Raw genomic sequence first — 144,179 nt, 5'->3', positions numbered from 1 at the left:
TCACTAATTCGACCAATATAATTAGCATTTCATAAGTCCTCCTATAAACAAAATATTGGGTCAAATCAGTTATTGGTATAACTCCACTGAAAACAAAAGAATGACCACAGAGGATAATTTAGCCCATTTAGTTTTCATTTATTTGTGACTACGTAACCTGTAATTGTCTGCTTCTTAAAACATAGCCACATCTCTTCTAGCTGACGGGTCTGGGCCACATACAGAGGCCATTCTACCCAGTGGAAGACTGTTCACTGTCCTCAGAGAACCTTAGGTTGAGTGCAAAATATGCTACACTTGAGACTTCAAATTCAGCAGAAAATTCATTATTCAGTATCTTGGTCACCAAACTGAGGGTACTGCCTTAAACTGAGACTTCCTGGTCTGACCAAACAGCCCTATAGCAGAAGAGGATCAACATCCATCCCTCTCCAAGACCCACAGTTGAAGCAGGATAAAATAGGAAAGGCAGAGGAGGGAAGGTAGAAGTGGAACTGTAAATCATCACTTGAAATGGCAGCCCAGAACAAAAAGGTTGATAAATACCTGGCAATGTTCTATGCCATCCCAATACCCTGCTTTACTGCTTCCCCAGCAGAAGAAACTCTTACACAAGCAGTTCCTGTCACAAGTGAATAGGCACATTTCAGAGTTTATAGCAAGAGTCCTGTGCCCCAAATTCAGAACCTCTAAGAAAAAGAAAGGAAGCACCTGAATCTCTTCTATGCCGTAATGAAAATACAATAGGTTTACAGGTGGGAGCCAAATGCTGGCTGCAACATGCAATGTCTTGTGTGATTTGGGACCTATCACCTAAGAAATTGCTTCTGCCCCTGTGAAATCTTACTGCAGCCAAGATCTACAGTGATGCTCAACTGTGGTTTTATGGAATAAATGAAAAGGTGTTTTTTGTGACAGGGGCTCAGTTTGGGATTCACTTACCCCCAAGGTTTTTGAAAGCTCAGGTCTGTTAGCCTTCAAAGTGTGCTGTAAAACTCCTCTCTTCTCTCTTTTCCTAGGCTGCAGTACAAGGACAAGCTAAAAGCAGTGAAAAATGTTATATTCATGAGCTATCCTCTAGCACTATTTTATGTGTGTTAATGTATAGAAAAGATAAGCAGAACACAGCTGTAGTTGTTGTACTGCCTGTAATGATAGATTGTATACAGAAGGAAGAGAGGCTTGTAGAACAGGTGAAGAAAAGATTGGAGAGTTATTAAACCTGCCTAATCAGCACTGGCCACATGTTAAGCTTAGAAATGGAAATTCATCTGACTATTCCATCTTCTCTGTATGACTACTTTGTTGCTATTGTCTTAATTCCTTTTGTTTGAAAAGTAAATCATCTATTTCATTTCCTATCTCTGTTTCCCCCCATTTCATGTCTACTTCTGTTCCTTTTCTCTCTGTAAAACAATAACTTCTCTTTTCTTTCAAGAGCTCGATGACCTGAGGCAGGAATCCTTGGATGAAATTTTAGGGAAGGAAGCTCCCACTATTTGCTGACCAATGGGTGGCAATTACTGGTAAGCAGTTCCGGAAAATGCCTTATTTTGCTCTGGCAGATGCAATAGTAGACTTCTTAATTTCAAACTTTCATCACTTTTTCATGAGTTGGCAGCCTTGAGAGGAGCATGGGTTGAGGATCATTGATTGGTCCCTCACCAGCAACATTCAGGAGGCAAGTTAGATATTCATGATGGTACTTTCAGCCTTCTCTGAACAGGTGAAGATCTATCTGTACCCACAGTGTCATCTTCTTTCTAGACCATATCCTATAACATAAGCATAACAGGTCACCATACCTGCCCAATTGCAGTGTCTCAAGTGGGTGGCTAGGACATTTGCATGCTTTTACTGGTGGTGGATGCAGTGTGATACCCAGCAGAAGCACCACCAGGCTTGGAATATTTATAGATAGGATAGGGTATTTTTACAAAAGGAAAAGGAAAGCCAAATGATAATGGAAACACTGTAAGTTCTCATGATAGTACATTGAATATGCGAGGAAAGGGGATTTCTTTGATAGTGATGGATCTTGCTCAAGAGATGAAAGAGTGTGAATTAGACCTATCAAGTTACCATCAACACTCCTGGAAAAAAAAGAACGAAATGGGACAGAGGACTCTGTGGTATCAATCACGATGTCCAGGCGAGGAATGCTCATGCAATTAAAGCCTAGAGGAAGCTAAGAAAAAAGCTGCACTGTGAAGTTGAGGAAGCTGAAGCAGCATTAAGAGTGTGTAGTCCCAAACCTGCAAACAAGAAACTAACTTTGACAGTTAATTCATTTAAGTGGTTAATTCCACAAAAAGAAGTAATGGCTATATTCAGTGCTGCCTTTCTGTAGACTCTCAGATACACTGAATGGGGAAGAAACAGTAACCTTTATAATCCTATCATGTATTAATTTCCAATATAAAAAGTTTGCCATTTCCTTTGAAATGTTCTCTTCATAATTTTCTGTAGGCTTCAAACTTCAGCAGGTACATAAATAATGGAGGTACTTTTTTTTTCCTTGACTTGGAAAAAAATTCATTTTTACTTGGAGAAGATCACTGAATGCCAGCATTTCTTGTCTACGTATCAGACAGCACAGGGCATTGTTGTCAGCCTGATAGCACTCTGCAACTTTTTTATTTCTACTCTGCATACATTGCTTTAGAATTAATTCTGGTTAGCAACAATTTGATAACTTAGATATTATGCCTGGAACAATACTGAGTTCCTAAAACTACTTCTCAAGATAAGAGTGTTATTTTAACACAAGTGGGGAAAACAGCTAATAGTCTTTTATCTTGACCACTGACTAATGATGTGGAAATGACAAATTAAGTTAAGCCACTAAATCTATGCATAGGAGGAACTGAATATTGGTCTTCCACTTCCTCAAAAATACTTTAAGCATCCTGACAGTATAGAGCTCGGTGAGGAAGGGAAGTGCTGTCTGATATAGCAAAAAAAAATATGGTTCACTTTAAGCACTTGGAGTTGCAAAGATGTAGAAGAGCTTTCCAAAATATAAAACAAGGACAAACATTAAAATCACCAACAATGAATAAAAGCGGGACTTAAATCAGTCTTAACGAGATATATGATGATGTTAAATGTTATCTCACTGATCCAAGTGATACTTTTCAGTCCTCAATGCTGTATTCCTAAGAGTCATTTTTAGTGAAACTCTTGTTTATTGAGCACGCCTGTTCCAGCATGTCACTGGAGCAGTTGAACAGCCCCACTCGGGGGAAAGGAAGAAAATAACCATCATCAAACGCTTCTGCTGCATTTTTTATTTCTTCATCTCTTTACCTATTTACTTGCTCATTTGCTGCTCTTCTGGCCATGAGGAAGCTGCATGGATCTGGGAAGCAGAGCACCTTTCCTTCCAGCTTCATGTCTGCAGGTCCTCTGAATCCTGCCTGCTTCCCAAGGAAGCAGAGCAGCACAACCTTGCCTGGCATAGTGTCACCTTGAGAAGAAGACACTTGCTTTGTAACCTCCGACACTACAGTTTGAATTCTTCTTTCAGACGGTGTTACACAGATTGTGAGAAAACAAACATAGACGGGACCTTTTGACATATGCACTACTGCAATAGAAATAAATAAGGGTAAGAGAAATACAGCAAAACTATGCCATGCAGGTACACTGCCTCTCAAAGTCACCCAGGTATCTGTGTGAGGCTATTCTTGAAGGCTCTTCCCACCATTCTGAATTATTACCTGTCTTCTCCTGGTCTAACTAGAATAAAAGCCTTCTCCTCCTCTTGGATAAATTGTATTCTTAAGCATGAAGTTGTGTGGTAGCATAATGCTGATGCAAAGTCAATAAAAAATAAAAACTTTTAGCCCAAAAGGATATAGGAAAGTAAATGAAAATATTTTAGGTTGTGAAGTCAGGCACCTGAAAGTCGAGAAACAGGAAATGCCTTTATTTGGTCACTTACGAATAAACTTTTAAGATACAACCTTAAATTACACAGTGACTGACTATGACCAGGACTCCTATTTCATCCATTCAGTGCAAAAAACAAATTGTTACCTTGTACATAAAGTCATGTTAATGACTGAGGAAACTCCAGTCTTGCTAAGGGTAACAGCAGCCATGCTTCACTGAGCATACACAGAAGAGGACATTAAATTACTTCAAAGAACAAGATAAATGAAACAACAGGAGCACATCTAACATCTAGGCCCCATACAGAATTGTTCAGAAGAGATTCACCGAGTCCTCAGTGCAAAGTGCAGGAGGGGGTTGAAACTGCAAACAGGAAATATTTCAATGTTTCCCAGGAGGGAAGAAAAAAGACATTAGTTCAGTCTTTAAAATTTAGCAGGGGAATCAAACCTATGCTCCAATAAAACAACCCGAAAAGCTCAAAGCAGGAATAACCTTTTAATCTGTAAAGGGATAACAATATGTAATTACAGATTTAGACAGTGAAAGTCTGATAGCCAAAGGCTTACATGGGATAGGTTAATTAAAGTAGTTTTGATAATTTACTTTCCTTGCTGATGAGCAATTTTCAAAGCTATTGACTGGGAAGCTGACACTATTTTATGTAAGTCATTCCTATAGACTAGAATTAAATTCTGTAAGTCCCTATATGTGCTTGTTACTTTCAAAGAAATACGAGACAGTAGGACAGAAACTCAACTTATGTAAAGTGCTTTAATTTCTTTAATGCAAATATAAAGATTTTTACCAACCCAGGACTTGGCCAAATACTCACATCCTTCAGAGATTAAGCCAAGAATGGCTACACCAGCTCAGACTACAGCCCATGTAACACTAGCGCCCTGCTTTCAGCCATAGTTAGTAGAATACACTTCAGGAAAGTGCAGATATAAATCAACCCTTCTCTGGAGACATACTCCTAGCTTTCAACAGTCAATAGTTTGAGATCCTCCCGACTAGAAGATGCAGCTGATCACTCTGTGAAACTCCTGAACTATTCCATGTTCAGGAAAGTCTTTTTTTTTTCTTTATCAGCAAACACATAGAAATCAATAGACCAGTTATATGAATGAAATTACTTGCATGTTTAAAAGTCTAGGCCATTACAATGGCCCTTTCTGAACGCAGCCATGTCCACCACTCTTCTGGCTCCTCACTCCCTTCTCAAGTCAGCTTCTCACATGCTATCTTGAGTAAAGAGCTGATGATAACTGATCATAAACAAGTGAAATACAAGTCCCTAACAGTTGGGAAAGCTGTGTTTCCAATAGCATAGACTCTGGGAGCTTACACAGGCTCTTTGAAAAGCACTGTTAATAGAGAAGTTCCCAGAAGCAGAGGCATGGCTCAACTATGAGAACTGAAAGACAACGGTGCGCAGAGAAGAGCAGGGAAAAGGATGGTTAAGCGTGTGGTAAAAATAAAGCAAGTAAAAAAGGAAAATGGCAGAAAGAGGAACAGAGCCACAAGCCATACAATGAAAGGTTTTGTAGACAGTATAAGCTATTTGATGAAGCTTAGTGTTGCATTAAGCTCTTTTAATAATCTGATCATATTTCGAACTACTTCTCTATATTTCATATAATGTAGGTTTCTTTTGTCAACTCTGGATTTTTACAATAGCTATTCACACTTCCAGAGTAATTTTTTACCATACTCATATCCATTATGGATTTCAAAATCTTCATTTTATATTCTTATTATACTGATGTAAACTCAGAAAGAAAAATTGAATAGCAAGTGAAGAGGTTGTATTGCTAGGCTGTTTTTCATTCACTGTTTAGGACAGGAATGCCTAGGTTCAAAAGCAATCACATAAAGACACACTAAAACATTTAATGGGACTGATATAAAAATATTTATTGGAAAGAGACAACAATGCTTGACAGATTTTAAGAGATGAGATCACAAACCCATTTATTTCTGGACCAATAAGACTCCCAGTGAAATTAATATCAGGACTGAGGCTGTGAACAAAACTCCCCTTTGCATTTATGAGTAATGCCAGCACAGCATTGTGTTATAACACTAATGGCATACAGAACTACAAAACTGCTACAGATTGCACACAACAGACAACTTGGTTTATCTTCTGTTTAGTTATTTATGTACATCTTTTCTAAGTGAGGGCAAGGTGACTGTAACATACCATCATCCCAATCTGTTTACCCTCTCACCAAGCAAAAATTTCTTCACAAATACAAGACAAAGAAGTGATCTTCCCTTACAGAAATCAAAGTGCCTGAATGAAGAAGATCGGTTAATAAAAAAAAAAATATTTGCATTTGACATTTTTATAAGCCTTGATGAGTTTACAGACACTAAAGTGTTAGAATAAATTTCACAGTGGTGCTAAATGTAACAGAAAGCTTCTTTTCTACACATTCAATTTGAAATATTAGTTAATTCCTTACAGTTACCTCTTAAATGCTGGTCATGTCATTTCTCAATATGCACAATGAGTTGTCATTTTCCCAAGATACACCCTGGCTAAGCCCTTATGCTCATCAGCAGAAGTAGCAAGAAAGAGCACCAGAAACTGCAGTTTAGCATATTTGTTCAGAGACACAGCAGGGCTTATTAGACTGTGAAGAGCATTGCCCTCATGCAGCTTCACACCTTTTGGATGAGAAGAGATACTTCCTTACAGTTTCCTTTCCCACCCCTTCATGTAGTTATGCCATTTACAGTGCTTCTACTGATGATGGTGAATATAAGGCTGCTGTGCAGCCTTACAGGTAAAGCAAACACACACTTGTCCACTGCTCCACTTAGATACAGCTTGTTAACATGACTCATATTATTGTTTCTGTAACTGCCACCATTTATTATTTGCCTTTTCTGTGGAGTCCCTGACTGGCAGACTGCTTCTGGCCTTTTTTCTTGCCTGGCATTTTCACTAGCAAGAGTAAAGGCTCTGGAATCAGTACCAAATCCAGATTGGTACTAATGGATTTGCCCTTCCCAATTAACATAGCTTACAACTGAACTTTCCTAAGCTTAAGCACTAACATTTATGACTGATTTTAAAATATAAGATATTAAATACATGCCTTGTAGTTACAGTACTTGAGTGGGTTTCAGAACATCTGAATCACTTAATACTCAGTTGTGGTTGCAATGGATATCCCACAATGCACCACTTGTGGTTTCATAGCAAACACAGAGCTTAAATATTCATCCACTTAAATGTGAATTAGCAACATGATGTTCCTTCTTCATAGTTAAATCAACTACTGTTTGAATATGGAATGGGATTTCAAAGAATTTTTGCTGTGTTGCTGATTCTTTAGACTTTCTCTACCAGTAAAAGCTGTGAGAAAACTACTGTCACTAATCGAATTCCATAGAGATCTGCTTGGAATCTCCAAGTCTTTTTTGAAAGCTGTCAAAATCCACTAAAATAATTCTTGGATTCATTGGTGAGGTACAATGTCAATATCTAGCTATTGCTGTAGAAGTAACATTTAATTCTGGAGATTAACAAAAAAATACACCATAAATACTATTCACTTTAAAAAACTAATGTATTTTCCCAGTACAAAAATTGGATGTGATTGTGAAAGAGGGCAGAAGGAAACTACAGATAATTAGGATGAGAATGATAGCTCAGGTCAGGAAACATGTGCTGTTCCAGTGTGGATGATCTGTGCTTGCTCTGAAAATCTCGGTGTGGCAACTTACTGTCTAGAATATGATTTTCTTCTAGATGAGGATAACTTTGAGTTTAAAAGATTCAGACATCATTTTTTACGCATATGTGCCTACCAATATGCTTAGTATAAAGCCTTTCTTCTGCTCAGGTGAGATCCAGGAATCAATACAGCTGCTTAAATGCAGCTGTCCAGTGCTGTTTCAGGTATTTTTGGAAACAAATCTGACTTTCTGCTCTGAGGTTGCCAAGTTTAGATGCCTTTGCAGTAAGGAAGGTGGCAAGGTAGTTGACCCTTTCCTCCATCTCCTGAGTATGCATGTTTTGTACATTAAATGACAAGCTGAATAAATCAATTCACCAGGAAAACATAAACACCTAGTGTATTGGCATCTTCTTACATGTAGACAAGTAAATTTACAGACCTTAATCTTCACGCAAATCATATTAACTGTCCATTTATTATGTTCAATGCCATTCTGAGACACTCAGGTACCAGTACCCAAGCGAGTCACCTGCACAATGGCAGCTAAGACACAGAACCTACAGAGGACCAGACCTTCCTTAAGTGCCAGCTGGAGATAAGCATCATTGCATAAGGGCATTATTGCATTAGATATGTGGGGAACTTGGATAAAGTTCCAAATTATTATATTAAGGAAGAATGTAGAAATCCTAGAAATTAATAAGCCCTAGAAATTTCCTTCAGTCCTCCACTGTGAAACCTTGTTTACCACCTTGCTTATCTCGTGCTTGCTGCACCAGATGACCCACATGGACATAATGGGTATTTACCTTACGTTTGTGTAAAATAATGGAACAATTATTTGGTATTTTTAATTAAATGAAAATTCTGATATGACAATCTGTGGTAAATTCTTAGAACAGACTTATTCTGAGACACTTCTACATCTGGTGTGCTAACTGTGTTTCAGTAAAGTTAAAAGTATATATTTAAAGACTAAATCATAGCAGTTTTGCCCACGGAACAGGTAGGATGAGATTCAGTTCTCCTACATCTGAACTTCTCACCCCCATGCGTCCTTTGCAGTCAGTCTGATCTATTCAGACACCTACTTTAGAATGAGATTAATTGTACTTCACAGTGACTAGACCTCCATTGACGGTAAAGAAATGCAAGGGCAACAAGCTCAGATGGAGACATCTGCACTGTATGAATTCCACACATTGTGATAAATGCTAATAAGTGTGCACTGAGTCCCTATAGACATTATTTTTGGCTGCAAAACCACCCCTACACTTGCCATTTTAAATAGCAGTACCCTCCCTGCTAGCATAGCTTCCCAGCTCCCCACTGAATACAGAAGAAGCACTACTATCCAGCTAAAGTAGAAGGTAACTGGATGAATGATTTTCCCAATGTCTCAGGAAGAGTTTATAGCTTCTTTTTTATTCACTACTCACTCCCACAGACATGGACATAAGCTAACAATGCACACTTCACTCTGTTGTGACATTAATTAATATTTGCAAAACACATTTAAAACCTTTAATGATCCAGAATTGTGAGGTATTTTTATTGTGGTTATTATATAGCTTGACTTTGGACCTGATTTCTGTTCATGCTGCCTGGCTGTACTCTGATGGGAAGGCTACCATAAATATCAGATTCCCACACTCCTAAGTTTTGAACTACATGAAACTGAAGCAATGTTTCGGTAGTGGAAGATCAATAAAGGACTCAATAAAGAGCTTGTAGACATTACTTGCCAATCATGGTCCTAGGTATGAACCAACTTGTATGTCAGTACATTAAAATTAGTGATGCTTGTCCAAAGATTTAAGCAGGCACAGAAATGGTATTGTTTGGATTTCAAGTGAAAAATCATGAATAAGACTTTAAGGCCAAACAGCAGAAAATATGTGTTTATGGGAAGGGGTTCTTCAGTTGATAGACTACTAGTTTCTCATATATACTTCACAATGAAGTCTTGAATTACCACAGACAAATAGCCAAACAAGAAAATTACATTAAATTAATAGCCAGATCCTCAACTCGCAGACCTACAACGCTCAAATTCAGGTTACTGCAGTTATCAAAGTGTCTACACCTCCAGTACAGTCAATGGTGCCTAAGATCACACACTAAGGGCTCAGTTCAGTTGCTCATGTACCAGTGTCTAGTATCATGGCAGCTGCTCTCAGATATCACGCCTAACCTCCAACTGCCATTTCTAAAGAACATACACCCTCTTTAGGCCCTGCAACGTAAGTTATAGGCCATGCACATGTCTTGGGCAACTTGAAGCATCTGAAAACCATTGGAAGCTTAAGTTCACTGCCCACATAGTGGCTGACCAGCTGAATTTTGCAGTTGCCTTTGCTATACTGACCAGACCTCCATGTACTATAGCAGGATTTTAGGCATGTAAGGATTGAGTCGGTGCATAAAAGCAGATGTCTAATGACTTCTGAGGCTGTGTATTTACTCAAGAGCTCTCCTGAGGCTGGGAGACATTACACAGGACCTAAGAAGGACTGGAGACCTTTAGCATAGTAGCTGAGAGGCACCAGGAGTAACATAGGGCTCCTGAAAATATCTGAGTTGATGCAGCTGAATCTCCTCATCTATAGGCAGACAACTATATTCAGGTATCTTAATCATGAACTGAATATCATCTAGAGATTCTGACATAAATGGTACCTCAAGAATTTATAGCTAGATTGTAGAGCTGATCATAGCAGTAGGTCATAAAGAATGTAATTTTCCAAAGCAAACATTTATGCTCTCAGAACTGAAAAGGAGTCTGACAGAAGCAAGGAAAGTGGTACACAAAACAGTGTCATTTAATAGCTTCACAGAAAACTCCAAGATGCCTTGCAAATGAACTTTATACAAAAGTGCAGGGAAACACTTTTAACGGAAGAATTTACTGCCTGAATAGTGACAATGCATACAAGCTACAGCTGTGCAGAAGAAAAGTTTACAGTCATCTTCCCTAAGAAGTATTATTTATCTGCTTAAATCTGATCTACAGATACACCCACATCTATGTATAGTTAACCTATACAATATAGTTTATATATATACAATATAGTTAATCTATACAATCTATACATCTAATACTTATTTCTCTTTATTAATAAAAAATGTAAATATTTTATGTACCTCTACAGTATTAGAATACAACTGATAATGACAATGTTTATGAGGACTGGAGGAATAGTTATGTGTATTGCAGTTATCTTCTTTTCCCTCAGTACCCTACAGAACTAGGCTAAACTAAATATTCCTTAATCAAAAGCAACAAAACCAGTTGAGAAGTCAGCTGGACACAAAAAAATGTAACCTGCCCATGCAGCTTAAACACAAAGCATACAGGCTCCATGGAAGAACAGAAAGTCCTGGATTTGTAAAGCCTTTGGAATGCAAGAACCATAAAATTTATTTGATTTCATGCTTACAGGACAACAGAGAAGACTCATATTTATGCATGAGCATGTTCCAGTTGAGGATGCTGAACTCAGTAGGACTACGATGACTTACAGAAGTTTCATATGGAGCAATGCCTGTATCTATTAGGGCCTTTTTAGGTATTAAAAATATCCAACTACAGAATGTTTTGCAGACTTTTTTTTTTACTTTTATATATTGAAAGTTAAAGTCTTACTCTGAATTTTTCCAAGAATCTTCAACTGAAACCTTCTAACATTTACCCAGTTTGAAAGAAACTGTATCACCTCTAAAACTAGCAGTGTGGGCAGTCTGGCAAAACAGAACTTCATGTGCTTTTGAATCCCAGCAATAAGGGCTTCATTCAATTAAAATGATTTTTTAAAACCTTGAAAATTGTCAGATATATCTACTACTGACAAAGACAATGGGTATGCGCATAATGATGTGCATAATCATTTTCTCTTTAACATTCTAATGGTCAGCAGCGGATTTAGCTTATAAAAATGCCAAAATAAGTTCCGCTGTAATTAAAATGTGCAAGAATTGTTCTTTTAAAAGAAACTTCTTTTACACTTTATTTGCTTTGTTATTTTAACTCTGGGATAAGTTAAAGGTAGCACAGTGCTGTGTTGCTGCTTCCGAAACCAACAGCAGATCAGTCAAGTAAATGCAGGAGGCATAAGTTCCAAGAGCACTATGGACTCAGCTGCATTTACAGGTCACTATATTGCTTTCCACTTTTTAGTATTTTGAAATCGGCACCACAACTACCTAGAAATGAAAAATCTTCCTGTCAAAAGGATCAGCTTAAAGATCAAAGCTCCCCAGTTCAAATGTAGCTGGTGTGGGAATGCAAGCACATTTCTCACATAACTGCTACACTTCTCTAATACTTGAATCAAAAGCATTTCATATAAGGCATTCCAAGTAAACACTTTTGCCTCTGCCTTATATTCCTTAATTCTTAACTGCACACCATTTCTCTACCCATCTACTTTTTTTTTTTATGCTTCTGGTATTTTTATGTATTTAACTACAGGCAGCAATTAGAAAGCTGGCACTTCCTGGCTACTAACATTTAAAGCTTCTAACACAAGAGAGAAGGAGCATGTCATGTACTCATAAGGAATAGAATCGTTACCAACAACTGCTATTATTGGCATGTTCTAAGTAGGCTCCAAAACAGCCTTTTTCTACATCTTAACCTCCTGTTGCTCAGCAAGGAATAGAATCATTAAGCACGAAATCAGGCAAAAAATGTATCTAATGATAAAGAAAAAAAAAAGAAGACACAAATCCCAACCCTGCTCTTGTGTGGATCTACTCTAAATCAGACTTTTTCTGCTATGACAAAAGGGTGTGCATGAGGTAGGACATAACAACTTGAAGTTAATGCAATGCTTGGCACAGTCTGCAGCTTCCTGCAGAATTCAAAGTGTGAGAACAGTGGGTTCAGTTGCAGCCTTAACACTAATGAAAAATCAGTTATTTGTCTTTATGTTCAGATGCTGATTTTAAAAGCATCTTTAGCAACAGTGAGAAACTATGACTAAGATTCATTCCTTCAAGACTCCTTTAACACTAGAACTGAAATTCTACTGGAATGTATGAAAACAAAAGACCACCTGTAGATTTCCCCAATGGAATTTAACCCTGGGTTGGTCATCGCTCAGGTGTTGACATAGCCAGAACTTCTCAGATGTGATGCAGCAAAACTGCTTTAGGGTGAGCTTGCAATCACTGCTTAGGGCTGCTCATCTCACGTCACTCACCACACAGGGAACTAAGAAGTACTGGTAACCACTTGATACTGCCCAGATGGAGGCACCTACAATATGCACATTTAATCACCTGATCTTATGCCCAGCAACAAAAGTCTCAAAGAAAGAACTGGGTCCATGAGTCCACCTGATCACAATTTCTCTTTCCTTCAAAATCAGATTCTTGACAATATGTAAAATGTATCAAATACTGTGAGAAATAGCAGATGTAAATTATGAAAAGAACTAACATATTTCACAAAGAGACACAGAATTTGCTAAGCAACACTTCCTAGTACCACACATACGGGACCAGCAATATCCACAAATGTAAGCAACATTCTTATTTATTTCAGAAAATATTCCATACAGCAAATGAAAGAACCAACAGTATTAGAATTATAATGGTGAGGTAAGGAGACAGCAAAGAGAGAGCACTGGGGGAAAGAAAGCTAGCAAGGGAGAGCTGCATTTTTTACAAAGAACTTAATGCTGCTCTGGTGGGAAAATACAACCTGCTCTGAGACCTTTGACTATCAGAACAAGGGCAGAGGAAGGTGATCTCTGTAAGGCAAGGCAAGTGTATTGCTTTACACAACCCAATGCCCACAAAGTTCAACCGTGCAGTACCGATATGGAGAAGTTCATAGCAGCACAGATGAGGGAGGCACAAATCAGGATTTTACTAGACCTCTTGATGGGCTGCACGGACCAGGATTGTGAAGATTTCCTGATGAACATGAGAAATCCAGGAAGAACAAGGTTTGCTGATCTGAGCAATAGGTACTTTGAAGGAGAAAGGGAAGCCTGGAATAAAGGAGGAGATACCACACCTGCACTCATGCCTTTGAAAGACTTCAGAGTGAGAAGGTTTTCCTGGATTTAGTAAGCTGTCTGCTTTACAGAAAGGGGATATTAATTAGCTAATAAAGGCTGTCCTAGCAGGCCTGACACATTCAATAAATACTGAGGGTCACTGGACTTTTTTTAGCTCACTTAAACCTTGCATTATATTAAATACTGCTTATTGATTTCATTTCAACCAAAAATAATTTCATCTTCTGAAGCAGTATTTAAAATAGGTCACGCCTTGTCAGCTCTTTCAAAGGAAATTTCTAAAAATGATGGAGTAGCACAAGCAGTCCTGTTCAGGGTAAATACTAAATCTGTCCCCCTTCTCAATCTCTACTGGAGATCAGCAGAGAGGAATGCTGACTTCAGTCTTCCATTGCTACCTGAAGGGAAGTTGGTGTCCAAGTGGTGGGGCAAGTTTTAGAGCTTGTAATTGTAGCTTGGCAGTGAAACACGATATGCTACTCAGCATTAATATAGCCTGAAGACATTCATAATCTTGGATGGAGAAGGCAGGGATCTTAAGATGCCCTCAGGCACCTCCTTCAGGCTTGTCTGGTGCCAGCAGAGGAATGGCCCAAAATACAATTCCCATTGTACCAGTGACTGGGGCAGCTCTCAGCAAGGTCAGGAAGATGGGCGACCCATTGACACCACCAAAAAATGGGCTTGCCCATTTGCAGACAATATACAGTCAGCCACAAGCCCCAGAGGTCATATGCTCTTCAATAGTGCAATGGCCAGGCAAGTGCCACTGTGACGCCCTGTGAAGTTTTGGTCTCAGGCACATGGCACACCTTCAGTGGAAGGGGAGGCTAGCAAAGGGCACTGCAAAGCTTGGGGAAAATACTTGGCAATACTCTCTCTTCAGGCACCAATAAGCATATATCCCAGCCCCATGTTCTGCAGTATTTGCCTACTTTTCTGACAAGAGAGAGAAGAGAAAGAAAATGCTGTCTCCCAGTTTTCCATTACAATAAAAACAGTGAGATAGATCATTTGCTCACATATGACATACTGAAGCCAAAAAATACAGCTTCTGTTGTAGGCAGTCTTCACTCTTTATGGCTTGAAAATGTCCATACTTGGTTTGTCCAAATTACTTGTTTTATTTTTTTTTTAAAAAAGCACATTTTTCTTAAAGAGTTAATACACTCAAGTCACTCTTTCTAGGTAAGGCTACAGCTTGCTTACAGAACTGAAATATGACACAGCCCAAATACGATGTTAAAACCAAAAGCCCTGCTCACAGCAAGGTGTGGGCTTAGGGATACCCTCACCAGCTGGCACCTAAATCCAGGTCTGAGTGCAGTGGAAAAACCTTCCTTGTTCACCCATAACTCAAATGACTAAATTCAAACATTTCAGATATTTGAGATGGTTAGATTTTGCCGGCAAGGAGGCTAATCTGCAAAAACTAAGTACAAATAAAATGAAGTCTCAGCAACTTCAGCTCAAATTTGCACACAAGCAGCGCAATGTTCTACAAAAGTATCTGGAGAGCACTTTACATGTGCTTATTTATTACATGAAATAACAAACACAAATGCATTTAAATCTCTAGGATCCATTAGTCCTAAATTTGTTTCCCAGTTAAGTTGTTTCCATCAAAGTCAATGCTTACAGTTAGATACAGACTCTTAAACAGCTCCTTTTGGTGTGATGGCACCACACATCCAGAGCAGGATTTGGCTCCTTACAAATGGATGCCTTGTGTTATATGGGAAACCTCAAGATACCTAAGGTTGGCAAATACATATCAAGTTGTCAGACATGATCCATGAGTTACATAGGATCCTACTGCAGCAACGGCTGAAGGATAGAAGGGTGGTTACCTAGAGCCCCTAACACAGCCCTGAGCTCTTCAGTAGTTGCAAGGGAAGGCAATCCTGGGGAGCTTGTGCTCCCTGAGATGTGCTGGGTGCCCCTGATCTGGACATCAACCAGCCTGTGTTGTACACCAGCCATGTCTGTGTGCATGGGCCTCTTGGAGATGCTGCAGCACCTCACATGATGCTAGGTCCCAATGGGAGCCAAATTGCATTTACTCACTAGCGCACGCCAGTGCCATCAAAATGTTTTCTCCTGTCAAAAATGAGGATGCTGCTTTCTCCTTCATACCCCAAATCACTCAAATGGCACAGAGTCAGACACAGGTAAAGCGAATAAACTGCCAGTGTGCAAGATAAAGCCTACAATTTTTGTAAGGACCATACCACAAATGGAAACAGAGATTTCAGTTAGCTCCTTTTACTGCATCAAGAAACTGAGCAAAGGCCCAGGTTTAGGCACAAACACACGTGGAAGGTATTTTTATGCGAATTCACAAATTTATCACTTTGGCACCAGCTGAAATTCCCAAGTAGCCTGCTGTGTGAAAAAAAAAAAAAAAAAAAACAAACAACAAAAGAAAACCCAAACAAACAAGAAAACCAATGAAAATGTTATTATCAAGGAAATGCAGGAAGATGTTGTTTCCTGGTGACAACAGGCAACATTCCAGGAAATTCTTTTCATTGATTTCTGAATAAAAATGTTAAATCACACATAAGGAAAAAAAAAATTCCTTAGATAACCAGCAAGTTATATTTCAGTTTTTACAGGAATCAGTTCTATTCTGTTTTAGTCTTTCCCTTCCCAGGGTTTTCCCTGTACTTAGGAATAATTACCTGACTCCATATGGAAAAAAGTGAAATTATTGCTAGGTTCATGTTCATAATGACTCTATGAATACTAATTTGCTATTCCTCAGTACTGTTCATTCTACATTATCTTCTGCCTTTCCACTTTGTGTTGTTTTCTTTTATTATACTTTAGTCACTTCTTTTATCTTTTTTTTCCCTATGGGAACGTCTCAAGTACTTTTAAAATTTCTGTGAAATCAAAGTATCCTAAAGGTGTAGAAAAGTTACCGTTAGGTCTGCAATATCAACCCTTTCTCACTCTCCTTTGCGGAAGGTATATAAATGCTTAGGTGTTACAAGAATTTGTTGCTTATGTATACAGTCAATTTTGCTCACAGGTTTATGGTACATAGGCCAGCACAAGTTTGGTTAAAAATATACATGAACAATTGATCAATTAAAAAGAATACCACAAAATCCTCTAGATCAAACCACACAGCATTAGGAGCTACAGCTAAAAAATAGTAGTACTGGATGTTCAGTTTTCATAGATAGCTTTAAAGGAACACATCAAAAGGATTTTACTAACTAATATTTCACTTTATCCATGATTCTTCATGCACATACATTGCTGTTTACTTTGGAACTTCTTGCAAATCTTTATCGGGTAGTAGTGATTGCAAGAGCTGGACATATTTACGAAGAGAGGACAAGGCTGGAGAAGGCAGTTTTAAGTTTTGCTCTGAAAAAAATATTAAGACTAATGATCACACTGATGTCTTTCCAAAGAAAATTCACATGGGAACAGCCTGGCTGCCAAGAAAACTTTGCTCTTGTGCTTCAGACTCAGAAACATAGGAAAAAATCATTCCATTGGCCAAGAAGAACGCAGCTTACACGGCAAGTCATGATAATAATGAGTGAGATATTTCTTCAGGGTAATTTGGAACAACTCCATGAAAGATATTGAAAAGAGAGTCAAATTTTATTCATCATTATGTGCAATTATGCAATTGAAATTTAGAGCAGTATAACATTTTCTTGCAGTAAATTATGTCCTGGTTTGGGTTTTTTTTTGACAAGTTATTCTATTTTATGGGTAATCTGTTTTCCAAGTAAAGAACTACAATCACAGCCTGGCAGCTACCTCATATCAGCTGAGCCCCTTTCATACATTTTTACATATCCAGATGCACTATATGATGCTGATGACTGTTTCCATAGTCTGTGCAGTTTCATCTTGTACACATGAAAATATTTTAAACTGTCAGTCTTTCATGATGCAGTTTGTGAAACATGTAAGATACTTCAGGAAAGAGATGTTCTGCAGCTTGTTCCTTACATGTAACCAGGACAAGACAACCAAAATAGTCATCCCCTTTACTGCCCTACTGGTATACTCCCTTTCATCTATACCCCTGATCATTTGTCTCCTTTTCTTCTGGTGCCAAGTTGTATCACAATGCTCCCCTAAACCCCTCCATAACCTGGGCTTGCACTTGTGTCTGCTGTCCCTTTGGCTGATACCTTGTAAATTAAGAAGTGCACGAATACGCAAATATTAACAACAAGCTCCACTTAGAGCAATTAATCTTCCAAGCAGTGAAGCAAAATGTTATATTTAATTTCAACACTGTAATCAGAATGTAGGACTTCACATATTCTCTTGATTCTTGGGCATCACACTAGTTTGCTAAGTTTCAGTGTCCGCGTACGTGCTGTGGATTAATGGATGGACATCTGTCAGAACATTTTAAATGAAATTCCATCAAATTAGGAAGCATACCATAAAGTCTTTAAAAATAATGGAGTGTAATTTAAATAAATTAATAAACACATAGAAAAATTCCTATCCAAGGAAGTTTAGAAAAGGCATTTGCTCTCCTTCTAAAAAATGAAAATTAAAATAAAATGCATTACTTATTTGGGTATGCAACTAAACAGAAGGTTACCTACAACCAGATGCTCCTGAAACAGACTGCAGTCTGAATGTGATACAGTTACATAGGAGAAACTTTTCTGTTTTACTGATCAAAGCAGCATTCTAAAGCCTGGCATACACTGCACTTCTCTGCTTTGTATTTTGCTTTTTCTGCATCATTTTTAGGACAGCAATTCAAGACAGTTTTGGAAAGTAAAAAGAAATTTAAATTCATAAGCAATTGATCAGAGGCCTGACACTGGTTAGCAAAGGAAGTGTGTTTCACAATTTATCTGCAACAAAGAGTATTTGAGAGTGACTTTTACCCTGCTCTAAATCACAAGCACAGTACATGTTAAAAATATTAATGTATGAGATGAGACATTTAATAAGAAATGTACAATCTCTAAAAGCACTAAAAAATTAAAATGCTATTTTGAAATACAATATTAAGAAAATTAATGAAATCTATTTCAGAAAAAAAAGTCAAACCCAAACAATATAAAAGAACATTGACTACACTATAAATGACCTCAAGAATGAACATATGATAGTATAGGAGTTCTTTTATTGGTGGATGTAAGAACATTTCCACTGATTTATCTAACCTTTAACAATTTATTTTAGCTGTAGAGAAATGCTTTCAAGGAGGAAAAAGAGAAAAACTTTGGGAAGTACCCAAAATTAATTGATCACTTCTTAATTTGAAAAGAAAGATATCAGACCTTCAAACTATTGAATTTACCTATTTAGATCTATTGTAATATTTCAGTTACCTATTTCATTATTTTTAAAGGTCAGTGTATGTACCTTTGAATTCCTAAAGTAATACAGAACCTTCTACATCTCATTGCAGCTGAAATCTTGAAGTGTAGATAGTTCAAGTTTTCCTAAGAAAGGTCAATATAATATAAGAATATATCACTTTACGAAAGGAGGAATAAGACTGAAAAATAAGAGAGACAAGTTTTCTTTTCTAGAAGTCAAGATTTTGGAGTAGTAAATTCTAAATTACCATTTAAGAAAACTGCTATCAAATTACTTACTATCCATATTATTATAAAACTACAGGGTGTCATAACTAATTGCATCCCTCTTCAGCTTCATCATAATAATTCACTTTTACTCACCTCTTGCATAACGAATAAAAGCTGACATGCATGGAGATGGGAGATGCTATAGAATCCAATGTAATCAAGGGGCTGGCAGCAAATCTAACACTGTATTTTCAGATGTACTGCTGCTTTTTCTGCATATAATGAAGATACTTGTGACAAAAACACTCTTATCTACAAATCTTTGTACACTGCCATTGAAATAAACTGTGTGTTGTAAAGGAGTCATGCCTGGTCTATATGTAACACTTTGATTTCTCAACATACTAAAACTTCCAGGGAAAAAACAGGAGTCCTGTTTATCTGCTTGAATTCCAGAAAGGAAGAGTAAATTTAGAATTCTGTTAAGCTACTAAGAAAATGCTTACATTAGTTATTTTAAAAAGAATTTCTTAAATCTCAGAGTGGATCTTTTAAATCCAGTAATTTATCTAGCTCTGAAAACTAATTCTGTATATTTGCAGCATGAATACAAACTATAGTAGGTATTCCTGAATAACACGATTAGTAAACAGACCATCAAATAAATGATATCAAAATATCAGACTGAAATAAAAATCAAATTACAGTGCATACAATGCATAGCAAGAAACTTAGCAATGATATTTTTAAAATGTCTTACCTTTACGTACAACATTATGGCAAAGATAACCCCAAAATAGCCAAAAAACAGGCCAGATGCTGGATAACAAAGCCACAAGTCACCATCAAAGAGAAGATCAGTTTCACGTCCTGCAGCTAGCAAGGGCTAAAAACATCAGAGGGGCTTGAATACTCCTTCAGAGGGCAGGTGAAGCTTGTGCCACTCTTACCAATGGGAGCCCAAAGGCTTCCCAGCTAGAGGATATTAATACTTCTTACTTGTACACAACATCTTCCTATGTGATGTCTTCATGTCCCAATTAAAAAAAAAAATAATAAGCATTCTGAAGTCTACATATTACTTCCTCTATATTGTGTTATCATGAGGAAGCCTGGCTCAGGGTGTGATAAAGAATCCAGACAGATGCATACACTTTTCAAGAAACTTGATTGTGCTTTTTCATTTCCTCTTCTAGCATAAAAAAAGGCCCAGATTCTTCCTGTAGCTTCAACTATGCAGGATTTGAAAGGCTGCAAGATCAAGGAAAGTAAATCAAAAGAAGAAAAGGAAGCTTTGTCCTCCTTTCTGCTCATCAGGGAAGATAATTGTTATCAATCCCTAAAACTAAAGAATATATTTGTTCATTTAAAGTTAAATCTGCTGTTATGCAGAGAATAAAGGTGGCCTTATACTGATGCTCTTTCTAAAGTCTTTCACTCTTCATGAATGAAGCAAAAGTGTTGTCTTTTATCTTACTTGTCCTCTGTTTACACAAATTCAATAGAGGAAGAGTGTTCATGTTCTGTAGCTTTACATCCAAATGACTTACTAAGCCACAAATCAATAACAATGTGAAAATGGAAGATCCTCTGGGATTTTTTTCTTCCTCACCCCACCCCCTAGTTTTATATTGCTCTGTAAGAAATAAAAGGAGTAGTAACTACTTGAGATTCTATCTCTGCTGTCTGCCATTCAGGAGGGGAAAAGAGAGTCAAAAATAGCCTCCCACTTGTGGCAATTGAAGCTATTTGTTCAGTGTTATTTTTACAGGCTACTTGTGAAACTAGAACGCAGGCGTGAAAGATGGGAAGTTCTTTCTACTCCTCACTGCCGGTAAAACAGGCAGTCATACAGTAAGATACTTCTGTACCCCTGCAGCTGCATAAGCTCTACAAACGACCTTGCAAGAGTGAAATTATTTGGACAAAGTTTCCTGAAAGGCCAAGTTGACTATGTGCATCATTAATAATACCATACATGATTTCTATGAACAGTCACCAGCCTATCCAGTTGTGAAACTTTGAGAATTGCCGGAGACTTTGCTGATATTTTATTATATGTCATTTGCATAATGCTATTAAGGCATTAAGAAGTTTCACAATGCAGGTCATACTGTCAAGGAGTAAATAATCACAGGAAACTAATTCAGGTGACCTCCAATGCACAAAAATAAATCTCATGTAGGAAATCAACACATTAAAACACCCTGGCATGATAAGGACAATAAGATTCCAGACAAGCTTAAACAATTAATTGCATTCTTCCCCACGCCTTAAGGATTATTGAAAATACAGTATCACCTAAATTAAAGAAGATAGATAATAAAGACATGGTACAAATAAATGGTTTTAATTGTTATTCTCAGTACTGACCTGCTACTCTCCAGGACAATGCAGGAGAGTTGATCCATCTGAAAGGCAGCACTTCAGAGACTGAACACCACCTAAGCAGCCTTTCAGCTTCCAAGATGAAATATGTATCAGAGACACCTCAAATGACTACTCCACAAGATACTGGTGTCCAATTTCTCCCTGAATTTGTGACTCTTACTTTTACTCTTTTCTAACTGTTTTCAACTTCATTATCATGACTTAACCTTTACATCTGCTAGAACAAACTTCGGCTTGCGACAACTTTTTGTGTTCAAACTGAGCTCAGGTGAATCTGACAACACTAAGATGCTCTTTCCTTTGACATAACTAATTTAATTTTTTAAGAGAGTATTTAAGATGGAAGCTACAAAACTGAGTGGTAGAAGGATTTGTGTGCAGAAGGAACAGCTATGAAAGACCTAAGCGAGGGAACTATAGATAGAAAGCTCTGGTGTATATTTCTCTTTCTCTTTTATGCCCCATCCTGTGTTCAAGTCCAGGCTGGATGGGGCTCTGAAAAATCTGGTCTAGTGGAAGGTGTCCCTGTCCAACACAGAGGCTGGAACTAGATGGTCTTTAAGGTCCCTTCCAACCCAGACCACTCTAGGATTCTAGGATTCCACTACTTGTGCATATGGACAGCATGAATCTCTAAATGTCTGATTTTTGGCTTATTGGATTTATGCATGTATTTGGTCATATTTTTTTACATGTTTCATTATTGTCAATTTATCTACTTCATCTACACACAGTGGTAGCAGCACCTACCAAATAAAACAGATGTCAATTCTCCTTTGAGATAAAAGCCTTTATCTGTGGTATACCTTACACACCTCTGCTAACTGCAGGTGTATAGTACATTGACTACCAAAAGTGGAAAGTATTTTTAGATCATAAGACTTTATGGTTATAAAATGACAAAAAAAAAATTAGAGGGATAAAGGCTGATGCCATATTGGAAGCAATTTTCCAAACCGACAAAGACAGAGAAACATGACAAACATGGAATAAAAATGCTTGGAAGATAAGTAAATTTTATGCACAAAAGAAGTATTTTTAAAGTACAGTGAGAAACAGATAAAAGCCACGTGAGACCAAATATCTATGCATGCATAGAAACACTGAGAAATCTAAGTGCAGTCATTTGAATTCTCTCAACACAACTGAGCATGTACTAAATGAATAAACTGCTACTTGACATTTCCTAAATAAATACCATGGGAGAGTACTTACTTTACTTTAATGAATCATTTTGGCCCCTACCACAGGAAGTAACTGTGATGAACGATAATCTGTTTTGAGAAATATAGTTCTATAATGGAGATATATATGGACTGAAATATGAGAAGTTGTGGCCTTCAACAGGTCTCTACTTTAAAAGAGGTTCTGATTCATCCATGCCCACTTCTACTTATATTTGATCATAGCTGTTGACATACTGTATCTGCTATGCAGAGAGATATTTCTCTACTAGAGTTAAGAAAGCCATATGGTTCGTGGATGACTATGAATTTTTGCAAGGCAAACTGAACTACTTTTTTTTTTTCCTGTAGTTATTCAAACATAACTACCCATTTAGCAAACAGAATATTTTCGATTCAGTTGGGATATTCTGGACCATGTAATACATTTCTATGTATGAACTGAAACTCTCTCCTCAATACAGTCATAATGGATGAGCTAACACTAACTTTCTACATTAGTGTTCATCTTGTTCTTTATGTACGGCTAAATAAATAAATTCACTGCAGCGATGAACCAAAGCAGCAAATAAGACTTGTCTTGTTCATGGAGTAGAACTGAAGCAGCTGATTTTGTTTGACTGACACAGTTTGAAAAGTCTGATACATCCTAACAGTACACCTTAGAAAAAAACAGGTGTTTACTTTAATGTTCTTTTTATTACCAAAACTACTCATAGGATTATCATAGCTATACAAGGAAATTGCTTTGACTACGTATAACTGCAAATGGGAAAAATAGTTCCTGCCAAAGGCAGGTGTAAAATAACATTTTACTGCCTTTGTTAATGCATGCAAAACTATCCCAATCAATACTCCAATGTCTGTAATTTAGCCAAAGCTCTCAATCAAGTTGAAATTTAGTTATTCATATCGCACTACGAATATTTCCTATTAGAACATCTGCTGTCAGAAAAAAAACTGTTGTGACATGATACCTTGGCCAGGACAGGTGATTTTCAAGAAAGCTTGTGGAGGCTACTCTCTGGGTGGGATGCTATCCTGTCTTCAGTCACAGTGGAACCTGAGTATCTAAACTTTCCTCAGGATCAGGCATGAATGTCCTTTTCGGGGATACATTTCTCCTATCACATCTACCAACTCATATTAAAGTAACTTGTTCCATACTGGAATTTATCAGAACATAACTTTTAGCTAGCCATAACGTACCTTCTTGACATTATTGTCTTGATTTGGTAACTTTTTCTTGTAACAGCTTGGCATAGCCAGCAATATCGCCATTACTACTGGTGGGACTTTGCCCTATGCAAATGTGAAATCCCAGTCCCATTAAGTCATTAGGAATAATACAAGCAATCCTGCAAATCTTGGATTCAACTGTGTGGCTTTATGTGTTACATTGAAAAGACACTCTCCTCAATACCTCTTTCAAAAGCAGTCTGTGTTTGCTAGTTGTTAAATGTTTGTTTGAAGCATTTATGACTTCACTCCAAAAGTAACTTCAACATGTACCAGAAATTTAAACTCATTTCAGAGGAACTAGAAATTCTAGAAAGTTAACAATGAGGTACAACCCTACACCATTTCAAAGCAAACCAGGTATATGTGCAACTAAACACAAACAGCACTTTATAGTACTAAAATGAAAAGCTAAAAATAATCTAAAATAGAATCTATAAATTTATTTGGCAGTCCTAGTTTTTACTTTGTGTATAACTGCACAATAAATGCATTTAACTTAGGAATATTATATCAGATCACACAGGGTCTGACTACAGCACCCCGAATTAAATCTCCAATGCATAACACTGTAATTCATAAAAATATTAATCATCATCTGAGTCCATTTTAACCACATACCAGACATCTTGAAAGGCACGCCAAATGATAGGGAGGGGACACAGCCTTTCAAATATAAATGATAAAATCTGGTTAGCACTATAAAAATAGCTACACACAGTAAAATTAAAACTTGTAATTCTGAAAGAAAGTGCTTTGTGCAAACCATCTGGAAATTACTTAGAAGTATAATTGCTTTATTGCTGAAAGCACAGAAATATAAAACCACTACCCTTCCTATTTTACCTGTTTCCCAGATAAAATGCAAAGACAGAAATGAAGCTAATCACAGATGTGAAAGGCTGATGCCTCAACTGCATTTGCATTATAAAATAATATCATCCCCTGCTCTACCCCGGAGTTGCTTTTCAAACACAAGCCCGGTACAACCACTATGCTCCCCTGACATACAACAAGCTACAGTCCAAAGCATTCAGCTACTAAGACCCCACACGAGATTATACAGTCACATGCACTCAGACCTGCTCTTGGTCCCCCTGAGGAGACCCTTCCTTCTAGCAGGACGCCTGCTTGCAGCCACCTACTACCTAAATGACTACAGATACCCAGCGTTTCAAATTTTGCTAGCGCTCTGCTCGTGATGCTACTTCGAAGCACACAGTAACACAGACAAAATCCTCCAGTATCGAGAAGGGCACTTTTGTTTCTCAGCCTTGTTCTTGGGCTCACACCACCTGGAGTGATTGGAGCACTTGATCTCGTTCTGAAGTGCTTTAATTTGGAAGGGATTCAAATACCACCTGCTCCCAAGGAACATTAAACTGCTGTGAGCCTGTGCTGTACTGAAACATATTCGGAAGCAAACTGCTGCAGATTATAAACACTTGGAAGTTTCAGGGAAGTTGGGGCCATAGCAGTTGCAGATGCATTACTGTTAACGCCTTGCTCCGTTGCACTGGCACCGCTATCGGAACTGGGGCACCGGCAATGTGAGAATTAGGTTACGAAGGCGGCAGAAAGAGGGGCCGTAGGATAAAGCCCGTTCCGCATTCCCCGCTGCCTGGAGGACTCCCCTCGCTCCCCTACCTGCACTGCACAGGGCCGGAGGGGGGGGGGGGGGGGGGGGGGGGGGGGGGGGGCCGTCGCCCTCGCATCACCCCGAGGTGACGGCCGCCGGGCAGTGCGCGGCTCCGCGCCGAGAGGAGCCGGATCGCGCTGCGCTCTTACGGTGATGCCGGTTAACTGATTTATTTCTCCGGCAGACGGTGGTACAAGAGGTCGGGGGGCCTCGGCCAAGCTGGCTGCTGACACAGTTCTCCCCAAGGGGAAACCCACCCGCGACAACCCTGGCGACAGCGCGCAAAGCGGGCCCTGCGCCAGCCTCCGCGCCCGCGGACTTCCCCAGCCGCGCCGCGCCCTGCACGTCCGCGGCATAGAAGATGCGTGGAGCCGGCGCGGGGTCCGCCCGCCTCCCTCCCTTCGAGGGGCGCAGCGCGGCCCCTTCGACGTGCCCGTGTCCTCCGCGGCACGGAGCGGCTGCCAGGAAGGGAAAGGGGAAAAGCGGTTACAAGTGCAGGCGGCGGCGCGGCCGCAGCCCCTGTTTCCCCAGCCCCTCCTCGCGGGGCAGGATTATTCGCTCCCCAGATTTAAACTGCCACCGGTATTGCGGCTCCTCGCGCAGCACCCCTTGCCCCGCCGCTCCCTCTGGCCAAAGCGGCCGCACAGAAGATCGGTCTGTCAGTCCGTCCGTCCATCCCCGTTCCCCTACTCCGCACGCCGCGACCGGCGCAGCTCACCCCGCTGCGAGACCGTCCCGCCCAGGCTGTGCTGAGGCAAGACCCCGCCACGGCGAGACCCTGCCACGGCCGGCGCGGCTCCGGGACTCCGCGGTGCTGGGGGAGGACACCACAACCGACGGCGCGGTCGGCGCACCGTCCCCGCGCTGCCGGGGCACCGGTGTCCGACGGCGGCGGTCCCAGCGGCACCGGCAGCCCCGTTCCTGAGTTGGGGAGGTGGAGGGGGGCATCCCGCGAGCGGCGAGCCCCGACGGCGGCCCCCTCCCTTCTGCCCTCATGTCCCTCGGCCGCTCGGTACCTTTTTCAGCGCTGACATTCTAGTGCATTATTAACGCGGCTGGCGCGGGGTGCGCGGGGGCTGCCGGGTCAGGTGAAGGAGACGCCCGGCCGGCAGCGGGACCGGCGGCGGGAGCAGCGCCGCACGCCCAGCATCACCCCGGCGCCACTCACCCCGCCGGGGCGCCGCCGCCGCCCGCCGGCCTCTGCGCAGCCGCGCTCCCCCTGCCGGAGCCCGCGGGCACCGCGCCGGCCACCGCGGGCGGGAGGGAGCGAGAGAGGGGCGGGGCCAAGCGGGTCCCAGTCGACTCCGCGGGCACGCCCCTGCCGCCCGTTCCGCCAATGGCGCGGCGCCGGCGCCGTGACGGACAGGCTGGGCTGTGAGCAGGAAGGAGCGCAAGCTCGGGGCGCTCGGCTGTAGGGGCCGGGTCGGGCCGCTTGCGGGGGCCATGTCCCTGAGCAGGAGAGAAGGTGAGACCTGGCGGGGCCGGGCCGTGTTCTTTGCCGGGCGCGGTGGGAGCCTGCCGGGCGGCGGTTAGCTGCAGCGCCCGCACCGTAGTACCGTGTGTACTTCCCCGCGGGTGGGGAGCGCGGCCGCGGGGGTCTGGAGCCGCCTCCCCGCGGGAGGGACCTTGAGGTGAAGCTGGGGAAGGGGCGGGGGAGGCAGCAGGGGCGCGGCCTCAGTGTCTGAGCGCTCCTGGCGGCTGCTGTCCGGTGCCCACGGACTCGCAGGGCCCCGGGGTCTTGCTGTGCTGTCTGTTGCTGCTTGGGCGTGGGGAGGGAGGGTAAATGACTGCTTCTCTAATTACAGAGTGCCTCAAGATGAGTGCCTCTTCTCCGTGTGTGCGTGCATGTGTACTCGTTAGTGAGCACGGAGCTTGGCTTGTAGAAAACGAATTAGCACACTTCTGAAATAACTATGGTACCGTGCTTGAAAAGAAAAGCCTTCTCCCTTTATCCAGGCATAACGTCAGTCTGTTTGGTTTGCCTGTGTAAGACATAGCTTTATAAGAATGCAATAATAAAAACACAAGTGTTCTTTAAGTGATGTCTTAATCCTTAAGGGGTGTTGAGTAGGGCTGAGCTGTAGGAGAGTTGAATGTTTGCCTACTGTAGTGACTCTGTGGCTGGCTTCTGAGTTTCCAAACTATTCCAGCGTCCTGAAACTCGGTTCCTTCCTGTGAGAACAACGTGAGAGTGAGACTTAACAGCAAGGGTTAAAGTTGAAGCCGTTTGTTCTGGCTGACTGCAACTAGGGATAGTTTTGAAGGAAATATAAAAACAGACTAGTGTTACCTGTGTTTTAGATGCAGCTTCACTGTAAGAGCTGATAAGATGGAGTAGCTGCTTTCCTTCTAGTTTTACTTCCTTTGAGGAAAACCAGAGGATTTCAGATTGATGTCTTGTAGGAGAAGGGGAGTTGAGTCAGTTCAGTCATTTGGAAATAAATGGTGGCTCTAGAACTGAGAAAGGGGGAACAGACTCCAAAGCACTCTAACTGTTCAAAACCAATCAGCAAATAAAGAACTACTTGCTTCAGTAGGGTGGAAGAGAAAGTTAAAATTATCATGTTGAGTGACTGTGTTTTGTCTACTGTCTAGAGTTAGGAAACACTCATGTTTTCTTCAGCCACTCTAAGAAGTGATGACTTAAGATTAGGAAGAAAACACAGTGAGGAATACAAGAATGACATGATGCCATGTGGTCACCAGGGATGCAGTAAGAAAACTGGAAGAGTTTACAACCTCATTGGTCAGGCCCTGTAGCCGATAGCATAGGTGGAAATTGTTGACTTTCTAGTGTGTGGAGCTATATACATTTTCAAAAAGACAGGTGTCTACAAAAAAAAGCTGAAAAAGAAGGTTTAGATGCTTCTCTTGAAGATTGTCTTTGCTGCTGTTGACAGGAGTAGGTCAAAGATGCTGAAGATAAACTTTTGTCTTCATTACAAGTGATCTTACAAGTGACACTTTTGTACTCAACTGGGCTATAATACAGAATAAATGGATGATCAACAGCTTGTACATCTTGGGTTTAGTGGTTAGTGGAGAGAAACTAAATAGCAGAAAGACATTCAGCAGTGCAGATAAGTGAAATGCACTTTGTCAGGAAAGAGTTGGGCAGGTGCATTCTGAGACTGCAGAGGTTTTTGAGTTTTGTGGGGCTTTTTAGTTGCTCGTGTACCTCTAACTGATAACAGGGCTAGAGTTACTAGCAGTTGTCATTATATCCATTACTGACAGGATGTTTGTCCTCTCCAGGACAGCTGAATTCAGAATTCATAGCTGCAAATCATCAGTTCCATTTTTAAGGCTGTAGTACTCATTCTTGAAAGTTTGTACAGCCCTAAGGTAATGCTGCCGAAGGGTAGAATTAAGATACTGGAATGGGTGTAGGACACATTATTGACTGTAACCGCTGATAAGAAGTGATACAAAAGTCAGCATGCTGTATGAAGGGTGATCTAGTGGTGCTACAGGGACTTCCAATGTGAGAGATTAAACTGGAAATTAAGTAGAGTCAATTCATAGTCATCAGTAACAACAGTAGCAGGGGTTTAAACAGTGAGAATATTGCATAGAGGAGTGCTGTTTTCATCTGAGGCAGGAAGCTTATACTTGTAATAGGGATTGAAATAAGATGGCAACCCCTTAGTTTTAGGGTTTTGTTGCTTTGTTGATTTGGATATATCTATGGATATATCTAATACTAAACAGCTTCATTTTTGCAGAAAAACACAAGAACCTTGATTTTTTTATTTGGTTTTTGAGGGATTTAAACTCAGTTTTTTGGAAAACATTTTGAGGCTTTATCTGGAAAGAAAAATAAAGATAAACTCCAGCGTTTTTAGGGTGGATGTCTTTTCATTCATCCATATATGTTTATCAGTAAGGGAAATACTGATTAGAAATGGAATTTGATGCCTAGCACTTATTTTCCTTTGCTCTGGGAGAGGTATCTCACCCCTCAAGCAATTAACAGTGTATGTTGCTCTCAGTAGTGAAAGATTTATATCAGTTTAAAGACATAAATTGTATTTGGATTGTAGTTGAATAAATCACAGATGTCTTTGTGATTAAATGTAGAGGTACCAAGTGTAATTGACTCTGCCATTGAAGCCTTTGGGGAAGTGTGGGGGAACATTAGGCCTTTTTTGTTGCTCAGTTCAACATTGTGCCTGGATGAGAAATCTAACCAAGAAGAAAGGCCAATGGTAATGAAAGAAGAGGAAGAAATGATAGATACAATGTATTTATAAAGTCTGAGGGTAACTCATGTTTACACATAGCTGAATATGTGGAGCCTGACATCGTGTAGCCTTTGGGGTTCTGTGTTTTGGGTAGGTGGAATTTGCTTTTTGTTTTGTTTGTTGGTTTGGTTGTGGTTTGTGGGGTTTTTTTTTGGGGGGGAGGGGGAGGGAGTTGGGTTTTTTACTTGTTTCCTTTTTAGAAATTACACTTTGGAGCAATTCTTACCTGCTTTTCAGTGAGGCATACTAGGATGTTTTTAGGAACAGGTGTATGTGTTATTTATTGAAAGTTGTAGGTGGGGAAGGAGGTGTCATTTTGGTGTGCTGGTTTGGGATTAATTTTTTAAACAATCAGTGTGCAATTCCTTTCACTCAACACTAGTTTTGAACTTATCAATAGATTGCTGGAATTTATGGTCTGCCTCAGAGCAATCAATCTAAAGTTAAGATTGTCTCCTTCTTTTCTCTAGATGGCAATTAAACCCCACAAAGCTGCTCTCCCCAATGGTCTGGGGGAGAGAATAGGAAGGGCAGTATTGAGACAACTTGTGAGTTGAGGAAGATGGTTTAGTGGGTAAAGCAAAAACCACATACACAAGCAAAGCAGAACAAGGAATTCACTCACTGCTTCCCATTGTCAGGCACATGTTCAGCCATCTCCAGAAAAGCAGGGCTCCATCACACGTAAGAGTTACTTGGGAAGACAAACACCATCACTCTGGATGTCCCCTCTTCCTTCTTATCCTCCTGTCTTTATATCCTGAGCATGATGTCATAGGGTATGGAATATCCCTTGAGTCATTTTGGGTCAGCTGTCATGGCTGTGTTCTCTCCCATCTTATTGAGCAGCCCCAGCCTACTCCCTGGTGGGGTTGAGTGAGGAGTAGGAAAGGCCTTGGCAATGTTCAAGCTCTGCTCAGGAGTAATTAAAATATCCCTGTACTGTCAGTACTGTTTCCAGCACAAATCCAAAATCCCATATTTTCAGCAAAACTCTCATATTAGCTACAATGAAGAAAATTAACTCAACCCCAGCCGAGGCCAGCAGAGCTTGTGATTTCTGGTAGGCATGTGTGGTATCTTATGTTTTCATTTGCCTTTAGTTCAAAAGGTTGAAAACTATTCTCTAGAAGTTTGCATTGCTATTGAGGGTTGCCTAATGGCTTATGTTAAGATTTCCTTTATGACTAGAATGAGAAGAATTCTCTCTCATTGAAATATACAGTTCTTTTTAATGATGGGAAATTGGGTATAATACTGATTTGTATTGTATGTATATGTGGGGATGTTTACAAAAATTGCTACATATTGTGTTATGATCAAACATTCAAAGGATGATACATTTAGTCCCTGAAGAAGGCTATGTAGACATTCAATTGTATTTATATTTTACATAATATGAATTTACAATGATTCCTTTCAAATAAAACTTAAATGACACATAGTCTTGTTGAACTTCTGCCTGTGCTCAGTGATATTACCCCTGCCAGCTTCATGGTTTGTTTTGTAAACTCTGGTATATTGAGTTTATATTTTAGTGTATTTTAGTTTCATATGAGCAGAGGGAGCAAGCTGTCTCTTTAAAGTTTCCAGATTTTTTTTCTCTTCAGTAATCTGAACTCCAAATTACTTTTTTAAAACTGTTTTCAGCTATTCTTATAGCAGTGTTTTAGGCCATTATAGTACTATTTGTCTCTTTTCCACATTAACCCCAGCATCTGACATCTAACATTTAACTTTACTACCCATGTATGTGGTGTAGTTTGATGTTCACTTCAAGCTGTATGCTGTTTGCATCCGGATAAAAGTTCTTTAGGTTGAAGTAAGGTTTAAACTTTCTGAAATACAGAAAGTTTCCAACAGTGCTGGCAGGCAGCTGGCCTTGGTGACCAGTGATGTTGTAAGTGCATAGCTGCTCCCCCCAGCTTCTTCCTTCCCCCTAAAATCTGTCTCAGAAGAGAGGAAAAAGCATTCTCTTACAGTCATGATTTACAGCTGGCCCAACTTTGTGTAGCCAGAATTATTAATAATAATTATTAATAGTAATATTCAGCAAAGTTGAGCTTCTTTACTAAGGGTGGGTGAGATATCTTTAGATATTTTGAGAGAAATCTGTTTAATTATGCTAGGTAAGATCAGGCTAATGGTGCAGTATGAGAAATGTATTGTGAAGTATTGTGAAAGATGATTAGAACGAAGGACAGCACATACAAATTGAAATAATGGTGAAGATACTGTGTTTTCCCACCACTTTCCCAGGTTTCTCTACAAGGCAGACAGGGTTCTTATGAACAGCTAGAACAAAATCCTGATATTCTCATTGTGATGTTTATGTAGCTTTTTATCATCTCTGTCGTGTCAAATTTATTAGATGTCTGGGAGCTTGTGGCTGCAATTAAGGTGGCCTACTGAAAGATCTCTAAAGCCTTTGTTAAAAAAGGATGGCATGATCTATTAGTCAGATTCTCATTGAACTACAAAGTCATGCAGAATTTGCTGACAGATTTAACACCAATCTTACTGATTTGAAGCTGCAGTGTGACACAGAGATGGTGCTTGGTGAAGCTGAATCAGTTTCATCTGAGCTAAGAAGAGAAAACAAATGTCTGCTCTTTGTAGTGAATAACATACTGGTTTTTATCTGCAGTTGCTCTGAACTGTGTCGGCCTGGATGCACAAAGATCAATCTTTGAGTGGTAAATCACTCTCCATTGCCATTCACTCCTTAATTTAGGTAACTACATAAATGTGGGTATGTAATCACTGTATTATTTTCCTGTCCTTCCTTTCTACCCTACAAGCATGTGCTATATCTTTAAGTTGCTCTTGTTCAAAAGTTGCCTCAAAGGTTAGAGGATGGTATATTACTGAGTATTGGATAACAAAGTGGTTTTCCATATGTTTTAAAAATCAGTGCTAGTTGGAAAGATAAATGGAGCAATGTTTTATGGACTACTATATTAGAGCAGAAAACTGGTGTGTTTTTATGCTATGTGGTTCTCCAGCTGTAATGAAGAATGACAGGAGTAAAATGTAGGCAATTAGCATCTGATTTTTACTGTCTAATGGTACATGGAACACTAATAGATGCTGTATCACTGAGAATGTCAGAGGTCTTAAGACAAAACTTGATATTGCAAAGCTAGTATTACACATTAGATGTGAAACAGTAGCATCTGAGCTTCTTGTGCAGCTCCCTGTACTGGTTAGCAACCATACTGAGATGCAGACAGCTGATAGCTAATATTTCAAGCACAGAATTCATGTGACCTTGAATACAGGTAAATCTTTCTATTGTTCTATTCCCAAAGAGTACATGTGGGTTCTCCTTTATCCCACTAAATATGTAATAATAGCTTTAGTAGTTAAGAATAAAACAATATATGTTGCGTGGAATGTCAGTAAGATTGGTTGTAAACTGGAAAAGATGACCATTCCCACCTTGTATGTAGAAATTATGTCAAAAACTGTACAATTTTTTCCCTTTAAGCTGACATTCGAGTCTTATGAGGCTAGTAGAACTGAAAGATTGTGTAAGGAGCTAGTCAAGTTAAAAATAATAATTTGTGATATCAGTATTTCACTATGGCATTCTTACTCAGTCTTAATTCCATAGTTTTGTAGTTCCAAAAATAAGAAAACCAGGCAACCCACCCTCCTTGACATCTGCTGACCCAGATGATAATAGCTTGCACGGGAAATGGGACAAACAGGCTTTGTTCAAAAAGTGCTTTCTCTGAAAAGGCAGATAGTTAAAAGTAAGGTATATGAGGCTGAGAGATTGTGCCTTCCAGACCAAGACACTCTCCAGAATCAGTTTCTAACCTGTAGAGAGATATTCACAGGAATCAAATTACTATGTAATAGAAGACTCCTTAATAGAGTAGGGAGAGGCAGAAGAACAACCAAGACCAAAAAAGCCTCAAGCTTTGCAAATGTGAGTAATAAACATATCGTGTGCGTGTGTTATGATAAAGGTAATTAAGCACTGGGGGGGGAAAAATTATGTGAGCTGTTGAGTTCCTCCACTTCCTAAAGGATCTTCAGTCTTTTGAAATAAATTTAAACTATTAAGACCCAAGTTGTTAGGTCTCAGTTTGGGTAGGTGTGTAAAATTACTTCTTCCAGTCATTCAGACAAGATAGCCTAGTGTTTTTTCTGACCTTAAGGTGCAAGTGAATTCCACTCTGAAATCTGAAGCTGAAAAATTACTTGGTATCTTCATCAAGAAAGAATTTAAGAGAATAACAGTGCTCTTTGGAAGCAAGGACTATAAATACGCAGATATATTCAGTTAAGTCTGAAGTGTGAAAACTGAAGATGCAGATAATTTGCAGAATGTCATCTTCTTTGACCAAACACAAGATCTTGTAAGATTTTAGCTTCTGTGTTTGGTTACAAGTGCCTCTTCCAATAGATAGTCAGCTTCAGCCTGAATTTTATGTCATTACTTATATCCCATTTTGTCTTTTAGCTACTCTACTAAGAGCCTGTTACCATCACTTCAATGCAAGATAAGGATTGCCTGCAGACTGTGAGCACAAAGCAGAATACTGTAAAATTGGAGGCTTCCCATTCCTATTTATATGAAACTGTACTTTCACCACAGCTAGAATTCTGCATATTTCACATTTCTCCCCACTTTTGGAGAGATTTTGTTATTCCCGTGACAGTGTTTTGCTTCAGTTTACTCATTATCTATGGCAGAATGGAAGTATGTCACTCTTGGCAAAGCTGACCTCACTGGTAGCAGAAAAATTATGTTTCCATTTCCTTTCTTCTGATTTGAACCATCTTTTCTTAAATATAAGATACACACTTAGGATGTGAACTGTCAGGCTATACAGGATGTAACTGCATGTCACTGCATGCTGTTTCTTTTTCTCATATCTTTGTGCAGCTTGAACATTTTTGGAAAGGAGGACTGGGAAAATGATACTCTGTTCAGCTGCTGTAGAATGCCTTGTTCTAGTTAATTCCTCTGTTTTCCCTTTGATTTTTAATCTGTTAGTAGCTGTTGAACTGATATTCCAAGTCTTGGAATCTTCCCTGCAGTTAAGTGATCTCTACTCAAAGATTCTTGTTTAAAAAGCTAGTCACTGCCCTCAGTGCTAAAACATGTATGTGATGTGCATATACACATACTCTTGACTTAATCTGAGCTTCTGGTCTCTGCCACTTTTAACAATGGTTCTGGGGTCTTTTGAGCTTTCAGCTACATCTTTTTTGTTTTGCTAGTGTGGTTTTGGCTGTGGGGGTTGGTAATTGGAGGTTTTGTTTTTGTTGGGGAGCAATGCTTGTGTAGCTTTTATTATGAAGTTTGGGTCAAGATTAATAAATGTACTGATTTCCTTTGACTATAATGGGGGCTTATATGCGTTGCAGTATCATCTGTGTTGAGTACATCTTGGACACAAGGTGACTGCTTGGCAGAACTGGTGCCTTGAATACGCTAGGTCTCTGAAGGACTGTTTGATGTGTAAAAACAGAGTATAATGCTTAGCGTGTGCTTACAATTAAGCATCATAACTGCTACCTGAATTGTGCCCCTAGTTTCTGCAATATAAACTAAGTGCCTTTGTCTTTTTTGAGTCTTATGGAGCTATACACAGATTCACTGTGTATTAGACAAAAAAAATGCAGAGCAAAGACCTTTGTTCATCAGTTTGGCCCGCTGAACAGCTCCTTCAGAAAGAATCCAGAAGACCTAAAACAAGAAATTGTTCCCTGTATGGTTAAAGGGCAAGTATGTTTCTGGGGAACAGCTTAAGGGAATGGATAGTAGCTCCTAGCCAGAAGTTACCATCAGTCTTCCACCTGCTAGATGGTAAAAATGGCAGTCTGGCTAACATTCTCTGTATGTAGCAGTCTCTTAAAATGCTTTTACACCCTGTTGCTTTGCGTCCTAATGAAATCCAGGTCTCTCTCTTTCAAGAGCCACCGTTTTTCAAGTGGTCCCCTTGAGCATCTCTGGTCAAGAGTTGACTGCCCATCTGTGGTTAAGAGAGATTATCCAGGCAGTGAAATTGTAATGCCCAACTAGCTAAGGCCCTAGGCAATCTGGTCTAGTTGAGCTTACTCTGCACTAATGGAGTAAATGATGTCCAGAGGTCCCTTCCAAGCTTAACCATTCTGTGATGACCAACTTTCATGGCCTCTGTAGGAGATGTAATACTTTCATGAGAAAAGAGACTTCAAGGATTTAAACCCTTTTGAATATCAGAGAGTAATTCTGCACTAGCACAGATGAACTGAACATTTTAATGAAACCTTGTCCATATGTTCTGCATGTGGATTATCATTCTGTCTGCTCTTTCCATCCTCTTCTGTTCTGCTGTGCTCTTTTCTTCTGCTTAAGCAGAAATAGTGTATTAACACATTTTATACATGGAATGGTTTCAGAAGAAATTCCTGACTCTTCCCTTTTTAGAAAACTTCTGTTTGTAGGAGAGAGAGACCAAGTAGGGCAATGTGCAAGCTTCACAGAGTTCTAATGTGTTCAGTGCTCTTGATGCCACTGATTTTTATTCTTGCTGCTGCCCAAGTTGGATCTGAGTAGGCAGAAGGCAACCAATTGAGAAATGTGGTGGGGGTGCTTACAGTATGCATGGCAAGTAGCCAGAAATACGAGCAAAGTGCTCTCCACAGAAGTGCTTTTGAGGAAACTGTTGCCTCCTACACTCAGCTGGACAGGAACACTTCTGATGTTGTTCAGAACTTTGTTTAGTTATTCAACATGCTTTTCTTATAGTCTGTGGTATTAACCGAGTTTAAGTCATGCTGTCAACTCCAGGAGACCCTTTATAAATCTGTCTTGCTGTTCCAATGTTGATATGTGTGTGTTTGTGGGTAGTCTGCTTATGTACATAAGAAAGTCAGTGGTGTCAATTTAATACAGAGATGCCAAACAGAGCATTTGTTTAAAAGAGGCTCTTTAATCTTCTCAGAAAATTGTAGTAGAAATATTCTTGATATTCACAATTTGTATCACAAGCCAGCATGTGTTCTGCACTCTGTTTCTTGGAGTTATACTTTGCTTTGTTTATAGTGTGTCAGACAGTAGAGACCTGGTGCTTTTTCAGTTTTTCTGATGTATTTGTACTTCACTATTTCCACACGTGAGTTGTCAAGAATTACCTACGGAACTACTTTGTACCTATTGTAACTTGTCCTCATTTCTGAAAATACTGATTATTTTCTGTTGCTGAGGAATTCCTGGAAAGATACATCTTCTGGTGTTGCTTCAATTCACTGCACAGTAGGAACATTTAGTGCTTTCAATTACATACAGGCTGGATATTTTCATAGTGTTGCATACTTTCAGCTGGAAAGTAAAATTGTTTCACTTCTGAAATTAAATAAAAAACTTAGAAGACAAGACTAGAATATGTAGGCATTTCATGTTTGTAGGTCTGGATTTTTTCTCCTTTAGGCAGTTGGACTAAATGACCATTGTAGGTCCCTTCCAAATGACATATTCTATTCCAGCTACAGAAATATGCCAGCTAGTCTCTTCATCTTGTGTTTACAGCCCTCTACATCTCAGACATAAGACCTCAGTGGACTTTTTTTGAAACTATGCAAGTACCCACTTACTTCACTATAAAATGGCGTAGGCTCTTGATAATGCTGTGAGGAAAGTTCATGTGTTTAAATATAAATCTATTTGAATGAATGCACAAGTGCTCTACAAATTAAAATTATCCGCTGTTGGCTCTTAAAACTGTGTTATTTGCCACTACTATAAGCCAAATTACACTTCCTTTTATTAAGTGGGAAATTTGATGTCAGTGGGGTTCTCTGAGGAAGCTGAGCTACAGCTGAGGGCTGGAGCATCTCTCCTATGAGAACAGGCTGAGAGAGTGAGGGTTGATAAGCCTGGAGAAGAGAAGGCTCCAGGAAGACTTTAGAGTGGCCTTTCAGTACCTAAAAGGGGACTACAGGAAAGCTGGAGATGGACTTTTTACAAGGGCATGTAGGGATAGGACAAGGAGGAATGGCTTTAAACTGGAAGAGTGTAGATTTAGATTAGATATTAGGATGAAGCTCTTTCCTGTGAGGCTGGTGAGGCACTGGCACAGGTTGCCCAGAGAAGCAGTAGGTGCCCCATCCCTGGCAGTGTTCAAGGCCAGGTTGGATGGGGCTTTGAGCAACCCAGTCTCTTGGAAGGTGTCCCATACCAACCCCTCCTGTGGCATGGGGGTTGGAACACAGTGATCTTTAAGGTTCCTTCCAACCCAAACCATTCAGTGATGATACTATGAAAATATTTTCCTAATGCTCTAAATGGGTCATGTTACACATTTTTATGAATTGTCCTTACATGTGACTGTGCCTTAGGAACTGCTGAAGCAGAAAGCGAAGCTTAAGGTCTTGGTTAATGCACTAAGATCTTCAGCTTGGAGAAGAGGAGACTGAGGGGTGACCTCATCAATGTCTACAAATATGTAAAGGGTGAGTGTCAGGATGATGGAGCTAGGTGTTTTTCAGTGATAGGACATGGGGCAATGGGTGTAAACTGGAGCAGAGGAGGTTCCATGTGAACATCAGGAAGAACTTCTTTACTGTGAGAGTGACAGCACTGGAACAGGTTGCCCAGGGAGGTTGTGGAGTCTACTACGTTGGAGATATTCAAGGCCCGCCTGGACAAGTTCCTGTGTGATGTACTCTAGGTTACCCTGCTCTTGCAGAGAGGTTGGACTGGATGATCTTTTGACGTCCCTTCCAACCCTTGGGATTCTGGGATTGTGTGGTTTTTATAGCTTTTAAAAAAGCAACAGCCGTGCAGTGGGTATAACTTACAACTTTTTCCTTTATGAATATCTGTCTTGTCCCCCTTAGTGTACCTAATGAAAGTCAATTCCCCTGATATTGTTTGACATGTGTTTACTCCTTTTTGCTAGGTTTAACTTCTTGATGGTTTACATTTGTCATACAGTGGCCTAAATATATCATTCATACAATGAATGCATGTAGAAAATATGCTTTTTATAACAGATCCACAATTATTTTAGGAAAACTTTCCCTGGTGACCTTTGTTGTAACTAAGATAACTTTTTGTCTTTTTTTAACAAATAAAAGTATCCAGTATGATCACGTACATCTGATCTCTGGCTTTGTATACATGTCAGTAACCAAATGTAAGGAACCCTGGAGTGATCTACAAATAATATAGTATTAAAAGCAGTCTTCAATGTAGTTGGTTTTAGTCCTTTCTGTTTGGTGTCACCCCTGCAGTGTTCATAGGAGTTAGAGCTCTTCTCTACAGTGTTTTGCTTTTTCCTGTTAGTTTAGTAGAAGAATGTTACAATACTTCTAAGTGCTCATCAGTGTGTTGAGATTGGAAATTCTCATTCACCATTAGTTTCTAATATTTTTGTGTCATGGTCTAATGTAATCTTGCCCTTAAGCTACATAACTCTTTTTACTACTTGCTTAAGATTCTTTTGGCGTTTGTTTGCTTGCACTGAACAACCCAAGCTTTCCTTGCTGTTCTATGCCTTGTTGGCTATTGTAAAAGCTCTTATCTGTGTCTGCTTTAGGTTTGAGTTCAGTTGGTTTGTACACAGCCAGCTTAAGGCTGTACAGAGGGTTTTGTGAGATCTGTTTAGATTCATGTATGAATGTTGCTCATTTTCTTGTCTCAGTTTAAAAAAATACTTAGCCAAATAGGGTCTTGGATCACACTGTTACAGTATGTGATCTCCATCACACTAGTGGCTCAGTCTCTCATGACTGCTTAAATGCAGGATTTCATCTCTAGTCACCTCCATTTTAGTAATCTCCATTTAGGAACGTTTGCTTGTCCCCCTAAGTATGGAGACCGCCCAAACCCACAAGGCTAAAAAAAAACAAAACAGTCTATAAGGTTATATTTCTATCTTTAATCTTCATAACCTTATTAATGGAGACAGTGTTGCTGGAGCCTGGTTTTCCCTTACAGCAAAAAAGCAAAGATTGTCTTTAAACCTTCAGGATTTGGGCCAGGTTAATATTAATATTATTACTGTGCAGTACGTCCTTTTGGCCATATGCCTAGCTCTAACGCTGTGAAGTTTCCTTTGTATAATCTTGAACTGTTTTCCATCTATTCCACAAAACTGGTATAGAATGCACAACTCTTGTCCCCCACCACCCACATAGATGTGTACACACAGTCTGATATCTATCAAATCCAGGTAGATTCAGAACACAAAGTCATTCTTAGGTGATGATTATAAAAAGTCTAATGCTTCTCTTGCCTTCACCCACCTTCAGTGTCTTGTTTTCAATGGAAATAATCTACCATTGTATTGAAGGCCGTCAAATTCCTGGATGTGAAAAAAAAAACATTTAATGTGGCAAGATGTTCTTTACAGCTTTATTTGTACTTGTGGTTGGACTCTGGAGACATCAGCAATGAAGAATCCACATTACTTGGAACTAAAATATGAACTAAGTCTGCTATGATAACACAGAACTCCAAAACATGGTGGTCCATGGGCCATCTCATCTAACCCAGAGGCTTAGAGCTTCCTCCAGTTGTCACATGTTACTGGGCGTTCGGAGCCATGTCTTCCTTCAGTAATGTATAGCTATGAGGAAACTTTTCGTCACATTGAAGAAGAACTTGGAAAACACTTTTAGTCTTTAGTAGGTTGGGAGTAATGAGCTATCAATTAAACCTCAGAGAGATAGAGACACGATAAGCTGTGGTGGTAGTTTTTAAAGACTCACAGTATTTTGAGTGAACTGAAGTTTTCCTTTCATGAATTCTTGCCCTATAAAACTTGCTGGATTACCATCTGCTGTCTCAGATTTTATAGGGAAGTAAGAACAGTTGAAAGCAATGCAGAACTAATGCTAATAAACATTCTGTGTTGCTTTCAGCTGCATTCACATCACTGCCATCCCTGGCCCCTAAACAGCTTAATTTATCTGCTTTCCTCTCTCACTTCCAGGTTCCCATCTGTTAGTTCCAAAGGCTACTTTGTTCTAAGAGGAGAGATGTATCTGCAGTAGTCTGTGCAACCCCTTGTAATTTGCTTCTTACTGCTGTTCACTGCTTTCCTGTTTGGTTCAAGGCAATGTTCCAGAGATAATTCCCCTCAAAGTATTCTTTCTCTTCCGGACTGGAACACCAGGCCTTGTAATATGTGAATACAATTTTCAAGAATGCCCTCTAAAACATATCCAGTAAAATATATTAAATTTGCTGCCTTGTACCTTGTTGCATTAATGCAGTATCTACACGTGGCAATTTTCATTGCTTCTGACTCCAGATAGTGTATCCCTCATTCTTTTGTGGTCTCCCTCACCTTTTCTTGAGGTTTTTTTAAAAACGTGTCTCAATTGTGCATGATTGTTTTGAAACATCAGTCTGCTTGGAAAAGTGTTCCCAGAGTGGTCTCTTGAAAGCCCACATGGATCTGCACAGATTCTCCATTGGTTATGTCGACTGGAAAATAACAGCGGCAAATAACCATATGTATTTGGCTGTACTGCAGGTATGGTGAGAGCAAATCTTGTTCCACTTTGGAAATCTTATAGCTTAGATATATCTCTGATGGTTGATCTTTTTCCTTGAATTTGCTTCGCTGCTAATCTCCTGTCAAGAGGTAGTTATTTTTAAGGCTTTGAGCAGATTTTTATCAGATGGATTAATTTCTAATGCCACATAGTGCCAAAGCCATCAGGTTAAGCACCATTTTCATTAGGGGAGAACAACTGCTCTGTAGCATCAGGCAAGACCAACCTCCTGTGGTTAAGCCAATGCTTATGGATATCACAGAATTTAATTTTATTTATTTTTTTAAGTAATTGCAGCAATAAGGCCCTGAGGAAAAAGCATCCTCTGTCATCTGAAAAAATGTTTTGGTAGCTCAGCTCCGAGTCTCTTAACTGCAGAGTGCTTCTTTGGAGCATGTAAAGTTGCTGAGTCTGGCAGGAGAGATATTCCTCAGAGCCTAATTTTCTTGTTCACTGGTACGCAGGACAAACTTGTTCAAAAAGTTTTGGGCTGCAGGCAGATACTTTTTTTTCTTCTTTTTCTTCAGGCTAGAACATATATACTTGGAGTTCCAAATACTTCAGACTGAATCAGTCAGATTTTGTCAGCTCCTCTCTAGTGGTAGCACCTCCTTCATTTGCCCAACGACAGTGTACTGGGATGCGTGGCTTTCTGCTGTCTTCAGAAGGCTTGAAATACATCAGGTTCTAAACAGGGACTCTGTCATGCCTAGATGTCACTGCTGCTCGTTTCCATTCTGCTGTGGTGGCTGGGAATTGCTAGTTGTCTTAAGAGTCAACCTTGCAGTGCTGATATGCCCTGACACAGGTGTGAAAGCTTTGCAGCAGCAAAGAACTCCTCCACTCTGCACCTAGCTGCTTCTTCCTGTGTCTGCTGAGAGCTCCAGCCTGTATGACTGGATACTGCTTGGTACTGGCAGCTAAACCACATCTTTGCTGAAGCTCACTGCTGCTGATCTAGATACTGCTTTCTAAGCAAGAGAGGTTTTTGTGAAAGAGTAATTTCCTCAGTATTCACAGCCTCCAAAGGCAGGCTTTATTTCAGCTTGCTTTCTGAAGCAATAAGTATTAGAGATGGGAGAGCCCCATGTGAATGAGAAGGAATGAATGTTTCAAAACTGGTTTTGTATTGCTTTCTGAAGCAGTGCTAATGTGTGTATAATGTGAGTATAAACCCTATATTTTAAAAAGGAAAGAAAGAATGATTTTTTTCTTTTTGTGGGGATAGCTGAACAGATGACTAGAGAAATCGGATTTCCAGATGGGGAGCATAAACTCCACTGTAGCTATGAGATGGTTGGCTCTCTCAGCAGATTTGGAGAAAACGTGTTTCCATACATAGATTCATCAGTATCTCAATCATTTGCTTGGAAGAGCAGCTTCCTCAATAGAAGTGCTTGAATGTTAATTTATATACTGCTTTTGGCTGTGCTAGAGTTAATTTTCTTCATAACAGCTACGATGGTGCTATGTTTTTTGAATTTGTCATGAAGACAGTGTTGATAATGCACCATGTCTTGTTTATTGCTGAGCAGAGCTTGCACAGTCAGGGCCTTTTCTGCACTTCACCCCCCCCCCCCCCCCCCCCCCCACCCCCCCCCGCCCCCAGCGAGTAGGCTGAGGCCGCTCAAGGAGTTGGGAAGGGATACAGCCAGGACAGCTGACCCCAACTGACCCAAGGGATATCCAATGCCATATGGCATCATACTCAGCATATAACAAGGGGAGAAGAAGTAGGAAAGATGGCTCATTCAGAATGATGCCATTTGTCTTCCCAAGTAACCCTTACATGTGATGGAGCCCTGCTTTCCTGGAGATGGCTGAACACCTGCCTTATAATGGGAAGTGGTAAATAAATGTTTTGTGTTGTGTGCATGGCTTTTCCTTGATCTATTAAACTGTCTCTATCTCAACCTACAAGTTGTCTCATATTGTTTCCTATTCTCTCCCCCATGCCACTGGGGGAGAGTGAGCAAGTGTCTGTGTGGGGCTTAGCTGCCTACCAGCATTAAACCATGACATTTAGTAACGGCTCTACTGGAGTTCATTAAAATGCTGCAATATTAGTAGCAGTGCTCAGGGAAAGGATCCAGGATAAACCTCTAGGATAAGTTGCTTTAGAGTCTGAGATCTGCAAAGGGCAGTTAACTTTGTCTCATTATATTGCTTGTTTCTACCTACTTTCTCTAGTTGTCCTCTGAGGAAAATAATTGTGGATTTTGTTTTTCTAGCTGTAGAACATCCTGGCAAGGGAATCTTATGAAAATAGTAATGTGTCGGTGTCTGTCTGTCTTTGAACAGCAGTCTTAACCCATAACTTTCAAAATTGGTTGTGCTTGCTTGCTTACTTGATGGAGGACATCACTGCAGCTTGTCACAGGTATTTTCATGTCACTGAATGATGGATAAGTGTAGAAAAACAAACATTTAGGCTTCATAAGCTTTCTGCACAAGTATCTCTTCAAGCTTACACCTTACCATAGGCCTTTCATAAGGACACTGATTTTTATGATATTATTATGATTATTCAAGAGACTGGACACAAGCAAAAAGTGTTCATGTATGCTAGTAAGAGTTAAAAAAATGTCTAACAAGACATTCTCCCCCACAGTTAGTAATTTATGTGACTATTGAAGCATATCACCAAGATACACATGGAGACTTAAGTTTGTCCATCAGGGAATGATGGCTCAAGGATGAAAGTGATTTTATTCAGTAGTAAAGGAAAGCAATTTATTGAAGACAGTTACCCGATGATAGTATGTTTTTCTGTTAGGCTGTAGTAGGAGCCATTTTGATAACATTGTAAGTCGTTTTCTTGTGACAAAATTACTTTGTTAAGAATCTCCACTGGCTTGCTTATATGGTCTCCATGCACTGTATATTAAACTTAAAATTGGAGTTAAGAGAAAAATTTTTCTTCAATTCTCTCTTTTTTTTCTTTAACCCTCCTCCTCCTCCCATCCCACAATATCTGCATGACTGATTAGAATTCATGAAACTGGGGATGTTTAAAAACTTTCTTAGTATTACTTGATATTTTCATATAATACGTAATTTCAAGTGTTTGAGATACGCGTGCATACATATACTCGTCAACCAAACTATCATCTTTATATCATTTATATCATTATATCATTTGCATATATTAGTTTTCTTTAATCAAGTGGTGCTTGCATTGAGTAACTAGTAGCAGATTGCCAGTGTCGTCAGAAAGGGGTCTACTTCTAGTTTTTCTATGCGATTGAATAGTTGTAACTTACTGATTGTGATTCAATTGCAGTGCCTCTGTGCCTGAAGAGACCTGCATTTTGAGCAGCCTTATAATACTTGTGTAGGAAGGTTTTAAAAGAAATTTAAGAAATTAATGTGTGTATAGTCTGTAAATGTACTGCATAAATTTATTGCCAAAATGTATTCAAATAGAAGACTTTAAAAGTGACCTTGCTAGTGAACTCTGGGGTTTTGAAGCTGCTTTTCTGACTGAAGTTTAGGACTCTTAATGTACTATTTTCAGTTTTATGTGTGAGAGGTATGGACTACTAAAGACAGATTTTTTTTTTTTACCCCACAGTGTTCATAGGTAAAGTACTGAAAAGACTCTATCCTGAAACTTCATCATCTTCTCTTGTGCATACTTTGAGTGGAAAAGAGGGGGTAGTTCTTGGAAATCTGGGCTCGGAATCCAAAGAGAAAAGTTTGGATAATGTTCAGACTTCAGCAGATGCTAGCACATCAACTGATACATCCTGCAAATCAAGTCAAGGTGAGACTACATATTCTTTTTTTCTGATAATACACTTTTAAATATAACTACTTGTCATGAGAGCAGTGTAGTATCTACTTTTTTAATTTATTGATACCAACAGAAAAACTTGAATACAACTCTAGTGGTACTTAATAACTAAAAAACTTGAGGTCAGTGCATAATTCCTGTGAAAGACAAGAAACAGTGTATATGCATGAATGCAGCATTCAGCAGCAGCCAATATAAGACTTCAGTATAACCTATAACTGTCTCTGGTGAAATGTCTGTGGAATAGTGAGAAAATTACTTATACTGGTAGAACTCTGCTGTTAGAGATACTTCTAAACATTGGTGGGAATATGTGATCCAGTGCTTTGTCTTGCCCTCATGTGGCAACAGAAGGCCCATGAGGAGCGTAAATCCAACAGAAGTCAAGTATCAGTTCAGGCACTATGTTCTGTTAGGGTATGTACCCTGCTGAAGAACATTATTTTATGTCTGTTTATGCAATCAAAGTGGTACATGAATATTTTGACAGATAAGTAAAAGTCCTTTTTCAAATGGGTTGTAAAATGTGGATGCTATGCCAAAAGATGGAGGAGTTGCAAAATGAGGTAACTGTGTTATTACTTGGTGCAAGGAGCCTTTCATCCACAAGTATAGAAGTGTGAGTTGCTTTGTGTTGCAGTTCATCTAAACCCAAATTTGCCAATACTGAAAGATGTCATTAAACTGTCTTGAAATAAAAAGGCATGTTTCCTGAGGGTATAAAAAGCTTTCTTTACAGGAGGTGTTTAGCTAAACCTCACAAACAAAGATTGCAAATGTGGCCCAGGACAGGAGACTAAAGTCCTGAAAGAAGTGAGTAAAATGAGTGGTAGGATTAGAACCCTGTACTACATAGGAACAGATACTTGTCTTGTTCAGGGATCTGCTTGTTAGCATCGGATGGAGGACTGGCCTGAATTACAAAGGAACTCTGGAGAGCTGGTTGATCTTCAAGAATAACCTTCTCAAAGCACAAGAATGGCTCATTTTGATATGCAGAAAACTAAGCAATTGTGGCAGGATGCCTGACTGAGCTCAGATGTGTCAGGGAACAGCAAGGAGAAAGGGAAGGAACACTAGCTGTGGCAAGACAGGCACAGGAGCTGTGCCAGTACCGTGGAAGCAGTCCTACAATACCAGAAAAAGGACATGTCTGGCAACAGTAACCAGGCTCAGCAGTGTCCCATGACAGCAGGCAAGTCTATAGTGACAAGGCAGGCCCAGGGTCAAGCCACTGGGGAAAGTCTGTGTCAGGGTGTGCATCAATTAGGGTATAGGCACAAGCATGGCTGCAGTCTAGCTCAGGCTGGGATCTGCTTAAAAGCCTCAGCTTAAAAGGAGCTCCTGAGTGATGTGATGTGAGCCCTTTTGGAGGTGGCTTCTTAGAGGTCTTTCATATGCAGCTTTCTTCACAACAGTCTGGATGAACAACTGTCATGGTTTAAACCAAGTCAGCACAGCTCGTTACACACTCCCCCCCTTGCTCCCCCAACTCACGGAGAGTTAGGAAGGAGAATCCAAAGAATGTAGCTCCCACGGATTGAGATAAGCACAGTCTAATAGCTAAGGCATAACACAAATCACTCCTGCTACTACTACTACAAATAATAATGATAAAGCCAATAACAAGTGAAGAGAATACAACACCTCACCAGCCACCGACCCATAACTCACCCCACCCTGCCTGACTGAGCACCAACCAATACCTCCTCCATCCCCCCAGAGCTCCAGCCCTTCCGGTTTTCTCCCGGTTACATCCTGGGTATGATGTGCTATGGTATGGAATACCTCATTGGCTAGCCTGGGTCAGGTGTCCTGCCTCTCCTTCCTCCTAGCTTCCCCTCCTCCCTGGCAGAGCATGAGCTCAGAAAAGGCCTTGGACAAACCAAACATTTGAGCAGTAACTCAAAACATACTTGCTATCAGCAACTGTTCCCAGCCCGAAAGTCAAAACACAGCACTGCACCAGCTACCAAGAAGGAGAAAAATGACTGCTACTGCTCAAACTGGGACAACAACTCTGTGATATCAGCGACCTGCCATAAGTACAGGCAGTTAAGGAGTTCTGGGCCCTTACAACACAAAAGTACAGAGAAGGTGAAAGTGGGTATTTATTAGCTACCAAAGAAAAATACAGAGGTGTTGCCTGAGTATGCTGGAATGGAGTTATGAAGGCCAGAGCTCAGCTGGAGCTGAAATTCATGAGGGGGTGTAGAAAAAAACAAGAAGAGGGTGGGGAGTGAAGGGGAGTAACTTTTCTGATTATTTTATTATTTTGGTTTTTATACCTAGTTCCTAGTACAATATTCAAGCTAATTAAAGAAAAGCATTTGATTCAGAATCCTAATACAGGTAAAAATGTAGCTCATGGGAAAGGGAAGGAACATGGAGCAAAAAGAACAGTTCTGTGTTTAGGATTTTCACAGTGAAGCAACAAGCATGTTCTTAAAATTAACAGCAAACTGACTGAGCTTGTTTTCTGCTGGAGGCAAGCAAATCCTATGGTAGTACAGAAGGGGTTCTGCCTTGAGTGATGTTCTACAAATGTATACTTAAAAAAAACAAACAAAAAATGCCTTGAAGAGGGTTGCAGTGATAAACTTGTAGGAAAAAGAGAAATCAGTTGCTGTCTGTGAAACCAACAATATTTTAACTGTTCTTCTCTGGCTGTGGTTTCATTTAAATTTAAGGAGGTCCTGCATGAATATTCATTTACATGTTGTGATTTTATAACATTGGGCACTGAAAACATGTCTTTAGTGAAAACCTTATAAGATTTGGAGCAACAAGATGTGTGGTCTTGCATGAGGAAAAACATGAAGGCATTGACTGAATTTTTTTGTTCGTGTAGTATTTTAAGTAACTTTTCTTGTACACCAAAGGTTATAGGCATACTTAGGAAACAGCTGATCTTTTCAGTAGCAGTAGTCTAAGATGGACAATGGAAAATTAGGTAATTTTTGTGTGTGGATACAAATTCCTTTCTAGTTTGAAAGTGATTACTTCAGTCCTACAAAATGTACTGAATAATTTAATTTAGTGTCAATAAGAAACTAAGATTCTTTGAAAAGAAGTTGACTTAAGTCCAAGTATTTTCTAGGATTAAGTAACAATTTTAATATAACTCATCACAATGTTCTACTTGCCTTTAACAGTTATTTTCAAACTGTGAAAATACCATTACTGATTTGCATGAGCTAACACCCCCCAGAGTCTGATATTTATTGAAATGCAGTTTGCAGCATTGCTGTTGAAGCATAACAGGGACTTATGCCCATAAAATTTAAATACCATACTCTGATGTCCTGTGAATATTTGCATTTCTGTTCCTTTTTTGAGATCAAGTTGAAGTTGAGATGCTTAGATATATAGAAGATCAGGACCCATGCTAGTGACTGGTTCTCATTTAATTTTGAAAGATCAATAATTTAGTATCAGAAAGGGTTGTTCCATAAAGCTCCTCATATGGTTTTGGAACTAAAGCTTATAGTAAGAATAACTGGAGATTGAAGAAGAAATCTGAGGGACACTGTTCTTTGTGACTACAGAGTGATCTTTTGAGTGCTAATTGCTTTTTTTTCTTAGCAAGGTGGTAGTTCTATTAGGGATTGAGAAATTATGTGGAGGTGCCACACTTCTGAACCCTGAAGAACTTATGTGTTATCTCTTGAAAATAGAATTACTTTTTATTTTAAATTACTTAAACCCAAAAATACCCAACCACATGCCTGTGGCCAAAATTTCCATTCAAGGGCATATTAAGATGTACTTTCCCTTTGGATTGTCCTAAATCATATTTTGTTTTTATGCTGTTCTACCATTGGTGGAAAAAAATGGATGTGACTAAAATAGGAGTTCCTCCCTACCCCAAGGCAATTAGATAAGCCTTGCTAAACATTTTTCCATTTGAGGAACTTGACTCTTCCATTGCAAAAGCTATAGTTCTTAATTTCAGAAGATGGAAGAAAACAGTTTTTCTTGCTTCAACGTAAAATTTAAGAGGTACTAGATAACCAGCTTTATTACCTTAAACCATTTGAAGATAAGCATACGTGTAATAAACCTGAGCCTTCTTGGCAGACAAAGTATTAAAAGGAGAAATAGAAAACTGAAATGTCCTCCAAATAAGAGAACTTAATTTATTTTTTCCCCTAAGCTTGCAAAGATGCTTCCAAGTCCAGTATTATAAATGCTTAAAAACTTGTTGTACCACAAAAAAATAGTGTCTGGCAAAAGACTGAGAAAGCATTTCTAAGTATGAATTACTCATTTGGGCATGGGCTTTGACTAAGTTTTGTTCTGAGGATTGGTTTTGTTTGTTTCTGGCCCTTGATAGGTCAGGATCTACTTGCAACAAGGATTAATTTCATGGAGGGTATTTCTCTCAAGGTCTGCAGTTGTGTGATACTTTAACATCTCATCAATCATTTTTAATATCTTTAGATATTCAAATAAACATTCATGCTTCTGACTAGATACTTGCGAACTGTAGAGTTGGCTCTTTTAATGGCCTCCTTAGTCTCAGGCCTTTTTCTTGGCCAGAATTATAACCACTTTTTAAAGGACTTGGGATTTAGCAAGAATGTGTCTTTAGCTAAAACAAATTTAGCATCTTCCCTATAAAAACTAAAATGTAAGAGTTGTTGAAGAAGGATAATTGTATGCAATTGAAATGTGTAGCATTCAGATTTTCTATAAATTATATAGAACAAAGCGTATATATATATATATATGTATATATGTACATGTATAGTGTAAAGCATGCTGTTCCACTTTTAGGTTTTGTCTTTTCCCTAATTCTGAGAAAGGAAATTGGAATGAAGAAAGCCTAGTGTCTCGGATCATTTGGAGACAACCTGTTTGATCTTGTTTTGTTTCCTTAATTTATTTGATTAAAAGGTAATGTGGAAAAATGCTAAGCTGTTACTATTCCTAAGTTTTAGTGGGTTTGGTGTTTTTATAAATGAAAACATGTTGTATAAATAGATAAAATGCAATTTATTCCATATTTGTTAAATAAATATCTATCAATTGTGAAATATCCCAGCATTGTTATCCTATTTGAGGAATTCCTGTCAAAAAAAAAGTGCAGCTGTGTAATTTGCATAGTTGTTTTTTTGTTGTCCCTCTTAATTTTTCTATTAAAGTTATTAATGCTGACAGTACATTGTGTTTAAGACATCATCACTGGAACACCTGGACTGCATCCTTACTCATCTTATTCCTGTCTTTCTGCAGCCATATTATGGAAAACTTACACTTTTAACAGAGGTGCCCAGAAGACAGAACTTGTCTAAAAAATTTGCCTGGACAGCCCTGGCTTTTAGTTGGTCAAATTGATGAAGTGCATGTACTTCAGAAATTATACTCCAGCAGTACCTAATGCAATAAACAGCTTCAGAATTGTTAAGCAATTCTGCTTCTTTTTAGTTAATTACTCTGAAAAGCTGTCTGTTGTGAATAAGCTAAAGAGCAATGCAGGTTATAATTATTATACAACAAAGTGTTGTCACACGCTCCTGTATTAGTCTCTCAAGGGTTTAAAAATTCTCTCATTACATGCTGTATTACAGTGGCATTCTACTGTGAAAATGGGATAGATATATCCAGAAGTATTTGACTGAAGACACCAGCCTCTGGTGGCTGTGGTAGGAATGATGCCCAAGCAGATTTACAAGCTGGTAGCTGTATGCCTGTGGGGAATGTAGAGATCTGGGGTTTGGGGGGCAGACACACAAACCACAAAGAAAGAAAAAACCCTGTCTCTGCTCAGACTGAGTGGGCTGCATGTATAATATCTCTAACTTCTGTTGTGACAGAAGCAGCCTTGTAGTTCAGTCTCCAGCTCCCCTAGCAATGCTTTTTTGTTATTACTTTTTTGTTATTACTTTTTTTTTTACATTTTTTAATTTTTTTATTTTTTTCCTGCTGGTTGGCAGATTCTTTCCTTTTCCAGTGTTCTCATATATATGCATTCCTCATTCTGCTCTTCTGCATCTTCATTTCAAACAGCTTAGCTGTCATGGAGAAATCTGCTGGCCTCTGTGATAACTGAAGGCAATTTAACAAGTAGTTCATCTAGTATGTAGCGGTTGCCTAATTGGAGTAGAAAATGCCAGCTTTAGCTGCAAGTGTAAACAAACTCTAAGCCTAAATGTAGCCAGCTGCAGGAAAACTAATTATCTGGAGAAAGGAAACAAAGATGGCTTGTGTAGGGACTTAATAAAATGGTTGTGTTTCAACTAGAGAAGAGCTGATAGACAGTCCTGAGGTGGCTCAAACTGTAGCATAGTAATTGTGTGTGATAATGTTCTCATTGTCCGCCTTGTCTCCCTGTTTGAAATTATTTTGATGTATTGATGACAAAACAGGCTGTGTGAGATGCTTCTCATATTCCCATTTACACTAGGGAGTTTATTACTTATACTGCCATTGTCAAAATCATAGTTCTGAGTCAAATTTCATGTTTTCTGCTCTTAACATGCTAATTTCCTACTTGTCTTTCTACCAACTATACCCTGTAACCACTATCTGAAAAGTGGAAATGCTTATTGGGACTTAGTACTGAACTATGTTCTGGGAAAATGATTTTTCATATTTTTTGTGCTCTGGGGGTTTGCATTATTTTTGTATGCAAACAGGAATGGGCTCTTGCTGATGAATTCCAGTTATAGAATTAAAAAAGTGTATGTGTGAGTTCAAAACCTTAAACTTTGTTTATGTCTATTCTGAAGAGCACATCTGTTTATTTTCTGGTCTAGTTCCAGGTAAGTCCCAGTAATGACTTAATCACTTAATCAGTGAGGGTAATTACCTAATTGCAATTTACACATGGTCTTTTAGATTCAGTGTTGTTGCTTTTATTCAATATATATATAAATATATATATAAATATATATATATACTGACAGGGATGTATTTGGCTTTTGAAAAGTGTGTTGAACAAGTAAGATCTGCAGTACTAGAAGAAATAATTGAGCTGAGTACTAACTTAAGATAGCTTTATTCTCCTGTTTATACAGCTAGAATTCTTAGGCACTTAATCAAAATGTTGCCTATAATCATGCACCAGGACATATGAGACAGTGGAGCTTTTCAGTAATACTTAGCTGGTTGTTGATTTCATCATTACCTCATATATTCAACTTTCACATAAAATAGCTTGTTAGCACTTTTTGAATTGGCTGTCTTATAATCTTCAAATTGACACCTGCCTGTTGTCAGATTCTGCTCTGCAAGTGTTCTGTTTCTTGGTTTCCTTGATCAGCGTTTTTTCCCTACTTCAGTCTCACTTTGTATTTTGCTTTGTTTTCATTACGTTTTCCAAGGGAATGTAGATATTTTAATGGTTCATAGATAAAAATTCTTCCTCAGATGATGAGTGAGAACAAGAAGAAGAAGAATTTTCACTTCTTTTGTTTAATCTGGTTTTCTTTTCTGTCTGATAAAGAATGTCTGCCACTTCTAATGTAATGAAACTGAGGCTGGGTTATTATGATGCTAACTCCTGTCTCCAATAAAATAGATCATCATACAGCCTTTCTAGGTGTTCAAAAAAATCCCTTAGAATTAGTGTACCTGTGGGAGGTGCCGAGGGAAGAAAATTTGAGCTCTTTTGTTTGACTTTTTTGTGTGGTATGTTGGTTTGTTTGTTGGTTGTTTTTTTTTTTTTGGGGGGGGGGGTTGATTGCTTGGTTTGTTTTTTTTTTTTGGTTGGGTTTTTTTTTGTCTGGTGTGGGGTTTTTTGTGTTTTGTATATTTATTTTTTTAATGATTTCCCTTTAGGCTTTGTAAAATAGGTATATCTTTATTGACCTCAGTTTCCCTCTGTTTTTGTTTTCCATCAAGCTGATGAAGACAATGATGAGGAAGTACTGAGGGTTTTCTCAAATTGTTTACTTCTTCTTATGCTCTAGTCCTCTGAGCATCAAGCCCCCTCCGCAAGTTTGACCATGTTACTTTAACTGATAACTTGCAATTATTCCATTGGAAATATTAACAGAAACCAGAATGGTTTAAAAATGTGTTTTAAATAAACAAGAATAAAAATGCTTGTAAGGTATGAAAACAGTTACCTGTTTGTTTGGGTTCTTTTGGTTTGTGGTTTGGCTTTTGTTGTTTTCCTTTATATAGGTATATTTAATGATGTATGGCATAGTTTGAAATAGGAAAAAAAACCCAACTTTGTATTAGCTTTTAGATCATATTACACCTGTTTCAGGTCTTAAGAAAAAGAATTCCTGATGTTCATACACGTGAGACACTGATAGGGCCTGGTATTGAGTGGAAGAGAATGTTAGTTTTATACTGAAGATGTAATCTACACCGAAATAAATACATAGCCATAGAAAGTGTAAGAAGTGCAAATGTGTTTATGGAAATAAACTACTAACCTTTAGAGTGAAAGAAAGCTTAAGACAGTGTGGTAAAATGCTATCATATGGGAAAGACTTACCTGAGCCTGTAGAGGAGATAAATGAGACAGCTTTGAGAAATAAGGAATTGCCAAAGTAACCTGTTACAGGTGTTTGAACCTGTAGATTTTAATAAGATGGAAAGTTAATTTGAATTGCAAAACAGAATTTAAAAACAGAATAAATAAAATCCAATGTAGGCAGCTTTTCAAAGGTACAGAAGGCTTAACAAAAAAGTAACTAAGTTGGCAATATTTGTAGAAGTATTTGAGACATTCAATACAAGATGAGTGTATGGATCATCAATCATTTGAATGCTGTCATTACTCCTCTTTCCATTCTCCTTTCTAATCGTACTTATGTTTGAACAGGAAGGCTAAAATGTAGCTTGTCAAATATTAAGTAAACCCTTCTTTCAAGAAATATTGCAATGTGCTTAGTTGAAAAGGGTTGGGAATCCATCACACCAAACCCATGGGCAGCACTGAATGACTGTATCTAGTTTCACTGAAAATATAATTGCCTTAGTACATTGGAAAGGACAAATTGTAATGCAGGCAGTCAGCTACTCCTTTCCTCTTGCTTTCTCTTCAGTTTGCATGCTCTACAGGGGAGAGAGCTGGGGGTTGCGGCTGTAGCAATTGGTTCCAGACCCCAAGCCATAGGCAAACTTTAGCTCCCTAGGGATGTGCCTACTGAAACTTTGTACTCATCTGAGCTTCTGAGAAGCCTGGTGGTCACAAGGACTGGCTGCCTATGATCATACTCTGGTGGGATCATCCATGTGATAAGTGGTGGAAGTCATCACAGGCCAAGGAGCCAAAGGCTATGGGTAGAAAAAGAAATTTTCAGTCAAAAGTAAGTCTTGCAGAACTAGCTTTATTTATCTAATCAAGTGTACTGAGTCACTAAGTCATAAAAAGGAATGCCTAGGAAAGGCTCTCATAACTCCTGACTGCATTTACTTTATAGTCATTTCCATTATTTGAGAAGAAGGAGCAACCTCTTACCTGGCAGCTTCTCTTTTTATCTAGATTTTCACTTTTTAATGGAGTGAAGCAGTTCTAGTAATATGGAGCATCAGAAAGGGGGTTCTAATGAACTGACTTGAGTGACAACGTGCTACCAGACATAAATGGCACATGTATACCCTAAGAATTTGGAACAGTCTGCTGTAATATGGCTAGGCTTCTATTATTATTAAGAATTATTATTATTAAAAAATTATAATAAGTCTGGGAATGCAGTGGAAAATATGCTATTTCTTAAACATCAAAGGATAGCAGATTTCCTGTTTAAAAATAACTGAATAAAGTACCAGAAATTAAGGTCACTCAAAAAAGAAAAAAAACAAACAAAACATGAGTACTGTTGCCTCCACTAATATGTAGTGACCACAATGTGTCAAAGAGAGTATAGCAGTAAAGTGAGCATATTGTACTACTTCCCTATAGTGTTTTCCAGCAGTTTGCTGCTTGAGGACTTTCAGAGCCAGAGAAAACATGGATCTATTTAATTACCTAATTTATTTTTTTTCTTTCATTAATTTGTTTTTGAATCTATGTAATTGTGCCCTTTAGAATGGAACTATATGCTTTGAAGTTTTACTTGGCGTACAGGTAAATTTACTGTTTAAAGTAGAATAGCAGACATCTTCAGAATCCTAAAGCTGAAGAAACTCTGCAGATGAAAATACCTTTTCAGTATTCTGTTACAGGTATTGGTGCCAATAAAATATGTGACAGTAGCAACTAATGTTAACATGAGATTACTGAATGTCTTATGGACACCTAATTAACTTTATTTAGAAAGAGATGAAGAATCTTTGGAAGGAGTGTATTTTCTTACACCAAAAAGTGGTTTGAGTGACTCTCCTTATTTATTCCATAAAGTTCAGATAATGAGGAGATGGATATTTGCAGATGAGAGAAATTTTTTTATTAGTTAATTTACTAATGTTGTGCACTAGAGGTATTAAAACAAGCTAAAGGAATTAGACTGTAAGAGTAAACTATATTTATTATCTCTCCATAAAGGGAGTTCCATAATTTTGTGAGAAGGAAGTTCCTACCTGCAGTAGTGAATTTGTATGGAAATAATTCATCAGCTATCTCAATCACCCAGCAAAGCAACACAACATTTCCATTACTGTGTGATGGTTATCATGTGAGACCATCAGTAAATGACCATCCAGTCTTTGCTAGGTTGCTTATTATCACTGTAATTTTTTCTCTCTACCCAATGTGACGTACCTAGTACTGAGGGAGAGAATCCTGCTGAAGACTAAGGTCAAGCAGCAGGAATTAGGCAGCACACCAAGGAAAAGGATTGTACTCTGATTTCACAGAAGACTACTTGAGCTAAAAGGTTCTGCCTTTTTGGAAAGCACTCTACTGTGTGTGTTGATTTGAGACTGGGAAACAATCCTGTAAATGTCAACCTGTGAGCAGAAGATGATTGCACACCATATAACAGCTCGTGTTCCTTAAGTTATTCTGATGTACCTACCATGACAGACTAACTATAGCTTGATGTTCAAGAACTTGGGTATCATCAGAACAAAATGTATATACACTGGGCAACAGAGTGTGTTTGGGATTAACAGATTTGTTACAGCATTCATAGTGATGAAGGACTATTAGTGCCTTCACATTGATCAAATGGAAAAGTACCTGTTTTTCAGTACCACAGGTCAGGAGGACCCTCAATGTGTGTATGTTCTGCTATTAGTCACTGATATCACCTTAGCTGCACTTATATTTATGAAGGTTTTTTGGAGGAGACAGAACTCTTGCCTGTGATTTGCATGTGCATTGTCTATAAAGACGCTTGTCTTGCAAGTCAATGAGAGAGAAAGTAATACTGAATCTATATTGTGTAGAGAATAAAGAAGGGTTGTAAGTGTGCACTGGGGATTGTCATGGTTTTCAGGTTGCAGCCTCAGTAATAAAATGTAATAAAAATGAGGAATAGCTAGAAGGTGGTAATGTTCTAGCTTACATAATAAGTAAAAATATACTTTAATACAAAGTTCTTAAAGGAGATAACAGACCTTTTTAGAGCCTTACTTTTGTCCATGCTATATCTTCTGCAACACCACACAGTAAGTGCCTACTAGGAATAATGGCTTTTGTAGAAAGTGTGTCACTGAAATCATCAAACCTTGGATCTAGTATTAAACCCTCTCTTCTTTCACTTTTCTGTAAAGACCTCTTTTGCAGAGTGAACTCTTCCACGTGGAGAAATGATAGCTGGATGTTCCCAGGGGATAATTTTGTGGGAAAGATTGCAGTTGTGGTCAGACTGGGCTGACTTCATGGTCGTTTGGGGGAAGTGGCAAGATGTTCTAGTGGAGTTCTGGACTTGAGTGATATATTTGCTCCGGGAGTCCTGCCCTGTTGGAGCACAGCAGTGGGTTACCAAGGGTTTGAGTTGCAGAGAAGTGCTTCATGGGAAAGACAAGATCAATGTATACTATTGCAAAGCTCTACTGAGAGCGTACACTGGGGCTGCCCTGTGCCAGACACAGCCAGTTCCACCTGAATCCAACTCACCCACCGCAGGGCATATCTGAGCCCAACCCTGCAGCAGAGGTGATGGTGCCTCTGTGAAAACGTGTGTGAGAAAGGAGAGAACATGCCAAGGGAATTTGGTGGCCTTCTATGACGGGGCTGCAAAAGTGATGGACAGGGGTGGAGCAGTTGACGTCATCTACCTGGACTTGTGCAAAGCGTTTGACACTGTCCCACACAACATCCTTGTCTCTAAATTGGAGAGACATCAATTTGATAGGTGGACCACTTGGTGGATAAAGAACTGGCTGGATGGTCGCACTCAAAGAGTTGTGGTCAACGGTTCAATGTCCGGCTGGAGATCAGTAACGAGTGGTGTCCCTCAGGGATCGGTGTTGGGACCGGTCTTGTTTAATATCTTTGTCGGTGACATGGACAGTGGGATTGAGTGTGCCCTCAGCAAGTTTGCCAATGACAACAAGCTGTGTGGTTCTGTTGATACGCTAGAGGGAAGGAATGCCATTCAGAGGGACCTTGACACACTTGTGAGGTGGGCTAATGCCAACCTCATGAAGTTTAACCATGACAAGTGCAAGGTCCTACACCTGGGTGGGAGCAATCCCAGGCACAGCTACAGGTTGGGCAAAAAGGAAATTCATGGTAGTCCTGCAGAGAAGGACTTGGGGGTGTTAGTCAATGAGAAAATGAACATGCGCCAGCAGTGTGCACTCACAGCCCAGAAAGCCAAACGTATCCTGGGCTGCATCAAAAGGAGTGTGACCAGCAGGTCAAAGGAGGTGATCCTGCCCCTCTACTCTGCTCTCATGAGACCTCACTTGCAGTATTGTGTGCAGTTCTGGTGTCCTCAACATAGAAAGGACATGGAACTGTTAGAACAAGTCCAGAGGAGGGCCACGAGGATGATCAGGGGACTGGAGCACCTCCTGTATGAAGACAGGCTGAGAAAGTTGGGGCTGTTCAGCCTGGAGAAGAGAAGGCTGTGTGGAGACCTCATAGCAGCCTTCCAGTATCTCAAGAGGGCCTATAGGGATGCTGGGGAGGGACTATTCCTTAGGGACTGTAGTGATAGGACAAGGGGTAACAGGTTAAAACTTAAACAGCAGAGGTTTAGACTGGATATAAGGAAGAAATTCTTTACTGTGAGGGTGGTGAGGCACTGGAATGGGTTGCCCAGAGAGGTTGTGAATGCTCCATCCCTGGCAGTGTTCAGGACCAGGTTGGATGAAGCCTTGGGTGATATGGTTTAGTGTGAGGTGTCCCTGCCCATGGCAGGGGGGTTGGAACTAGATGATCTTGAGGTCCTTTCCAATCCTACCTATTCTATGATTCTATGAAGAAGGACTGACAAGTAGTAGCAGGAACGGAGGCAGAGGCAAAGGAGGTGCTCTGCGGTTGATCAAATGTTCATGAAGGACTGCAGCCCACAGAGAACCCCTGCTGGCACTGGGGAAGAGTAGAAAGGAAGAGTCAGCAAAGAGAAGCTGTTACATACATACTGTAAATAGCTTCCAAGGCCACCTTGCGCTGCCTCACTGCAGGGACTCGGTGTAACCTGAGGTGATAGCTGGGAGGAGAGAAGTTGGGAGTGAACATGAGCTGGAGAGAAAACGTGTTTTCCTGAAGTGTTTTAATGTTTGCATTTTTAATGTATGCTTCTGTTTCCTAGTGGCCGAGTCACTAAATAGATATTTTGAATAATTGGCAGTAAATTAAATCCATTTTCCCAGGTTGAGTCTGTTTTGCGTACAGGAGTAGCTGGTAAAAGATCTCCCTGTCTTTGACACATGAGCTCTCTCATTCCTGTTCTTCCCATGTTTTCTGTACCTCACCCTCATTCTGGGTAGGGGGAGTTTGGCTGCTAGCCAGAGTCAACCCACCTTAGAAACTTGGAAGCAATTCAGTCTCTGCCCAGGGTTTAATCAGGCTTACCAGCAAGCAAAGGACCAAGATTATATGAACATGTCTGGCCAGCTCTGCATTTGAGGTGTGTCTGAGATCTGAAAACCATGCTAGTGTAATCTACCACTGTCTTGGGTTCAGTAGTAGCTGTCATTTTCCTCTCTCTTAGTAGCTGGTGCAGACTTTCGGCCTGGGAACAGCACTGATAACAGCAACGTTTGTAGTTGCTGCTCAGTAATGTTTAATCTGACTAAGGACTTTCTGATTCTCATGCCCTGCTAGGGAGGAGGGGAAGCCAGGAGAAAGTAGAGACAGGACACCTGACCCAAACTAGCTGAAGAGGTATTCAGTACCACAGCATGTCATGCCTGGTATATAAACTGGGGGCAGCTACCTGGGATGGTTAGATCACTGCGGGGGTTGGGCTGGGTATCGGTCAGCAAGTGGTGAGCGGTTGTATTCTCTTCCCTTGTTATTTCCCGTATCATTATTATTGTTGGTGGTAGCAGCAGTGGTTTGTGTTACACCTTAGTTACTGAACTGTTCTTATCTCAACCCATGGGAGTTACATTCTTTTGATTTTCCTCCGCATCCCTCTGGGAGCATGGGGAGGAAGTGGGGAAGTAAGAGAGAGGCTGTGTGGTTCTGGTTTACCAGCTGAGCTTAAACCACAACAACCACCACTGAGCTGCAGGTAGAGGAAAGTTTAAGGATGCTGAAAATTTGCCTGAAGATAAAATATCCTGCATCTGCCTGACATAATGACAGACTGGGCAGTTTGCAGTCTTACATGGCTGGAAGCTTTACCCTCAGCTCCTTCTTGAAAGGCTCAATACTTGATTGCAGTGGGATAGCAAGGTATAACATAGCTAGGCCATTTACGGACATACTCTCAGGTGCAACCTTGGTAACAGTATAGTTTAGATAGATTTCTTTACTCTGTGCACAAGGTTGATTTACATGCAAAGGAACTCTTAGTGTGGGGAATATTGTAGAGAAGAACGTGTATAGGAGACAATTTAAAATATTTATTCTATATTCTTAGTTTGCTTTTAAGAGTAATGCTTGTTGTTTTTATAGTTTTGTAAATAACCTTTAGATGTTTTTTTCTTCCATAAAATAAAACTTCAAAAATGGGATTCATTACTTTTTTAACTATTGGAAATGAAAGTATTCTTGAATATCTCCAGTATCTGATTACTTTCATTAGTCAAAGAAAAACTTTTTATGTCACATTTTTATAAGCTTAACCATTTGCTTTGCAGCAATGGCTATGATTTTATACCCAAGCAATCTAAGCCCAGGGAGACTATAGCTCCAGGCAATAAAGTCTAGATCTAATAGTTCGAGATTGGGAGATTTGGTACACTGAGATTATACAGTTGTGTGCATATTTTTTAATGGTATGATAGCAGTTTGGTTTTACATACTTGCACAGGATTAGCGAAGACTAATGATTGATTTATGGTTTTCAGACTACTTATAGATACATATGGGGTGAACAAGTATGGCTTTGGGGGACTCCTGTTTAAACTTGAAATTGCTTTGATTCATCATTCATTTACACAGTAAAAGTTGTTACTGTTCTTTGTAAGATGAGATGTTACAGATATTTCCCCAAATTCTGTCGTGTATAACTGTTTTGTCCTGGGAAGCTGTTATCCCAATATATCTACTTCTTTTAAGATTAAAGGGTTTGAATCAGGCAGGACTGTTGCAAATTGAGTTTAAAATTCTCATGGCAAACTTTGTTTTACAAAAAACTAAATTCAAATTAGGGGAAAAATGGAAAATTTAAAATTGTTCAGAAGGAAGTAACTGAAGAAGTATTTTTACATTCTTGTAATTTAAAACTGTTGCCAATTAGCACTTCATCATTAATGAACTGGGACAGGGGGGTGGAAATCAATGCAAGTACTGCCAGTTCAGTGACTTGGCATCATCTTCATAGAAAGGATCTGTTGAAGAATTATGCCACATTAATTTTTAGTGGATCTTTTTCCAAATAATGTAATTGCTCTTCAGCTTTCTGTATTATTTATTTCTTTTCCTTTATTATCTTTTAAAATAAGCATCATCAATATCAGTTTGAAATTTTCTGGCTTGTCCAAGAAAAAGCAGGAACTTCCTAATGTATTCTCAAAACAAAATAATTACATCCTGATGATAAAAACAGCTGTGATGTAGCTTTTCAAAAGTACCTTGAATGTTCTGAAATGTACTTCATCATGGATAGCTAAAATGATCAGTCATACTGAACTTTTTGAAGTGTGCTCTCTGAGAAATGTCAGTGTATAGTTAAATTATGTATTTGCATGCAATGTGTATAGTTAAATTACACCTCAGAAACAGATGCCTAACAAGAAATTTCTATCAGACACAACTTCATTTTAAATGTTTAGTTATTAGTTTGATCATAGTAGCTTGGTAATAGAGTCAGATAATCTGGGATCTTCAAGCAAGCTTGTGGTGTAAGGAAGTTAATTTGTGTCCACCTGCCAAAGATACTGTCTTAACAGTTCTGACTATGTGTTTTAAAGGAGCAGATGGCCCCTGTGAAGGGAAGGCTAGTTTTGTGTTTGTGTTGGCTTATGGAGCAAAACCAACCAACAACAAAATAAACCACCACACTGAACTGTCTGAAATTATCTTGCAGGATCTGAAGGCACCCTTACATCCTGGCCTTCTGGGAAGCTTTTTGTTTCCCTGTGGTTGAGCTACACTGCTGAGAAAAAAAAAAACAGTTTGCTACTTGGACTGGTTTCGTGTAACTGGAGCAGAGGTGCATCTGTTATTCCAACAGAGTTAGTTCTCATCTGGTGAGCAATGGAAAAGTTTATGCTGCCACACTTGAATGCATTTTTAAATACCTTTTAGAGGGGAAAGAAGTCCCACAAAAACAGTCTACTGCCATCAACACAGATGATTTCCTATACAGTGGAGTAGTTGGATAGCTGGTGCTTGACACACTTCCACATCCCTCTCACACATACAGACACAGAAAGAAACAGAGAAAGGATGAAGAGATGCTTGGACAGCCAAGGGGAAGCAAGCATAGGCTATGCTTAAAAGGTCTGCAAATGGACAAACCACAGTTCTGTGATTCTTGTTCTATTTCTTCTATGGCTTTATAATCGGCTTGAATTTCCACATCCATCTTTTATGAAACAATTTGTAAAGAAGCAGTGTTTGCTCATGCTGAATGGGGAAAAATGTGTAGAATGTCTCTTAAAATATCACTGTAAATGGAAGTTTCTTCTGGAATAGAGAAGTTGTGTGACACAAGGAGAAAAAATGTTTCTGATGGGAAGAACTAATCTGTGTAGCATTTAACTGTAGCTGGTATGGATTTTGGTGCAGTTTTGTTTGGCATAGGATAATTTCAGTGTTCTAAATCTGACTTTCTCTTTTTATCTGTAAGGATTTTTGAGACAACATATTATCATTGCTGTAGTTGGGAAAACGTTTGAAAAAATCTATACTGAAATCAATAGCCAGACACTTTGTGTTTTCTGTTTTGTAGGTAGTGGCACTACAATTGTGCCTCCAAAGAGAATGTACACAGTGAGTCTTCCTCCGGAGGGTTACGTTGCAGATATTCCAGATGCCGCTAGAATTTCAGCTTCTGAAACCCCAGAGAGTAGTGCTGACTCAACAGGTAAGTGTGTATGGTTGTTACTATGATGAATTTTTCTCAAGTGAAGCTTCTTAACAACTCTTATCAAGTAGACCCAAATTGCAACAATTTAAACTGTTGCTGCCAGTGGGTGTCACTCTTTTGCAACATAAGCAAAATGAGGATGTACATCCCTATGGGTTGGTTTCCATTGTTAGAGTCTGAAGACCAGATTCCTCACTTGATTATAGCCATACAGTCACTCAGCTTACTGAAGCTACATAAAGTTTAACTGAGGACAAAGTCTTCAACTCCTCCAACTGAAGTGCCCCATGTATATCCATATTATGCCTGCCTACAGCCTTATTACTTTTAAGAGTGAATGTTAGATAAAGTTATTCTAATTAGCCTTACTTCTGATGTTCTGAGGAATTGGGCAAAGTCTTAACAACAACCTTCCAAATTTACCTCTCAAATTAGGTCAGGCATTTGCGTGACTGGAGTTGATGAGTGGAGGTTCCAGTCCTTTAGCATTGACAAGCTTTCTGATGAGAAACTGTGACCAGGTAACTTCAGAACCAGTGTTTAGTGTTGTCAAAAGATACAAGAGAAGCAGTGCAGGATCTGTAAAGAAGTGGACTCTAAGTTGGCATCAATTAAAAACATGGCTTTCTGAATGATGTTGCTAGAATTAAATGGATTCTGTCTGTCTTAGAAGGAAGTCCTAAGTTTAGATAAGACAATTTAGTTTCTCCAATTGTGATGCTGCTGTGGATGTATGTTTGTCAAAAATCACTGTCATTTGCTGCTAAGGGCAGTCTACAGCCAACAAAATATCCAGGTGGGCTTGATGAAGTAAAATGCTTGATACATAGTGTTTATTGAACTACTATATCTGCTTCGGCCTGGAGACTGCCTAACTATAAGGAAAATCAGAGATACAACCTGCAGGTACAGAAAGGCAAATGCTCCTTGCATTTGAAAGCAGTACCCACAAGGGCGAATTACTGGCTTGGAAATTGGGTCTGCACTCTATTCTGAGCTCCATTCCGAACCTGAGTACATGCGGAACTATCAAAGTAGCCTAAGAGACTGAAACAAAGCACAGCATGGCTGATGGCATATCAAAAATGTTCTTTCTTGATGTGAAATGGTTTAAAGATGGTTTTTAGAATGGGTGAGAAGTAACTTCATCAGAACAACATAATAGTGGGTCTTGATACTGTTGGGATTATGGATAGGAAGCTGTTCTAAAGCACAGCTTCCAGGTTGTACTTTTCTCTTTATATTAGATAGGATTCGTATTCAGAATCCAGAGCCTGTTTCAATACTGTCTATAAATTTTTTGAATTACATAGTTCTCTTTGGACAGTTCGTTGGGTTTCTGTTTCCCAGCACAGAAATCAGTTCCAGCTGCTTATTCTGATAATGAAGCACCTTTTCTTTCCATGCCATATAATCTCTGTTTATTCTTTGATATGATCTCCTTTCAGATATTAGAGGGATACTCTCCTTCTTCTGTATTATGCTAATAAAACTAAATGAAGTCTCATAATGCTTTGTAGTTAAATAGACCTGTAACATTCACTTTTGTACAGGGGGGACTTAAGTGACTTCTAAATAAAGCATTAGAACACAAGCCTCTGAACACTGCTGCAAAGGAGTTATATCCTTATTAAGGTATCAGTCCAGAAGTTCTGTGAGAAGTTTACACAGCTGCTGTTGAAAATCTGTGAATAAATCCATATGTGGTGCATATTAGATGTTGTTGCGTAGCAGAAAAATAGAATAGAATTCAGGATTGTGTTATATTGTCCCTTTTTAAGGTCATATAAATATTTGGGTTTACAATGGATAGATTATTGAACAGTGACGTGACTTGCTCATTTTGTAGATTTAATATTTTCCTCTAGCATTTCAAAACGAACTTAACTTATGATAGCAGTAAGTACTGCTCTGGTGTTGCTTGGTGACAATATTGACTGTTGGATGGTGATCTCTCTTAGCTGATCCTAGTCTCAGTATTCAGGAAGAATAGGTTTTGAACTTCAGCCACTTTAACAGTTAACAAATGCATCTAGAATTTTGGGAGACTTGTGTTTGTTTGTTTTGTTACTTGACTTTACAATATATCACGGAATCCAGAAAAATTAAGTTCTAAGTGATCTCTGGAGGTTTTTAATTTGTTTTCTTTACAAGGTGGGTTTGACTGTAAATGTCATTTTTGCCAGGTATTTTTCCTAATTTGATCCTAAAAAAACCCACATATGGAGATTTTTCTTACATGCCCTTTTCCATTTGCTCTAGTGTTTCACTACCCTTTAATGCTAGATTGTTCTTGCTGCAGCTTAAGGCCTTTATTATTTATTCTGCTTAAAAATGGATTAAAGAATTGAAGATCTGTGCTAATCCTGCAAGGCTGAGGGACATGGTTAAGTTTACTTGTGTTTATGTCTCAAATACATAAAATCTATTGCAGGACAAAGGCTGTGATTTCAGGCAGTGCTCATAAAACACTAAAGGAATAGTTCAAGCAACCACACTGTGGATTGCTTAGTTTGCGTGTCACCTAGATTTAGCTGTATATCCCTTAGATCTTTTTTTGAAAGGATAAAAAAAAAAAAAAACCCAATGGGAGCTTTTGACAGTGAAGAAAAAAGAGGAAGTCTGCATGTCTGTATGCATGAACATTCTATGTATTCTGCTTCATTTAGAAGTGCCACAGGTGTTCCCAAAGAAGCAGCTCCATAAGGCAGAAATGCAGATCTAGTGCTGCATTGTTTTACTCCTACTGCTGTCTACATGACATATTTTGAAGGTTAAGAGGCTGTCTTCTGTTGTGTTTCGTAAAAATGGAGCGTGTTGTATATACAGGTAGTAAAAGGCTGCCTTGTTAGCCTTTTCTTGTCTTTGGACCTAGAAATAGGGCAAATGAATTCTGAGGAAATTCAGAAAAATGAAAACCTGATTCAGAAAATAATTTCGTTGTTATCAGACCTGTCTAATAAAAATAATCTGATCACATTTTGGGATTAACATTTTTCTGGTGTAATTTTTTTATGTATCAGTGGGATTTGTTAAGCCTTTTCAGTAAATCAGGAAAAGAAAATCCATGTCTATCTGAATTAGTATGACAAGATTATCAAGAAGAATAGATGTGCCATTGCTGATAGTTCATTTTATAAAAGTAATCTGAGGAAGAATTAAATATTCTGTCACTAGACTATGAATTTAAACATCAGCTGTTTTTTGAGTTATTTAGAAGTTGAAGTTAATTAAAATTATAACTTAAAATAATTTCTTGTCAGCTCTAAAATATGTCTGGGCTTCTCCATTATTATTTTTCTTTAAATTAATTGATACATTACAGTTGATACTGTCAGGATGCAATTAATTTTGCCCAGACCATCTTCTGAACAGGAGAAAAAAAAAAAAAGGCAAAGCTGGTCTCTGAACATTTCAGTTCAGTGTGTCTTTCTCCATCTGTCTCTGCATGTTGTTTTTAGCACTTCAAATAATTTTTCAAGTACTTTTAAATACTTTTTTTCTGTTGCATCAAATAAATTGTGACCAATTATGCTGTCAACATTATGCAGCCCCTTTGCAACACATGCGTAAATGACTAATGGCACTGGGGCTTCAAGTCTTGTGAAGGGTCTTGGCTTCCTTGTGTAATTCTCATAAATTTCCCAAAGGTGGCTGGAATAAAGCTGCTTTTTGAGGTTTGTTTTCTTCGCATAAGCAGGTGATTGATGATCCTATAGTAATGAGAAAAATCTTAAGATTGCCTTGTCTTTCAAGAAAATAATAAAAATTAAATTTATCCAACATTCGTAAAATAATAAATTAGACTTAAGTTTCTAATTATTTAAAGCTCCCTTGCCTGTTTTGGAGGAATCGAGTCATTAAGATGGTGTGATCATGTCAGCCTTCTGTCGATTGAATTGGGTAACAGGAGTTAAACAGTCGAGGGAAGAAATAATGCAGTTAATTTCTTTTGGGTTTCAAATGATTTTCATATTGACTTTGGTACCTGTTAATGCATTGATAATTTCCTTTTAGCAATAGACTTTATACTTTTGACAAGGGCATTAAAAATGTATAATGTTCAAGGTACAGGGAAGTTATCATCTGTCAAATTCTGGTCATGAACTCAATATCCCCATAGCCTAAAGCTCTTAAATCAGAGATCAAAATGAATTTATTTTTATTATCTATTTATTGAGAAATATTTCTTCAGAAGTCACTTAGAGATACACCATCATCTTTAAAAAGGCACTCTATATGAAAGGATAATCCAAGAAACATTACATGTTCCTTAACTTACTAGGAAGCTGTAGCTTAGTTTTGTTTTGGAGTTTCAGTGTAAGCAAATGAATTTAGATTGTAGAGTTCTTGTTTCTTATTTTAATATAAGCAAACAATAGAAAATACTGTATCTTGCATTAAAATATGAAAGCTAAAATTGTAACCATATTCCTTCTAAAAGATAAACTGTTTCGTGTTTTTTTCCTTCAGCAATATTTCTTCTTGGATACTTTAAACTATGATCATAGAATATAACATATAAAATTGTTTTATTTGTGCACAAAACAGTGTGCTAAATTATAATTTCTCTCTCAATGCTTTAATATTAAATTAATATTTTTATGTAGTCACAAAGTAGTATTTGTTGGGTTTAGATACATGACAGAGCAAATTGCTGACCCAAAGACTATGGAAAATAAAAAGACTATATGCACACAGGAGTTTAGAAATATGTAGTAGCTGAGGGCACCTGAAGAATAGATAAAGGGAATTAAAGAAAAAAGTGTTCTTAGGCTGTTTTTTTTAATTTTTAATTTCATAACCCAGTCTTTTTGTACTTGTCAACTCTCACTTCTTCCTTCATATGTTTGAACCTCAGTACAGTATTCATCTGATAATATCATGTTGTTACTATCTTGATGATAACCCACCCAGTTTTGGTTAAACCCTTTATATAGACAAGGAGCAAGACCTAACTGGCTTTCTCCTGCGTGCTAATGGATACATTATGAGAGTTTTAGGTACATGTAAGAGTCCAGCCTGGATGCCCCATTCCCGTGCTGGGAAGATGTCAAGTTAGAGAAGTAAAAGCAAGCAACCCGTTTGTTTCCTACCTTTTGGCAGCTGGCAAGCATGAAATACTGTGGAAGGCGGTGCTTCTGTGGGACAGTTCCTCACCTAGTTAAATTTGCTTGTTCGCTTGAGGCAGTGCAGTTGTACATGATAGATGCATATGAGTCAGTTGTCACTGTAGCTGGCCTGTGGGCTGTTACTTTTATTTGTTTCTGTCAAGACAATACTGAAAAGAATCACTATTACTGCAGCAGGAGGTTCAAGGTGAGGGTTTGAATTTAGAGATTTCTCTCATTTACATACAAGTAAATAGAGTTATTCAAATGAGATGCATCCCAGGAAATTATTAGCCATGTTAGTGAAGAATTGTGACACTGGGGATTGGTCCTCAGCAGACCTCGTAAAAACTACTGCGTTTCTGGGGTTTGGTTCTGCTGGCAAAAATGTTTGGACTTCCTGATCAGCTAAAGATAAATTTGGTTAAGGCATAATCAGGTAGTCTCTTACCTTGCTCTGCAGTGCCTTGATTCAACAAAGTTTTAAGGCAGCCATTTTAGGAAGACAATGCTTAAGCCTGTGTTTGTTGTTAAGGAGATGCTAGTATGAATCGTGTTGACTCCTTACATTCTTGGCAAGTGATTGAGAATGTGCTGCATTACAGAATTGATATACTCACCACACCAGGGGAACAGTATGTTTTAAGCAGCTAAGGCTGGCAGTAAACCTTTTCGGCTGGTAAGTAGCACCAGTTATATAACTCAAGCATTATTTATCTTTTTGTAGCCTTCAAACCAGAGGGATCATCAGACCATATAATTTATTCTTCTGTACTTCTAGAGAGGTCTTGCCCCATATGAAGCTCAGCAGTTTGTGTTTGAAATGGAGAAAGAAACATAGAATGGTTTGCAACCTTTAAGATGATCTAGTTCCAACCTCCCTGCTCTGAGCTGGGACACCTCCCACTACCATGCACATTTCAAAGATGTCACAGAGGCTCTGATACTTTCTGGTAATTTGTTCTAGTAGTTAATTTGCCTCCCTATGGTGCTTTTGGTTTGGGGGTTGTTTGGTTGTTTTTTGGGGGTTTTTGGGGGGTGGAGGGTAATAGTTTAAAAATTCCTTTTTTTCTGCCTTCCTCCATTTGAGGTAAGAGCCTTTGTTAAGCAGTATTTTCTTCCCACAAAGCAACACAGTAATCAAGTCACCATCATTTTTTCTGACTAGATAAGCAGATTCACTTGTGTATTGCTCGAAGATATTTACTTCAATCCTCAAGTCACTTTTGTAGCTCTTTTATGTATATCCCTTTTCAAAGCATTCTTTTAATAATATAAACTCCAGTACTGCATGTAGTATTTGGTTTCAAGAAGGACCATGTGTTGAAAAAAACAGACAAATTAAGGGAACTGTGTCAATTTTCGGATAAGAATTCTGCATTTACAAAAAAAAAAAAGCAATAAAGTTTTTTTGGTCCAGTTTTATTCCACTGGAAAAAAATAAAAGATAAAAATCACATATAATTTAAGACTTCATTAAGTATGCCTGAATAATGAAAGGTGTTAAATAATCATCTCAAAGTAATGAGATGCTGAAGTACAGCTCTTAACTTATTATAATAGTGCTTTGCAACACAGATGCACCAGATCATATTTCAAATGATAGCATCAAGAAGTTAATGTGAGCTGCAGATGTCCAGATTTTTCTTACAACTTGCTAAAAAAAAAAAACTTCCTGTCCAACATTCAACTTCTTTTGAAACTATTACTGTAATGTTTGCTTTGCTCTCCTCCTTTCCTCAGACTTGTTGTCATATGTCTTTCCTTTTCTAGTAATTGGCCTTGCAGGTTGAAAACTTATCTTTAAAGGAGTTACCACTTTTACAAGCAGTTTTCAATAATTCAGCAAGGAAGAAGCAGCAATTATATGGGGTTTTGGCTATTTTGTATTTCTAAAGGTTAGGCTAAGTCTTTTTTATTTGTATTAATTAATTCATCTAGTTAATTTGGGATGTTCTGGTTTTAATTCTTTGCCAGTTTGGATGTCACTATTATAAAAGCAGTATCTTTGTGCATGATAAAAATACATATTATAGCTTTCTGTAATTCAGGTTTGTCCTTGTAGGAATTCACAAATTCACTGCCAGTTTGTGAATGGCAGGTTTTCCTGAGCTCCCAAAACTTCAGGCATTCTCTTGTGTATGTCATCCTCAGAAAGCAAGCTGTGGCAACAATGACACCTCTGTTAAGGCTGTTAATATAAGCCTTTCCATAATGTTGCTGGTGTTTATAGATTAATCGATAACTTGGAAGGGGAGATGTCTGTGAGGCTAAGCAACTTTCTCCTCAACAGCCAGTTCGTTTTTCTGCTTAAGTGTACTTGACATTTGGGAACCAGTCATAGCAAAAGATGCCACTACAAGTAGAGATGCTGGTAAAGAATTCTGTACTTGAGATGTTCTCTCCTTGAACACCCTTTCTGCAGACCTTGTACTTATTAATAGATGCAGTGGCATTCCTAAGAGATAAAACCACCGCAGGTTTCTTTCTGAAATTGAGCAAGATTAAATAAGCATTTTTATTTTCAGAGTTCAGATACAGTATTTAATCATTTGTTATCTCAGGCTTGATTTAAAAAAATATAGACCCACTAGTGCCCCCATTTACAGCAACTGTTATCACTTGACTTACATCATTGGAATCAAACGGCAAGGGTGAGAAAGACCTGATCAAATCAACTTATAATTAAATATTGCTCCGGAAAATTGTAAAATCTTGTTCTGTCTGAACTGGAGAAGGTTTCCTTTTGCAAATGACACCAAGGAATGAAATGTAAGCTTAAAAGGAAATGCTTGCTGATGTACCATGCTGCAAAAGCTAGCTGACTTCTTTTTTGGAAGCCTTTCTTTAGTGTACTGCATCTGATACAAACTATAAACATTTGAGGTAGGTGTAGCTTGAGCAGTCACTTACAGAAAATATCTGCAGACTACTGTATCCTGCAGCAGTGCTAAAAGCAATTTCAGTGATCTGTCAAGCAGCCAGCTAGAATCCAGTAATCACCTCTCTTGATTTCACAACAAACAAGTCTGAACCTCCTGAAGGTGACTGTGAAATTCACTGCTGCCCTCTGAGGGTTTTTAAACACAGGATTGGGCTATCAATTTCAACAGTAAATATGAATCGCTAGTTTAGGTTTACATACATTGTAGAAACCAGTCATTTCCAACTGACACTTTCTGTAACTATTTACTTCTCCTAAATGCCGATATATCCACAAGCATATGGGACTATTACAGAACTCATGCTTCATGGTATGGCCTGGGAGTTGTTTAACGTTGCTGAAGGCTTCAGTGGTTCTCGTGTTCTAACATTATGACGTTGGTAGGCACTCCACTAAAAAAAAAAAAAGGAAAAAGAAAAGTAAAGAAACCACCACAAAACCCAAAACACTTGTAGAAAATGTCTGTGGAAATGGAATGGCAAAGAATTCTGCCCCAGATTTTTAGTCCAAATTTATGTGTGATGTTAGAGAAGGCTGTAAATACTGAAAATGTATTAAGGAAAAAATAAAGTGTTTATTAATATGATACATTGGTAATGCTTTACTTTAGCCATCCATAGCTGTATAGTAATGCTTTATTAAAGATCTTTGATTTGTATTTCTATAACTAAACAAGTACACTTCTAGATGCTATAAGTATTAATTAACTTGCTGCATGCTTCTGAGAAAGCCGTGAATACTTGAGTAACAGAAATGTACCTTTGAAATGAGATTTCATTCCTATGCTTTACTGTAGTGCAGAAAACAACATACTTCTAATCCCGGTTTGTCTTTACATTTTAACATAGTAACAAGAATGCAAAATAGATGGCAGGTGTGTGTTTAAGCAGAGTCAGAACTCACCAAGAAGTGCATTTTTAATAAGACATGTTTACTCTGGCTGTTACCTTCACTTTCTTTGGTGGTTCTTGTCCTTTTCTCTTTGCTTCCTTTTCCACCAGTCAGCGCCTCAGACTGAATCTGGTTTTGTTTACATGTCCATAAATCTAAAAGTAATTTGATTGAAGTAGGTTCCACTGGTCAGGTGGTGGTACGTGAAGCAGGAGGAAAGGGAATTAAGGCCTTTTATCTCTGTTACATTATTTTTTCTTGCTTTTTGTTTCATTTTGAATTATAGTGACGAAAATGTTTTGGTTGAGCATCCCTTAATCTAGATGCGCCTCACAGAATGAAGAGGTGCTTGTGGCTTCCTGTTCTCTTCTTTCTTGACTGCATCACTTTAGCTTCCAGTATCATTTTTCTGTTCTTGCCCCCCACCCACTGAGTGCCTTCTCCCCTCTCATCTGGAGTGTGCTCCCCCTTCCTTCCTCCTTGCAGCTGTGTTGCAGGCTTCCCGTCGTCATAGTGACAGTAGGCAAAGGATCAGAAAGGGTAAGAAATAGAAAGCGATGCCAAGAACCACCTTAGATCCCTGCAAAAAGCCAGCACTGTTAAAATTACTGCCTCACTTGAGCAGACACCCAACACTTTGAATATCTGACACTGAGTACTTTCACGTCCTTATTTCATAACAAAAACATAATCAAGACCTAAGCCTTTGAACTTACATCATCATGGAGCAGCAAGGTAAGGCCAAGGGGGTGCTGGATTAAGGGGAAAGGCATGTCAGTAATCTTACAGTTTGGTCTCCAGCTGCTCAAAGCCTTCATCATTCTGTATCTCAGTTCACCACCTGTAAAAGATTTGTTTTGTAGGTCTTGGAGAGGTTTCTGATCACTATCAATAATACATGATATTTTCATTTTAGCTATCAATTTTATGGTTGATTGCATGTAAATTCATAACCTCCAGTGCTCTGCTATTGCCTATGAACATGTTGGTATGGAACCAAAGCAACATGTTGCTGTCCTGCATATCGAGACCCAAATTACCCACTGAGAGGTGACACATTTGTGAATTAATAAGCATGAGAATGTGACCCTGGCTCATCCTCTTGCAGTTAGGGCTTATGTCGCTCTTTGACAAGATTTGTTCCAATGCAATATTTTCAGGTCTCACATTCAAAAACAAAAGAAGGGTGCAAGGGAAGATGAAAGCTCTTCAAATGCAGCATTTCTATTGTTATCTATTGCCGTGCTGATTAAATACTCTGGACAATAAAAACAGAGTAGAAAGTTTGATTCTAACGTAAAGGCGTTTACAATCAGTATGGCTGATTAGAAATATGGACCAGGACAGTTAAGATAGCAGGAAAAAGAATGTATGGGGTGTAGTAGTAACTATGGTTTTGCAGGATTTTTTTTTCTAAAACAGTTTTATGTAAGTGTTTTGTATAAGATACAGAAAATGCTGCTGGTCTCATGTTGAAAGTCAGAATTGAGCCTACCCAGTGACTTCATGTTTTTGTTGTTCTGTTATAGCAGCTATTGTAATTTCTGGTTGTTTGCAGGTTTACAGCTACACGTTGATACAGTAGTGTGTCTCCATTCAGTCTCCTCTTGGGAAATTTCTTGTATCCTTTGTTATTGCACTCTGCAAAATTCAAGGTAGCAGTCTTCTGAAGTCTTGAACCTCTCTAGGCAACTGCAACCCATGCCAAGGATGCTTTGAATATCATCCTTTATCCATCTCCCTTTCCCAACACTTTTGCTAAATAATATTATTTGCTAGTTTCATGCTGTCTTCCTCCTATTTTATTGCTGCAAGTGGAAATTAGTTCATGACTGGAGTGTGCTTTGTTAGTAATTTGAACTGTATTTGGAGCTTCTGTATACTAGACTGATGCAGAGAAGTCCCTTATTTCATTGTAGAATCATGATTGCCCAGAATTACGATTTGCGTTGCACATGCAGTGCATCAGCCTCATTCACCCTTTCTTTTCCCACAGCAGTCTGTCCCACCCCCCAGAAGGCTGAAAAAAATGGAAGTTATGTTGCTATAGCAAAAGACAGAAATACCAGCATACACAAATTTATTGCTGTAATCTAGCCAAAATGCACTAGAGGCAATGTCAGTGCTTTTCAAGGATCCTCAGTTGCTATGAACTACATGTTCTTCTGGCTGACCAAAGCTACTGCAGTTTTTCTTATTGCTGCCAAAATTGTGTATTGTTTTGCTGCATCTATGTACCATTAGTTTCATCCCCCAGCTGCTTTGGCAATATACAATTACGCAAGTAGGCATTAGGGCAAAGGTACAGCCTCTCCTGATAAAGAGCAAATCACTTCCACAGCTGCATCTGTGATTCACAATACGAGATGATTTATATCCAGCCAATGATGTTCCTCCTCACAAACTCCTCTGCATGAAATCTGAGTGTTCTCAGACTCTCAGCTGTTCAACCAGCACAGCTGTACTGATGTGAATGAATCTGCTAGTTTACAGTAGCCGGCCAATGCCAACATCTGACACTTCCCTCCTTTTCTTTATGCAGACATTTTAAACAGTAGTCTTGCACCTCTAGTCTTGGCCTAGCTGGTCTAATGGCATATGTGAAATCATATCTCTTCTGCTGATTCTCCACTATTCCATAAGAACTGAGTTACCTTACTTTCTCAGAGCTGTTTATTTCAGGGTGGGTTGATGATACCTGGCAAGCACTTCCATACATCTCACCCTGAAAACACTGTATCTTGATACTGAGGGAGTAGGAGAGAACTCAGAACCAGTTTTACAGAACTTTTTTTGCTTCGTTAGGCTAATGGTACCAAATTTTCACCAATCTAATCTAATAAGCATGAATGAAAGGTTTAAATTGACATTTTACAAGGGATTATTTAAAAGCTGAATTCACAAATGCTAGGAGCATTGAGAGAATGCAACATAAACCTAATTCACTGGTAAGTTCAACTTTAAGGTGTGTAGAACAGGATGAAAAATGCCATGTGACCTGAAGTCCTGACTGCTAGAAAGAGATTCTTTCTACCAATTCAAATTCATTTAGTACATTAGTCTCAGTGGGTGATGTAGAACGAGGACCAAGGTGTGAATGTAACACTGAACTGAATATCACCATCCTAGCAGATAGCCGCAAAAAAATAAATGTATTTTGTTGATTTGCTTTTCACTGGCAAATAGAAATCGCACTGTCACAATGTCAGTTATAATATTAGATTAAAACCTTGTTATCATAACTTGAATAATAGACTAACTAGATTGAATATCTTAAGTATAATGGAACTGCAATGGTTGTAACACCTTAAAGAGAACCTAACAAACATTTAATAAAAAATACATCTTCATTACGGTGAGCCTAATTCTATTCATGCTTCGTTTTAAATAGTTTAAGGTAGTTGCTTATCTGTAGGGCTTAGGTTTGCAATATGATCACAGGCTGTTAAATTCTGGTTACATTTTTAGTATGCACTCCATTAGTGTATTAGCATTTCTTGAATATTTACAAATGGAAACATCTTTTCTTAGTCTCTCTAAAGATGAGGAGTTAGAAGCAAATACTCTTTGTTACATATATTTTTTTAACAAAGTGCTTTGTTATTCTGCTTATAAAATAAGATACAATTTCCAAGAATGACAAAGGTATGCAGCTGTTCAGTTGATATAAAAATTATTTGCTGTGAAACTTTATGAAAATTGACTATCATTAAATACGGGAGTTATGTCTGTAGTCACTCAGTATTCTAATAGAAGCAGCAAATAAAGTGAAAATATATCAAATAGTTCTTAGTGCCCAATATACTAAAAAGCCTTAGTTCTTCTTCTATATCTAACTAAAAAATTGAAGTTAATTTTCCATTAATTTTAAGTTCATTATTTATCTGGTTTCAACTTATTCCTTTGTGTCTTTATCTCTCAGCATTATCTGTACTGATGCTAACACAGTAAGCTCAAACATCTTTGTGTGCTATTTTAATAAACAGTTCTGTTGGGGTTAGAGACAAGGTAACTGAATTCAGTGTGCACCTTTTTTAAGACACTCCCCAGGGAGCTTGACTTTACTGAATGCTCAAATCAACACACTTTTCATATCACAAGCAATGTAAAATAGTAAAGATTGATGTGGAAGTCCAAATGTATAAAGACATGAGCAATAATATGCATATAAGAATGTGATTGATAGATCAGCACAAAGAGGCAGGGACTGTGGCAAACTGCAGGGCTGGTCTGCAGGTCTGTAACACTTCATACCCCGAACTGCTGCAATAGAACAAATCTTTGCAAGAACCTAATTTTATTGCACCTCTTCAGTGAAACTTACGAGAATACTCCTCTAAACTGCTCATTTAGAGTGACAAGAGGCATCTAGTGATATTATAACAAGTGAGGATAATAAAACCTTGCTACGATCAGGCTTACCATTTGGAGGAGCCTGTCTCTTTTTACATGCCCACAGAAAGGAAAGTGGGTATTATGGTAGCTTGTACATCTTGGTTAAATACCTTAGCTGAACTGTAGTATTTTTACTGAAAAGAACATAGTGTCTATGCTTCATGTTCTTCTGCCAGAGAAAAGGATTGATTGATTCTTTGCTCAGCACTTCTTTATTTGGTATATAGGTGAGCACTGTAGAGGAGAGAAATGTTAATTTGTGCTTGGTAGAACTCCTTAAGAAATAGAAATACATAGCCTTAGGATAGACAGGAAGACTTAAAGTAATAAGACAATGATACAGCTCTTCCTCTTTCAGCTCAGAATCCAGGTTTAATCTTCTTTTTTTCCACCTTTTCTCTTCCTTAAAATAAAGGAGATGCCAGATTTTCCTGGTGTCTCCTTTGTAGCACTTGCCAGTGGAAATCTCACATTTACCTCCATCACTACCTCACTCTTTCTTGAGCTTTTTGTGTTTAGTTTGGGCTTCCTTCTAACCCCTGTTTTCCCAATGCCCCTTTTGTCTTTTCTGCTCTTCAGTGCTTCTTTAACAACATTTGTCTATGATTGTTTTAAAGCATACAGGTGCCTGGTGAAGTACTTATAGTCCATTCTGAAATGCTGCTTAGCTGAACTTAGGTACTATAATCTTGAATATGTCATTGATGGGTGGACCCTTTAATGCCAAGTATTATACAGCTTTGGATGTGAATTGGTTTTTTTCCTCTGAAAAGGAAAAAGAATATATCAAGGAAGGATGAAAGATTATCATATATTATATGCAGTGGTTCCTTACTTCACATGTGTTACATATATGTTTATCTGTGTTTCTAATTTCAAGAAGATTGTAAGATATTTTAGTGAATGAAAAAACTGTTAAGTTGGATGTTTTTTTACATATCTCTAGAAATTGTAATGGTATTCAGCATCCACTAAGAATCAGAAATACTTGTTTTTGAAAATAGACATCACACTTTTAGTGCAAAACTGCATAGATTTGCATAGGGAATTTCAGCAAAAGCTTTAGAGATAGTGTTATAACTTTTGCACATATTCAGAAAAATAATCTAACTAAAAATGCAATGGTTATATTACTTGGAAGTGTTCTGTAGTGATCAACTGCAGTGCTGTACTTTCCACTCTCAGTCTAGCATTTTTGTTTGATTAAATACATTCATGATTAACTGCGTATTAAAGTGAAATGCCTCTAGCAGTTTTATTGCAAGCTGTATAAACTTTCATTGACTGTTTTTTTTAATCTATTGACTATCTGTTAGTTCACATGGATTTACAAGGGGTTTATACATCCTTTTTTTTATACCTTCTTTTTTAATGGCAGTAATTCCATACACTTAAACTTGCTTGTAGTGAAATACTTATTTTAAAAGCCAAGTAAATGGAAAGCCCTGAATTATTCTGAGCAGTTTGTGGTCTATTTTCTGGTGAACTTCTGCCAGCTTTTTGTATCACTGTACTTGTTAGTACAGTAGAAGTTCTCTCGACCTGCTACAGTATAAGGCAACAGAAGTTAATGTTCTATTGTGTCCTGGTTACCATGTATCTCATATAGAGAATGAATGAGGAGTAAGATTCAGGCTGCAGTCTCCCATTATGTTGCTCAGCTGGAGAAGTAGCCAGCACCACAGAGCTGGGCACATCCTCCATCCAGGTGGCCCCTATTCCCAGTACTGCTTTTACAGAGATCAGGGCTCTTGGCCTGTATCTCTAGAATCACAGACCCAAGGGTTGGAAGGGACCTCGAAAGATCATCTAGTCCAACCCCCCTGCAAGAGCAGGGAAACCTAGAGTACATCACACAGGAACTTGTCCAGGTGGCCCTTGAATATCTCCAATGTAGGAGACTCCACAACCCCCTGGGCAACCTGTTCCAGTGCTCTGTCACTCTTACAGTAAATAAGTTCTTCCTGATGTTCACATGGAACCTCCTATGCTCCAGTTTACACCCATTGCCCCTTGTCCTATCACTGGATATCACTGAAAAAAAGCCTAGCTCCATCATCCTGACACCCACCCTTTACATATTTGTAAACCCTGATGAGGTCACCCCTCAGTCTCCTCTTCTCCAAGCTAAAGAGACACAGCTCCCTCAGCCTCTCCTCATAAGGGAGGTGTTCCACTCCCTTCATCATCTTTGTGGCTCTGTGCTGGACTCTTTCAAGCAATTCCCTGTCCTTCTTGAACTGAGGGGCCCAGAACTGGACGCAATATTCCAGATGCGGCCTCACCAAGCAGAGTAGAGGGGGAGGAGAACTTCTCTTGCCCTACTAACCACACCCTTTCTAATGCACCCTAGGATGCCATTTGCCTTCTTGGCCACAAGGGCACATTGCTGGCTCATGGTTATCCTCCTATCCACCAGGACTCCCAGGCCCCTTTTCCCTTCACTCCTTTCCAGCAGGTCAACCCCCAACCTGTACTGCTACATGGGGTTGTTCTTCCCCAGATGCAAGACTCTACACTTGCCCTTGTTGAATTTCATCAAGTTTCTCCCTGCCCAACTCTCCAGCCTGTCCAGGTCTCACTGAATGGCAACACACCCTTCTGGTGTGTCAGCCCCTCCTCCCAATTTAGTGTCATCAGCGAACTTGCTGAGGGTACACTCAGTTCCCTCATCCAGGTCGTTGATGAAAATATTAAACAGCACTGGTCCCAGCACCAACCCCTGAGGGACTCCACTAGTCACAAACCTCCAGCTAGATTCTGTCCCATTGACCACAACTCTCTGCCTTCTTTCTTTCAACCAGTTCTTGATCCACCTCACTACCTGATCATCAAGCCCACACTTCCTTAGCTTATCTGTGAGAATGCTGTGGGAGACAGTATCAAATGCCTTACTGAAATAAAGAAAAACCACATCTACTCCTCTGCCATCATCCCTCCACCTAGTCACTTCCTCATAGAAGGCTATAAGGTTGGTCAAACATGACTTCCCCTTCATAAAACCATGCTGGCTGTTCTTAATGACCCCCTCACCCTTGATATGCCTAGAGATGGCGTCAAGAATAAGTTGTTCCATCACCTTTCCAGGGATGGAGGTAAGGCTGACCGGTCTATAATTACCTGTGTCCTGCTTCTTGCCCTTCTTATAGACTGGCGTGACATTTGCCATCCTCCAATCCTCAGGCACCTCTCCTGTTTCCCACGACTTACCAAAGATTATGGAGAATGGCCTAGCAATGACCTCTGCCAGCTCCCTCAGCACCCGTGGGTGCATTCCATCTGGACCCATTGATTTATAGATGTCCAGATTGCATAGCTGAACCCTAACCCAATCCTCATCTACCAAAGCAAACTCCTCCTGTGTCCTGACTCCTTCTGGGGCTATAGGAATCTGGGACCCCCGGGGAGAGTCTGCAGGAGTAAAGACAGAGGCAAAGAAAGCATTCAGCACTTCTGCCTTCTTTATATCCTCTGTCTCCAGGGCACCCACCTCATTCAGCAGTGGGCCTATATTGCCTCTTGTGTTAGTTTTATTTGCTATGTATTTGAAGAAACCCTTTCTATTGTCCTCCCTACATCCTCTAACAACTGTCCTGTATTCCTCCCAAGTAGCCAGCCCCTCCTTCCATAATCCATAGATTCTCCTTTTCCACTTGAGTTTGCCCAGCAGCTCCTTGTTTAACCACGCTGGTCTCCTAGCTCACTTACTTAATTTCCTACCCATTGGGACGTTCTGATCCTGAGCTTGGAAGAAGTGGTCCTTGAATGCTGACCAACTATCTTGAGCCCATTTACCTCCTAGTACCCTTTCCCATGAGACTTCCCTTAGCAGTTGATTAAAGAGGCCAAAATTGGCCCTTCAGAAATCCAGAACTGTGGCATTGCTAGGTATTCTATTCCTCCCACACACAGGATCCTAAACTCCACCATCTCATGGTCACTGCATCCAAGGCTGCCATTGACCATCACCACTTCAACCAGACCCTCCCTGTTGGTGAGTACTAAATGTAGCAGCACTTATCTCCTAGTTGGTTTGTCCACCATTTGCATTAAGAAGTTATCATCAATGCACTGGAAGAACCTCCTAGACTGTAAATGATTGGCTGTGTGAGTCTTCCAGCAAATATCAGGGTAGTTAAAATCCCTCATGAGGACTAAGACATATAGTCACAAGGCTACTTCCAGTTGCCTGTAGAAAGCCTCATCAACTCCTTCATCCTGATCAGGAGGTCTATAATAGACCCCCACAACTGTATCACCCGTACCAGTCTGTCCCTTAATCCGTATCCACAGACATTCCACTTTCTCCTCATCTGCCTCTGGACAGAACTCAATACATTCTAGTCGCTCTCTCACATAAAGTGCAACTCCACCACCTCACTTTGCTGACCTGTCTTTCTTAAAAAGGACATAGCCATCCATGACCACATTCCAGTCATGTGCGCTGTCCCATCATGTCTCTGTAATTGCCACTAGGTCATAACCTTTAGACCTCACACAGACTTCTAACTCCTCCTGTTTATTCCCCATTGGTGTACAGGCATTTCAGGGAGCGAGCAGAGCACGCTGATGGCATTCTTGGGAGGCAGGAGGCCCCACCAGTTCAAACCCAGCTACAACCCCCTCGCACTTTGAATCTAAGCTGAAGCTCTGTGAGTGAGCTCTGCTAACTCTTGTCCTAGTACCCTTTTTCCCCTGCAGGACAGGGTCAAAACAACAATCCTTTCCCACAAATGAAACAATAGATTGATAGTCCTCCCTAGTCCGCCATCCTTCAAGCCCTAGCATGTTTTTCTTGGGCTTGTCCCTAACAGGCTCAGTTAAATCCCCTCCCCCCTTCATATCTAGTTTAAAGCCCTGTCAATAAGCCCTGCTAACCACTGCCCCAAAACCCTTTTCCATCTCTGGGACTGGTGTATCCCACCTGCCACCAGCAAACCAGGTGTCTCATACAGCAGCCCATGATTGAAAAATCCAAAACCCTGCCTATGGCACCAGTCACGTAGCCATACATTAGTCTGCAGAATCTTCCTACTTATCTCTTCACCCTTGCTTGTAACAGGTATGGAGGCAAACACCACATGTGCTCCAGACCCTTTAACCAGCCATCCCAGGGCCCTAAAGTCTCTCTTCATTGCCCTTGCTCTCCTTGTAATAATTTAATCACTGCCAACCTGAAAAACCAGCAGCGGATAGTAGTCAGAGGGCTGCACCAGATCAGAGAGTTTCTTTTTAACATCTCTAATCCGAGCCCCAGGTAGGCAGCAGACTTCCCTGTGGGATGGATCCGGTCAACAAATGGGCCTTTCTGTTCCTCTCACAAGGGAGTCACCCACCACAATTACTCTTCTTTTCTTCTTGGTTGGGGAAGTTCTAAGGCATGGGGGTGAGTGACAAGCCCTAGGTGACTCACTAGATAGATGTACCTCTCCATCTCCATTTACCTGGCCCTCTAGTTCCAAGACCTCATACCTGTTATTCAAGGGCAACTGGGAGGGAGGAAGGGATTGCGAGGGTTTTTGCTTACCTCTCCGAGGAGGAACCTCCCTCCATCCATCCTTGTCCCTTATGTTCTCTCCTTCTGTCTGATGGTAGGAGGGAAGGGGATCCATCACTTGTTCAACCACTTCCCTCTGCCCCTGCCTTAGGGTGTGGCTCCACCAATCTATTTCACTTTCGCATTCTCTGATGGCTCTCAACCTTTCTACCTCCTCCCTCAGTTCAACCACCTGCCTGAGCAGATCATTTATTTGCTCACAGTGAACACAAGCAGTGTCACTGGCTCCCTTCAATACAAGTGCTGGGCTCAGGCATTCGCTGCAGCCAGAGACCTGCACGGCTGCATGTCTGCAGGAAGGCTCAGTCTGGATACCCACATTATTACTCACTGCCACTTTTGATCGTGTTGTAACCATGACCTATCTGGTCGATCGATCCGTCCACTTCTCTCCACACAAGCAAACACTCCTTCCCCTCCTGAGCTCCAGGCGAGTCCTCTTGATAAGGCGGTTAGCCAGCTTGCCTGCCCGCTTGCCTGCCCACACAAACTGCCATGCAGACTGCCTCAACCCACGCTGCCCGCTCTGTTCACTGCGCTCCCAGGGCAGGTTTTTAACCACTCACAGCTGGTGCCACTCCTCCTGGCTCCGCCCCCGGTGAGTCAGCCCCTCGTGTAGGCTGAGCTGCCGGCTCCTGGGCAAGTCCTGTTGAGGACTTGAGGCTCCCTCCTCAGTGGCTCTTGTCGCTCTGAGGTGAAGCTCCTGGACCCTGTTCTCTCCTCGCTCCGCTCCGGTGTTGCAGGCGTCCTCTCTCAAGCTACTCTCCTCAGCAACTGACCGAGAATGGCCAATGATGGCCAGTTTGAATCTGCTACCAAGAGGACCTCAAGCTGTTGCTGCTGCTTATTGGCCATGTTACTGCAAGATTTTTATGAACTCTTTAGTATTACAGAATGAAAAAAGTCCTGTGAACACACTACCAAAGTCAAACCACCAGTTCTTTGAGAAGACAGAAACCTGCACTGTGTGGCCTCTTGTCCAGCGTGATTAAAGATAGCTTTATGAAGGGGTCAGGAGGGGGAACCTAACAACCATTGGTAGCATTCCAGTGAAACCTTAAGAAACTTTGTTTTGCTAATGAGATATGTTGGGAGCTTGAACTTTCTTGCAGCTTACTTGGACTTTATTTTTTATCTAAGTAAGTTAATTTTGTTGAGTTTCTGCCCTACTTTCTCTATTGTTCATCGGTGCATAAGCAAATTACTCACTTTCTTGTGGTCCATTTTGCATCTCTTTAGTTGTCCTTTGGAAAGAATTGAAACTGAGCTGAGCTGTACATAAAAACCTTTAGGAACTGTATAAAACAGAGTACATTGGGTTGGGTTGTTCTGGGGTATTTTTCCCGTGGGTTATGGTTTGGGGTGTTTATTTAAAAGCACTTTTTCATAAAGTAAGCAGCCATACAAGAGTCTTTATACAAAAAAAATAAAACCTTATTTTCCAAGAAAGCAATTTTAGTCTCCTGTATCCCCACTGAAAATACTCAGGTTGATACATATGCAATATTTTTTCACACACTTCCTGAATAGCATGTGATGTAGCTATAAAAGCAATGGTAGTATAGTGCAAAAGCACTTGGATAGCTTGTATTGGTAGGAACAGCAACAATCATGTAAAATATAAAACTATTATGGAAGTACATGGATCTCTTTAAATTTAAGAGACCTACTGAGCCAGTCTGCATCAGCTCTAAAAATTCGTGTGTTCTCAAGGTGAAAAGGCCAAATGAAGCTTCTGACTCCAGCAAAACTTTTGCATTTGCAATGAGATTGTTTTTCTTTTCCACAAGACACATTTGTTAATTAAAGAGACTGTTACTGCTGAAACCAATCGAAAAACTGTTCTCAGGTGTCTATTGTATACCAGGATGTTCCTTGCATCTAACATCCAGCATGTTTGCTTTGTGCAACTGGCTTAATAATCATAGAATTACAGAATGGTTTGGGGTGGAGGGGACCTTAAAAATAATGTAGTTCCAACCCCCCTGCCATGGGCAGCGACAGCTTCCAGTAGACCAGGTTGCTAAAAGCCCTGTCCAAACAGGCTTTAATACTGCCAGGGATAGGGCAGCCACAGCTTCTCAGGGCAACCTGTGCCAAGGCCTCACCAGTCTTACCATAAAGAATTTCTTTCTAATGTCTGATGTCTCTTTCAGTAAAAAGCCATCCCCCATTGTTCTGTCACTACATGCCCTTGTAAAAGTCTCTCTGCAGATTTCTTGTTGGTATTGGAAGACATATATAATGTCTGCCCTGATCCTCCTCTGCTCCAGGCTGAACAATCCCAACTCTTTAATCCTGTCTTCATAGGAGAGGTGTAGAGGATGATCTTGTATCTGGCACCTACAAGTAGGCTTCTTTTTGTTCTCTTCTGAAGATGAGAAGGCTGCGTAGAGACCTCATAGCAGCCTTCCAGTATCTGAAGGGAGCCTATAAAGATGCTGGGAAGGGAGTCTTCATTAGGGACTGTAGTGATAGGACAAGGGGTAATGGGTTAAAACTTAAACAGGGAAAGTTTAGCTTGGATATAAGGAATAAATTCTTTACTATGAGGCTGGTGAGGCACTGGAATGGGTTTCCTAAGGAAGTTGTGAATCTCCCATCCCTGGGAGTGTTCAAGGCCAGGTTGGATGGAGTCTTGGGTGTGTTGTGTCCCTGCCCATGGCAGGGGTGTGGGAACTTCATGATCTTAAGGTCCTTTCCAAACCTAACTATTCTGTGATTCTATGAGTAAAGTAAATGTTTTTACATTTTCTTGTTTAAACAAAATTCTGTGGGGGATATGTCATTGGGCTGTGAATTTAAAATGCAATATTTCTGTACTAGAAAACTTCCTGGTCTGTAGTAGCTATCTTGGGGAAAATCAGGTATGACTTGGCTGCCCTAAGTTTTGTTGAAAGTGATTTCTGCAGCTTAAGCATGGGAAGCCTGAATACCCCTTTGACAAGCATAAGTCAGATGAGAGAGACCAGAAGCAAAGTCTTTGTGAGGAGAAAAAAAGATGTATCACTTAATTAGTTTCCACCTTTTGAAAAGGTTCAGGTTAAAGCATAGCAGAAATCCAGTGCAGAGGTTATACTGTATCAAGTAATGTGATTTTGTAATCTTGTCACTACTCCAAAACAGTGGTGTGATTGACCTCAACCTGAGCATTTTACTCAAGCAGCACTAAAGATTTAACAAAGGCCTCAGTATCTCACTATTGAAATGATGCTGATGTACTCTAATTCCAGGAATGGAAAACCGTGTGTTTCTCACTCTAACCAGGAAATAATAATATAAATACAAACATAAAATGAAACAACAGTGTAAAATTACTTTTATGTGGAACCAGACTAGGAAGACAGAGAGTTTTGAGGGGGTCTTTTACTGTGTGCACTTGTTAAAGTTTCTGATGTATAGTTTGATAATGTAAATGCATCTCTTCAGAAAAAAAGAATATCAGGTAAGTTTTAGTGATGAGCTTCAGCAGTGTTGGGGCATTGGACAAATACTGGCAGCATAATAAAAAGAAATGTTACTGACTCGCTGAGAAGGCACTCTCAGAACTGCAGGAGCCAAGGTGGTGACCAGACAGTTCTGCTCTATTTATTTTTTATTTTTTCTGGCCTAATCATGTGAAAAACTGTTACATTGTTATTATTTACTACTAAAAGGTTACAAAGAGCAAAACAAAGTCTGAAAGGATTGACATGACAGCAGAGTACACTGCTGTGCTATCCAGCTCCATCAGGCTTAAACCATTGCTTGGTTACACTTGTTTCCTTCTTTCAGATTGGAAGTGGTCAGCTTAGGGTTAAAACAGAGAAAAGGGGTTGGGGGAGAGAGGGAGGTGTTTGAAACTTTGTCCTTGCTAAGTCCAGAAATTCTTCAAAGCTAACTGCTTGGTCAATGCCATATGTACTGACAGTAACCAGTACAGCTTGCCATGCTTATAAGTCATAGTCTGTCCCAGGCTATATTCAGTGACACAGTAGTACAATAGCCTCCTATGTCAGAGCTTTGACAGAGGTGCCAAGTGGCTTGTATCACAATTTCTTTGTCCAAAGCTATTGTCTAGACTGTAGAAGATGCACAAAGGTGCCCCTCTACTCTGCTCTTGTGAGACCTCACTTGGAGTACTGTGTGCAGTTCTGGTGTCCTCAACATAAAAAGGACATGGAACTGTTGGAACAAGTTCAGAGGAGGGCCACGAGGATGATCAGGGGACTGGAGCACCTCCCATATGAGGTGGGGCTGTTCAGCCTGGAGAAGAGAAGGCTGCATGGAGACCTCATAGCAACCTTCTAGTATCTGAAGGGGGCCTACAGGGATGCTGGTGAGGGACTCTTCATTAGGGACTGTAGTGATAGGACAAGGGGTAACGTGTTGAAACTTAAAACAGCAGAGGTTTAGATTGCATATAAGGAGGAAATTCTTTACTGTGAGGGTGGTGAGGCACTGGAATTGGTTGCCCAGGGAGGTTGTGAATGCTCCATGGCTGGCAGTGTTCAAGGCCAAGTTGGATGAAGCCTTGGGTGATATGGTTTAGTGTGAGGTGTCCCTGACTGTGGCAGGGGGGTTGGAACTAGATGACCTTAAGGTCCTTTCCAACGCTAACTGTTCTATGATTCTATGATCATTAAGCCCTAGAGAGGTGCTTATTAAGCCTGGGTTTATTCCTCCTCTCACAGATTTCTTACCTGCTGCTAGGTATTTCACTGTTGGATTACATCCAGCCTAGAAGAAAGCTTGTGGGTTCAAGTTAGATGCTTGTGGCAGTATCAGCCCTCTTTGAGAGCCTTTTTATTCCTTCCTTGTTGGCATTTTATGTCAACAAGGCAATTTATCTTCCTCCCAGTGGGATTAATAGTAGTATACATCAGCCAGTTCATTAAAACATGTGAGAGATTCATTAGTAATGAACCTGTAAGTAACAAAGAAGGGTATGCATATCATGGCATAGTATGTGTAGCCTGCAAATTACAGCTATTGATACTAAAGTTCTGTGGAGTGGGAAATTAAATTTTCAGTTTCTAGACATGACAGGCAGTGCACAAAGCAAAGAAAAAAGCAATAGCATCACCACTAATCGGGATTGGGGCTACAGCATGTGATGAAAACTGTTCTGCAAGCAGATGACAGATTTTAAACTTTGTATGAAATATAATGTCAATTGTAGACAGATGAACACGTTTGCCTTTATCGTAGCAGAGTTACTCCACAGACCATGGTGTATAACTGAAAAACAGTAAGAAAGTCACTCTTATTTTCAAGAGAAGATACTATGCTTCAGTGAGATGCGGAGCAACTTGTATTTTTCAGTGAATTAAATGGAAACTGAAAAGAACTTGACACTTTATGAAGCTGAATAGACGAGTCATTGAGCTTGCTTTTCCATTTTAAGTGTTTTGCTTTTGGGAAGCAGCACGATAAATCCTGGAAGTTACAAAGACTGAACGATTGGTGTTATTCCAGTTGCATTTTGCTGTGCCAAGAAATAGGTGATCTAATAGTATAAAGCTGATGATGTATAGTGGGATAAATCCCTAGGAAAATAGAGTATATATGATCTCTTGTTCAGAGCATGTGACAATTATTTCAGTCGCTTCCCAAACATTTATTTGGGTAGCAGATGGAATCAGTTTGTTGTCTTTTTTTCCATTTATTATGGATAATCACATGTTTATGTCATATATAATGTTTCATTTTTTGAAAAACTGTAGTTGTCTGGTAGAGGAGCCAGGATGGAGCTCTTGGGAGATGAAGAGGCATTTGCTGAGAGAGAATAACTTTCTGGATCATAAAGGACAAACATGTTGGGGAGGCATGATGGTGGCCAAGGAATAAGCTCTATGTATAGCAGAGAACAGGTGTCTGCTGAGAACAGCAGGAATCGAAGCTTCAGGACTTTCCCTAGAGACCCAAAGGAGACTGCAGACTCTTCTGCAACTCTGGAACTCGCTGATGTGCTGAACTGAAAGCAAGCCTAAGCAGAGATAATTGATTTATGAGAATGTAGTAGGCAAGATGTAGATGCTATAATGTATTGTTTTGTTTTAATTTTCCTCATATTGAGTTTTCTTCCCCCAGAATCACCTGCTGTAGTGTCTGTTCTAATAAAACCTAGCTTTCCTGTTTAAAAGCTGTTCTGGAGCGTTCACTGTGGGAGGGGAAAAAGATTTGAGCAGTTTGACCTCACAGCTCTGGCTGTGGCAGAGCCCCATTGCAGTGCAGCACACGGTCAAAGCAAACCTGCATCATTGGGATGGCTGTGGAACCAGAGTCCCATCTATTACCACTTGGCACATTACCAGCTTATACAACTGTTTAGATCTTCCTTGTGGTTTTTCTCATTTTTATAGCATACTTTTCTGCATATTTATGATTAGCTTAACACAGAGCTCTTTGTCATTAAGAATTTGCTTACATTAGTATTTTCAACTATTCTTTAAAATGTAATTAATTTAGATTCTGATTAATAAAAATAAGCTTAACCCTTTTCTTGAAACATCTATGGTTTTACAAAGCTGGTTAGAAACTATGTAATTAAATTTAATTCAAATCAGAGTTAAGATCCAAAGATAAATAGATAAAGGAAATAGTTTAAAATAGGTTTGCATTCTTTCAGACTTTCATTTCCCAAAGTATTTTGAACTAAAATTTACTGAAAGGACTATGTAATAAATTGGGGGTGTGGCAGCTCTTTCATATGTGGGGTTAAATGTGATTGGTTATTGGATGCTGTGTAAAAAGTTTAAAATGCTATGAAATGCTGCAGGAATTGAATTGAGGTATCATATTTAAATATTTGATAACTGAAATTGGTACATTTGGGCTGGGTTTTGTTGCTGAGTATCTTCATTTTACTATGTCAGTGTCTGTGCTTTTGGATAGCTCTTGTACAAAAGATTTTACTTTTAGTATCTGTTCTTTAATACTGCTTTATCACACGGGAAAACTAGCTATCAGTTTTTCATTAGATTGCTTATCATTTAATAGTCTGTGGTCTTGCAGTCTAAATAACTTCTTACGCTTTACACTATTTTAGCTGGTAGATTTGGAAATAACATTTTAAATGCTGAACAGGATTTTAAGATTGCAGCTTTTCTTATCATTTCTGTTGTTACTCTGAGCAAAGGGAGAGCTTTGGGTTCTTTAAGCATTGATTGAAAACCATCTCTCTGGGGAAAAAAAAATACTTAAAAAAAAAACTCCGAATGTGTGTCTGTGTCCTGCAAAGTTAAAGGAAAATCAGAGGGTTTAAGTGTAAATATGACATGAAATGTTCAAAATGTTTCCAGAGTTTTTTGATATAAACATTACAAATCTCCTCTTCCTATTCATGATGATGCTTTCTGTTCAAATACAAAGTTGTAATCTTATTAGCTAAGGACTAAGAAGATTTCTGTATTTAGTAGCAATTAGTCTTTGTGGCTGCTGACCTGTATACTCCATAGACAGCTTTAGGTTCCTTAAGCATTTCTGATTTAGTAGCCTTCAAAAGAGTTACCGTTTGCCATTGAATCTGTTCTTTCATGTCCATGAATGTACTCAGCTCTGTGATTTTATTTTCCTCACAGAGATACTGTAGCTGAGTCAACAGTGGTTTAGAGGAGCACCCCTGAGCCCATTTAGGAAGTGCTGTGTGATGTCCCTGTACAGTGGTGACCGATTCAGATTGTTTGCACACCATCCCAAAAAAAAACAAAACTAATGAAGACAATGAGCTTGAAATTTAAAAAATAATGAGGAAGATCAATAAGAGGTCAAAATATTTGCTTTTGTTTAAAAATTAAGTCACTGCAGGATGCAGAATCTGTATCGGAAAAGTTACTTAAGGAACCTTGGGGGCTTCATCAAGCATGGCTTTTTGCATGAAGTAACAGGAGGCTGAACATTATTGTCAAAAGTACTTTATTAGTTGGAATGGTTTCAAATATCTCCTGGATGCATTAGGTCAGTGTGTGAGTGGCTGAGTCTACATATCAAAATGCAAAGCAAGCTTGGAGTCTCTTTCATCATATATCCAGCTGGGATTGTGAACACTCACTGCTGTGTGCTGAAAGATCAGAGAAGCAGCAGAGGGTAGGTAGTGGGATCTTCCATTTATCCCTGTTCATTTATCCCTTCCATGTATCCCCCTGTCCATTTATCCCTGTTCACATCAGGATGTTGTGAAAAGTTGATAGTGAAGGCATTGGGTGGTGGGGCTCTGAGAGGAAATGTGGCTCTTGACTTTGTTCTGGATGGAGTTCGACTCACGAGAGGCACATGGCTACAGCAAGCATTAGGTTCAACCTCCTACTCAAACAAACAACAACAGAAAAAACAACAAAAACAACACAGCAGTTGTGATCCATTTTCAGAAGGGATACTACACAAAAATAAAGATACTTGCTAAAAAGAACCTAAAAAGGAGAAGGGAGCTGTACCAGGTGGTGTAGAAGCTACTTAAGGACACCGTATGTGATATTCGAGGCCAGCATCCACCACCTGCCATGAAAGCCCTGAGGAAAAGTGAAAGGAAAATAGCGGAGGTAGACAACAGGGTAAAGGAAGTTGTTACAAAGAAGTCAGTGTCCTTTAAAAAGCTCAGTTCACACCCAAATGATATTTTAAATGTAAAAACAGGGTAAGACAGGCTAAGGCGTATTGGAGCAAATGGTACAAAGTCTTCTAAGCCAATGATTGTGTTGTAGAAAGAGTACTTGAAGAGGCCTGTTTCAGATAAGTTAAATCCTTTGATGTTGTCTGTCGGGAAAAATTGTGAGGAATCCTATGCTGGAACATTCTTTCTTGGGCTTTCTCAGAGGATATATGAAACTGAAGTGATTTAATGGTAGTGCAGTAAGATAAACAATAAAATCACTGCTACCAGATTTTATTCACCTAAAATTTCTGAAAGAATTCAAGAAAATTAAATTGCCTACATTACTCATAGTGCTGCATAACCACTTGCTTTTCAAATTGCCTTGTTATCAGAGACTGTGGCTGGATAGTGTGATGCCAGGTTTTTTAAACAGTTCTTAAATCATCAGGGACCTGCAAGCCTGTAATCCTGGTGTTTGCTTTAGGCAGTTTAGCACAAATTATAATGCAAAATAAGTTTGGATGCTGGAAAACCTGTGATCTGCATGGGAGAGATCAGTGTGAGATTTGCAAAGAGGAAATGTCTACATATCTTGGAATTCTTTGAAGAGCCAGGGAATATGTAGATAAGGGTGCTACAGCGGATGTGGTTTCTTTGAATTTCCACAAAGTTTTTGATAAAACCCCTCACAGGGGGCACACAGACATAAGAGACAAAGTCCCAGAATGCGTAAATAGATGAACAGAATGCAGTGGTTCTCAAAACAGGGAGGTCACAGCTGGAGGCTTGAGTTTTATAGATGGTCAAGTAAAGAGTGGAGTCAGAAGGTGTCCTGGTAGCTACAAAGACATTGTCTGCACTGAAAACAAGAGTTGGGTGCAGCATGATCTCACATTGAGTGATCTTTCAAAAATGGGACATGAAACACATTTTAGATAGTTGTCAAGTGATTTTCTTAGGAAAAAGTAACCAGCCAAAATCCACCTGCAAAATGGCTGGCTCAGAACTGGCTGTTACCAAGCAGGAATAAGATTTTGCAATATGATAAATAGCTGTGAAAACATTTCAGCACTCAGCAGCAGTCAAAAAACAAATAAAGCAATGGCAACTATTAGAGTAAAAAGTACCAAAAAAGAAGCATCCAAAAAAAGAAACATACCAGTCTATAATTCCTTAGCTTGAATGCAGAGTATGACTGCTGATAAAGGTTATCATACTAGGTAGATGTTGGCTGTGACCAAGTACAGTTCCTCTTACAGAAGAGGTTTGACATAGCTTATAAGGCAAATTCATATGTATATACAGTCTGATAAAAATTTAGGATTAAAAACTGTTGCAGACCATGATATCTGCCTTTAATTATTATTGCCATTACTGTTAATTGGATTTGTGGTAAATCCAAGAGGTAGTACTCTGTTGTGCTATGTAGCATTTGCTAGTTTCATATGAATTCTTCACTTGTGAGTATACAGACATAGCATGAATGAACAAAGAAGAGATAGTCCCTATCCCTGTCCAGTCTTTTTCAGTTTTCTCCAATGTCAAAAGATTACTAAGGCCTTTAGAGTGTGTTTTCTTCTGATTTCAAATTATGATTTGAAACAATTTCCTAAAAAAGTGTAAAAATATTAGTGCCATCTTGTGCTCCTGAGATCTTTCCAGTTTTGGTTTTTATTCTAATGAGCCATTACATTTTATTGCATTTGTTAGCCACAGCTTTTCGCTCATGGCCAAATTATAGCTGCTGTTATTTTTAGTGCCAATTAAGATACCATTATTTTTTTTCCCTTGCAAGATCCTAAACCAAAATTAAATTCCTCTGCATTGACTGCTTGGTACACCACGGGAAAACCATCCAGTATATCAAGGAGAAGAAAAGAGTTTAATCTGGGTGAAAAAATAGGACAGTCATATGTCTTGTTTCATCTGATCAAAAGAACAAAATTACCATGAGCAACATCTGGAAAGCCTCCTGTGGGACTTACCTGGTCCTTGAGCAGGAGAGCCAGCTGCAGTACTGACTGGAGTCAATAGAGGAGTTTTCTAAACTTCATAGGGTATTTGACTATCTTTTCCTCGATCTGCTGTATTTTTTTTTTTTAACGGGCTGTTCTAAAGGCTTGTTCTACTAATATTTAGGGACCTGATTTTTAAAAATCCCTAGTATTACCAGCTTATTCTCGGATACCCAAAGCCATATATCAGTTTGACACACTGTGGAACCTTATCTGCCTTTTACTTGCAGACACCTAAGTGAATAGCCTCCCACTGTTCATTGTCTTCTATGATGCTATCCCTGAGTGTTTCTATCTGACATTGTCTGAAGAAACTGACATAATACAGATATACTTGAGGAAGCTCATCTTTTCAGTAACGGAATTGCCAGCAATGTGTTTGTGCTGATGGTTAGTCTGAATGGGAGTCAGCCCACAGTCAGCTGCTTCTGTTAGCTTTGGATTTAATCTCTTCATATCTCCAGCTGCCCTGATGATAAGTACAAACTAACTCACTAATATAATAGAAGTTAATAAATAAAAATCAGCTTCTTCAGAGTCTTGATGTAAATCACTATTATTATTATTTTCTGTTTTTCCTTGAAGATGTAAACTGCGTGTGCTGACTTTTCATTATCAAAATTCAATAAGCAGTATCTAGAAACCGAATCCTCTGTTACATTTCAAGTCTGGGTTTTTGGCATATTTCTGCCTTTGGTGTGTCAAGGAGACACGCAGTTTGCATGGAGAAAACTTTTTAACGTTTCAAACCAGATGAGATAGACAGTTAGAGGATTACTTTTTTGTTTTGGTGCTGACTTTCCTTTTCAGGCTGCTCATTCCCACTTCCACATCATTCTGTCAGTCAGGCTAGCGTGACTGTGCAGCTGCATGGTCAATTGCCTCAGGAAAGTAATCTGGACTATAAACAATCCAGAAAGGGGAAAAGCAAAACCAACAAAAACCAAAGAAATCTGTTATTTTAAACTCTGAACAGTTCTTGTGGAGGAAACTTCAGGAAGCTGAAATAAATGCTTATGAACTTATGACTATGGCTGGAAAATGTATATGGGCATTCTGTCTGGAAGGCACTTTGCTCAGTCTGAGAGGGCACCAAGTCCAGACTAAACAGGTTAAAGCCAAATGATCCTCCATAATTGGATTATGTGATAAATTAGGGCATTTGTGAAGCAGAGGCAGGTCTTAGGAGGGAGAGAGGAGACAGGCTATTATGGAAAAGAAGGAGAAAAATCATCAGTTCTTGTGGAATTAGGACAAACTGTCGCTGCAGGTGTGGCTGTAAGTTAGTGTAGTCCAAAAGCTGATACTCCTATCAATGTTCCTTAAGTGTGTATTCAGCACCTTAAGATTGCTTGTGTAGCATATATTCCCTGCATTCGTTACAATTACGCTGCTTTGACATAGCAAACCTCTTCATACAGAGGGAAAAATTACTGGAACAAAATTTATACCTAGTGAAATTCTTTCAGGCTTCCCTACTAGTTCAAAATGTAGAGAATTGGTAAAAAATGGTTTGGGCTTTTTTTTCATAAAACAGTGGATTTTGTTAATTAGTAAAAATCAGTGTGATGAGCAGACTCGTGTTAAGAAGCACCATCCTCCATATTGTTAAATTTTGTAAAAGAGACTGATTCTTGTCAGTTGTTGTAAGCATCTATTCTAAATTCATTGTCTACATTTCCTCTGGAGTTAAAGGAAAGGGAGAAAGAGATTAAGACCTTCAGGGTGCTTTTCCATCCCAGCTGGTTTAGGATGAGGTAAATTGCTTTCTGAAGGTGCTAGCATCTCTTGGTTTATCAGAGGGAGCATAGGTCTAAGAATTCACTAAGTGTTTTCTTTTCAGATAGCTAAAGTTGTGGGAGGTGAATCCCAGAGAACATTTCATTTGTTAAGATCACTGTGTGGGCTGTGACCTAAACATTATGGTATATATTTCTTGTACAACTCTTAGTTATATTTTAGCATAGCTGTTATAATCAGGTAGTCTTTGTGGCTATATAAACAACCAGCCCTTGAATCCCGCTAAGCCCTGGGCTCCTGTGCATACCACACACATATGAATTCAATAAGCTAACTGAACTGTTTGTAAAACAAGTACTTACTTTCTTCTTTTTGCTTGTGAAACTGCTCAAATTAGATGTCCCCTTGTTCTTGCATGAGGAGGCAGAGCCCATGTTATTATTCTTTCTTTCAAGTCAAATCATACAAAACTTTTTGAAATTTATTTCTCCAGTAACTTCTTTAAGAGTTATTCTCTTGTCTGCCAGAGTGTAACTATGCTGGGATGATGCTAAGAAACAAGTGTTACAAGCTTGAAGAGTACAACAGATTTGTATAAGGTTTGGAATATTTTTCCTGTTACTTTCCATTCTCTTTCTTATGTATGCAAACAAGGTGTTTGCTGTTTTGATCACTGATACCCACTGAGCAAATGTTTTCCTTGAGCTTTCCATACGGATGCACAGGTCTGGCTTTTGTTTTGTTTTTCCCAAGCTGGTAACAGTTCACGCTAATCCTAGCAGCGAGTTGTTCCAATGAATCCCTTTTGTGTGCATTGCTTTGCCATTTGCCTGCTTCTAATTTAATCTGTTCCTGATGTTGAATCACTAGGAGTTCCCATGCATAAAGCAGTAGATACTAAAGAGATATTAAAATGTGAGGCAAAGAATGACAAAAACTGTTAGAGGAATGCCGGTTTAAGTCCTCAAGAGAACTTGGTAAAGTCTTGTGTGTTGATTTGCTTTCTGTGTTGGAGAAAACTTAACACAATTCTGGTTCCCTTTCACTGGGTATTTATCTTAATAACATACACATTGGAAGACTACATTGATTCTGCCTTTTGACAGCTTCAGGCCTTCTGCTGTCCTGAGCCACCAAGGATAAGCCGGCTTCTGGATTTGACTCAAAACACCTTAAGCCCTTTTCTGCCTTCTGCACCAGTTTTTTCAAGTGTCTTCAAACCAGCTGAAGGCACTTGGCTGCACACCATACTGTAGTTTTGCTGAGATTTAGTGATTCATGGATGTTTAAAGAGCACGTTGTGCCACTTTGCTGAGAGCACAGATTAGAGCAGCTTTATTAGCAAACAGTGTGGTTCAGGTTAACAGAGGGCTGAGAAATTTTACAGAACAATGTATGTATGTTTACAGTGAAATTCACCTATTATAACATGAAAACCCAAATTAGATCTTAAGATGAAACACCGATATTTTGTTTATGGTATCTTTCACCATTCATATCTGCCTTCAGTTCTGATATTTTATTCCTACAGGACGACACAGACGCTATTTTTCCCACATCCCATATGTGCAAATCATGTAAAAGATGCTTAGCTCAAATACCATGCATGCAAAACATTCCACTCTGTGGGTCTGAGGTGACGTTTGGTGTGTCTTTAACATGCTGTGGTGTTCAATTACAATACAGCAAATTTATTTTTATGCAGCCTTCTTCATAGAAGGTATGGAAGATTGCTTTGCAGTGAGTCATCTGTCAGCTAAAGAACTAAAAGTCTTGTAGTGATATTTAAAGAGAAAAAGTGGCTCAGAGCTGACAGAGTTCAAGACAGAAAAAGAAACAGAAAAAAACCAGAGGGCCTCCAACCATGGAGAAAATAGAGGCAAAGACTGGTAGGGGGAGGAGTGACAAGAAAGCCAAACAAGCTGATAATGTCAGAGGCAGTTCAGGAGATTTTGCATATCATTTGGAAACAAACATTGGGCTTCAGGTGTCTCTCTTGCACTATGACAAAGAAAGATTCTTTGACCATAAGGGAATGGTGTAAAACTAGGTAAATAAGGGAATGGCATAAAACCAGATAAATAAGAGCACAGGGCTCAGAGCACTTTGAGGAATTTAGAAACATGCAGGTAGAGGCTAAGGGAAGGATAAATGGCTTAACTTTCTAGAGCAAGACTTTAGAACAACACTGGCATTCTGCGCTCTGTGATTGTTTAAATGTCTGAGGAGTTTGATAGACCGTGAAAGAGGGTATTTCAGTTAATTAGGCAGGAATTATTAGAGGCATGAATATGGACTTCAGCAGCATTGTAGTCAAAGAGAAGATGGATTCTGGCAGTCTTCCCTTGCTAGTGCCAGGAGGGCTTACACTTTAGAAGTGAGCGTGTGGGAGGGGCAGTCATTTCAGGGTCAGAGAAGACTTCAGAACTCTGGCTCTGTGTACAGGGATAAGATCTGAGTAAAGAAGCATGAAAGCTGTCTTCAAGAGCAGGAGGGACTTCTTTCCCATGACATTTCAGCCTTTTGAAGAATTAGCTAGTAAGGAAATTATAATGTAGCAAGGGAATGACAGGACCAAGACAGGCTGTTAAGGAGATCAAAGATTACTTGCCAAGGTCACTGATGCCTTGCATGCTTTCCCTATAAAGTTGATGTCCAAAGCTAAGCTAGCATTAAGATATCCCAAAGGAGGAAGATGTTTAAGGAGTAGACAGTAGAAGAATCAGAAATATGTCTCGTGTTTTTAAGGCACAACACTACCATAGAGGGATATAGTAGATAGAAACGCTATCATCTTTTATTGTGAATCAGATGCATTCTTCTTGCATTCTTGGCCAAGTCTACCAATTGGTGTTGTGGGGCTCTTGGGGCAGCTCCCACATTTCATGTGCCTCAGCTTGCCCGTACTGTTTTTTGTCCTGGCAATTCTTTTGACCTCACTCTCTGTACAGAGCTTTATTTTCTGCCTTGAGAAAGTAAATGCGATGTAAAGTACATAGCATGAAGGACAGTACAGTCTTTATTGAAAGCAGAAGGGAGAAGAACTTGTCTTCTTACTCAATGCATTCATAAAAGTTGGCTTTGGCATTGTAGTACTAAAAGGCATTCCAAGCATAAAAATAAGGTTAGAGCCACTCCGTCACAGAATTTGAAGGGAGTAATATTTCATTGTATGCAGTTCTAAAATGCTTATTACAGATCTTCTTATTTACAACTATCATGTCTCTTGAATCTGCAGAGGAGGAATATCAAGGGCAAACCAAGAGAAAGCGCATTCGAAGGAAGAAACAAAAGAGCAGCTTACAAAACTCTAATAATTTACGTGGAGGACAAACAGATTCTGGAATGCAAGAGACTCTTGTTCGAGATAATTTACAGCTGCAGCAGACAGACAGTCCCAAAATAAGCAAAAACAAAAAGAGGAAAATGAAAAAGAAGCGACAGAAAGAAAAAATAAAAGCAGCTGGCTTGGTAACAAAAACTACCGGTGTGGATTTTACGTATCAGCCAGACAAAAGCAACAGAGAAGAAGCAGCAGGCTTAAAAGACATAGCTGAAAAGACAGATAGCATTCTGGACTTCCTGCAGGCAACACAACAAATTTATTTTGCTGACAGTATGTACCACTCTTTCTCTTTATTACCACATAGGGGAAAATAGATGTGCAGTTATTGTTGCTGTAGAATGGGGCAGATCTAATAGAGAAATGTCTCTTTTGAGCTTGATAAGACATGCAAATACTTAGTATTCATCCCACTTTCTGGTGTGTACATGAATATGTAAGAATCCACATCAATATGAAAAACAGTGGTCTTAATCTCTTTGTTTCTCTGTCTTTGAAAATATATACATAATATTCTTTGCTCTTTTAAAAAATGTCCAACACACTTGGGGTAAGTGTAATGGTTAAAATGGAACAAATTCTTCATTCCTCTATAAGCAATCATCCAGAAGGATTGGTTGCTTTCAGAGAGCTTCAAATGAGGACAATAAGTGCTATCCTACACTACTTTCAGCCATACTATCTCTGAACCAACCTACTTTTCAGAACGTCCTGCTTCACAGAAGGAAATTTATTTGAAAAATATAAGGAAATCTAGACAGACAGCATCCAAGAGGAAAGGGGAAGAAACTGTTAGCAGTGTGAAAGCATATTGGCATAAAGCACTTGTGAATGAGATTAAATTGATGCTCAGCACATGTTCCATAGCACTTTAGAAAGGATTGCGTGGATGTTATCCCTAATGGAGTATTGGATTTTCATCTGGCCACTAAAATCCAAGAAATTCCTACTCTGTGTTTCTTTTGTTGCCTTCCTAAAAGCTGCTTGTATGGTGGTTATGTCAAATGCTTTTCAGAGATAATGGATTTTTAACAGTAAGTACTATAGTACTTACATGTACATACACTCGATTATGTTGGTGTCATATAGAATTAAATATGTTTTTTTAAGGGCAACCTGGCTTTAGATGCTTAGCCCAGAACATAGCTTTAAAATGGTAACTGTCTTGTAAAACTGGAAAAAAGCAGTGAAAAAGTTTTCAAAGAGTATGACCTTGACTGTCTTTGTGAAGCTGAATGAAGAATGTTAAACAGCTTACCTATCTGTACGAGTCCGTCTTAAGTCAGAGCTATCAGCTCCCATTCCCATAAAATTCATCTTTAGACTACAGAATGACTTTAAAAATCCTGTTAAGATGACATCAGGGATTCCATGTTAATTATTTTCTCTTCTCAAGATTTATACATAGAATTTTTTTGCTTACTGATAAAAATTTTCTGCTGTGTCAGGTCTTCATACTAAGCCTAGCATTGGAAATCCATCCTACTCTCTGGCTAGTGTACCTCCATCACCAAAAATAAGAATTTTACTATGTCTGTTGTGTGGCTAATTAAATGTAAGCTAAACAACATGCATTTGCTGTAGTGGAATTCCAGACTAACTGAGCAAGATTGCAAACTCAGTTAACAGTTCTGCTGTTAATACATGACCCAGAACAGAAACCTGGTCAGTTTTCCATAATTCTAAGAAAAAGTGTTCATGTTCCAGCTTTCCTGGAAGTCAGATTCAGGTTTTGGCAGACTGACTGGCCCCAGTGTCAAACTTTCAGATCAGAAGGTTGAGCCAGTGAGGACCTTGGAATCCAGAGAGAGAAATTCTTAGGTAAAAGTTAAGTTCATCTGCAGATAAGATGTCACATCCATAAATCAGTGTGACTAACTTCCTTGTTAGGCAAATCCAAGTTTATATATAGAACTGACATTATGTTGCTTGCCTTTTCTAGTTGAGTGACTTGAGCACTCCTCCATTTTTTTTAGACAAAATTGGAAGCCATTGCTTTTAGCAGCATTTTCAAATGGTCTCGCAGATTATACTCCTTTTACTTACATCAGAGAGGTGAATTGGGAAAAAATTGTTCTTCTCAGTTGGCTTGCAGATAAAAACAGAAGAATTAAAGTGAGCTTGGTTAAAAGGACAGACTAGACTTTGTTACTGGAATTGAAAAATGAATTTATGCTTTAGTACTGTAGAAACAATGCATGTCCTTCTCTGCTGTAATACGTGCTGTATTATCTGCTCTTTAAATAGAAATGTAAAAGTACAATTACAAGATAATTGAATGCCTCCAGAAATGCTTTGCATCAGAGTTGCTCCCTATCTCCACATGTGTGTATACTTTTAAAATACAGTGTACCAGGAGCGAAAACACAGTACTTTGGCCCCAGCAGGGTTTCTTCATCACACATTTTACTGTGCTAGTCTTGGAAATTTAGATTCCTCTTGCATTCCAATCAGTATGAATACTAGAGTCCTTTTTACTTTTGGAGTTTGATACTTTGCCCTCTTACCATTGTTTTAATATTTAAGAAAAAATAGGAGGAGCAAGCTGCTCCTTAGTGTCAGATATTTGTACATTATACTAAAAAGGAGCATGCTGTCTTTGAAAAGAAAGTATAATTTCAAATATTCACTGTACTTATTGAACATTTTAATCTGGCTTTCCAATTGTTTTTCCAGGTAAATCAAGATGCACAGACCCTGCTGTAAATGCAGCAGCTGCCCAAGAGCTTTTGCAGTATCTTGAATCTCACACTATTTCTTCTTCAGATGTGACACTTTTACATCGATTGAAATCCCTTGTATTGCTACAGGATATTGAGAGATTGAAGGATGCTTTGAAACAGTTCCAAGAACAATCCATGATGCCTCCTGGTAGGTACCCATTCACTTACATTCATTCACTGATGTTCTTTATTGTGTGGATTAAAATTCAGATTTGTCGAGTTGTTTTTTTTTTTATTAGGAAGCTATAAGTAGTTACATAATGGTAAATGTATGCTTATACAAGATCTGAAAGCATAATTCCCATGAAAATACAATGAGATTCACTGTTTCTTATTTGGTTATGATCAGTATAGAAACTTTTCATACTTCGCAGCAACTATAGAGTACAAAATTATTCAGGTTCTTACAACAATATTTTTAAAGTTGTAGCTGTTTTACAATCTCTTCGGACTTTGTAAATCCCAGGAATTCACTCGTTTATCTTGGAGATTTCACTCATCCAGTTAAAGATTAATTTTCCATGTGTAAGAATCAATAAAGCTCATAATTTCATCCTGGTCACCTATGTGGCTTCTTTAATACATCAATTTTACATGCCAAAGTTTGACATACAGATTTAGTTTTGTTTAAATACGAACTTCTGGTTTAAGTTTCTAAAAAATTTTATTATGTAAAAACATAAACTCACTCTTTATAAAAAAATACATTAGAAAGTCATTCATAAAAAGAAAAATTATTCAGTTACTAAATCTTTTCATCCCTGAGGCACAAGTCTGATTTCACTCATGCTTCTTTTGTTCTCTATTACAACCCCTATAATTTTAGTAGAATTTCTTCTTGGATAATTAATAATTCCTCAAGTGAATGTGGGATCAGCACATGGTGCATTGAAGGTATAATAATTCATTTTACAAGTAGTCTTCATTTAAAAAGTCACTGTTGCTTGTCATTAGTACTTTTGTTGCAGCATCAGAAAAATCTACAGATGTGCTGAATTCTCTTGCCTCCCAAAGAATTTAATCACAATTGAGAGCATTTGCTATGGCATGAGGGAATCTCAACCATTTTAGATTGTGCTCTAAGTCTTTTGACAAGTAATGACTGAGCTGGTAGTAGTGTGGCAACAGAGTAAATATAACCATAGCCATCAGAAACTTAGCAGTAACGTTCAAAGAAGAGACTGATGCTTGTAATATCATTAAATAATTTACTGATACTGGCTAAAGATCCCAGTCAGAACTGGAGCCTACTACATGCTGTGCATTGTGAAGACGGAAAAGAGAGAATTCCTGCCTGTAGCGTTCATCATAGCTGATCACATTTCACATTTTGAAAAGGACACTTTTACAGAAGTGCATATGTATTCTTTAAAATGTTGATATGGAGTATGACAACCCTTAAGGTTCTGATTGATAGATCTGAAATATCCACAGATGCATGGACCAAAATCCTTCTGTGCATTCAATAATTAATTTCAAGCCTAGATTCTATGATCTTAATTATAATCAGATAGTCTCATTGGATCTAATACACATTTGCAAACGAAGTAGGACTCATCAGGTCCTTTATTAAATGACCTAATTCAGCTTCTGTTGATTAAATCAAAATGGAACTGTTGAAGTGACCACATTCAGGATATTCTTTACAGGTGCTATCCAAATTCTGCTCAATACAGTGGGAATAGTGTTTGGCTTTGCAGCCTTGAGGTTAGCTGCTCTTTTTACTTTAATATAGCAAAACATGTCAAACTGAAGAGAGAAAAGGAAACAAGCAAATTAGAAATAAATCCATGCAACCACTCTAGTTTTTTTATGTATTTGTCTCTTGAAAAGTAAGACAGTTTTCTGAGTGACTGTCATGCTGACAACTGCTGACAATTAAGTATCATGCAGCTGCTTGCTCACTCCCCCCAGAAAAAGGTAAAACCCATGGTTGAGATGAGAACAGTTTAATAATGGAAACCAAATGAAATATAATAATAATAGGGAAAAAGAGAGAGGAATAAAACCCAATTACCCCAAGTGATGCACAATACAGTTCCTCACTACCTGCTGACCAATACCCAGCCCAACCCAAGCAGCAGCTGGTCCCTTTTGGGTGACTCCCACCAGTTTATACACTGAGCATATGTCATGGTTTAAGCCCAGCTGGCAACCCAGAGCCACACAGCCACTCTCTCACTCCCCTCCCTTTCTCCTCCCTGGCTCCCGGAGGAATGGGGAGGAGAATCGGAAGATATAGAATACCCATTTGGCTAGTCTGGGCCAGGTGTTCTGTCTCTGCTTCCTGACAGCTTCTTGTTCCCCTCTTCACTGACAGAGCATGAAACTGAAAAGTCCTTGATCAGGGTAAACATTACGTAGCAACAACTAAAACATCAGTGTGTTATCAGCATTATTCTCAGACCAAAGTTGAAAACACAGCACTGCACCAGCTACTGGGTTAGTAGCTGGTAACAATCTGGAATTAGTAGCTGGAATAACAATCCCAGACAAAACCAGAACAGTGATTTTTAAAATTTCTCTTATGTTTTTTCTAATACAGCCTGAAATAGTTACTCTTCCATTTGACTTTTTTTCCCTAGGAACCATTGTCACTCCAGGCTCAGTTCTAATTCATTCCAAGTTCATGGTGGTGTAACAGTAGTAGTTGATCTGATATTCATGAGATACAACAACATAAGAAAGAGGAAAATACATTGATATAAATTATTAAAGGATATTTAAACACCTGGTAGATAATAATTTGCCTCAGCAGAGTTTAGCAGTGCATTCTATTCGTAATTCTTTAATTCCAGTGAATGAGAACATAGTGCTGTCAAATTTTACCTTGAATAAGGCTTTTAATTATCCTTTTTTTTCCTAATTTTGGCTCAAAAATAGGTCATCTTGCCCTTTTTTTTTTTTTTATTTAAAATTTCATTCCCAATGATCAGGTGATACAAGACTTATTACCAAAACTTGTTGTCTCAGCAAATTTAAGTTCTTATTATAGAAATGCAGGTTAGGGTTGCTTATAAAGATGTACAGTCCACTATAGTAATCTCTTTTGTATTTTACAAGTTTTTCTGATTATCTTGCCTTTTTCCTGGTTTGTTTGTTTTTACTGGGGCATGATGTACTAGAACAAAAGGTCATTTCTTATTAGCATGATGAAAAGAAAACAATTTTTCTTAATTTTAGCAAGGTGTATTTTTATAAAAGAAGCCTATTTTCTTCCCGGTAGTTCAAGGAGCATTATGTTAACCCTTTTTCCCGTGATTATGATTCTATTTAAGATACCAGCATCAAAGGCATAATGGGTGTTATGTTTTGCTGAGTTTTATTTTTAATTCAAGGGAGGAAAGAGTAGGAGAAAAATGAGATGTGATCTGTCCCTTTCATATAAGTGTAAATTTTCCATTAGTAAACTTTACAAACTAAACATACCATTATATATCTTTTATTTCTTCATATATACATATATATACATATATATATATATATATATGAGCAGACAAGCCTTACTTGGGTGGTAGGCAGTTTGGCAACTTGATGCCTGCTGGTGATGAATTTGCTTTTCTTAATAACTTTTTACAGACCCTTTAGAGTAAAGCTATGGACTGACCAAGGTCTGCAGACCACAAATTGAAAAACACTGTTTCAAGATCATGCTTTGGTATTTCCTTCACACCTTTTAGCATGTTATTCATATTGGGAATCATGGTTCAACCAAAAGAAACAATGAAGAAAAACGTTTCTGTTTTGTCTTAAGCTCCTACATCCCAATATATGCAGTCAGATCAAATAAAGGTCGAGCAATGTTGGTGATAGGGTCTGAAAAAAATTGTAGGAAGAGAAAATCCCCAAGGAAATTAAAAGACTGTAAAAAGGAACAAAATGTCCTATTACTATTTCCATTTATTTGGTGGTCTTTAACAAAAGGTACTTACCTCTACATAAAGTCTTCTGGAAGTGCAAGGAAGGGAATGTTTAGAAGTCAAATAGACACACATTTCTTGTGATGGGGGCTTGGCTGATCTCTGTCAGAAAGTCAGTGGCCATTTGCAAAAGGCAGCCAGAGACCTTCATGATCCTGCACAGTGCAGTGGGCAGAGAAGAGCTGTCATTGGAAGTAACGCTCCATTTGCTGGTTGGAAACTGTATCTTTTGAAATGAGGGCTACTTAATTCCCATTTCACATCAATTATTAAAGCATAGGTGATCACCTAATTAAAAAAAAAAAGTCATTACCTCCTAATTTATGAACTCATTCAGCTTCTATTCATCGACTTCATTCCATTATCTATTAACATTTTCCCTTTGTTGGTTAGTATCAAGTCTCAAATATACTCTTCCCTTGTTGCCTAGGAAATTATCACTCATAGAAGAGCTAGAAGCTTCTTTTAACTCCTTTTTTTAGGAGACTTGTCCTTTATATATATATCTCCATTGTGGGGAGTGAGGGGGTACATTTTGCAGAGCAGAAGTAATATAGTCACTGTGTGCCAACAATACACAGGACCTAAAATTATTAAATTTATACTTTTTCTTTTTTTTTAATTTTGAATGAACATTCAAAGAAAAGGAAATTAACTGTGAAAGCTATATTAGCATAACATTACAGAATCATCTTAAATGTGATATTTTGTGATAAGTGCTATAGAAAGTCCTGTCATTAAAAAGAAATAAAGTCACACAGATAATCTCTGAATTAAGAAACCGTGTCATTTTGAGGTTTTAATGCAGCTGTCTGTACAAGACAACTCATTCTCAACTGGGCCTTCTAAGTGCTATTGTAAGTGAAATAGTAATGTGTGAAATTACTCTGCAGACAGAAAGGAGTGGAGAAGATTGCACTCTTCTAGCCTTACCAATATGATCATGCCATTTGGATCTCTTTTTTTTAATGAATTACTGAATCATACAAATAGGACTTTGCAAAATAGAACCAAAATAATATCCTATACAAGTAACTAACCTCCTAAAAGAAAATGTACCTTTTATCTAGAAATTCATATGTATTAGCCTTTAAGCTCCAATATCTGCATTGGTTTTACTAAAATACTAATATGGAATGGAAACAGATGTTCATACAGGTCTTTAATATTGAGAAATGTTGTAAAGGTATTTCAGGAGGAATGTGTTTTCTTTGTTTCAGATCATACCAAGATAATCACGTCTCTATTTCACTACTGGATTACAGATATCCTTCCTGTGAAGAACAGGAAATAAACCCTTGCCTGTGTCCATATGCACTGGGTTAAAATTTAATATACAAACTCTTAACCAAGTAGCAATTGTTCAGGAAGAGCAGTGTCAATGCACATTCTACACCTTCAGGTAAATAAATTATTCTTCAGTGTTACAAACTCCAGAAGACAATAAACAGGGTATAACTAAATGTGATTTTTGATGGTTGGTCAAGAGTATGCACGTTGTCTGTCTTGAGTCTTCAGCTGGATTACTGTGTATGTTTCACTTTAAGATAAAGGATTTAGCTGGAATGATAAAGTCTGTATCAAGTACTTTGTTTAAAAGTGTAGTATTTTTTGTTGTTCATAAATTTATTGTTTCTTTCTGGAGATTTTATTTCTTGACTTTTCTAGTTTATCTAATACATCTGTTTATCTGAAAAACAGAAATATATTTTTATATTAAAATCTAAGCAACAATATATCTGTGGAATCCATCTTTGCTGCACAGACAACTAAATTATGGAAATAAATCCATTTTTACATGGGGGTCATGTAGGAACTGTTTGGAATTATGCAGAAGCTTGAATGGCATTTTCAGAAATACTCCATGTCCCAGTCTGTTACAGTGAAATGTGCTTCACTGAGTGCAGAATTATGGGTCTGGGTTTTTTCTGCAACTGAATTTATCCATGTGTAGTTGATACAGTAAGTAATATCCATGGTTGTAAAATGTTTTGGAATCCTGAATTAAAAAATGCTTCATGAGAGGCTCTTCTCTCAGCTGAGTCATTCACCTGATAGGTGGTACAAAGCAAACCATTTCTCATATCTCTGTCTTTGCTCCTTCATGAATAGGATAGGAGCAACATATTTATCTCCTTCAACATGTGCTTCAACAAGACTATATAAATATATACTTCTATATATATGGCTTTTTTCCTTTGGGTTTGTTTTTTTTTTCATTATTATATTCCGTTATATATTCTATTGCAAGGCATTGTTTTTAGTGATGCCCAAAAAAGTGTAAGAAAAACACAATCATACATCTTTCTCATTAGTTCAAGAAGTTAAAAGGGGTTCAGTAACATGCTAAAGAATTGCAGGTACAGAAAAAGTGGTCTTAGGCATGGCTAAGGCAGCTGTGTGCAACTCTAGAGAACTCGAGTTAGGTTTGTATCTGCTAGGAAAGATATTTAAAACAGATTTTGCAGAGGGGACTAATAGTGTGTTCCCAGTTTTAATGCTCCTGACTTGCTAACACATAGGCACTGAACTGTAGCTGTGATGTTTCACTGAAATGCTATGTATGTCAGTCCCACATCTGGAGAAAGAAGAAAATACCACTTGAATGTTAAACACTTAGATACTCTGTTGACAGACCCCACAGGAAGTTAAATAATTTCATCCTCAGATTAAAGTTTGAATATCCTGCAGTAGATAAGGTCTAGGAACTGCACAGACAGGATATACTTGTTAGGTAAGCAGCATCTGTCATATACAGTGGATGTGAAGAAATAAATGAGAACATGTAATTAAACACAGTATTTTGAAACACAAATACAAATCAGGTCAAATTAGAACCGTACAAACAACTAGAGTACCTGCATTTCCTGATACTCGAGTGACTGCTGAGGAATGCTATAATGTGGACCTCAGGACCTAGGGATTCTTCCTCCATGTCCTCTGAATCCCAGGCTGGTGCACCTGGCCACCAGGATGTCTCTCCATCCCACACCAGTGGAAGAAACTACAGCTTTCATGTTTCCAGGTTCAGCCTGTAGTGATGCTTCCCACATGAGCAGGGACACACATGCATGACACTCACATGGCTGACTAGACAGGCTGTCACAGGCAGGGAACCACCTTTAACACCACCCATGAGGGACCCAAGAGTCCCTGATAGGATTCCTATAAAACACGAGTAGTCATCTTCTCTGGCTGACTGGAATTGAAGCTCATGAGTGAAAACACTTATGCCCTTCACTTCCTGGAATCACAAGCATACCACCATTCACAGATCCCTTAAATACCAGCACAGGCCACCAGCCTTTCTCATATCCCTGCCTGGATCCTGCACCCTCTTACCTGCCCTACAGATCTCCTGCTCACCAACTAATCCAGCTTGACACACGCTATCACACATTCACAGACTCATCTCACAAATCCTGATGCACTTGTCTCACAGCTTTGTTTACTGCCTTAATTTCTCATCTTCATGATTCTGTTTCAGTGCTTGGACATTTCTTATAATATTGAAGTGAATTTAAAAATTATTCTGAATTTTACATAGCTGTATACAGAAGAGCAGATTTGGGTATCTTAGATAACTGGAAATATTTTGTACTATCAGTAGTCTAATCTCAGACTGTAACTAAACTTTCTCACTTCAATATACTTTGCTGGAATTGGCTAATAATGGGGAAAAGATTGCTTTCAGACTCTCTTCTTTCCATTCATTTAATCCACTGTAAGAGCCTTATATTCTGTGTGTAGAAATAGGCAAAGCAAGCCTGGGAACATTTCAGAGTGTAACTAGAGTCAGTGATATCTGATGTCTTTGTAAATGACCTGCGATAGAAGCTGAATCTTATCAAACCTGCCACTATTACACTAAGAGGGATTATAAAGAGCAGAGGATAAAGTAAAATCTGAGATGTTGGGGAGTTTAGAAAATTGGACCAAATTCAAGTAGATAAATTGTAGATTGTCATTGTAGATAAATGCAGTTGCATAAGAGTGCATTTGTTTCTGAAACAAATGTACCAAACAGTGGTGTGCTGAACTGCAATGTGCATAAGGACACTTAGGCAAGACACAAAAGAACACAGCAGAAAGATGTCGTTTAAAAGCAAAAGAAATGGACATTACTCGTCCTGTAATAGTATCAATTGGGCAGTGTACTAGAAATGGCAAGGGGGAAGGATTGTTTGGTTTGGTGTTTAACATCCTATTTGCAGTCAAAAAGATTTCAAACACCAGAGTTTTAATACCAGGCCACTTTTCTGTGCCTCTTCTTTCAAATAAATAGTGCTGAATCTTCCTACACATTTTAAGGTTTATTTGAGCAGTTGTATAACCATCATGTCTGTATGAAAACTGAAAATTTTAAATTAATATCCACCAGTGAACACAGTATGTTTTCCTTTTCACTATACATGGCTTCTTCAGCACAGCAATTAAACATTTATCACTTTGGATTTTCATGCTAAACTTCTAAATGTCAAAGGAGATGGCCTTACAGTTTTGCTTCTTCCACATTATCCAGTCTAATGAATGTGCAGTGTCAGGTGGAATTTCTGAGGCATGGAAGAGGGGTTTTTAGTGGACTTTGCATCAGAGAACTTCAGACTGAACTGTATCGTGTACATGCTATTACCAGCATATTTCAGACTTCTGAAATTTAATTCTTCAAGAATTCAGAATTTTAAAATCTTGGCTTTAAAACATACACGGGCTCTAACAGTAGGAAGAATGTAAGGATCAGCTAGAAAGAAGCCTGCATGTGGCTTCAAGAGTTCACTTTCTGGTTTGCATAATTAAGCATTACACAGTAAGAAAGGAACAGCAGCACAGTGGGAAAGAAATCAGGCTCTGAGGAGGTGATGGTTCCTTTACCTGGGCTGCGTACACAAAGACGACCGCAGATGCTGAAGTTGTTTTGGGCATCTGTAGTCATGAAATGCTTGTATGCAAGGGTGTGAGTTCAAAGCCATCTCTATAAATAGGTACATTGTAAGAAAGACCTTGATTCTTCTCTTTTGTGGATATGTAGTGTGGGAATCAGTCCCTAATGTTAAAGATTTCTACTTCTTTATAAGTGGTGCAAGATTTCATATAGTATTTTACAATCATGTAGAGTTATAAATTCCTCAATGTGCTTTCTATGACAGCTGGTTTTTCTCCTCTGCACCAGTGCAGGGGGCTGCTGTTCAGTAGGCTGAAACTCTAAAATAGCATCTGGAAAAAAAAAAAGAAAGACTTACAAGAGAAGGAAGTAAAAACTTGGTAAGTGGCAGCATGAAGGCACTAAATGGTTAAGCTGTCTGACCAAAGAAAACATATTTCACCCAGTACCATCTGCTATATCATAAAAGCAGTCCACAGACATAGAGTGGAAAGTGAGGTGTGTTATGCTGGTACAGCATGCTACAGGCTAAGTGTAATAACAAAAAGTGGTAATGAAAAAACCCTAGCAAAATTTAACACTGGACAAATACATTCTATTGAATATTTAGGCCAACCTCAGGTTATAGCTAGGTAAATTTTGTGATTAATTGTTTCATCCATAGATTGCACTTATGGAGAGCTGCATTGCACATGTTTGTGCAGTTAATTTAGCTTCGCTGGTAACTACTTTATCCTCTGCATTGCATCTAAGTAAATTTTGTTGAATGGGCGAATTATAAAGTCTCAGTATTTCACAATTTCAATACCCGTTTTTCTTAGATGAAAAAAATCATATTTTTAAACTGCTAGATATATGCTGAACTAAACCATGGGGGAAAAACACTACATATATAAAATATAAAGAAAAAGCAGAAAATTACAAATGCTGTGTATGTTTCCCATCTCTTAACGATCTAAGAAAAAACTATATATTCTGTGGTCATTTGAAAACAATGTATATGCACCAGAGTCAGTCAAGGTCATTCTTCAAGTAAGTGCTTAACTTTGTAGAATTACTAGTTTGTAGTTATTTTAATGAGCTGTATACATTTGCAAAATATATAAGCAAGCTGTAGCTCTCTTCTACATTAGTACTGCAATGCTACATCCTGTTTTAGAATACAGAATAAATTAAAAAAAAAAAACCCAGTGTTATTTTAGATTGAAGGGGACTACACAAAAATAGCGAAGGAATGGATCTGTGGTTCAATGCCTTCTTTTCTTTTGCATCAACTCTAGGTTGCTATAGGTTGCATCAACTATGGACTGCTTTTCTTTACCTTCCAGATCTTGGCCAGTCTTCTCAGTCCCTCAGTCAGTGTACAGGTGATTCCTCCATCCTCTCAGCCTCTGGTACCAGCTTCCATCACGCATTTGCCACATTTTCACATTAACACATTTCTGCTTTTTCCCACAGCAATCTGCAGAGCAGTCTTGCTATTGTTTTTCTTTCCTTTTTAAAATTCTCCTTTGCCACGATGCTGCCCAAAAGCTTGGCAACAGCTAGGCCAGTAGTGTGCTAAAGCAACTGCCTACTCTGCTGACTAATGGTGCCTTATTGTATCTGGGTACTCCCACATCAATCTGCCTACTTTCTCATCTGTTTTCTCCCATTTTAAACTAGTAGCAATCTGATGCAGGGTTTGGCCTGCTGCACAGCACCCAACACAATGAATTTCTATTACATCTGAGGTGTCAATGCACTATGGGAGTGTAATAGACTTAACTATAATCAAAATATGATAGAACATGTAAGCAAAGCTGCTGATTAGTTAAAAATGGCATAATAATTTTACATTGCATACATGATCAGTCTGGTAAAACAGGGACCTGGTTCTCCATAGTAGATGCTTTGGTGGAGGCAGTGTTCATCTGCAGCTTCCTAAGGAGAGCTTGGAAACATGCAGGGTAGGATTAATTTCTCCTAATATCAGAAGTCTACGGTGTAGATTTTTCTATCTGAGCTGCCTAAAGAACTTTATAATCACTGGGATGAAATAGATAGTTGTACAGCCCGATATAATGGATTGCTTCTAGACATCTGTTTTAGGGTAAGAACAATAGTATAAATAGAAGAACTTTCATCTTTGACTGTTATGGGAGCATAAACAGGTAAGTGAGAAACATCTGCATTGCAGGCATCTGGATCTTGTAAAAAAAAAAAAAAAAAAAAAAGAAAGAAATCATTTACTGCATCTGAGAAAGGGACACAAATATATGTTTTACATGACCAAAACATCACCCTGGTGCTGGTCTGGCAGTGGCAAGCAGCTTGGACAGGGATATGACCCCACTCTCCTAGCTGCTTTCATATTTGCTGTTGGGAAGCCATTGCCTAGGACTGGTAAAAGGGAGAAGGAGAAGAGTAAGGAGCTGTTGTACAGATATGCTTGGAACTCACAACAGTCTGAGGAGGTGCTTCTCCCACTCTTCCTCCTGTTCCCTTCATGCAATCATGCACAAAGTGGCCTCCAGCATTTCACAGAAAGACTCAATAAAAGATTGCTGTGTGATTTATTCCTCCTCCAAGTCACAATAATGAAGTGGAAGTGAATGTAAATGCACAGAGGAGTAACCATTGCTAGGAGTATCAAACTGATTACCCATTACCTGTGTTCTAGAGAGTAAATCAATAGCAAATAAATTTTTTACAGAATGACTGGGGTAATCACCAAACTCTAGCCATAACGATAACTGTTCGATCTCTGTATGGCATGTTGGAGCTTAAAATGAAGGTCTTGTTCAAATCTGATTGGAATTCAGAGAAGGCATCTTAGCTTATTACCATTACTATAGTGCTGGATTCTATTTACATTGGTAAACAGTTTAAAATACTTGACATGTTATTCAATTAAACCTGTGATTGCTAACTGACAGACCAAAGTGCATCGATTTTTCCAACCACATTAAGCTAAGTATGTGGCACAGTGTTTCATTAGCCTGTCTGCTTAACCCTTTCACATTAATTCAATTACCCAGTATAAAATTAATGTGTAAAATATTAAATAACTCTAAATTTCTAAATTAGAAGGCATTGCAAGAATATATTCATCTTGATAGTTTCTGATATATATTTATTACTAGATGATTTACCATCTGCTATGGATCACATTGTTATTCAGATGGCAAGAATCACTTGGACGATTTTTTTTCCTCTGTACTCCCTCAGTAAATTGATAGATTCATAGAGGATAAGACTAAAAAGGACATGAGATTATCTTCTCTGACCCCATGTAGGTCACTGGTCATAAATTTTCCTTTTACTTCAAGGTGAAGACCAGTAACTTCAGTCTGACAAAAGCACAATTTGTGGGTTTTGCTAAAGCAAGTGTTCTGCAGAGACAGGCAAGCTTAATTTAAAGACATCAAGAAATGAAGACTTAGTTCCCTTCTCTGGTCATCTATTCCAGTACTCAGTCACTCTCATGGTTAGAAATACATGCCTTATTTTAAATTTGAATTTGTCTAGATTTAACTTTCAGTCATTAGTTCTTGGTGTGCTTTTCTTCATCCACTATTTTCTGTCCGTTAAACTTTTGTGAATGCTGCAGTCAGTCATAGAACAGAATCAACTAGGTTGGAGAAGACCTTTAAGGTCATTAAGTCCAACCATTACCCCAGAACTGCCAAGTCCACCACTAAGCCATGTCACTAAGGGCCTGACCTACATGATTTTCAAATACTTCCAGGGATGGTGATTCCACCACTTCCCTGGGCAGCCTGTTCCAATGCCTGACTACCCTTTCAGGGAAGAAATTTTTCCTAATACCCAATCTAAACCTTCCCTGGTGCAACTTGAGACCATTATCTCTTGTCCTATAACTTGTTAATTGAAAAAAGAGACCAGACACCTCCTCTTTCCATACTCCTTTCAGATAGTTGAAGAGAACAATAAGATCCCCCATAAGCCTTTTCTTCTCCGGACTGAACACCACCAGTTCCCGCAGCTGTTCCTCATAAGACTTGTGCTTTAGGCCCTTCACCAGCTGTAATGTAACCTCCTTTTTGCTGCCCTAAACGTTTAAAAAATTTATATTTAAGGCATTTTCTGCAGCCTCCAAATTGGTTTTATGGCTCTCTTGTACATTCGGTCATTTTTTTCCACTCCACTTAGAGGTAAGTGTGCTGGAACTGCCCATAGAACTTTGTTTCAAATCTCAGCAGTGTCAGCTTTCATACTCACTACTCCATTGTTTGTGGGTCCACTTTATGCCATAGGTTTTTATAGGGAATCTATCTTGAATTATTTGTCACAGTAGACAAGGTCTCTTGAAATATTTTGCTTTCTAGGATTTATTCCCTGGTTCCATACTGCTTGTTCTTAAGTGTCATTTTGTGTTTGACCATATTAATGTTAATTTTCTTTGCCTGTGTCTAGATTAGTAAATGATGGATTGTTTTGTGTGCCTGTAGTGCTTTCATTAGTATTGACTATCTGCTAATCTTGGTGTCATCTGCAAATTTTACCAGCAATGAGTCTATGTTTACTTACAGATCATTACTAAAAATGCTGAATTATGTCAAGTACTAGTACTAATCTTTATGGGATCCAAAGAGAAATAGCATCACTCAGTTACGATTCCCTATTTATACTTCCTTTTTGGAAACAGAAAATTGAGGTCATCTAGTGGATTACTAATGTGTTTAACAGGTACTTCGTTGTCTTATGCTGGTTTTGTTTTGATCAGAAGGTTGTAGCACTGGGTGACTTCACAGGAGTCTAAATAGCACAAGGTGTAATAGTTGTATGCTGCTGTCAACAAGTATTTCTTCAGTTTTCTACAAGAATGAGCTTTAATTTTTTTAGGTATGGATAAGAGTCCAAACTAAATACACTGTACAAAAACCTATAGAATTGTATTTTGGAAACAGAATAATTGAAAAGTATTCAAAGTAAACAACCTCTCAGATTTGTCTTGCATGTTTTCAATTTGTTGCATGAAGGGAATGATTCGCATTAGTTAAAAATAATTGTTGTGAAAGATTCCTTATTTTAAACATCAGAGGAAGTTCATACTTCTTTCTTTTCCTGCAAGCTGTGATCCATAACCTTAACAACTAAGGTGCTTAGTGTGTCCTTTTCCTTTGTGTTGTATTCCAGCCATTAATGGAAGATCATTGCAATAAGTTCATTGACTATTGATGAAAGAAAGAGAACAGGTTAGAGACTTAGAAGTTTGCTTGGGAAGTTGCATTCACAGTTTTACAGTGGGATATGTACATTTTCAGGTTTTTACAGAAGCAGTTCTCTCAGCAGATTTCCAGGCCAAAGCACAGGCATGTTCACTCTCAGTATCAACTGTAATTGTCTAAACCCTGAGCTATTGCTGGAGGCCAGTGAAAGGATTTGTCAGTGATATTAAGCAAATTTCAGTTTAATCTTCAAATTTCTGCTGCTCATGGAGTGCCAGCTTGCAGTCGGTATCAGGGGTCAAAATGCAGGCAGTGATAGCATTTTCTGTTGGAGCTAGAAATGGCAACAAGTCCCAGTTACTTTCTGCCCAGAGCTGTCACAGTCCAGAGGGAGGCAGGAACAGGTTCTCAGGAGGATCCTTATATGAGACAGAACTACCAGTGGGATTCCCAGTTCATTGCAATGGTTCATCACACTCACTGTTCCCTTCAGTCAAGGCTGTCACAGACTGGCCCCAAAGCTACGCAGTGGAAAACAATGAACTAATAACAACATAGAAGCACAGTAACCAGCAAAGTCACAGCAAGGCCAGTGAGTACAGGAATTAAACACGAAAGAAAAAGGATTTTAATACAACTTGCAACTGGAAGTACCACTGCTCCACCAGCTGCAGGAGCCCACAGTTCAAAGGCAGAAGAGAAAACTGAAGTGATTTGTGCTAGCAATGGCAAAAGAAGGAGAGACAAGGATAAGAGATATTCAGGACAATACATTACTTTGTTTTCTCAGTGTAAATCAAGTTGGAGAATGCTGTTCTGCTACTTGCTTTGAGGAAAGTCTAATTGCTCTAGCCAGAATCTGACCTGTGGCTGTAAAAAGCTTTCACATACAAAGAGCATAAAGCCTCCAGCTCCCAGATTCTGGCTCTGTACTACCGCATAATGCACTTTGCAGGATTCGGAAAGGTCCTTTAACTCTCCACTACACTGGAAGCCTTAAGGAAAAAAACCGCATTTCTATCAAAATGCCTTGGCAGCATCCTTTCTTCCAGTCCAATTCCCTTATGCGTAAGCAAAAAACATTGAAGTTCAGTATCAAGCCAGAAACATTTCATGTGTCCTAGTCAGGGTACCTGAGACACAAAGACATAGCTGAATGTTGTGGGTTTTGAAGTCCCATGCCCGTCTCCTTTCTCCATCATTTGCAAGGCTCCACCTTGTTTCAGAGTGAAAAGCAGTCTCAAACTACCTTGCAAGTACCATAGGATCAGAACCTGAACATCTGCAGATCCTGGAAAGCAACTGGCAACAGTGACTTACCAAGGTGATGTGAACAGGAGGGAAGAAAGGAACCATTGCAGGTTGCAGTGGTGATGCACAGACCCATTCTGCTCTGTGCTTAACATTCTTGTGGATAACTTGAGGGCTGCACTTTCAAATGAGAGTGGTCGGAAATTTGGGAGGTGAAAGTCACAAAAGTGAGATGGCATTGAGCAAGTATCTTTAAGAGGATAATTAGTCTTTCAAATAATAACTGAGGGTCCTCTATATCAACCTTGATGTAGCTCCAGTTGTCCAAAGTTGATTGAAATCATAGGAGCTACCAGTACCCAGAAATCATAGATGCTTAGTACAGTAGTTTCTTGCATGGTATTTTGTTTGAAGTCAACCAGAGAAGTCTGAAAAGAGTCCTGTAATACTACAAAAACTGTAAACTGTTGGTTAGAAACCCACACTAGGCCAGACTTGCCTCTTGAGCCCCTAAGTTGACTTTTGGGTTGAGCTAAAGACAGCTTAATGGGTAAAGCAAAGTAGAATTAGGAATTCATTCACTGCTTCCTGTCAGCAGGTGGCTGTTCAGCCATCTCCAGGAAAGCAGGGCTCCTTCATGCGTGACAGTTACTTGTGAAGACAAATGCCGTAACTCCAAACGATTCCCCTTCTTTCTTCTTCACCCAGATTTTATTGCTGAACATGATGCCACATGGTCTGGAATATCCCTTGGGTCAGTTGGGGTCAGCTGTCCCAGCTGTGTCCCCTCCCAACTCCTTGTGCACCCCCAGCCTGCTCACTGGTGGGGCGAGAGCAGGAAAGGCCTTGACTGTGTGTAAACTCTGCTCAGCAATAATGGAAACATTCCTGTGTTATTAACACTGTTTCCAGCACAAATCCAAACCACATCCCCATACCAGCTACAATAAAGAAAACTAACTCTACCCCAGCCAAAAGCAACACACCAGGATAAGTAAGTCATCTGAAAAACCTACCTAAATAAAGCGTTCTTCCTACAGTTGCTGTTCCTTCTTTTCTCTGGGTTCAAATCTGAGTCCATGGACCTGGGTATTATCTCAGTGCATAGAATGGTGTGCTTGCATTGCCATTATACCCTGCAGGGATATTCATTCCCCTTCCCAATCTGGCAGCCTGTGCTTGTGAGCAAGACTCATTACAACTGAGCATGCTGTTCTATGGTATGCCCTAAGGCGGAGGAAATGACTGTGGTCCAACTCTCAGCTCAAGAGTATTGTGCACCAGGATATTAACTGTAAAATTGGCAATATTGCTTTGGTGCAGAGGCTTCCTCCAGGCACCCACAAGACAGATGGCTTTATCAGTACACAGCCATTCACCTCTGCATTGCAATTGGGAAGAAATACAAATTTCCAGTTATCTTTGCTAAGCAATTTTACAGCTGACTATCTGAAATTAAAGCACCCTCCCTTGGTTGTGCTTTGCATTTTTATAGTGACTGTCAGTCTTTTTTCCACAGTGCTACACTCAGCCTTCTACAGTTTCTAATGCTCATAAAAATACGTGACACTAAGTTAACCAAGATGAGTGCTTCTGACTGTAGGGAACCAAGCAAAGGAAGATTCTGCATAATCTGTATAACTGAACACTTCCTATAGACCAGCGTAAAAAACAAATTGTCTCTATGAGGGAAAGGCTTTTGTGTAATAGTTCTGACAAATGCATTGGTACCCACCTCATGGAAAGTCTTTGTAGAGCATGTACAAAGGGCAGCTTTCAGCCCTGCTCCTCCTGAAGTGAACTGTGCACTGGTCTTTGAAGTGGTATGAGCCAGGGATTGAAGCAGTGCATTTCTCAGTAACTGAGTATCTGTCTTTGCCTCAAATGAGTGGGAATCCATGAACATTGTCCTCAAACTGGAGTGAGTTTTCTATCAGTCAAAAACTGGTTAGAGCTAAATTTTGAGAGGAAGCAGGCTGGGCATTTGCACCCCCTCACTATGGTAGTATCTGTGCTCCGGTTGCCAAATAAAGATGACACAAACTCCCCATAAGTGAGAGGTAACACTAAATCATGCTTATCTACTAGTGCCACCTTGCCATCTGGGAAAAGCAGTTGGTTGAGATTTCTGTATGCTGTGAAATGGGAGGAGTTTGCATTCAGCTCTGAAAGTAACTTCCAGGTGGGACAATCTGTCCCAGTGGTTCCTAATTCACAAAGAAGCCATGTACTGAAAGCTGTCTCTCTGCATGCAAACTGGAGAAATCAAGTGAAAGTCTGTTGGCAAGGCTGTGATGCAGGAAGGAGATAAAAAAACTCAATGGGTTTTTTTTTCCTTTACATACTGGAGCAGTGAACTGCATTTCCTGCCTTGGAGAAGGAGTGTATGAAGGTTGGAGGAAGCCCTCTCTCTAACTCTTGGAGTGAGGAAAGAAAATCCCAGAAGCTTATATTTGAAACCCTCCCTTTTATCTCCAGGTCTGGGTAAGAACACAGTAATACAGATCGACAGGAAGACGTAGAGGGGAGATAAGGAAGGAGGGAAGAAGGGTAAAAGGACACATCCAACCTGAAGAGTCCTGTTTGCTCATTCATAAAGAAGAAACTTTGCCTACTTTTCTTTATATCCTTTATGTTCTTTCCTGTATCTTTTCCAAGCCTGCTTCATCCTTTCAGAGATGGGAGGACCAAAAACTGCCCATGTTATTAAAATGCAGGTTCACCATGTCTGTTTTGAAGTTTGCTGTGATTTTTTCTCTAGTCCTTTCCAAGTAATTAGGTTGCTTTTTGACCCTTTACTGGGTACTGAGCTGACATCTTCATAGACCTGTTACTTCATTCCTGAATGGTCCTTATCAGTTCAAGTGCACACGTTGATGACCACAGTGCTCTTCAGCAGCTCTGCAGCATCAGCTTTCAATTTTAGTCCCTGTTATAACAGTAGTGGAATCAGCAGTCTCTGTTACCCCATTATTCGTCACCTTTTCCAGGTCAGTTCCTGACACAAAGTTCCACAGGACTGTCTTGGTGATTTCCTTCCAGTGGGAAAACTTTGCATTCCTATTTTTTCTTTCATATCTTTCAATTGCTTATTCATTCAAATGAGGATCTTCTTAGCCCATGAAACTTCTTTTTAAGTGTGGGGTTTTTTTCCCAATGACTTTTAAGAATGTACTTTAGTACACCTTGTCTGCTTATTTGCCAGTTCCTCACAAAAAAAGCCAAGTATGTCAAGTATGTCATCCCTTTACAGAAGCTTAATGGGGAGCGCTTCCTTATACATTTTTCCGTATGTCTGCTCAGTCTTCTCCTTGCAGTGGTTCTACTGATGTGCTGAACAAGAATATCAGGTTCACTGGTCTATAGTTCCTTGGATCATCCCTGGAATCCTTTGTAAAACTTAGCCATTTCACCATCTTCCTATTGCCTGACACTGAAGCAATTCCCTGTGAGAGGTTACGCACTAGGGCTCACAGTTGTGTTATTTTATCCTTCAGTTGGTTTAGAGCTCTTAAGTGAATACCATCTGGTCCTAGTGGGCTGTCAGTGTTGTGCCCTGGGAAATACAGTCTCTTAAGAGAGAACTCTAAGTGTGGTTCGTCATGCTTAAGTACAAGTGTTCACTGCTTTTTCCCTGTTGTTTTGTTTTCCACTCCTAGGTAATTTGAATGCCGTTTTAATCATTTCCGCTTGGCCTCACAGTCAGACAGCCACAGCACTTAATCAGAACGAAGACTGCCTAATGAAAAAATAAACATTATAGAAATGCTGCTCTTTTGATTAAAATATTTGTCACGCTTTCTTGCCCACATAGTTTGTTTTACCCTCTTCTTACGTTGATGAAAGAATCTTGCAGTGTTCACCTAGAGAGTTCACAACATAAGTCATGTACCTTTATGCAGGATTATGCCTAAAAATAGATTACTGATCGTGTTAAATAGCCACAACTGTGCTGGCACAATGCCGTGCCACAAATAATAGATGTCTCTTTAAGGCATTAGGACATTTAAATAGGAGTATGGATAATAAGGGATGGGAACCATGTGTAATCAGCAATGTGAAGGCAATTACAAGGAAGCAAAACAAGGGGACATGTCAGAAGGTGTGTGAGAACAGAAACTCAACTAGCCAGGTTCCCACTAAAGCTATGTAATTATTTTAAAGCTTTGAAGCATTTCCTAGCATACTTGGAAGCCTCCAGTAATTTATTATATTGCAGTTTCAAGTCTTACAAGAGAATTAATAGAACTTCTGTGGAATCAGAATTTTAGGTGGACTGTTTAGTTGGCTTGTGGCATTGACAACACACAGCATACAGTAATATATATTCAGGCCTTTATATCTGCAAGGAGGGACCAAAGCATTTACAGTGTCTAAACTAGAAACCATTTTTTGATGTTGCAGATCTAAATATCAATCACCACTAAATGTAAGTAACTTTCCTACCTAGCAGACTGCTAAGGAAGACTTTAGAATCTCTTGATGGTTTTGTTTATGCATTTGCTTATGCAAGAACAGTAAATCTCAATAAAATTCTACATTTTGATAATAGCTCCAGATTAATTTTAACTGTGATCACGTGTAGAACAAGTTCCAGCCTTTCTAAAAAAGATTCTACAGGTTTGCTTAGAAGGTGGATCAGGTGCCTTTGTAGGATTCATGACTCACAATTTATAAAGCCATGTGGAATATAGTAACCCACACATTTTGACTATGTGAAAGTTTTGTTTGAAAAGAACAGAGATGTACCAGAAAAAACGATTGACTGAAGTTATGTACCTCTGTTGTAAATTGGTGCTTTAGAATTAGAATCAAAATTACAGTCATGCTTTGAATGTGTCTATATTATCGTCTTAGAATGAATCCTTTTCCATTCCAGAGTCCTGGTACCCCAAAGATCCCTGCTGCAGCTATTGTTTCACACTTTGTGCATTGAAACAAATTGAGTGTCCCTAGCTACAGAAAAGCACAGGATACTCTATGTTAGGGTCTTTCTCACACATAAAATATGGCCAAGCCTCACAGTCATTTGCAGGCGTCACCTTACCTATCTTCAGCTGCTGTACCAAAATACCTGCAGTTCTGGATTACATGTCGGATGGCTGCTTCTTAAGCTCTCTCCTTTGTGTGGTTCACAGTGAAGATTTGGCATGTGGGTAACAGGGTCGCAGTGTGGGACATACATAGAGTTGGAGGCAGAAGAACCCTGCTCAATAGTTAGCTGCATATGCACCTGCACACGTGCACAGTTTTACTGTTGCTAAAATTCCCCGGTAGCAATATAGAACTTCTGGGAATGATCTGTCCAGCTCTTTACAAACAACTGGTTCAAATTCGGTAGCCTTTCAGCTGTGTGTGTACAATGGACAGGTTACAACCCTATGCAGGTCAGTATGGCTGTACACAGAGTATCAGGCTGCAGAAGATATATGGGATGCTGTGATGGAGCCACTCATGATCTGGGACATTCTGCAGAGGGAGTGAGGGATGCCCATGGACATGCAGTCTGACAATCCAGCTTTTTGTCTCATCAGCCACAGAGCAGCAAAGGACACAACGTGAAGAGTTTTCGTCACAGATTGTTCATATCAACTCTGACAGTGAAAAGCACCCACTTAGGACTGGCTAGCCATGAACACGTGTTCAGCCTAGCATGGGAGCCAATATCTGGTGGGTGTCTTGATGCAGATACTGATTTCAGTGGCCTTTGGGGAGCGGAGTGAGAGCCTTTCTCTTTCACAAGCTCACCCCTCTTTGCTCCACCTCTTGTAAATGGAAACAAAATTACAGGCTGTTCACAGGAAAGAGCCTAAGAGCCTAATGTCTTGTTCCTTTGCAAAATAGCAGCCATTGTATGTCACTCCTGTAAAGCAACAAATAATACACTGTCTTAGATTAATAGCAGCTAATTGCCATACACAAACACAGGAGTGGATGTGCTGTTGAGTAATTATGTGTCTTGTGAGTCTTATGTGTCCAGCTATATCCATAGATGTGCCATAGGCTTCCCTAGTTGGATCAGCAGTGTCTTGGTTGCTGAAAAGTGCCTTTATGTTAAATGATGATACCCACCTTCTTCTCAGTCAGGATTGCACTGTGTGTCCTTCCAGTGCGCTACCTTACTGAAGTGATTCGTACATGCTCTGAATACTGGGATCACTGCACAACAGTACGTTACACTTGTGAGGAAAAGGGAACTCTGCTACCAACTCTTTCCTGGGTTAACTGTGACTCTGCACTTACACTGGAAGTCTGTCTGCTGCCTGCCAGATGTGATCCTTCCCAGAACAGCTGTTACAGAGAAATCTTCCCACCAATATGCACCCAGAAAATTCTCAGGCCAACAAGCACAGCCCGTAGTGTTCCAGCTTCTCTGGTAGCATGTTCTGCTGGTTGATTTCTGAACCTGCTCCAGAAGCAGCAAGGCATAAAGCTGTTGCTCAAGAAAGACAGCTGATTTTCTGCTATTCTTCTGCTGTTAAATTTGTGTCAGTTTCTATTGTTTCGTCCCTCAGTGGCATCAAGGCACTATGGGTAGGCAGGCTGCAAATACAGGAGTAACTGCTTGGCCGTGGAGCTGTGGGAAGAGAACGAGTCAATTCTCAGCAGGAAATAAATGAGTAGTTTAAGCTACTCCAATGGTAACTCCATAAACCTCAGCAACACATTCTCTTGCTGCTGCCTGTCTGTAACCTTGAGTGACTTTGAGAACTGAACTGTCTGCAATTGTCTGTCTGTGCATCAGCTCATCTGCACAGTATTACAGTCTTCTTTTATTGACAGTACTTCCTACTTCCATCATCACCACATTCCAACACATCCCCCTATTTTTGTACACCGCAAAGATATTACTGTGTAATGCAACAAGATGACTAACATTGCTCCTGTTCCTTGCCTGCCTTAACATCTAAAAATTCATTAACCACCTTCACATCCCTCCTTAACACTGTGCTTTGGTGCACCGCCTACAACAATTTGGAAACAATCTGTGAGTGAGCTGAGAACATTACCTCCCATGCCAACCGATATATTCTCTTTGTTTCCTGGGCTCCTCCATCTGGTGGCATCCATCTGCCTTCCCATGGACTGTAGGCTCTCTGGGGCAGGACTTTCTTCTGTGAGCTGTGCCCATCCTGTTACACCTACAGAGCTGGTGGTTTAGTTGCTGTTTTTTTAGGCAAAATTCCTTTTAGGTTACCTTTAATTTTTAAGTAATGCATGGAATGATTTGCAAGAACGTACTCTCAGATCTAATAACTGTTGAAGTCAAAAGCCTAGGATTAGTTACACAGTTGTGTGCAGAGGAAGATTTGCTGGCTTGTTTTCTTTATATGGTTTGGTTTGTTTATTTCCCTATAGGGACAGCACTTTGTGTTTATTCCTATCCTGCACAAAAAGCCACAGTGGAAGTCATTGGTAGGTTCAGAATCCTGCCCATATTCCTCACCCTGACCTCTTTAAGGATGGTGAATTTTGGAAAGTACTTTAGTTATATATCTGAATAATTTTCAAAATTACAACTTCAGAAGTATACATTTTGCTATTGTTGTCCATGTATAGAATGAAAATTGTGTATGCTTTATGGGAAATACTCTTTTAATATGCTGCCCCTGTATCAGTGTGGAAGGCCTAGAGTAAAACAAGCTTAATGACTCTTGAAGCCAGTGGAGAGTCTTGCTTTAAACTATTGTTCAGAAATGCAACCGCACGTAGGCAGTGCCCTGCAGTGTCCTGCCTGCAATCTTTATCCATCAGGTAAGAACAGCAGCTGTTGGGAGACATCAGCTCCAATCACTTGAGCATATAGTGGGTCACAAGTAACTGATATGTGTAAGCATGCACATTTGCCACCACGTGTCCTTTGATGCCTTAGCTTGCATGCTGCCATGACACTCCTGCTGCAGGTGTGCAGCCTGCCTTCCCATGGCACTTGCGGGTGCCCAATCCTGCTGCTCATGGGGCAAAATTTTCCCCTTCTTGGTCTCATGTTCTTGCTTTTGCACTGCTGTTCTCATGGCCTTGCCCCAGCAAAGTCAGTAATGTGGCTATGGTGGGTTCTCATAGGAAGCAACTGCAGCAGTGGGAGAATTACCTGCCTTTCTCCTGCTTCTACCCCTATTGCTTGGAGCCCAGATAATACACATGCTTGGAGTGTAGCATTTGGTCAGCAAACACCAGCCCTGGCCAGCAATAACAGCATCACAAGCAGGAATCACCAGCAGCAGCTTGAGCAGGTCCCAGTACAATTTGTGTGCTTTCTGCAAGGGACTTTCTGGGCTGACCCTGCTGCACTGGAGGGCAGCCCTGGGGAGGCTGTTCACCTGAGAACCCACATCACCCCTCCTCCCACTGACCACTCAAATATTGCTGTAGAGGGAGATTATGTAGTTGCTGTTTTGTCAGGATAAAAGAAAGTATGCTGAAAAGGAGCTGGGAAAATGAACTGGAAAGTAAGAATCATTGTATGGAGCACAGGCAGCAAGGAAAACCAGGAGCTGAGCCTGATTTTAGAAGATAACTTATTTAAGGTTCTGAAAGTGAACTCAGGATAATGGGAAAAGTAGCTGTCTCTCTCAGAGAAGCTAACAAATTCTGGAGCACATAAAGAAAACAAGTCCTGGGATGATTACAGTGTAGTTTGAGCCTAAATATACAAGGCATCTATCTCGGGGTGGTCAGCAAAACAGTCTTGGGGTGGGCTGCCAAACCTGCCAAAGGTCTGGGCCCCATGCTGCCATGCTTGCCCTGCTGCTTGCCACTGAGCTGTGGTGGGTGACACACTTGTGTCCCTGTACCATGCTCCAGAGAGGCAGGGACATGCTTGCAGGCAGCACAGCTCAAAAAGCTTCTCAGGGAGTGCCAGTCCAGGAGGGCTTCCAACAGTGTGAAGAGGAGTTGTTCCTTTTGGTTGATTCCTGCTGCATTTGGTGAAGCAGCCCTTGCTGGTCCTAAAGGCACAGGATTAAAGCAGAGAAGCTTTTCATGTCATTATTGATTTATCCTCTTGATGAAGAAGAACACAGAGTGGTGGATATTGACAGCTGGGTTCAAAGTGTTCCTCGTCTTTAATTCTGGGATGAGGAAGATGTCAGCATTTAATTTGCATTCTCATCTGCTTGATGCCTATTAGAAAACAGTACCTCCATCAAGCAATGAAGGCATTAGTAGGTGAAGGAGGCAAGCCATCTGTGTTGCACATGGAATCCCCGTGTATTTGCCAAGAGAGCCCTTGGCTTCTGGTGCTTTTCCTCCGCCATTAGCTGCTCCCCTGGCCAGGAGGGCCATGGTCATCTGTGCATTGTGGCAGTCAGGACTCAAGGGGCTCGAACTTCAAAAGGAACAGAGGCAGCCCCTTGTTTATTCCAGGTTCTCCCCAAACAGCCTGGCAGGGTTATTCTTTCAGAATCCTCAGGACATTAATACACATTTTGGTAACACCTGCAATTACAGAAAGCGTTCTGCAATTCAGCTATGCTGAGCATAGCCAAGAAAACATTTTTTAAAGACAGTTGTGGCATTCAAGGCATACTCTTTCCCTTCCCTTTTATTCTTCACACAAAGAAACTTGGTTGGAAAGCTCTCCCTTTCTGAATGCTGTGCCACAGGAATCTCACCGCTATTCTTCGAAAGGAAAAAATTACACACAAAATTACAGAAATTGTTAGTAACACTTTTTTTGCCACTCCTGAAAATCTGATACTGCAGTACGTACGTTTTCCTATGAACGCAGGAAAGGCTGGAAACTCAGCATGCTGTGTATTTCCAGAAGAACAGGATCCCAGACCATTAGCCTCGTCCAGTTCTGGGCAGCAAGACCAGGCATTCTTCTGGTTGTGCAGGAAATTAGTGTGGGTCATATGGGGTGAAACAAGAAGAATTAAAAAGCCTTTGCCTTTTTATAGCATAGATTTTCATCCCAAATTCATTTGGGCAGGTACAGTGACTCATAATTACTGATATGCTTTCCATTAACATCAGTCAGCTCCCAGTTTTATGTTGTTTCCTGTTAATGCAGTAGTTCCTGTAGCTAAAATACACAGCACTTAGGTTTGGCTTGGGATCACTGTGCAAGTTCATATTTAAACAATTAACCAACAGATTGGCAGGTCCCCAGTCTCTTGCTTTTAGCATTTACGGTGATGTTATAGGACGAGTTCAACTCAAGTGATCCTTTTTGTGAATGAGATACAGCTTCACTGGTGTTGACAGCGTTCACATGGTATAAACGTGGTGCAGCGAGAGGTAAAAGAGATCTGCCCAGTGTGTGCTATGCAAGCCAGAGCCTCATAAGAAAGCAGCAGAATTCCTTTATCTAACATTAATTAAGCATATTTTGCAAAGTTCTGGGGATTCTTGATAAGCAGTGTTGTTGTGAAATACCTAATGTAGAGTATTTCTCCAGGTAGAAACGTTTCATGTTTCTGCTGTTTTTACTGCATGAATTTTTCTCAGACAACTTTAGGCTGCTGTGGCAGAGACTAAAGGGGTATAAATCAACACTGTTCTGTGGAGCACTTGTGATAAAAACTGATGTGGGCTCATGTTGGTGCCCTACCACCTAGAGATTTTTACCCTGCATGTTTAGAATTATAACTGCAACAGGAGCCAAATTCTGCCTTGCTGTCCAGATTCAAAGGTGCCTGTATTGATAATGGGGAAAAGGAGCTTTTTCAGCACAGTCTATTCATGGGCACTCTTAAAAGAAGGAGATATTAATTTTTTTTAGATTATATTTTACCACTTCTTCTCACATTGTGTATTATACAATCGCAGGAGCAGAACTGAATCCATCTTATACCACTGAAAAGAAATCACAGTTAACAGAAAGGAGTAATAACAGTAATAATAAGTTTAGATTAGGTATTTTTAGTGGTAAAGCTTTAGCAGTAGAAAAAGGGGCAATATGCTGAGTGAAAGAGAACACTATCAGACAAAAAAAAAGAATTCATTTTCAAATGTGCCTCCAAATAACTCTGTTATATTAGCACATCTTTTCAACTCGGGTCATGACCACGTTAAGCTTCCTACCCAGTCAGGTCATCCTGTGGGTATAAATATATGCTCTAAGTTATATAAAAGCCATCCAATCCTATTTGCATTGTGGCTCCACGACACAAAATGCTATAATGGCCTTCTTTTTTGTGCCCTGTGCTATCTATAAAGCAGGCTTAGGCCCTTTTGTTCTTAAGGAGGTCAGCTGTCACCTCGCTCTCTTAATGAGCTTCAGGCATTCCTGGAGAGTTTTCCAATATTGCGAGGCATGCCTGGCCCGGGCAGGACAGCTACAGCTCTGCCAGCACCTAGGCGGTGCAGACAGATCCCATGTGACAGGTTATGCAACAGGAGCTGGGCTTTATATATCCCTAGGACCCTGAGCATCTAAAGGGCTCGAGGGAAAAGAGCATCAGGTGAGGAAAAAAATGTTTGCATACTGTGCTTCTTGGAGTGCTTTGGCACTGTAGTGAACCACATTAGACTTAATCTTATGTTTCATCAAGAGGTCAACTTGAAAAGAATACCTGAGATGTAGTAATATTTTGTGTGTTTTGTATTGTAGGGACTGAAATTCTACAAAGACTCAGAAACCATGCTTTTTCCGCTCCGGAGAATGACACCTGGGTATATGAGGTTGTTGCAGGTATGAAAATTCTGTCTTTTTCTTTGCTTTTAATTAGACCTTTGAAATAGCAGTATTTCTCTTGCTCAGACTGATTTGATTTCAAATTATTGCATGACCAACCCAAGGGAACATGGGCTTCTGGTGGGTTAACTTGCATAACGACTCAAAGAAGTCTTAATTAAGCCTCTGCTGAAAAGTAAATGAATTATGATAATTCTTGATAATTGGTATCGTGCTGGAATACTGAATGCAGAACACTTGAAAAGGGTTTATGTATCTGCAGTGCCCGAACAGAAACTACTTCTCCATCATTTCTCTTACAATGGCTTTGTGTACTCGGGGCAGTAGGAAAATGTTAATGGGAAGGATACTGGGTTCCCAAGTGACTCAAATGAGCTGTCAATGAAACACTTCAGCCAGCTTCTATGGTTATTATAAATCTCAATCAGTATTGACCTCTGGAACACTGGGGGACCAGACTATCAATCATTATATGAAGAAAAAAATAAAAGAATATATAGAAAATGTTTTACATCAGCTATCCTGGACTTGGAGAAGGCTCAGGTTCTCTATGACCTCACTGCAGCCTTCCAGTATCTGAAAAAGGCCTTCAGATGGATGGAGGATGCCAGAGAGGGGCTCTTCGTCAGGGGCTGTAGCAATAGGACAAGGGGTAACGGGTTAAAACTTAAACAGGGGAAGTTTAGATTGGATATAAGGAAGAAATTCTTTACTGTGAGGGTGGTGAGGCACTGGAATGGGTTGCCCAGGGAAGTTGTGAATGCTCTTTCCCTGGCAGTGTTCAAAGCCAGGTTGGACAGAGCCTTGGGTGATTTGGTTTAGTGTGAGGTGTCCCTGCCCATGGCAGGGGGATTGGAACTAGATGATCTTAAGGTCCTTTCCAACCCTATCTGTTCTATGATTCTGTGATAAATAATTGAGAATAAACAAGCTCAAAAATATATATGCCAAAGTAGACCGTCTTCCTTGCTGTACTCCAGATTTTTATATTTACGGAGTATATATTCTTTTGTTGGAAAATCTCACAGCTCTGCATCCAAAATCATAGACTGCAGTAGCTGGGAGGTGACAGTTGAAAGGCTTAGCTAAGGATGCTGTGTTTCAGTCCTAGCAGTGAATTACTTTCATGCCTCCCTGCATATCTTCTGATATCACCTTACACAGTAATTTTATTTGGAATTTCTTTATTCTGCTGCTGAGGTAGCCACACTGTCAGCCACATTTATCAAGGTAAGAGCTCTGATTATTTAAGCTCACATAAAAAACCTGGAATCTGGAAGTGACAATCAGGTTCCTTGGAATCTGTCACAGTGGTGCCAAGCCTTCTGCCCATGGACTACAGGGGAAAGCATAAACAAAATAACTATTTGAGGCCTAGTCATCATTTCAGATAAGAAATGCTGCAACTAGAAAGACACGTGATATAGAATCATAGAATAGTTAGGGTTGGAAAAGACCTTAAGACCATCTAGTTCCAACCCCCCTGCCATGGGCAGGGACACCTCACACTAAACCATATCACCCAAGGCTTCATCCAACTTGGCCTTGAACACTGCCAGCCATGGAGCATTCACAACCTCCCTGGGCAACCCATTCCAGTGCCTCACCACCCTTACAGTAAAGAATCTCTTCCTTATATCCAATCTAAACTTCCCCTGTTTAAGTTTGAACCCGTTACCCCTTGTCCTATCACTACAGTCCCTAATGAATAGTCCCTCCCCAGCATCCCTGTAGGCCCCCTTCAGATACTGGAAGGCTGCTGTGAGGTCTCCACGCAGCCTTCTCTTCTCCAGGCTGAACAGCCTCGACTTTCTCAGCCTGTCTTCATATGGGAGGTGCTCCAGCCCCCTGATCACCCTCGTGGCCCTCCTCTGGACTTGTTCCAACAGTTCCATGTCCTTTCTATGTTGAGGACACCAGAACTGCACACAATGCTCCAGGTGAGGTCTCACAAGAGCAGAGTAGAGGGGCAGGATCACCTCCTTTGACCTGCTGGTCATGCTCCTTTTGATGCAGCCCAGGATACGGTTGGCTTTCTGGGCTGTAAGCGCTCACTGAAGCCAGCTCACGTTCATTTTCTCATCAACCAACACCCTGAAGTCCTCTGCAGGGCTGCTCTGAAACTCTTCTCTGCTCAACCTGTAGCTGTGCCTGGGATTGCTCCAACCCAGGTGTAAGACCTTGCACTTGGCATGGTTCAACTTCATGAGGTTGGCATCATGCCGCCTCACAAGCATGTCAAGGTCCCTCTGAATGGCATTCCTTCCCTCTAGCATATCACCCGAACCACACAGCTTGGTGTCATTGGCAAACTTGCTGAGGGCGCACTCAATCCCACTGTCCATGTCAGCAACAAAGATGTTTTAACTCACAGTGCTAATATGTGTAGGAATTTATAATTTGCTTTCTGGGTAGTCCAGTGTATCACATATATTAGGCAAGCAACAGTAAATTTCTTTTCTGATTGTTATTCTTGTAATCAGTAAATAGTTAATTTTTTATCTTTACTTTGATTGACATTTCCTGCTTCTTTGTTGGACTTGACAAAGAGACTGGTGTTAAAACTTGTCTTCTTGGTCTAGTCCTACCTGCAGAGCTAATAAAAGATGCTACTGATCCCTTTTAGCCTTACTTCCCTGAATTAGTCACTAACATTCAAGGGAGCATCAGTGTGTCAGTAGCTTATCTGCAGGAAGGAAGAGATCTTTGTACTCCACAGAACAAGAAAGTCCATGGTTGGCCTAAACCTCCATGCTTGATTCAGCTCTCCCTCTCAGCCATGTAACCAGAGGGAACCCTCTTAAAGTTACTGAAATCAATGAGTTAGAAATGAAAGAAAAATCATCTCAGAAATGTGTGCTTTCTTTTTCAAAGTGATAAAAAGGCAGGAAATGGGGGGCCTTCCAAAGTGTGCCGAATACTCTTCAGCAGAAAACAGTTATACTATATTAGATCACTACCTTTTGGAGGTTCAAAGACCCACATTTGTGTTGCACTCAGCTGAATCAGAGTTTAACTTCTCCTGTTTCTCCCATAGACTCAAGCTGCAGGAAAACTTGCTACCAATTCATCCGACACAGTGCTGCAACGGGCAGCATTGCTACTGGGAATGTTTGGGATCAGTATATCCAGCTACAGTACACACCAGCTAACTCAACAGAAGAGACTTCCCCTGACCCTTTAAGCTGCACTGGGATGTGACCCAAGAAGTAATGACTTATGTCACAGTGCTGATGAGTGGCTTTTCTGCCTCAGTTGCTGGTGTGGCAGTAATGAGACACTTTGCAGCTGTGATTTCTACATGCAAGTTAAAAAGATGGAAGAATTACCGACTTATTCGAGAAAGACAAAAAGAAAAATGACTAGCAGAGGCATCAGATTTCCAGATAAGATGAACTGTCTGTAAATACAATGGACTTTTTTTGTTATCCAGTGTATACATAGAGATCTAAAGGTATAAAATGCTGTTAAAATTGGAGTAGGTGTAAACAGACTGATGGAGTACCATGCTTCATTAGTGTCACCTTGTTGCAGCTTTTGCTAATTGACATGCAAAGACTGACTTTGAAAAGGCAAAGTTAGAAGCAACATATTCCTTATTACAAGAGTTAGACCAAATAAAAATAATGTTTCATAGACTCTCTGTGCTATCTAACTTGATATATACATTTGTGTGTATTACAGAATCTGTGCACCCTAATGTTTCCTATTGAACTTAAACATTTCTTGATGCCTTTTGTGTTTAAATGTTTGTGTCTTGTAGAACAGGCTGGTAGCCTTCTGCAACAGCAGATCAGGTAACTCTCTAGTCTGTACAGAAACTCTCTACTCTAGAAAGTATCAGTAAAAATAACAGGTTGGAATTCACTGCAGCACTCAATATCTACTCATATTCCTCCACAAAGCCCACTCAGCTCATAATATACATTCTGATTAAAATAAAGATAGAGATTGACCTTTTATTTCCCTCCTTTTCCCTTGCTTTCTTGTTCTACTCACTCAATGCAGTAGCTTATTCAGGAATGTTCTCTTTCTATTGGTTTGCATTTTTCCAACTGTTTCAGATGCTCTGTAGCTTCTTCATGCATATGTTAGCATTTAAAACCTTTGTACTCGGTTACTAAATACAAATATTATTTTGGGTTTTTTCCTGTGGTTAAAATTATTTCTTCTGTCAACACTGTTTATATTCAGCCACTAAGGGGCATCCTACACAGCTGAATATTTTGAAGCCTTTCGATTACTCATTGCAGCTTACAAACCACGAATGGAATCAGGTGGAAATTTTTACTTTTTTTAATGTTTAAATTGTTCTTGCCTCTGTCTCCGGTTCTCCCACCCTCCAAGAAATGTCCCCCCACCCCCCACAACTGCTGTTACACTGAAGAAGATGAGAAAATCAGTGTTTACAAGGTCGGTTTTTGCAAAGTACCAGGTCACAAATTACCTCCATCTTGTGTGGCCTTCTGCTTATATTGAAACAAACAAAAAATCATATTATGGAACATTCTGCCTTCACTTACAAGAAATGAAACAAAATACTCAATGCCCTTGACAAAAGTAAGAATAATATCTCTGGAAAGCATTTAATCACACTGATTGAAGATACACAGTGTGAACCCCACAGCCACCCTCAATATGCCATAGTAATGGCTTTTTAATCAATGCATATGATTTCGGGCAGCTGCATTGCTGTGAACTGATCTGCCCCCATGCAACAAGAATGTAAGATCATTAGATGTTTTCAGTGCCATTACTATGCTAATATGAACTCTTCTGTTAGATAAAAGCTAAGAGTAATAACAGTATAGTGTTAAGAAGATATACTAGAATAGAACGAGTGATAACTTGACCACTGAGACATTCCCATTTTACTGTATCATGGAAATGATGCTCTTGAGGACTATGTATTTTTTCTGTGAGAGCTGCTTTGAATAGTTTTGAAAGTTTTATCTGGTACCACTGAAAATGACAGGAAGACAGCACAGGCAATAGGCAAATGGAGTGTGGGGAGGCTCAGTAAAGGTATGAGCCTCAGGAGCCTCAGGAACATACAGTGATTGCTGTTTGTTAGAGCAAACACTCATTGGCAGAGGAAGGAAAGGCAACTCACAAAGGAGCCCGTGGTGCTCTGCCTTTGTTCAGCATGTTCTGAAGTACCAGCATGGTCCCATGGGCTCCTCACTCCTAAAGGAAGCTGGCCATATGAAGTTGTCCTACTTCTGCACCCACTACAGCAAGGGGCACAATGCACAATGAGAACAAGCTAAAGACGTTTTCTTCCTAGTTGCCAACTAGCTAATTTTGTCCCTATCCCTGTGCTCAGTGTGCCATGTGCTTGGACCCTACCTACATTTCCCATGTTTATAGACATCTAGCTCCAGCCTGCAGGCTGAGTACGTGGCTAGGCTCTGAAAATCTGTGCAGGACACTGCTCTGTGCTGCAATTCCCAATCCTGACTGCAAATTTACTCTTCAAAGGTCTGATCATGCCAAATTTCAAGCATACGTTCCTGTCTTATTGAAGTCAGAGTGTTGGTTAAGGAACATCCTTATATCCTTTGCCAGACTGAGGTATTTAATCTCTTCCTTGATCTCCCCAAAAAGCATTTACATTTAAAATGTATTAGTACTTTTGTATATGGCTTTTGCTTCACAAATGTTGGCAATTCATCACCAATTGAATGCTGATGCAAGTCAGGAGCCTGGTGAGCTTGGAGAGGTTAATGCTGCTTTACTTAGTTTTGAAAAGCTTTTAAGAATCAGCAGAAACAGATTTCAGTTGGCATATAAATTGTTATGTTTGAGGAATTACGCCCCAGGAGTTACCTTTTACCTTCCCTAGCTTGTAGAAATATTTAACTAGAAGTACCATTTAAGCTAGTAAATATTAAACCTTCTTTACAAATACACTTCAAAAGCCATTTCATAAAATTTATCAGATTGGTTTTACCTCCAATATCAGGCAAATATAGGTCAATATCTCTTGACGCCAAACAATTTTAACTGAACTAATCCACTTCTAACAGCAATAACTTCTCTAGTCTGAATGATGTCTTAGTACATCAAGTTAATTATCTTATTCTCTGAGAAGGTATCCCAAGAGATTCTGTAGCTGCTTGGTTCATATGCCTGAGTCCACATCCTAAAGGCAAGTGCAAAGAATGTATTAAATAATCAGAAAACCAAACATGGCTGGTATTTTCTTCAAACAGATGTAGCATGGACTGGAGACTTGTTTGAGATAAATGGCTTTGCTAGCGAATATCAGAGAGCATTCAAGCGTGATCTCCTGTGTTATGTGAAGTCTATTATATTCACTTGAATATTTTAGGAAAAACTCTGTCACATATATATACACAGTCATCTAAAACAGAATTTCTGTCTTCTTGCATCAGGACAGAAGACAGAGGGCAGACAACAGTAGCTGTTGAGGACAACTACTCAAGGTGACATTCATTTACAAATAAGGAAAGCATAAAGTGAAAGCAACATCTCTGATGTTTTTTCACACATCTTCTGAAAATTATGTTTCTGCAGCGAAATTATCACTCTAGAACACTATTTATCTCTCAAGCTGGAGTTTATAGCATTGTAGATCATGCATTTCCAAATACGCCATAGACCAAGAAGGAAAACTGGAGTAGTTACCAAGTAGTTCCCAAGTAGTACCAGTAGTTATCAAGATGCTCTGTCCCTTACTAGGCTATGGTAATGTCACCATGACACTGAGCCTCTAGTTTGCGTATCACACTAAGAACAGAACACTAACAAGAAAATTCACTCTTCTACCCCTAAATTATGTGCATGTGTTTTTATTCAGCAGATAGGCTTCAATCTGAAGAACCAGATCACTTGGGTGGGCTCTCTTCTGTCCTTCAGCTACCCTGAGGTTCCATGTTGTGCAATGCTGCTGTCTAGTTCATAAAGTATCCACTATGGCCCTTGATGAAGGTACCGCATAGCCTGGGGGTTGTTCTGGCAGCATAATCCTCATGCCACTGGTGCCTTGCTGAGGAGCCCTTCATTTTAGACCATGCATTTTTACAGTGCCAGGAGCATGGACATCTGGCCTCAGCTGAGCCTTCAGGTACCACCAAGAAAACTGGGGCACTAACGCTGTGTGAGATATTCCTTCTTAAAATGTTCTGTGTCTACATTGTCTTTCCAATCACAAGCTGTACAATGAGTTTATCAGTGGCAGAGCCATGTGTCAGTGATAATTCACATTTCTGGCACCAGTCAGACGTGGCCACAGGGATTTAGCTGAGAAATGGGTTTAGCCGTGTAGTGCAATGGCACTTCCCTATGAATATATTAGCGATTAAAAAAAAAAAGGTATTAATGCTTGTCACATCTTTTCCTCCCGTGGGTAACATGACTTTTCCCCTAATAGTTATGAGTACTCAATGACAACAAAAAATAATGCCCTAAATCAGTCTTGTCTTTCATATTACTTTCTCATTACTCTTCTACAACTATCAGAGTTTAATAAGGTAGCTGAAAGGTGGTTCAATCAAACAGTAGATTAATGAGGTTCCTAGGGCTATGTTCACCTCAGTTTTAACTAGGTGCCTAATCCTGAGCTGCAGTGTGTCACTGACTTTGAGTCAGAATGTTCCTGCCTCTGTAATGAGTGTAAGCATGAAAACAGCCCAAAAGGGCCCAGGAAGAGATGCTACTTCACCTCCTTAGCAGCATGTTTGCAAGTGGTCTTTTTTAATAGTGCAAAGTGCTCTAAACCCACTAATCCACACATTTTCAAAGCTTTTAGGAACTTCATGTTCCCCCCACTGAAGAAGTCCATCATGCAAGGGAGATATTGGAGGCAGGCTGGTCAGAGCAGGTGTCTGATCAAACAGAATAAGCACTTGAATTAAGTCTCAGTGGGTACTTCCACATGCTTCCATTCAGAAACGATGGGTGAGATTCACCTCGGCTTACATAGGAGATGGGGAGGTTTTCTGAGTCTGACAGTGCTCTCAGCTCACTCTACAAATACAGAAAGAGGTCCTGGGGAGGCCACCTCCACCCTGACAGCAGCCTGAAGGTGCTTTGTGATGAGCTGAAGGAGTGTGGATGATTTCCTTACATGAAAGCATTTAATGTCTGGGGTTTCTTTCATTTTTTTTCCTGTAATTTTCCTGGCTGTATCCTGTTGCAGTTATTTAAAGCAGAGTAGGGAAGAAATAGGAAGGCAGAGTGACCCTGCTGCTGAGAAAGGGTTTTAATCTTCATAAAAAAAATAAAAAAGGCAAATAACAAATTGGTTTGTCCTTCAGTCTGTGTTCTTCAGAAATGAATTACAGGAACTTGGAACTCTCAGCCCAACAGGGATGGTAGCACACAAAGACAAAATGCATGAAAGCTTGAACAGAATCATCACTGCCAGTGAATAACTCAACCACCAAGTACCTTCCCTAGCATAGCTGAGCCATATTTCTTTCTAATAAGCAAGCTTTGCTCTAAGGGAAAACGCATGGGATTGTGCTGTGCTCCCCCTGGTGCTCTGCAGCTGCACCATGGGAGATCCTCACTGTAGGTGAGGAGAGGAAGGGTGGAGGAATGGCACCAAAACCTTTGCTTCACCATGACCCTTGGATGCCACAAGAGCCCCTCAGTCGCTGCTTCCAGCCAATGCAACCAGAGTACAGCTGAGCTTTAGTGAGGCTCCCCATCTCTGTCCTGACCTATTTCTTTCCACTGATTATGGAAGGGCCCTACTGTGTCTGTGCTTCTGACAGGCATCTCATTTCCCAGAGCTAGCTAAGATGAATCCAAGCCAAAATCGATCAGCTTAACTATCAAATTTCTCACCACGAAAGGCCAAGCTGAACTTGCTGTTACAGCAGAAATATAACATGGCTCTTGACACTTGGTTTTCCTGAGCAACAAAGTCACAGTCATGAACAGCATCACAGAACCACAGAACAGTTTGGGTGGAAAGGGACCTTCAGAGATCACCCAGTCCAACCTCTTTGCCAATGGCAGGGACATCTTCTCTTAGACCAGGTTACTAGAAACCTCATCCAACCTGGCCTTGAACACTGCCAATGGTAAGGCAACTTGTTCCAGTGTCTCACCATCCTCATAGTAAAGAATTTCTTCTCGATGTCAAGTCTAAATCTACCCTCTTCTAGTTTAAAACTGTGTCCCCTTGCCCTGTCACAACAGGCCTCAGTAAAAAGATTTTCTCAATTTTTCTTATAAGCCCCCTTTATATATTGAAAACCCTCTCTCCTGAGAAAGGTCTCTCCCGAGCCTTCTCCTCTCCAGGCTGAAAAAGCCCAACTCTCTCAGCCTGTCTTCATAGAAGAGGTGCTCCAGACCCAGATCATCTTCATGGCCTCCTCTGGACCTGCCTGAAAAGGTTCATGTCTTTTTTTTGCTGGGGCCCCAGAGTTAGATGCAATACTCCAGGTAGGATCTTGTGAGAGCAGAGGGCCTCACTCTTGGCCATACTTCTTGTGGGGCAGCCCAGGATATGGTTGGCTTTCACACACTGCTGGCTCATAGTTTTTTCCACCAGTAGTCCCAAGTCCTTCTTCACAGGGCTGTGCTAATCCATTCATCCCCCAGTGTGTGCTGATATTGGGGATTGCCCCAACACAGAGACAGGACCTTGCACTTGGCCCTGTTGAACTTCATGAGGTTCACTTGAGCCCACCTCTCAAGCCTGTCAAGGTCCCTCTGGGTGGCATTCCTTCCATCCAGCATGTCAACTGTACCACTCTGCTTGGCGTCATCTGCAGTCCTTTACAGACAGAAGCAGTGTCAGAGTGCCACACGCCAACACCATGTAATGCATGTTGAAAGGGGTATGAAGCAGCACAGCAAACGATTTTGCATGCGTCAGCCCTGAACTCTCTCCAGCCCCAAGCCATCTTGTGTTACTCGTGAGCTTCACTATCATCCCTGAGATTCGATTAAGAAGTGAGCTGTGTTTTACCTGGGTTTTCATGGTTCCTTTAAAACTGGATTTCATGAACTCATAATCTAACAAACAGCCCTTTAAATGAAATATTCTTTTGTCAATACATATACTATAGTATTCTTCCTTTTAACACAATGTTTGGAGTAAAATGTTACTGGTTATTACATTCTTTAATCCCAGTGACTGCTGAGAAGTTCTCCATAAATAAAAATTGTCATTTATTTTCAACACAGGCATCTCTAAGTAATTGCATACTATCGCTGAGGGTGAATTATCTGCAGGTCCGTGCTGCACTGTAAATAAAATGCTGTGTGCGCTTTGTGTTATGTGAGCTTAGGTGGTGCCAAGAACCTGAAATCATTCACTTTACCAAGAGAGGGTGAGAAGAGAGGGATATGGAGCACACAGCTCAGGTTCTACATTTTGGTCTGATGAGGACCTCCAGTACTTGTTTCAGTTCCTCACCTACAAAAGGCAGGTAATAGTATTTCCTTTTTCTCACACTTCTGCTGTGCTGATGGCAGTGGGAGAGGAGCCAGTGTCTCCCCACGCAGGCTGTGTGTGCTCCGGGTGCTGGTTCCCCCAGGCAGACACCTGCCCTGATTTGGGCTGAATGGGTTACCCTGGCTGACCACAGGCACTTGCGCTGGAGAGCCTTGGCCTTTGCACGAAAGAGTATGAGTTTCTACCATAGGCAAGAATACAACAGTAAACAAAATGGCCTGTGGCTTAAAATGAAGTTCTCTTGAATAGAAATGACGGCCTCCTGGGTGTTGAAGATCCCTTCCTCCTGAGAAAAAATCAAAACCTGACAAGATCTTAAGTCATCTGACTCCACATCCATCTGCAAGTGACTCAGCAGTCTTCCCTTCCTCCAGCTGCATTAGTAGTGTGTTGAGTGTCCTAAAGCCACACATGATATCAGTCCCTGATGAATGAACATCTACCACTCTTGTTGCAGAGGCCCCCAGGACATCCCTGCTGTGGTACATGTGTACTAAACACAACTTCCTGCCCCAATTTACTTTCCATGCAAATGAGCAAGCTGTAAATCTGACAGGCCACTCCAGCAACCTGTTAGGGTTTCTGGAAAGCCAAAGATGAGCAATGGATTTTTTTTCCTGCCTTTTTTGTCAGTGGTTCCTAATAAAAAGAGGAGGAAAACTATCACTGTGCTTGCACAGTGAGAACAAAGAAACAACTGAATCAGTCAGACCATCAACCTTGCTGAAAACGTCCGTTCTGTATTAGATAATATAGGAAGGGAATTATGCCAGTGTCTTAGATGCTTTGTACATACCAAGTCTGAAACAATGATATCTAATAGTTGTGATGTCTAATTAGTATAATCTTCATATGGTTATTTATGTATACATAAACAATATTTTAGTATCAGAATCCATTTGCTTCCATTTACCTGAGAGGTGCTGCAGCTGGTGAACAAGCTTTCACCTAATAAGTATGCTATTATCATGTGGGCCTGAAGAAATTCACTTTAGAGTGGTTTGGGATTTGGCTGAAAGAGTTTCAGAGCCATGAGTGATTGTAGCTGAGGTTCATGAAGGATGGGAGATGTCAGAAGACTGAAAAAAGGGTAAATACCTTTCATACGGAAAAGCCTAGGATCAGCTTGGCACTCAGCAGTGCTCAGCAAATGTTCAACAATTCTTGACAGATAATCAGAGCTATCTGCAAACCCAGAGAAAATAAGAGGATAAACAGCAGCTAACTTGTTCACCAGGAATAAACCATGTGCAACCAACACAGTTTCCTTCTTAGACAACATTACAAGTGAGTGAGCAAGCATCATAATGACTTCAGTAAGATGGCTGCAAACGACATTCTCATACGCAAGCTGGAGGAAAGCACTCAAATGAGCCACAGTAATGAGATTACAGGTCTTGTCCAAAAGCCTACAAAGAAAGAGTGTCGGGGGGGGGGGGGGGGGGGGGGAAAGTCCAGAATGGGCTGCAGCACATTACTGTGAATGGGGGCTGCCTGATATCTTTACTAATGACTCATGTTATAAGAGTGGGTATGCATAAAACATCAACCTTGGAAGGTCTGCAGGAGACGAAAGACAGGAGCAGAATTCACAATGATCTGAAATCTGCAAAGTGCTCTCAGATCAGTGGTGGGACTCAAGAAGGACAAGCACAAAACCCGTGATGCTGTGGCAAAAGCACCAGCTGTACGAACACAGGGTAAAGAGCAGCACAAGGTTGATGGAGTGAAACACAGCACCAGGCAGCAGTGCCAGATCCTTGTGGGGGGCAGGCAGCAATCCCATGGGGATGCCAGGGTTGGGGGGGGAGGCTGCAGGGCATGTGTAAGAGTCCTTCTGCTTTGTGCTGATGAGGGCCCAGCAAGACCACTGTGTCTCATTTTGAGCACCACCCTTCAAGGAAGACGTGTGCCAGTTAAAGAGAGCTCAGAGGAAAGTGATACAAATAGGAAGTGCAGAAAATATGACCTGCACAGAACGACTGAGCAAACGGGAGAGAGGAAGGCTGATAAATGCCTGGAGCCAACTATCTCCCCACCAACACTGATTGTGGGCACCATGCCTGCAGCGTGTACCTCTGCTGCCTTACAAAAAACAAGTGGGTTCTGTTTCACTCCCATACCTTATGTTCTGTGCCAGAGAACTCTTGCAAAGCTATGGCTTCCCTGCTTGTGATACAGGGGTAACCAATGTACAGGGGGGTAATACAGAGAAATTGTACAAGGGGGTTAAAGGAATTCCTTTGCTTAAACAAAAGTATTGTCTGTCCTAAGTACCTAACATGCCAAGACACTGACTACTGATGAGGGGGAGAAGCAGATGCTTAGCTCTACTGGTAAGGGACAAAAGCAGATGTTTGGTTCTACTGAGAAGTGGGGAAGTGCAGACTGAGCATGGACCAAACCCTAAGGCCATGTGTGAAGATTAAAAGGTGAAAAGTTTAAGAAGAGGAATACTCATTTAATTCATCTTGAAGACCCCTACTCACAAGAGGAAGACTCAGCAAAGGACCTTCTAGCCCATTATAATATGAAGCAGGGATAGATAATAAATATGTATAGGCGTATCAAGTAACCTAATGCATATGTATATCTTAAGAGAATAAATGTAAAGGGAAAACAACCCTGAGGTGTGTATACTTTGGAGGAGCTATCCCCATGCACCTCAGCGCTGACTAAAAGCATACCTACTTTACAACTTTAAAGAGTTGTGGAGTCTATCCGCGCATCCCTTGGTGATACTTTAGTGGGTGTGTAACACACACTACGGTGTTGCAGAGTTAACGGTGGATAAAGCTGGCTTGGACAGGAGGCTCAGGGGTGCCTGATTATCCTGTTGTCAGCCAACACACGGGCCAACACTTGTTCATCCCCAGAGTCCAGCAGTCAAAGCAGCTGTGTCAGGATGACAAAGGCTGGAGGTGGCACCAAGCTTATCTCCAGGAGTGCTGTGTCCCCAGCTCTGGCCACCTCACAGCCCCAGGAGGTGCCCCAGCAGCATGAATCGGGATAAGGCAGGTCACTGCTGTGGGAGAGCTGGGCAGGGGGATGCGAATGGAGCAGAAGCTGAAGCATGGCTGTAGGAAAACAGCTGAAGTGGGAAATGAGGCCAAAACCTTTAACCACAGATCTCTAGCACTGTTCTCGCTGTGACTCCTGAAACAAATGTAATTAAACACTAAGAGCAGACTGAGTGAACTTCAGCATCAGTAATCTATTAGGTTTCATTAATTCCCCTTTCCATGATAAACTCTGAGACAGAGCTGTGATCTTGTCTGTGCCCTGTAGAAAATTATTTTCTGGTGGTAAACAAACATAAGTATCTCCAGTGAATACCCAGCTGAATACACAAATAACTGACTGCTCAGTTCAGCAAGTCTGCCATAGCACATGGTGGTGGATAGAGGCAACTATCACGTGTCTACACCTGCCTCCCCCTGCCCCAGCAATGTGGGGTCATTGGACCCACTGCGAGTCTTCATCATTGGATATCTAGTCTCACCAGTCACAGCTGCACACCCATAGGGCAAGCCCTTTACTGAGGCATTTCACACAGGTCTCCTCTGTATGAGACCCTGCTGACCAGAAGGTGATTGGTGCAGGAGCTCAGTTTCAGGTACATAGGATATAGTCCAAAATATTCATACTTCATGCTTAACACATCAAGGCCAGGTTTGATGGGGCTTTGAGCAATACTGTCTAGTGCAAGGTGTCCCTGCCCATGGCAGAGGGGTTGGAACTTGATGATCCCTTCCAACAAAAAACATTCTGTGATTTTGTGATGATTCTAGGAACATGCTAACTGGGGACAGGGATGCTGCCACATGTAATGTAACCATTCTGCTATGAAACTTCATAAACTGTGCACCTATATGTCCATTTTTAGGCATTAGTATCATAATTTTATGCGAATATCTGCTCTTTTCAGTACTTTCTTCATATCCTGGAATTTTCACTCTTTCCACTTGTCCATCTTATGCCCAGTTCTAGCATTTGGTTTAGATACATGGTCCAATTCACTACTCTGATTATTTTTATCTGCTATTCAATATCATGCCTAAGGTAAGGCAAAGTAAAGTTAATGTGATAGCAGAAATCCCTGTTATATTTAGGAATGGAGCTTTTATTTCATATGCTATTGATCAGTGAGAGACAAAATGTTATTGCAGGTTTCCTCTGCAGTGTTCCCACATGACCAGTATGTGGAAATGTATGAAGATCAAAAAAGCAGAGAAATTATATATTTTCTTTCAGAAATTTGGATGCAAGTAGAACTGATAAAAAAAAGGATTAAAATATTTAGTGAAAAGTTCCACCTCTCTGTTAATCTCCTGTTGAAATCCAGCTCTTCTTTCAAACAGCTCTAGGACAACTCGAAGGACTTGGGCAAACACCAGACCAGAACTGTTTTTCCCAGTGTTCTGAATTTGCAATTGGACATGCAGAAGGGTTTAGATTTAAATGTTTGCTGTTAAAACTGGCATCATTTTACCATAGTTGTAAAACCCAATCGATGCCCTTGCCCTGGTGAAGGTGATTACCTCCATGCAAGCCCTCACCAACATGTCAAGTCAGTACAAATGAGCTCTCCATGTGAATGCAGCCATCCCACAGCCAGCAGCACACTGCAAGAGAAAGTGGGTCTGGAGCTCAGTGTGCCCTCAGGATCTGTTTTGATTCACTGTACATCATTTTTCCATGTTGCCTACTGAGGCTCTTCCATAAAAACGATGTACATGCTTCATTTTAAGTAATCTCTGGTGGCTTGCAGCCTCATTCTTTGAAATAACTGAATCTGAATATCCATTACTGCAAGGTGTTTGAGGGCAGAATTCCAGACAACATCCTTAAACCATCCCCTTAACATGCCTGTGTTCACAAATTCACCTGTGCAAATTCCTGCATTTACAAAAAAATTTTTAATGCACAATTATTTTTGCCAAATCAGGAAACTTTCACAAGGCAGGAACAAGGAAGGATTCAGACAACCCCTGCTAAGCATCTGTGCTTAACAGATGAAGGGAGAAGTGGAAGAGAACAGGCTTGAAAATGAGACTAAATCAACTCCTAGCACCTGCTGTTTATTATTTATATTCCATGAAAATTGTAATCGCAAAATCACAGAACAGTTAGGGTTGGAAAAGTGTTAGCAAATTAAAGTTTTCCTCCTTTCTACAATGAGGTGTTTTCTTCTTTGGGAGTCTGTCTGGGTGCAACCGCTGTTTACCAGCTGAGCATACAATGAGGCTAAGCAGCTTAGCCAAATGAATCATCTTCCTCTTCCCTGCCAAAAACTGCCTCATCTGTGAAACACCTTATGGGAATAAGGTAACCTCTGCCATTTTGAAGCAACTCTAAATATCTTTGAAGAAGGCAGAGGTTATAAACTTGATGCAAAAACTCCAGGCTCTTTCTGGTGTGCTGTACTCTCCCACTCTGATTTAACATGTAATACATCCTTCTGTCTGCTAACGTGCTTGCAGGAGGCATGCAGTGAAATACATAGTTACTACTGTAGGAAATGCTGAGGGCTGAATGTGAGGGCCAGGCTTTTTACAGTGGCCTGATTTGCTCCTTTTGCAATATATAGAAACAGAAATTACAACAAGTCTAGAGGTGTGATGAGCAGCTTTGTAAATCCTATCCATGTGCATATGCCATAGAGCAAAGCCTACTCTATACAACAGGCAGGAGAGGGGATTTCTGGAATGGATTCCATAGAATCATAGAATGATTTGGGTTGGAAGGGACCTGAAAGTGCATCTAGTTCCACCCCTCTTGCCATAGTCAGACATCTTCCACTAGATCAGATTGCTCCAAGCCTTGAACACTGCCAGGGTTGGGGCTGCCACAGCTTCTCTGAGCAACCTGTGCCAGTGTCTCAACACCTTCATAGTGAAGAGTTTTTACTTTGCTCTTGAAGCACTTCTGTGTACAAAGGTGGGAGGAAGGTGTTCAGCATTGGTGTTTTCTTGCACTCTGGACTGTCATTCCAATTATGAACATTTAGATTTAATATATCTAGCACAATGCTGATTTAAGTGCATATGCTTATGCTACCAATGTTTCTTGAACTGCTTTAATTGTTTCTAACAGCTCAAACATCTTCCTCTGTAGCATCCCTTATGGAAGCACAAGGCTCAAGAAATTCCTCTGTGTTGAAACAACCACAAACTAGGAAGAGTTGGGGTAATGTAGAAAGTCTCAGGTCCTGCAGCGTAGCACCGTCTCTCCATTCAAGTTCCCTGAGAGGAAGAGCTAAATCCAGTTGCTTCTTTTGTCAGAAACACCCTAAGTAATTTCCATCCATAGGAACGGTGGTCCCTGGTAAGACTCTGTGTCAACTGTGTGCCAAACTCATGCTATCGAAAAGCCATGTGAGAGATGTTATTTGCCATGTTATGGCTGAGAGTACCTGCAAATGCCACACATACCCTCCCTGAGCATTCTGGGTGCTGCAGAATCACCACAAGGTCAAACCCACATCTATCTGTGCCACTCCTGCCACCAGAAGAGCGTTCTCATTTCATAGCAAATCTGCAGCATCACTGGGATGTTTTGGTATATGGTTAGAGCAGAGTCAGCATCACTCCCCCCACCACCACACAGCTGTAACGACAACACCTCTTCACTAAGATAGTCCTAGAGCAGCTGTAAGCCAAGTTCCTCCCTATATAATACACATATCATCATAGGATCAAACCCACTGGCAAAATATATAGGTGGTTATTATGGCAAGGACTCAAAGTAACAAAACTGAAACCCATTAACAAGTTTCTCTATATACTTAGTGGCCTTCTAAGTATTTAACTATATACACAACCCATCAAGAAAGGCCTTTTTACATGTAGTGGTACATCCTGGGGGATGGGGCAGAGTAGTTCTCTGTAATTAATCTGTGAGCAGATGAAAA

General features: G+C 39.8%; 1 protein-coding gene across 4 annotated transcripts; it reads left to right on the top strand.

Annotated features, from left to right (window-relative positions):
* The first annotated feature begins 26,995 nt into the window (after positions 1-26,995).
* Positions 26,996-126,766, top strand: ERICH1 (glutamate rich 1). 4 transcript variants are annotated; one of them, XR_004549502.1, is made up of 7 exons: positions 26,996-27,079; positions 44,941-45,132; positions 62,532-62,666; positions 97,133-97,510; positions 99,914-100,108; positions 105,101-105,282; positions 126,745-126,766. XR_004549502.1 is itself a non-coding variant. In XM_034061127.1 (6 exons), exons 1-6 carry the CDS (start codon positions 27,058-27,060, stop codon positions 105,172-105,174), a joined length of 996 nt encoding a protein of 331 aa, XP_033917018.1. In that variant the 5' UTR covers positions 26,996-27,057; the 3' UTR covers positions 105,175-106,021. The 4 variants fall into 4 exon arrangements, 1 of the variants encoding a protein (XP_033917018.1); XR_004549501.1 differs by lacking the exon at positions 126,745-126,766 and adding an exon at positions 118,847-118,947; XR_004549500.1 differs by lacking the exon at positions 126,745-126,766 and adding an exon at positions 117,666-117,779.
* The last annotated feature ends 17,413 nt before the right edge of the window (positions 126,767-144,179 follow it).

This window comes from Melopsittacus undulatus, chromosome 3, assembly GCF_012275295.1.
Source record: "Melopsittacus undulatus isolate bMelUnd1 chromosome 3, bMelUnd1.mat.Z, whole genome shotgun sequence".
NCBI lineage: Eukaryota > Metazoa > Chordata > Aves > Psittaciformes > Psittaculidae > Melopsittacus > Melopsittacus undulatus.
This window is presented reverse-complemented; position numbering and strand designations above follow the sequence as displayed.

Bases quoted from the DNA above. Each gene is read 5' to 3' on its own strand.
- ERICH1 (XM_034061127.1), top strand. From the start codon at position 27,058: ATGTCCCTGAGCAGGAGAGAAG. The intron at 62,667-97,132 runs GTAAGTGTGTAT...TTGAATCTGCAG, and splicing joins GAGTAGTGCTGACTCAACAG to AGGAGGAATATCAAGGGCAA. The intron at 100,109-105,100 runs GTAGGTACCCAT...TCTTTGTTTCAG, and splicing joins ACAATCCATGATGCCTCCTG to ATCATACCAAGATAATCACG.